The sequence below is a fragment of the Beta vulgaris genome, chromosome 5, assembly GCF_026745355.1.
Source record: "Beta vulgaris subsp. vulgaris cultivar EL10 chromosome 5, EL10.2, whole genome shotgun sequence".
In the NCBI taxonomy this organism is placed as follows: Eukaryota; Viridiplantae; Streptophyta; class Magnoliopsida; order Caryophyllales; family Amaranthaceae; genus Beta; species Beta vulgaris.
This window is the reverse complement of record NC_079206.1, coordinates 11932032-12048882: the sequence shown is the minus strand read 5'-3', so window position 1 is coordinate 12048882 and position 116851 is coordinate 11932032. Positions and strand designations below refer to the sequence as shown.

General features: G+C 35.7%; 9 protein-coding genes, 2 long non-coding RNA genes and 1 other non-coding gene across 15 annotated transcripts; 5 read left to right on the top strand and 7 right to left on the bottom strand.

Moving 5' to 3' along the window:
• Positions 1-12509: 12509 nt before the first annotated feature.
• Positions 12510-12950, top strand: LOC104892866 (lysine-rich arabinogalactan protein 19). Its single transcript, XM_010678887.2, has one exon. It carries the CDS (start codon positions 12510-12512, stop codon positions 12948-12950), a length of 441 nt encoding a protein of 146 aa, XP_010677189.2.
• Positions 12951-24560: 11610 nt separating this feature from the next.
• On the top strand, positions 24561-30940 carry LOC104892814 (hypothetical protein). Of its 4 annotated transcripts, XM_019249506.3 has the most exons (8): positions 24561-24912; positions 26284-26372; positions 26486-26561; positions 29059-29108; positions 29184-29516; positions 29765-29799; positions 29926-29964; positions 30453-30594. In XM_019249506.3, the coding sequence occupies exons 1-8, from the start codon at positions 24714-24716 to the stop codon at positions 30454-30456; spliced, it is 825 nt and encodes a 274-aa protein (XP_019105051.2). In that variant the 5' UTR covers positions 24561-24713; the 3' UTR covers positions 30457-30594. The 4 variants fall into 4 exon arrangements, with proteins under 4 accessions (XP_019105051.2, XP_048500863.1, XP_010677120.2 ...); XM_010678818.4 differs by lacking the exon at positions 29765-29799 and having other exon boundaries at positions 24563-24912; positions 30453-30940; XM_048644907.1 differs by lacking the exons at positions 24561-24912; positions 29765-29799 and adding an exon at positions 24942-25036 and having other exon boundaries at positions 30453-30940.
• Positions 30941-32711: 1771 nt separating this feature from the next.
• On the bottom strand, positions 32712-34567 carry LOC130591678 (uncharacterized). The gene is made up of 2 exons (XR_008969692.1): positions 34360-34567; positions 32712-33277 (listed from the first exon to the last, which is right to left on the bottom strand). It is a non-coding gene; the product is annotated as an uncharacterized LOC130591678 (long non-coding RNA).
• Positions 34568-48100: 13533 nt separating this feature from the next.
• Positions 48101-51120, bottom strand: LOC104892812 (protein ECERIFERUM 26). Its single transcript, XM_010678817.4, has 2 exons — positions 50489-51120; positions 48101-49135 (listed from the first exon to the last, which is right to left on the bottom strand). Exons 1-2 carry the CDS (start codon positions 50966-50968, stop codon positions 48491-48493), a joined length of 1125 nt encoding a protein of 374 aa, XP_010677119.2. The 5' UTR covers positions 50969-51120; the 3' UTR covers positions 48101-48490.
• A 5040-nt stretch (positions 51121-56160) lies between these two features.
• LOC125498057 (small nucleolar RNA R71) lies at positions 56161-56267 on the bottom strand. The gene has a single exon (XR_007274823.1). It is a non-coding gene; the product is annotated as a small nucleolar RNA R71 (small nucleolar RNA).
• A 15672-nt stretch (positions 56268-71939) lies between these two features.
• On the bottom strand, positions 71940-74188 carry LOC104892810 (fatty alcohol:caffeoyl-CoA acyltransferase). The gene is made up of 2 exons (XM_010678816.4): positions 73565-74188; positions 71940-72840 (listed from the first exon to the last, which is right to left on the bottom strand). Exons 1-2 carry the CDS (start codon positions 74051-74053, stop codon positions 72187-72189), a joined length of 1143 nt encoding a protein of 380 aa, XP_010677118.2. The 5' UTR covers positions 74054-74188; the 3' UTR covers positions 71940-72186.
• Positions 74189-76254: 2066 nt separating this feature from the next.
• Positions 76255-78390, top strand: LOC125497903 (protein FAR1-RELATED SEQUENCE 5-like). Its single transcript, XM_057394616.1, has 3 exons — positions 76255-76701; positions 76830-77538; positions 78305-78390. Exons 1-3 carry the CDS (start codon positions 76255-76257, stop codon positions 78388-78390), a joined length of 1242 nt encoding a protein of 413 aa, XP_057250599.1.
• Positions 78391-78764: 374 nt separating this feature from the next.
• On the bottom strand, positions 78765-79692 carry LOC130591681 (uncharacterized). Its single transcript, XR_008969696.1, has 4 exons — positions 79553-79692; positions 79359-79468; positions 79207-79279; positions 78765-79123 (listed from the first exon to the last, which is right to left on the bottom strand). It is a non-coding gene; the product is annotated as an uncharacterized LOC130591681 (long non-coding RNA).
• An 8620-nt stretch (positions 79693-88312) lies between these two features.
• LOC104892808 (monooxygenase 3) lies at positions 88313-97586 on the top strand. Its single transcript, XM_010678814.4, has 6 exons — positions 88313-88618; positions 92563-92709; positions 95707-95772; positions 95869-96034; positions 96337-96565; positions 96946-97586. The coding sequence occupies exons 1-6, from the start codon at positions 88386-88388 to the stop codon at positions 97449-97451; spliced, it is 1347 nt and encodes a 448-aa protein (XP_010677116.2). The 5' UTR covers positions 88313-88385; the 3' UTR covers positions 97452-97586.
• On the bottom strand, positions 97515-99747 carry LOC104892809 (hypothetical protein). Its single transcript, XM_010678815.3, has 2 exons — positions 99335-99747; positions 97515-97995 (listed from the first exon to the last, which is right to left on the bottom strand). Exons 1-2 carry the CDS (start codon positions 99594-99596, stop codon positions 97820-97822), a joined length of 438 nt encoding a protein of 145 aa, XP_010677117.2. The 5' UTR covers positions 99597-99747; the 3' UTR covers positions 97515-97819.
• Positions 99748-102099: 2352 nt separating this feature from the next.
• On the top strand, positions 102100-105883 carry LOC104892807 (ras-related protein RABD2c). Its single transcript, XM_010678812.3, has 8 exons — positions 102100-102256; positions 103342-103414; positions 104335-104382; positions 104499-104546; positions 104842-104913; positions 105016-105171; positions 105410-105513; positions 105633-105883. The coding sequence occupies exons 1-8, from the start codon at positions 102243-102245 to the stop codon at positions 105724-105726; spliced, it is 609 nt and encodes a 202-aa protein (XP_010677114.1). The 5' UTR covers positions 102100-102242; the 3' UTR covers positions 105727-105883.
• A 6576-nt stretch (positions 105884-112459) lies between these two features.
• On the bottom strand, positions 112460-116765 carry LOC104892806 (RGG repeats nuclear RNA binding protein A). Its single transcript, XM_010678811.4, has 7 exons — positions 116331-116765; positions 114505-114811; positions 114336-114401; positions 114126-114258; positions 113543-113701; positions 113291-113347; positions 112460-112808 (listed from the first exon to the last, which is right to left on the bottom strand). The coding sequence occupies exons 1-7, from the start codon at positions 116503-116505 to the stop codon at positions 112635-112637; spliced, it is 1071 nt and encodes a 356-aa protein (XP_010677113.1). The 5' UTR covers positions 116506-116765; the 3' UTR covers positions 112460-112634.
• Between the last annotated feature and the right edge of the window lie 86 nt (positions 116766-116851).

Genomic DNA, 116851 nt, shown 5'->3' with positions numbered 1-116851 from the left:
TGATGAAATTGGCATCTTTATAAATAAATGGATGGAAAACATGAGATTACAATTTCTGATTGCTGATCTAATAATCCATCACGGTGTAAATCTGATATGTTGCATGAATACTGTTAACCTAAGAATCTACATACACTAACCCACGTAAATTACAGATGATAAACACTGTATATTGCTAGTTCTGAAACTCTATATCTCTTAGAGCTGATCTGCACCAGAACCAAATATATATTCATACAAATTGGATCTTCCAGCACTGAACTTCTTTGTCGCAGATGATTTCCTTGAATGTTAGAGCAAATAACAATATGATAATTTCTCAACTTTGGTGCCATATTGCCAATGCACCTGAATTGATGAGTGTGTATCAGTCACCTGTGGACAAAACTACTAAAAGATGCAGACTATAGACATTTGTGATTTTTTTCAATCAAATAAATCAAGACTCTGAAGAGAAGTGAGCCAGTGAGGTGTAAAAAATCAGGTGATATACTGATATAACACCCGAAAGCCCTGAACTCGAAAGATTCATGCTTATTACATGACTTTGATCATCTGAACATGTAAGCCCATTCCAACTGCAGACACTTTGATGAAGACAAGTTACTAAGACTTATATCAGGATCAATGAAACTGAATTTGATCCGTAAGAGCCAATAAGAATCACCAGAATTCTAAGCAATAGTGTAAGAAAGAAAAACATTGAAGATAACATAGAGAAAACAATAATAATCACCAGAATTCTAAGCAGTAGTGTAAGATACAAAAACATTGAAGATAACACAGAAAAAAGCATCAAATGAGACATCTTAAAGTACATCGCCGATGGCTTGAAAGTACACCAGATGTTTAGTACATATACATCACCGGTACACTATAAGTACATCAGATCCTTACTACACATACATCATTGATATTTAGTACATATACATCACATGTAAACTATAAGTACTACCTCCGTTTTCTATTATTTGCAACGATTAGACATTTTCCCTCTCTACTTTATGTCAAATCTTTGCACATAATAAAAAATGGAGGTAGTTATACTTATATGATTAATTTGATAGTGTGTTGTTATTAAATTGATGTCTACTTCGTGTAATGTACATCAGATATAGACTACATATACATCATTGGTATACTACATGTACATTAAATCTTATATATATACATCATCCTTGTGAGATATTTCAAATATTCGATTAAGCAACTTAACTCAACTTCTGTGAAATAATTCATCATATCTGGATCTTATCTCATGTGCAATGGCATCAATATTTGTGCTTTTACTTCAAAAACTCTTCCAATGCTCTCTATCAAGTTGATGCAAATAACAACATAATATGCTCACAAAGTTTACTCATAGGCAACATATTCTTGGACTGCTTATTCAAAAAAAGAGCACTCTAAATTCAAGGTTTAGCCCTTTCCCACTATTACAAGAGACACAACATCTAGAAGCCTAGAACAGTATGCCCATTTTTTTTGCTCCTGGTTAAGCCATCTGGAGTCTCACAATCAGCAAAAAGAATGCAGCATCAAACTAGTTTTTGTCGACTTTTTTTATTTTTATCTCAATATGACTGTCGAAAATTCCAACTTAGACAACCCTTTTTACCTTATCAACAATCTCAAGCTACTTATCATAATATTATCAATAATCTATATTTTCATTATCAATAATCTCAAGATACTCATTAGTTATCCATAACTCGTTATCAAATGATATAACTAATGGTGGCTTAATAATACATCACCAATGGCTTAAATGTACATCACCACTAGCTTAGAAGTACATCACCCGTCACCACTAGCTTAAACATGGAGTCAAGCCAAAACACATAAACACCATATTACGCAACAGGTATGTAAGTTTAGAGCACTTCAAGTCTTACCTTACAAAGTTCTAAATCCAAAATGAAATAAAAAGAAACAACAAAACCAAATAGGCAAAATGAGAATCACATTTTCCATAGCTTAATTTCAATGTAACAACCTCAAATTATGAAATTGAAACCCTAAATTTCGAGATATAACTGAAAAATAGAGCCAAAAAAATCCGAAAAGATACCAGTTTGAATCTTGTTCGAGCTTCAATGGAGAGGTTTATTCTCATATAACCAGGTATTCTCATATATACCTGTGGGTTTTTGCTACAGTAGGTGAAGCTATTGAATGTTGAGGAAGTGATTTTTTTTTTTTGCGTTTACTAAAACGTAATTGTGAGCCATTTGATTAGAATGATCCAAGGGCAGAGGTTTATTCTCATATAACCAGGTATTCTCATATATACATGTTATTCTCACATGAGCCCAAATCTTTATATATTTATATATATATATATATATATATATAAGTGAGTTCATATGAGAATGCATACTTATATGAGAAATGAGAATGAATTTTACACGCTATAACTCTTATGAATAAGTGATGTAACTCTAATGAAAAAGTGATGTAACTCCAAAAACAAAATATTTGAAAAAAAAAATTCAAAAAAATTCAAAATATTTTTTGAATTCAAATTTTTTTTAGAGGGATATAACTCTAATGAATAAGTGTTGTAACTCTAAACCAATTGTGTGGTTGAGATTCATTCTTTTTTCTCATGTAAGGAGCATTCTCATGTGATCTTCCCTCTATACCTCTAAAATAATTTGAATTCAAAAAAAAAAATTGTTTATTTTGAATTTTTTTTTCAAATATTTTGTTTTTGGAGTTACATCACTTTTTCATTAGAGTTACATCACTTATTCATAAGAGTTATAGCGTGTAAAATTCATTCTCATTTCTCATATAAGTATGCATTCTCATATGAACTCACTTATATATATATATATATATATATATAGCACCATAACTCGTAAGTAAATTCTCATTTTTTTTTTCTTCCAACTTTTCTTCCAACTAAAATCTCTATTATATAAGGCAAGGGGAGCTATGGTATCCCCTGTAATCAGACTTATATACCCCTAATAATCTATGATGCATGGGTACACCTCCCATGCACCGTTTCCCGTACCAGAGACCACCTGGGTACGATACGGATTCGCCTATGATTCGTACCCAGAACAAATCCTAAGGGCTGGGTACGCGGGTAGTTTTGGGGGACGCCAAAGTGAGGGTCAGAGACGTTTTTTAGAAGAGTGCCACGTACCCACCAGGTTTAATGAATTTTGAGAGGCCCAAAATCATTTTCTAGGGTTTCTGATTTTCCCAAAATTCTCTCTCACTTGAACTGCGAAGTGCGAACTTGTGAAGTACTTCACTGCCTCGCCGCCTCGTCGCCCGCCGGTCACCGATCTTCTAGCCGGTACCCAATATTCTCTCAACTCGTTTCTTCTCTTGGAAGCAGTCGCCCCTCGTTTCTTCTCTTAGAAGCAGTCGCCAGTCGCCCCGTTTTTTTCTCTGTTTCTTCTCTTTGGAAGCTTGACTCGCCGGTTTTCTTCGCCTAGGTGAGCAACTTTCGAATTCTAGGATTTTCCACTTTCCTTGTTGCTTTTTTTTTTTTCGTTTTTTCTGTTTTTATTTTTGTTTGGTTTTTTTTTTTTTTAGGAAGAAAGGCAGTAAGTTAGTGACTTAGTGTTATTAGTTTATTTAGTTTACTTGAGTGTTGAAAGTTGAATTGTTGGGTTGAATTGTTGTTGTGTTGATTTTGTTGAATTGTTGTTGTGTTGTTAAATTATTGTGTGGTTGATTGTTGTATTGTATGTGTTTATTTTTCATTTTATTAGGAAAATATGACATCCCAATCTCAACAGCAAAGTACTAATATTGGTAGCAGCACGGGTAGTGGGTCTGGGTCAATTGGTGCTGAATCAACGCAAAGTGAGAGTTCTCCTCCATTGTGGAGGTTTGTAACAAGACTTGAAAAACAAGGGGTGTTTGGTGGAACATGGAAATATTGATGTAATTTATGTAATGAAATTCGAACATCTAGTTATTCTAAAGTTAGATCTCATTTGCTTCAAATTAAGAATGAAGGAATTACATGTTGTAAGAAAGGGTCTCGTGTTGATAAACTTGAAATGCAAAAACTTGATGATGAATTTGAGAATAAGAAACTTGATTCGGGCCTTAGGGAAGTTCCTTTGCCTACTGAATCTCTTTCTCATACTTTGGACTCTAATGCTACATTCAAGAAAAGGAAGTCTGATAAATCACCTAATACTAGATGTTTTGGGATCGAAACTAAGGACCAATTGGATCAAGAAATTGCAAGGATATTTTACACAGGAGGGTTGCCATTTAATCTTGCTAGGAATCCACACTATATGAGGACCTTTACTTTTGCTGCCACCCATAATATAGCAGGTTACAAACCTCCTGGTTACAACAAGCTTAGAACTACCTTACTTGTACAAGAAAAAGCTAATGTAGAGAGGCTAATGATACCACTAATGATAAGTATTTCATTGCTAATCTCATGAAAGAATTCATTCAAGAATTAGGTCATCAAAATGTTGTGCAAATCATAACTGACAATGCAACAAATCGCAAAGGGGCGGGGGAGCTCATTGAGAGTGAGTTTCCTCACATTCATTGGACACCATGTGTTGTTCATACACTTAATATAATCTTGCTTTGAAGAATATTTGTGCGGCAAGGAATGTGAATAACAATCATGAAACTTATGAAGAATGTAGTTGGATCACTGAAATCCATGGGGATGCCATTCAAATTAAAATTTTCATCATGAATCACAACATGAGATTGGCCATGTTCCAAAGGTTTTCTCCTCTTAAGTTGCTTTTCACTACAAGAAAACGCCAAATTAACAACCGCTTCACAGCGACGGCTGCAAAAACAGACGTGTTCTTGAAAATAGCGACAGTTTGAAGCCGTCGACTTTTTAATACAACAATGACGACGTCAACGGACGCTAAAATTAATGACGATCTTAAGCCGTCGATGCCTTGATTATTTTAAGTTGTAGATTTCTTAGGGTTTACGCAACGACTTTAAACTGTCGCTGATTTCAAAAAGTCGTCGCTGAGTTTTTAACTACTTAAATCAAACTCGCAGTCAAACACAACTACTTTCTCATAACTTCCACTGAGAAGATTTTTGCGAAACACGCACAAACCGTTGCTGCTTTCTCACAAATTCCGACGACAGGCGACGCAAACCACCTTGCCGGTGGTAATTTCTACCCCTCTTTGTTTATTAATTTTTTTTTAAAATTTTTGTTACCCTGAAAATTAGGTTTTTGGATATAGGTGCCAACACGAACCACCACACGCCGGCTGTGCGAAATTCATTACTTCCTCTGCCGCGTCTTCTCCCAGTCCAGTCCGCCGCGAAATTCTTAGGTAATTAGTTTTGTTGTTTAACAATTGTTGTTTGTTGCTGTTGTTGAATTTGTTGTTGTTGTTTTGTTCTTGTTATTGTTGAAATTTCTAAATTAGTGTTGTTGTTGTTGTTTAATTTTTTGGTGTTGTTTTGTTCTTGTTATTGTTGTAATTTCTAGTAATTAGTATTGTTGTTGTTTTTTTTTTAATTTGTTTTTGTTGTTTTGTTCTTGTTATTGTTGTAATTTCTAGTAATTAGTGTTGTTGTTGTTTAATTTGTTATTGTTTTGTTCTTTTTAATGTTGTAATTTCTAGTAATTAATGTTGTTATTGTTTAATTTCTTGTTGTTGTCTTGTTCTTGTTATTGTTGTAATTTCTAGTAATTAGCGTTGTTGTTGTTTAATTTGTTGTTATTATTGTTTCGTTTTGTAATTTCTAGTAATTAGTGTTGTTGTTGTTTAATTTGTTCTTTTGAAGCTTTGAGAATTGTGAAGGATTATTTTTCATAGCTAATCAAGCATGACATCATTGAGATGTGGAGTATGCCTTTTCACCTCTACTCTTTCACCTTATGCTTTCATTTCGTGATAAATGAGTGCACCAAATTAATGAGTTTGGTTGTGGTATCTATGGCTTTGTGGTATATCTGATTTTATACCAAATTAATTATGCGTGATGGACAGTGCGGTTTGATGTGCTGATGGAATGTAGAATGTTGTTGGAATTGTAATATTAGCTAGATTAGATTCTTGATTGCGGATTGAGTTTCTGTTTTTAATATATTTGATTAGATGTCTTGAGAGGTGATTAGCACAAAGTCGCTATCATCATCAATATATTTGATCATCAAACTACTTGAATCTAGATTTAGCCTCTATTTTGTTGCTTACTTCAGTCACGCGAACACTTGATGTTGATGAGAAGATGAATGTTACAAGTTCTGTGTGACGTTGAATCTTACAATGTTACAAGTTTAAGTGTTTAAATAAATATGTTTAATTTGCATCATATGTGCCTAGAATTGTAGAATTGTACGTATGTGGGTTGTTAATGACTATTGTGATTGAAATGGTGTAGAATTGCATAATTAGTCACCATGAAACGGAAGGAGCGTTGGTGGATGTATGATAGATATGACAATGGGCGTAACTTGAGGTCCGAGTTCTTGAGGGGGGTTGATGAATTCATTGAATTTTGCAAAGAAAATCCTAAAAGCTTAAGTAAGGATGAAGTTAGATCCCCGTGTCCGAAATGCAAGAGCAAGCATATGCATGACGTAAACACGGTTAAAGTGCATTTGTATAGGAAGGGATTTATACCTGATTACTACGATTGGTATCTATGGTGAAGATTACCTCAATCCGCACAGAGCCATCAATCCATACCGTGAAATGATTTTCGATGCTCTTGGGAATAACCCAGAATCGTCCAATGTTGAAGAGCCTAGTGGAATGGACGAGGTGCCTAATCCTCAAGCAAAGGTGTTTCTTGACCTATTAAAGGCTTCTGAGGAACTGTTGTACGAAGGGAGCTCCATGTTTGTCTTGGCAATGGCATATAGAATAGCATCTCTGAAGTGTGAGTATAATTTGCCATATAGGTGTGTTGATGTGTTTGCTTCATCAGTGAACGAAGCAATACTTAACAACAACATGAGTAACACATTTTACGATACGAAGAAGATCTTGGAGGGATTAGAGCTTCCCTACGAGAAGATTCATGCGTGCCCCAAAGGTTGTATGTTATTTTGGAGAACTGATGCACACTTGGACAGATGTAGAGTGTGCGATAGCGACAGATACAAAAGGACTTCTAAGGGGTCTTTAGTTCCAATGAAAGTTCTGATTTATTTCCCAATCACACCGAGATTGCAAAGGTTGTATGCAACAAAAAATGTTGTTGAAGAAATGACATGGCATGCCAAAATCCAAGAGTCAAAGACAAAAAGGCTCACCCTAGCGACAGTGAAGCTTGGAAGCATTTGGATAGATCCTTTGACGAATTTTCATTTGAGCCTAGGAATGTTCGGCTCGGTTTGTGTACCGATGGGTTTGGTCCACATGGAAAGTTTGGGGGTCAGTATTCATGTTGGCCGGTCATCTTAACCCTGTACAACTTGCCGCCATCGATGTGCATGAAAAAACCCTTCATGTTCCTTTCGTTGCTCGTTCCTGGTCCTAAAAATCCGAAGGGAAACTTGGATGTGTACAAGCAACGCTTAATCGAGGAATTGAAGCAATTATGGGATGTTGGAGCAACAACTTATGATATTTCTTGGTACAAAATTTCAATATGCGTGCTGCCATTCTTTGGACAATAAGTGATTTTCCTGCTTACGGTATGCTATCTGGCTGGGCTACTGCCGGGAAAAAGGCATGTCCTTATTATTTGGACAAATCTAAAGCTTTTTGGCTCGACCATGGGGGTAAAATTTCTTGGTTTGATTGTCACCGTCAATTCCTACCCCTAGATCATCCTTTTGTAACAACAAAGTAGCTTTTTGTCGAAATAAGGTTGAAAAAGGGTCTCCACCACACATCATGTCTGAGGAAGAGTTACGTGTTATGTGTTAAAGACTTTCCAAAGCCTACAGATGGGCCAGAAGCACTTAATACTTTGAAAAAGTTGAAAAAAGGGTGGTTCAAACAAAGCTGTCTTTGGGAGCTCCCATACTGGAAAACTCTGCATCTTCGTAACAACCTTGTGTCATGCACATTGAGAAAAAAAATTTCGACCAACTCATTCACACAATTATGGATGTGAAAAAACAGACATCAGACACTGTTTTTAGATGTGTAGGTATATTTTTTTGGAACTTTACTTTTACTTATTTTCCCGACATCAGGATCTATTTTGCGTACATATAATTAATCTAGGTAGTTTGCCTAATTATAGACATTTAGTGTCTATATTTATCGGCATCTAGCTTATTACGTTTTAGATTTATCGATATATATTTTTGTAGAGCCGGACTTCAACTTTACTCCCCGAAATCGGGATCTAATATATTTCATGTTTAAATTGCATATTTTTTTAGTTTAAAATATAGAATGCGAAGGAGGCGATGCAAAAACAGGTCTAATGTAGTATATTTCGGTGCTGTCGTGCAGCAGGTATATGTTTAATTATAATTTGGAATATTATAATATTATTTAATGTAATTAAAAATAATAACGACGGCTAAACATTAAACAACGACGGATATACGATCGTTGTACAAGAAACTAATGCTGCCACAAAATTTATATACAACGACGACTTTAAAAAATGGCGATGGTTTAAAGTCGTCGCTAAAACAACGACTGCTTTCAATCGTCGTTGATTTAACGACGGTTGAACACCGTCATTAATCTAGCGACGACTTTGAACCATCAGTGTGATAAAATCAATGACGTCTTATGAAGCAGTCGGTGATGAGGTGAAAAACGGTCGTTGATTAGGCACCGACGGCTTGACCGTCGTTGATTCCTAAACTAGCGACCAAATCTGCAACGTCCATTAATCAATGACCGCTGGCCATCGTTACCTTTTTTATCGACGACCTTGTTGTAATCAGCAACGACTTTTAACCCTCGTTGATTATGTATTTTTTTGTAGTGAAATCTGTGGCCCAAACTCGCTTTGCCTCAATTATTGTGATGCTTAAGAGATTTAAGCTCAAGGTCTCTAAGCCATGGTTATAAGTGATGAGTGGACTTCTTATAGAGAAGAAGACATGGGGAAGGCAAACTTTGTAAAGGGGAAGATTGTGAATGATGATTGGTGGGACAAACTTTATTTCTTACATTGTTGATTTCACAAGGCCTATCTATGACATGATTAGGCATTGTGACACCGATAAACCATGCCTTCACTTAGTGTATGAGATATGGGGTTTTATGATTGAACAAGTGAAGCTTGAGATTTACAAGAAAGAATGTCATCCTCATCCGGAGTTTAGTCCCTTTTTTCATGTTGTGGTTTATGAAATCTTGGTAGCTCGTTGGGAAAAAAATCAGCACTCCTCTTCATTGTTTAGTCCTTGAACTCGAGATATATATGTTTTTTGGCATTCTTTTTATCTTATTATATTGATACACAATTTATAATCTTTTTTTCAAAAAAAATATTGAAGGTTTTATAGTGATGAATGGCTACTTGGAGCTCCATCTAGAGTTGCTCCTCATAGAGATGGTGAAGTATCTCAAGAGAGAATGAAGTGCTTTCGTAGATTATATGCACTTAGTGATGATGTTGGTAAAGTAATGGATGAATATGCACTATTTACTATGAAGAGTGGACCTTTTGAGGATTCTACTTGTATTTCAAGGATGCATTTTATGGATCTTAAGAGTTGGTGGGTAAACTTTGGAGCTCAAACTCCTCTCCTCTAATCTTTGGCATTTAAAGAGCTTGGGCAACTAGGTTATACTCCTGGTAAATATATACTACTATAGTTTTCATTCATTAATATTTTACTTTGAAATGAAAATATCATATCTAACTTGATGTAGTGGTTAACACGGTTTGTATAAACTTGAACTCACAAAATTAAATCTTGTATAATATAAGTATTTTTTAAATTGTTTTACTTATATATGGGTTACATGTTATAAAGCAACCTAAAAAAGAGTGTCACGTGGAGTATTTCCTTGTTTCTGAACGTCTTTCAATATAATTGTATAGATAGAATTGTAATTTTTCATATATGATGCTTTAAACTGGACTCTGGAGAGAGGGTAAAGGAATGCGGTGAGAGCCCCATGTGAAGGATGTACTCTATTGTCAACTTAATTTGATAATGATATACTTTCTTTTTCCGGAAAAATTGACAATACGGGTCTGAACTTTTGGGCGATAAAAGTTTAAAGGTCCGAACTACTGATTAATTCACTAGTAGAAAAAGGACGATTGCTCCCCTGATTTGCGTCGCACAGACACGGAAACGACGCACAATAAGGATTTGCATCGCATGTAGGGAGCTGTGCGACGCAAATCACAAAAATCTCTCCAGCAGGTGCATGCGCAGAATATGCGTCGCACCATCCTCACATGCGATGCAAATTAACAATGTGCGTCGCTTGTTGCGTATGTGCGACGCATATTCCACGCACCAGTTGGAGAGATTGGTTCCAATGTGCGTCGCACAATATAAAGGTGCGTTGCAAAAGGCTAATGTGCGTCGGACCCCTTGGCCCATCCGACGCACATCAGCCCACCCAACTCAATTATAGAGCCTCTCCCTCTCCTTTTAATTTTCCCAAACCCTAAAAAAACTCTAGCCGCGTCTAACGTCTTCCCCCCCCCTCTCTCTCTCTCTCACCCTCAAACCCAAACTCCAGCCACTCTCTCTCACCCTCTCGCGTCTCTCTCTCTCTCTCACCCTCAAACTCTCTCTTTCTCACCCTCAAACTCTCTCTCTCTCTCTCCGTCGAACGAACAACGAACAAACAGAACAACAAACAAACAGAGCCTCTTCGTCGACGGCGTATAATCAACTTCGTCGATGGCGTACAACAGAACAACGAACTCTCCGGCGACTTGGTTTTTTATGGATGAAACTCTCCGGCGACAGGTTCGTTTTTTTTTTTTCAAATTTTCAATCTGATTTTATAATTTCCAAGTCTACAATTTTCTTTTTTCAGATCTACAATTTCGTTTTTTCATTTTTCATTGTTTAGATCTAATTTTTTTTCAGATCTACAATTTCTGTTTTTTACTTTTTATATATGATTTTTTATTGACTTTTTTTTCTTATTTTCATTTTCAGATTTGTTTTTGGTTTTTCTGGAAGTCTTCTTCATCGGAAATTGAAGGAAATTGAAGTTTTTGGTGCTTTTGTCTTCCATAATCAGTTTCGTTTTGTGTAGGAGCTGTAAATTATGGAATTTTGGTGGTTTATTGTTTTGTATTCGAGTTGTAAACTATGATATTATGATATTATGGAATTATGTTTGTTTATTCTGTTGTGTTCGAATGCCTTCTTCTTCTGTTTGAATGCAATATAGTTCGGATTTTGGTGGTTTATGGAATGCAGTAAGCTTGTTCAATATTTTCATTTCATTTTGTTAATGTATTTTGTTATTCTACGCAGATTCATGTAGTTTGAGATATGATTCTTGTAGTTTGCAAGTTTGCACCTCATTCCTAGTTTTTTTTAATTAAAATTTTTTTTATTTTTTTTTTTAAAAAATGCAATTTGCGTCGCACGTAGCTCAAGGTGCGATGCAAATCACTCATCTGCGTCGCACCCTAGGCGATGTGCGACGCACATTTCCCTTGGCTGGATGGAATTGGGGGCTGGCAAGATCCACTTGCGTCGTACCGTATAAAGGTGCGACGCAAATAGCTGAACCATCTGCGTCGTTTCCGCATACGACGCAGATCATTTCTGAGTCATTTGCGTCGAGGGCTTTGGCGTCGCACCGTAGTCCGACGCAAATAGGCGCCTCACATCCGACGCAAATTGCCTTTTCTGTACTAGTGTATAACCTGTGCAAGTTTCTACTTTAGGGGGTATTAACTTTTAGCGGGCCTCAATAACTTGAAAATGACGATCTTTTTCAAAATCCCACCTAGTTCCTACTTCTCTCCCTCAATTAAGCATTCTGGTATAACCCACATTTTACAAATTATGACTTACTAAGCCAGTTTTAAGTCACTAAGGTCCATTAAAATTTAAAACTCCCTAAAGTAAACGAAACAAAACTAATAATGCTGAGATTGTTTGTACATAGCTCATTCACCGAAAGGAAAAAACCAGCAAAAACTAAGTACCTCTGATAACTATACTTGAAAGTTTGTTTTAAGATACTTATTCACAAAATTTTAACACTTTATTTTTTGGGTTCATAGAAATATATCGGTGGCAAGTTCTTGATACCACCTGATATGTTTCTCTTTACTACTAGTTGAACTTTTCTCTTATGTACTCTATATCGAATTTAAAATCGAGAAACTGCTCCTCCACTAAGTTCTTGATTCATCTACTGTCACAAAAAATAATAAGAATTCCTAAGATATTCTCTAATCAATCTTTTTTCTCCTAACTGGCATGACTAGTATCCCACTAATACCATCTCTAAGAGATCACCCTCTCTTAATTCATTCCACTATAAATGAAGCTAAATCCCAAATTCAATTCCTACAAAACTAAAAAATCCTAAACAACCATCTTTTTGTAGGGTGGTGTGTGTGCTAACATTACCATTTGAGCTAGTAATCAACAACATTCATAAATGGCTCTCTCACGTACTACTCTTGCCCTTACTCTCATTGTCGTACTTGTAGGGTCTGCCCTCGCACAAGGCCCCTCTATAGCCCCAAGCCCGGCCCCTACCACATCTGTGGCACCAGCCCCCACCCCAGTCATGTCAGCTCCCGCCCCATCAACGCTCGCCCCAATGGCGCCCCCAGTTGAGGCTGTTGCCCCAGTGATGCCCCCAGTTGAGGCTCAGACCCCAGCACTAGTACCACCTATGTCCCCAACCGAAGCCCCAGTGATGACCCCACCCATGGTCATGGAGGACCCTACCATGTCCATGGCCCCTGCCCCCGGTCCATCCGTGGATGGTCATCATGATGGTGATGGTCATGATCATGATGAGGGTAGTGCTTTTCTTCATGGAAGCAGCTTTGCTCTTGTGGCTGCCCTTGGAGCCGTTGCCGTCTTTGCCTAATTCAAATTACTTGCATCATATGTTTAATCACTCATTTGCAAACTCTTTTATTATTATCTCATGAAAGAATTAAATGTGTCCCTTCAAAAAGAAAGAATCAAATGTGTCTTTTGTAGAATTAAGCAAGTTTGGAGAATCATGTGTTCTTCTTACTTGTATTGTTTTTTTTTGTTAAACTCTTAAACATTTGGCAAGCCAAGTGCTCTCTATTTGTTGTGGGTTGACTTTTTGTCATGATATTTAATATTATATTTTATTATTATTTGTTATTCTCTTTCTATATTTTAATAAAGTTTAGCATCTTCTTGCAATTGAGAAAGATTGGATTGAGTTAACCTTTGAGTTTCATAACTTTAGAGGTTAACAAGTTAGAGGGTTACTCTCGTTAATTACAATACTCAACACAAAAGCAAAAGAAATTAAATTTCTACCTTAAGAACATGAACAACGGGTGGATTAGTCTTAGTTGATCTTAATATTTTTTTTTTCCTACTCTCTCCTCCTTTCCTTCTTCTTAAACCTCTGATCTTATCTCAAGAACTCTCCACCAACTCATCTTTTTTGTCACAATGGATAGTCAAGGCTTAGTTGATAATTCTATTTCTTTCTCTTATTTTTCTATGCCTCACTAAATTCTCTGTTCTATCCAAAATATGTTTATTTTTATATGGACTAGATAATTTGTAATCATATTTCAATTAGTGAGATATTAATCTTTAATTTTAATAATATTTATTAGTAACTTAAGTTAAGTTAATTAAATAAGTTACGCTGATTATATATATTTCTTTCAATAATATGGCTTGGTTTGTATCAAATTTGAGCTCAACAATTTATAGACAAAAATATCTCAACATAGCTATTAGTGTAATTTTAAAAACAATTATAAATTAATTTTATTTTTATTTTTGGAGGTTAACAAGTTAGAGTATTACTCTTATTAATTAAAATACTGAATACAAACATAAAATAAAAACTTCCACCTTAAGAGCGTGAGCAATGCATGGGCGTAAACTATTTATCATATACTTGGGTGTACCGTGAGCTGGTATATCAAGACTATTTTTTTTGCTCATTTACGATCATCTAAAATAAGTAGAATATGCTAAATAAAAAGAGTTTCAAATAAGCAAATGAACAAAAATTAGTCTTGGATGTACCATGCACATGATACACCCAGGTGTATGATGAATAAACTCGCAATGGGTGGTTAATCTTAGCTGGTCTTATCATTTCTTTTCCTACTCTCTCCTCCTTTCCTGCTTCCTTAAACCTCACATCCTAGTAACTCTCCCAACTCATATTTTTTCTCATAATGAGTAGGCTAGTCTTAATTGATATTCCTTTCTCTTATTTTTGCTATACCCTACTATATACTCTCTATTCTACCCAAAATCTTTAGTTATGTATGGACTAGATAATTTATAATCATCTATAGATAGTGAGATATAATCATTAATTATGCATTTTAATAATTTAGTTAACTTACGTTACGTTAATTAAATAAGTTACGCTAATTATATTTCGTTCAGTAATATTTGCTTAATTTATAGTATCAAATTTGAGCTCAATTTATAGATACAAGTATAGCCTTTGGTTTAATTTAAAAAAATATATAAACTGATTTTTTTTATTAATGTTACAAAATTCATGAGATGAAAATTACGTTGCACAAGTGGTGGAATGGGGTTGTTTACTTATTTGATTTGAATAGAACGTGTGTGGGGTTTTGATCTCCAAATGCGACGATCCAAAAAAATTGTCAGGGTTTAAGCCAATTAGCTGCTATAATGGACTTTATAAAGTAATATCTAAAATCATAACTAATAAGTTGAAGGTATTTTTTTAATGATATTATCTTTGTTAATTAGAGTGTTATTGTTCCGGATTCGTCTTATCACTAATAAGTGATAATGCTTTGATTGATTTCGAAGTTTTTAACTCGATGAAGAGAAACGGGGAAAGGTTTGATGAGTCACTAGCCTCAAACTTGATATGAGTAAGGCATATGATAAATTGAAATGGTTTTTTTCTAGAAAGAGTAATGTATAAATCGGGGTTATGTGGAGCTTAGATAAGAAGAGTTATGAATTGTCAGGCGACAATTTCCTTCTCTCTCAATAAATAACAACAATATCTATGGCACAATCTCACCATCACAGGATCTTAGGCAAGGTGACCCTGTATACTCATACTTATTTTTACTATGTGTTGATGCTTTTTCAACTATGTTAACTAAAGTAGCACAGTATGAGAAAATGGTGCCATAATACGCAACGACTCCCTTAGAGTGTCTCATCTATTTTTTTTGCCGATGATAGTATACTATCTGCAAAGGCTAATCTACATAAACTTTAGAGATGGCTAATATCATTAGTAAATATGAAAGAGTGTATGGTCAAACTCGACAAGATAAAAGTGGCTTTCAGCAAATGTGTTACAGTTGACAGCTTAAATTAGATTGTTGATACTTTAGCGGTGCGTGAGGTAGCGAAACATGAGAAATATTTGGGGATTCCGACTATTACCGGAAAACCAAAAAATGCTATATTTTCATGCTTGAAGAAGAGAATTTGGAAGAAGTTGAGTGGATGGAAGTAGAAATTGTTGTCAAGACCGAAAAGGAAATACTCATCGAGGCGGTGGCTCAGGACATCACTACATATATGATGAGTATTTTCAAAATCCCCAAAGGCCTAGTTGATAAAATTCATGTTCTTTTGTACTGTTTCTGGTGGTGGGAGTCAAGTCCAGATGAGCACACGCTACATTGGCATAGTTGGGAGTTTGGGACAATCTTTGTATCCCAAAGGCGAGAGGTGGTCTTGATTTTTGGGACTTAAAATGTTCAACCTTGTTAGAACAAGGGTTTCGCAAAGGCAGAAATAGATAACTTTCAAGGCTGTGCCGTGATAGGAGATCACTGACTTGAAAGCAATTACGGCCCGACAATGGTGGTTATCGATCTTGGCCGGAATGCTCCCCAAGGTTTACACAGCAGCTAAGAATGCAACCACTAGCAAACTGAGCTTTAGAGAATAGCACGAAACCCAGGAAGAGAGAAGAGAAGAGAAGAGAGAAGAGTGTTTGTTTTGTGTATATCTGACTGAACAGAAGGCACTGATTTTATAGGGAAAAATCAGGCCAAAAACGGGCAACAATCAAGACAGAATTAATTAGGCGGATAATTAGGGATTGCCATGAATAATGTAACGGTCAAAACGTTCCAGAATTCCAACAGCCACAACACGCATAGCTCCCGGGTCCAAAACTTTAGTTAAGTTAAGTTTATTCCCCAAAGCCCAAAGCCCGGTCCGGTCCGGGCGGGCGGCGCGCGCGTGTGTGATAGCAAGCCCAAACCAAACATATCATCCAACCACAAAAGCATCTCTAGTCACAACTCAATAGATGGAAGGAGGGAGGAAGTATATAAACATGAAGAAATTCCCTCCCACAAGCAATGTGGGACAAACAAGAAAATAAGCCAAGGCTTTTCCAAGCCTTAACTCCAACAAACCTAACTTTGCTTGTAAATCAAATATAGCGTCTTTATAATGTAGGGGATCAATACTCTACTTCACAATGTGTTGAAGGCTTTGTACTTCAAGCATTTAGGTGTCTTTGATGTGTATAAAGGCTTATTAATGGGAAGTATGTTGGAGTGGGGGGGGGGGGGCAAAGTCAATGTTAGAGTATGAGTATTTGGAGTGGGAAGGAGATTGATATTGCATTTTTGCCCGATTCTTGGTTGGTAAAGGATGGAAATCCTATTTCACCTTTGCCATTGATGCAGACGAGCAATATGGAGTTACATGTGGTTAATATGATCAATTTCGACAGTGGGGAGTAGGACGTGGATATGGTTTGGAGTAATTTGTTGGTTGAGGAGTGTGGGCTACTATTTTGGCAATTCCACTTTCGACTCGTTGCCCAAAGGACAAACTCTATTGGAGACAATCTAAGGATTGCTTCTACAATACCAAGTGGGGTTATTGGCTTGCAGAACTGGGACTCCAAATGGCCAAATGGTAGTTGTAAATGAAGCTATGAATGATGAGGAGATATACTGAGGGATTTAGAGCATTGAAGGACCACCAAAATCGTAACATTTCTAGTGAAGGGCTTATAAGGGGAGTTTAGAGGTTAGAAAAAGGCTTTATATCGTTACATTGCACAAAGTGCTACATGTCCGGTTTGTGGTTATTGTTAAATATAACATCACAGAATGTGATCAGCAGCAGCAGCCACAGCTACAACCACCTGATCCTGATGGCAACCAACTGTGCCAGCTCAGCCAGCTCAGCATAAAGTAGTTATTAAGTTTGTTACTGATATTTTCAGTTAGCTTGTAATTCAGTTAGTTTGTTAGCTCCTTTTTCTTTCTGTTATTAGCTAGTTTTTCTTATCTCATTATTGTATAAATAGAACACTTGATGTAGTAGTTTCATTCATTCAGAAAATATAGCATTCTGCATTTGTAAATACTCTCTCAAATAATATGAATTAGTTCTAGGCCTGAGCTCCCAATGTAGAGCAGTGAAGGAGAAAAATCTGGTGTGTTTCCATTGTTATTTCTTGCTGTGTTTTTCATTTGTAACATGGTATCAGAGCACCAGGTGCTTAATATTGAACGAATCTGTGAAAAATAAATTTTTCACAATCTTCATCTTCTTTCTTGATAAATTCTCAAATTGATTCTTAAAACTTATGTGTTCTTTGCATAATCTGTGATAATTTTCACAATCTTCATCTTCTTTTTTGATAAATTCTCAGATTGATTCTTAAATCTTCTGTGTTCTTTACCTAATCTGTGATTTTTCTCCATAATTTCTGTTATCTTAAGATCAATTGAGATCTATAAAATGTCTTCTTCTACTGAAGCATCTGCTACTGAAAATACTACTGAAAACATACAAAATCCTACTTCTCCTTACTATATACATCCTTCAGATAATCCAGGAATGAAGTTAATTTCTCTTCAATTCGATGGAAGATCTTATACTGATTGGAAGCGTTCTATGTTGATTAGTCTATCTGCCAAAAAACAAACTAGGATTTGTAGATGGTACAACACTAACCTCTACCTTCTAGTCCTGTTTTAATGCATGGAAAAGGTTGTAACAATATGCTGATTTCTTGGTTGCTTGGAGTATTAGATCAGAATATTTGCAAGAAGTGTGTTGTTATTTAGAACAGCACATGAAATCTGGAACCAATCTTGAAGAAAGATATGGTCAGTCATCTGGAACTCAATTGTTCTCTCTCAAACAGTTTTGAATGATCTTAAACAAGGGCAAGATGATATCTCAACTTATTATATTAAGTTGAGATTATGGATCAACTTGACTCAATTGATCCTATACCTCAATGTGAGTGTAAAAATTGCACATGTACAATCACAAGAAAGTTGCTCAATCTCAGCAAGATAGAAGGTTGATTGAATTCATGATGAAGTTAAATGATGGCTATGAAGTCATAAGAGGTAGTATATTAATGATGTCACCACTGCCTATGATATCTCAAGCCTACAGATTGTTGATGCAAGAGGAGAAGCCAACAGACAACTCTCTCATCAGTACAATGGAAATGAAGATAACATGGCTTTTGCTGTAATATAAGAAGAAATTTGGGAATAGCAGACGAAATAAGAACTACAATAGTTCTTATAGCAACAATAACAACTACAATTCAGATAGACAGAGATTTGGAGGAAAAAATAAGAGATGGAATAATAATCTCTATTGTGATCATTGTCACATGACTGGACACACTAAACAGAAATGCTACAAAGCTTGTTGGTTATCCAGCCAATCATCCAGCTAATCAGTTCAAGAAAAGGGCTGCTGTAGCTTGCAAATGATGACAGAGAAGATGTGAAACACTCTGTATCATTTACACACCAAGTCAGTATGATATGTTCATACAAATGATGAATCAACAAAAATCTACAGAGGATCAAACTACATCTTCAGCACATGTGGCAGGTACACATTGTTTCACTTCTATTCTTAAAACATCATGGATAGTTGATAGTGGAGCAAGTGATCACATGTGCTATGATTTGTCTATGTTTTCATCATACAAAGTTGCATCTAAAGAGCAATTTATAACATTCCTAATGGAATAAAGTAAAAGTCACACACATTGGAAATATAGATTTGAAAAATGGTATAAAGCTGCATGATGTGTTATTTGTACCAGATTTCAAGTTCAATCTTGTTCTATACTAGAATGTGCAAAGACTTGAAGTGTTCTGCAGGTTTGATTACAATACTTGTTACATACAGGCCTTTCAACGAGGCCACAACTTCTTGGTAAATTGGAGAATGGTCTGTATTACTTGGATGCTTCCTTAACACCTTTGTCCACTCAGAATCAGGTTGTCTCAACAGCATTGATGAATGTAAATGATGCAAATAAAACCAAGCTTTGGCACCTTAGGTTGGGTCACTTACCAGTTGGTCAACTACATCACATTCTACCCACATTTGATAGCAAGACAACTTTAGATTGCTTGTGTCAAATTTGTCCTGCAGCTAAGCAACCTAGAGTCTGTTTTCCTTCTAGCAGTATAAAAACTACTGTTGCTTTTCAAATGTTACATGTAGATGTATGGGGTGCATATAGAGTTCAAACAACTCATGGATGTAGATTCTTTCTTACAATAGTTGATGATTTCACTAGGATGACATGGGTGTTTTTACTTCACAATAAATCAGATGTTGTTATTGTTTTTCCTCAGTTTATGCAATATATTGAAACACATTTCAGGCTGTTGTTCAATTTGTTAGAACTGATAATGCTCCTGAATTATGTGAGGTATCTTGAAACAATTTTATTTGAGCAAAGGTATTGTCAATCAAAGAAGTTGCCCTGATACACCTCAACAAAATGGAGTTGTGAGAAAAACATAGGCATATTTTGGAGGTTTCAAGAGCATTATTCTTCCAAGCAAAGCTTCCTGCCAAGTACTGGGGTGAATGTGTTTTGTGTGCTGTACATCTCATGAATAGAATGCCTTTACCTGTTCTACATAATGTCAGCCCTTATGAGAAGCTATATGGAGAAATTCCTAACCTAGATCACTTAAGGGTCTTTTGTTGCCTATGCTTTGTGTCCACACCTACACATAATAGATCTAAATTTCATCCTAAAGCTGTCCCTCATGTGTTTCTTGGCTATCCTAGTGGTCATAAAGCATACAAAGTTCTTAACCTACATACATTCAAGATTACTATCTCAAGAGATGTTGTTTTTCATGAACAACACTTTCCATACCACTACAAAGATTCTTCTTCCACTTTTCAATTCTTTCTACCTATTTCCACAAATTACACACCAATCTCTCATGATGACATACCAGATATTTTTTACACTACTGATACTCCTCTATCACAGCCTGATACATCTTCTGTTATACCACCTTCTCCCTCTATTCCTTCTTCTCCTCCTACTGTTTCTCTTCCTCCTTCTTCTGTTTCTCCCACTGATATTGACAATTTGATTGATATTAGTTCTCCACTTCCAGTCAGAAGAAGTTCTAGAACTATTGTTCCTCCTGCACACCTATCTGACTTTGTATGTAACACAGCTTCTTCCACTAATCAATGGTGTGCCCTTATTGCTTATAACTCTTTACCTCCTAACCATCAAGCCTTAATTTCTACTACTGAGTTGCTCATTGAACCTGTGTCTTATAAAGAGGCTGTTAATGATCCTAGATGGATAGAAGCAATGGATAAGGAACTTTCTGCATTACAAAAGAATAACACATGGCTCTTAGTTGATCTCCCACCTGGAAAGAAGCCTATAGGCTGTAAATGGGTGTATAAAATCAAGCAGAAATCAGATGGTAGTATTGAGAGGTTCAAAGCTCGTTTAGTGGCAAAAGGTTACAATCAAAAGTGGGGCATAGACTATGAAGAAACTTTCTCACCAGTCATTAAGATGACTACAGTTAGATGTTTGATTGCATTAGCTGCTAGCAAGGGCTGGGATTTGTTTCAACTTGATGTAAACAACGCATTTTTACATGGAGACCTCAAGGAGGAAGTGTATATGACAGTTCCAGAGGGAATGGATAATTCTTCTAAGAAAGTGTGCAAGCTTGTCAAATCCTTATATGGCCTTAAACAAGCTAGTAGGCAATGGTTTGCCAAGCTTGTGGGGGAGCTGTTGCTTAAAGGTTTTCAACAGTCAAAAAATGATTACTCATTATTCATCAAGCATACACATGGTCATATCACAATTTTAGCAGTATATGTTGATGATATAATCATCACAGGAGATGATTTGGATTATACATGACATTAAAACTCACTTGGATCATGTGTTTAGTATTAAGGATCTTGGGAAGCTCAGTTTCTTTTTGGGTATTGAAATAGGCTATTTGAAATCTGGTATTTGCCTTACTCAGAAGAAATTTACAAAAGAGCTTCTTGCTACTGCTGGGATACACAATACAAGAGCAGTTGCTACACCACTTCCTATAAACCTAAAACTTTCTGCAGAAGAAGGTGATTTATATGAAGATCCTAGTACCTACAGGTGTTTAGTAGGTAAGTTGAATTTTCTTACACATACAAGGCCAGACTTAGCTTATACTGTCCAACATCTGAGCCAGATTCTTCAAGCTCCTAGAATTCCACATTATGAAGCCCTTGTTCATGCTCTTAAATATGTGGCCTCAACCCTGGGCCAAGGAATTTTATTGAATGCATCAGATCACTTAACATTGCAAGCATATTCAGACTCAGATTGGGGAGCATGCTTAGATTCACGAAGATCAATCTCAGGTTATGTACTTCTTTTGGGAAAGTCTCCAGTAAGTTGGAAATCTAAGAAACAAGGCATTGTGTCCAAAAGTTCCTCTGAAGCAGAATACAGAGCTATGTCAGCAGCAGCTAGTGAAGTTACATGGCTTGTGCGTCTTCTTGAAGAGTTGGGTGTAACTAAGCTCAAGCCAGTCACATTACATTGTGACAACCAGAGCTCCATACACATAGCTAAGAATCCTGTTCATCATGAACGAACTAAGCACATAGAAATTGATGTGCATTTCACTAGAGATAAAATCCTAGAAGGTCTGTTACAACTTACATACTTGCCTACCACATCTCAGCTTGCTGATGTATTTACAAAAATTTTGCCTTCACAACAATTTACATATCTTTTATCCAAACTTGGCATGGTTGATACCTTGCCTAGTTTGAGGGGGGGTGTTAAATATAACATCACAGAATGTGATCAGCAGCAGCAGCCACAGCTACAACCACCTGATCCTGATGGCAACCAACTGTGCCAGCTCAGCCAGCTCAGCATAAAGTAGTTATTAAGTTTGTTACTGATATTTTCAGTTAGCTTGTAATTTAGTTAGTTTGTTAGCTCCTTTTTCTTTCTGTTATTAGCTAGTTTTTCTTATCTCATTATTGTATAAATAGAACACTTGATGTAGTAGTTTCATTCATTCAGAAAATATAGCATTCTGCATTTGTAAATACTCTCTCAAATAATATGAATTAGTTCTAAGCCTGAGCTCCCAATGTAGAGCAGTGAAGGAGAAAAATCTGGTGTGTTTCCATTGTTATTTCTTGCTGTGTTTTTCATTTGTAACAGTTATGACAATGAGAAAATAATTTATATCCTGTTCGATTGCACTGCTGTCAAGAAAATCTTTGATCAATGTGTGCTTGAAAGTGAATTGATAGATTCTTCTTCCTCTTTTGATGCTAGATGGGTGTGGCTATCAAAGAGGCTATATATGTGTTGTCGACTTCGTTCTATGGCAGCTTGTTATGGGCTCCATGGACTTGTAGAAACAAAATGTTCTTTAAGTAGGATAAGCTTGGTGCCATTTTGTTGCTGTCGATTACATAAGAATGGTGGAGGAGTATAAGGGCAACACAAAGAAGTTACTTATTGTTGCAACCCCAACCACTGCTGTACTGCTGTTGGGTCCCATTCCTTTTCATGGTCTTACCATATGTATGAGATTGTCAAGGTAAATACTTGTGCACAAATAGTTTATGGCGTTATGACATGTCTTGGTGTATGTGCTTGTTAGATATTGTGAGGGGAAGCTTCGGGTGGCTGCAACAAAGAGGATCAATGCTGCGATTGCGGATATGGTCGAGGCACAAGCTATAAGGTCTAGTCAGTTGATTGCAAGGCGACTTGGGTATGCAAAGGTTGTGATCGAAAGTGATGCAATTGATATTGTAAATGCATCGATGGGATGATCAAGGGTTATTCTCCTGTCTATTTAGTCTTTGATGATATTCTGAATGATAGCCTTCTCTTTTATTATTTTGTGTTTTCTCATGTGCAAACGAATTAAATAATATTTAAACAATAATAATATGAATATTAAATAATAATTATAATGATAAGTAATAATAATGAATAATAATAATAATAGTATTTTGGATATTTTTAAATGATAGTTATAAATAAATAATATTAATAATCATAAATTAATAATAATAATAATAATTAATGATAATAATGATAATTAATAATAATTATATTATATTATTTGTATTAATATATTAATACTTGATGATGATATATAATAACAATAATATCTAAGAAGTAAATTAATATTACTATTTTAATAATTAGATTTAACAATATAATAATATTTAGTAATAAAAATAATGATTGGGTTGGACCGCGAAAATTACATCATAAATCGTCTTGACGCGATTTGATTGGTTTATGGGCTAAAAAAACGTGGGTTTATTTGTGCTTTGACCTAAACCATGTTCCTCCTAATAATAATAGTAATAATAATGAGCAAAGCTATAATAAACAAAATAATATATAGAAACAACAACAATGATGATAATAATAATAATAATAATAATAATAATAATAATAATAATAATAATAATAATAATAATAATAAAATAATACTTCATAGTAATGATATAAAAATAAATAATAATAATAATAATAATAATAATAATAAAAAAAATAAAATAATACTTCATAGTAATGATATAAAAATAAATAATAATAATAATAATAATAATAATAATAAGAGCAATTAGTAAAATAAATTATACCAACATAATAATAATATTTAACAAAATGGTTATAAAAGAATGGAGCTGAACTGAACTGAACTGAACTGATTGGAGCTGAACTGAACTGAACTGAAAATAAGCTGGGGAGAACAGGTCCTAAGTATTAAACGAGTCGTCATGTCAGATTGGTTAGAAAGTACAATCCTAACCTAACCCGTTCAATAAAATGAGTCGTGTCGAGTGAATTCGCTTACTTTCACGAGTCAAAAGTTTTAACCCAAACCCGCTAATTTCATGTCGAGTTATTGAAGTCGAACTAACGGGTCATATCACTCTTTAACACACTTTATAATACTTCCCACTCACACGTCAGATTGCCCTATTTTTCTAAACTAATTTTCCGTTCAGTTCAATTCAGTATAATTATACTTTACTCTTTAGAGTTCAATTTTTCTCAATTTATTTCCATTTAATTTAAATTTAGTTCACTTCAATTCATTTATTGGATCTAGTTTAGTTACTCTCAGTCCAAAAGAACTTAACTTGGTCGTTTCTTTATTTCTCCATTTCTGATTTCTCCTGGTTATTCTTCCTAATTCAATCTAAATTGTAGTTTTACAAGAGAGAAGGAAGAGAAAACATAAAGTAAAAGTTCTGCTCCCTCCTCCCTCCTCCCTCCTCCCTCATACTGCAAATAGAACATTTTTATTCTTATGTGAGATTGTAGAAAGCAAAAATGGAGGGCACTGCTTCTCCTTCTGCTACAAGTGCAAGTAAAAGCAGCAGCAGCATGAGTAACGGAGGAAGCATTATCGTAAAGAAAAGTGAGAATTTGAGAATTGAATTTCCTTTTACGCTTAAAGTGGGCCAGGTCTTCACTGGCTTTGGCGTTGGTTGTGGTCTTGGTATCGGTGTTGGTCGCCCCATCAATCTAGGTATTTCTCTCTCCTCTATATTTCTACACTTTCTGTTTTTTCACATTGTGAAATATGGATTTGGGAAATTTGTTTAAACGCAAAAATGGGGAAAACCCACATCAATTACCCCCTCAAAAACCCTGTAAAGTTCCAAGTTTTAGTTTTTTTGTGTTATTGGAAGTAATTTTAGTGGTTTCTTTATATTGGTTTTAATCCGTTTCACAAACAAATGTGGGTTGTAGATTTCCAAGTTTGATTGCTTTATTTGGGCTAATTTAATCATTTTTTTAATAGTGTTTGTGTATGAATGTGTGTTCTTAGCTATCAAAGTGGTTAAGATATGTATTATAAACTAGTTCTTGTCCCGTACGATACGCCCGGATTATTTACCAACCTGCATTTGAAATCTTCAATAGTATCTTGTCTTTAAATGATTTTCTCCCTCACAAATACCAACATGAGTATGGTAGCGTAGCTGGCTAGTGTATTAGCATATCAAATGAGAGTCATGGTTTCGAGTCTTGAAACACACATTTTTATTGCTTAATGTCTCATTTGATTGTGTGGGGGATATGTGTATAGTGCTCTGATTGGAGAAATTTTGAATAATAGATTTAACTTACATGAGGTAGCCTTTGAGTAAATTTTGTTTAAGTTCTTTGGTAGGAATTTCACCTGGTAGGCATCCATTGACCGCTTTAACCTTCAGGTACATTTGCTTGAGTCTGTGCTTTGAATTTTGTTGCGAGAGGCCTTTTTGCTAGCCTGCACGAAGTAGGTATAATGCTGTTTAACTATTTGGCATGGTTGAGATCCATATAGAGGTATCATTGTGGTCTAGAGAAGAACTTGTTATACCATTAGATGAGGAGGAAACAAGTTTGACTTCATTAAAAGTTTCCTGTAAAGCTATGTCATTCATTCCAAAATATGCATACCTGCTAGGTTTTACACTCAATAGTTAGCTCAGTTGGTAGGAAGGTGTACTAATGCCATTCAAGCTATCCATCTCATATAGGCAAAGCTTGGGGTTTGAGCTTTACCACTATTAATCCTAGTTGGTTAAAATGATGTGATATTTGAGGTTGTTCTATATTTGGGGATTTTGATTTTTTGTTTGCTTTTAGATTCTAACCCATTGAATTCTTACTTGACTGATTTACTTGCAAATGGTTAAGAAATTTATTCCAGGAAGTTTGGCATTCCTTTTTTTCCCTCCCCCTTTTTCTTTAAAATTTTTCCTATCCTGTTTCGTTCACTTTTGCTACTTCAGTGTCCTAACAAAAGCAGTGAAAATGCTTCATATTATTCTGCAGTTACCAACCTGTTTTATTGATCTGTGGAATGAGTTGCTTTGAAGAATCTCAATCAATTGATCAATCTTGTTAGGTGCTATCCCTATGCTGAACCAAGTTATGAGTGCTGCAAGTGGTGCTACGCACGCCCTGTCTGGTGTTGGGAGACAAGTGAACCACTCTGTATGTAGTATCTTTTTTTTTTCGCTTTCTGTTCTGCCATTTTGATTCACTTGTTTGTTACTAATTCATAGGGCGATTTCTTTTTAACTGTATCATGTATTACCTATTTTCAGTTGAAGAAGATAGGTGCAAAGAACATTGAGGCAGGCATAGGGTGTGGAGTTGGTTTTGGCCATGGTTTTGGAATTGGTATGTATCTGTTAGGGTAGAGAAAAAGTTAGTATAATATCTTACTGTTGCTTTGCTCTAGCTTCCATTTGGGACTCCAACGACTGCAGCAATATTGTAGCTTTATAGGGCGAATGGTTGTATCTTATTGAAAAAGAAATCACGGTGCAAAATACTACTGTTTAACACATGTACTGAGGTCAGGTCACCATTAATGAATTAATGGAATCAATAGAATGAACTTTCCTGTCCAACAGTAGTTAAAAACAATATAAGTTAAAGGCGGCTAGCTATTCTTAGCTACTATAGGAGCTCTGGATACATTGTACAATTTTGCTCTGCTCATCTGCTTGATGAGAGCCTGAGTTACTAGGTTGTCAAGTCAATTCAATTATACTTTGTTTTGGCTTTTCATTTCTTAATGTTAACTAAATGGCTTCAGTTAAATGCAACATTTCTGTTTTCTCATGCCATATAGCAATGTTGATATGCTAGAACTGGATGGAGAAGAATAAGCCATCGACAAATACAATGGCAACACATGAAGTTTTTACGTACTCTAAACTAGATGTGACTTGTGAGAGAGATCAAGAGGCTTAGCTTTGTTTCATAAAATTGAGCAAAGAGATTCGTTTATATTGTCATGAATCATGATGTTGGCTTCACCGCTTCAGCTAACCTGTTAAAGAAAGATGCCGGTTAGTAAGATTGATAGACTCATGTCGTTGTAAATAAAATGATGCAGTGGTTTCTTATTGAGAGCCTTGAGCATTTAGGTACTAAGAATCCTCTAATTATCGACTAGTAGAGTGGAGGAACCAAGAGGAAGTTGAAAATAGATTATTAACCTAAACAGGAGAAATTAAGGTTTCGTTAGACATCCCCTCAGTATACTATCAATAAAAATATATACCTTAAGCACAATAGAAAAAAAATGAAGTAATTGGTGTTGGCGTTCTCCACTCCTCTGTACATTCCTTTTCAAGCGGGTCTCATTTGTCCTTACTCCATCTTTTTTTGGTGGAAAAGCTAGATTTCTTACGCCAGGGGGGTTGTTTAGAAGACCTTTTTTACCCCTTGCATTTTGATCTGTGTGAAAGTGTTGGCTCTTTTTTGTGGAGTTGTATATATGGTGCAGGAGTTTTAGATAAAAACTCTCCCTTTTCATTTCTCATCTTTTGTTGGCTCAAAACAGCGCGTTGACTTCAATATTGTCAACCAGGGATGAGAAAGAAAAGTGATATTTTCCTTTTCAGGTCATTGAACCAGCAAAGATTAGATGTCAAGATGCACTACTGGCTAGTCTAATTTGTCTAATGTTCCCTCGAGTTGATAGCCAGTAATAGTATTGGCAGTTTGGCACTAGTGCAAAAATTTTACCTATGCAGTGTATGTCGATCCACAACAATACAAATAAACATATGATTAAAGCATTAAACATTTTTCTCTTGTTGGGTGTCTATTCATTTGATCGAATTCTCCATGGCCTTTTAATGCTTTTCTACCAAATGGAGTAGTTTGAATTTTGAAACCTTGAAACTAGAAATACATGCACTAGCTCTGTCTCACATGCATTATGTAAAGCAAGCTTCCATCTTCTTTCTGAGTTCTAATGAGAATGATTTGCAAGGAGATGATGCAGTATGAGTTTAGCTCTTCTAGATTTTATGTGGTTGCTGATGTCCAACACTTGAAGGTATTTGAGAAATGAAATTAGAAGAAGCAGCAGATTGTATTGATGATGGTAAAACAGAAGACATTAGAAGAGGATTCCCATTGTCTAAGCTTTCAAACGGCCTGGAACTGGACGTCTATGTTGGATGGAAACCTCGTGAATATGACGCTTCCCATTTATGAAACATGGAAACGCAGAACTGTAACAAATCCTAGCGGGAAACTTCTTCTTCGAGAGACAAGTAGTTTCGTCCCTTCAAGTATCTTTGGACACACAGAAAGACATTTTCTTTGTGGTGGATCTTGGACTAAAAACATAAGAGGGTCAAGTCTCAAGCGCCTAAACATTATATCAAAAGTTGAATCCTCAACCATTACACTACAAGATTTTTATACAACATATTATGTTCAATATGCCAAAAGAATTATCAGGGGCCTTCCCCTCCCAGCGCCAACTAAGATCCTCCCCTTCTAAATTTAATTATATAAACCAAGCTAACTTTTATACCCTCTCTGTTTATATTGTTTGTTAATAATAAACAAAAGAGCTTTAGATTTTCATTTAAGGAGAAATATATGATTTATCCAAAAGCGAGGTTATTAGCTCATTGCCGTGGCACACAGATACTGTGAAAAAGGAACAGTATTGGATCGTTCTGCCTGCATTCTGCTATGCTTTATAGACGTATGCTATGCTTTAATTTTTAAATTTGGCAAAGGTATTTCGTGAATGTAAAGGGTTTTGTGAGTGCACTTTATATATATTGATTATAACTGATAAATTTTAAGTAGTGGCTGGTGGTGCTTGTGTTGCGTGTTGATACATAAACGTGTACCTGTGCAGGTCTGGCCCTAAAGCCTGGGGTGGTGCAACAGATCCAATTGTCCATTATAGTATGTATCAGTTCTTCTATAATTTCCTGAGCCCTGATGATCTTTGTTTGAAACTCTGATATTCTAAATTATTAGGAAACAGTGACCAAAGTGATGATGAAGTTTGGAGCAACTCCTGATTTATCGATTGGGCAAGGCCTTCTCCCTGCATCAATGCAAAGTAGTATGACTGTTGTTCATGGGTCAGCTCAAGATCCTTTGGGGAGTATTGCACAGTTTGGGAAGAAAATACCAGACATGAAGAGCCAAGGTCCAGCAGGAGATGGGAATGCGATTACACGGATGGAAAACTTTAGATCAGAAGATGTACCTTCAAAACTGTCCTTTGGTACACGAACTGAGAAGCTTATCAATGGCTTACTGCAGGATCCAGTTCTGGGAGGAGAAAACTCTGAGCTACTTGAGAGGGTATGTACAAGAATGGAAAATTTTATGTCATTACCTCCATCCCAATACGAATTTCTGTATATATATGTTATGATCTGTTACAAAAAAGGTCCACTTTTTTTATTTCAAGTTAATAATTTTTTTTTGTAAGATATCATGTCGTTGATAGTAAAAGATATTTTAATAAGGGGTAAATGTAAGAAGTAATGGAAGTGTTTTTTTTTTTCTACATGGGCATTCTTGATGGAAATGGACTGTGGTTCCTTAAGCTCTTAGTTACTGGTTCATTTTCTGAAACCATCTTGTAAGATGTAAAAAGTTTTGTAGGGTTTGATATGCTGATAAAGGTTTTAGTTTCTTGTTTGATTATATTACATTATTGTTCAACATCATCAAAGTTAATTCTAATCGTCTTGGATGACACTTGCAGAATGAACAGTCGGAGTCAGAAAACAGGGTGCTTCGGATGGTAATGTCTATTGTTTTTTGCACTTTTGCAGTCGGTAATCATTTTAAGAATTGCAGAATGTATTGGTGAAATAAGTATCAATGCAATCACTAACATTTCCAACCAAGTCCATGTTTTTTCTAACTCCATGTCACTAAATCAGCATCACATTAGCAGGAAGGTGCTATATTTGAAGGTACATGAGCAGGGCCCTCCCAAAATTCTTGGCGACCCTGTGCTAATATTAATAACTTGCCAAGAGAAATGGGATATGACAGTATCTTTTACAATGAGTACATTCCATATTATATTTCATGCCAATTTTTACAGCCAAAATGTTTAAAATACTAAGCAACCTAGTGAGATGAGAGAAAAATAGTGAGTTTTGCTTCTCTGTATGGACTAGAAAGTTGTGGCTCTTCACTTTTCAAAACCTTGTATTGTGGGTCACTTTGTGCATATTAGACGACCCTATTCATGAGTCAGCTTCTTTTTTCCCTTTTGATCAGGTAGTCAAACATCAGCAAGTCATCGAGGAGCTTATGGAAGAGAATGAAAGGCTTCGTAAAATATTGGTGGAAGACTTAAAAGTTCCAGCCAGTAAGCTCCAAGTTAAATATCAAGGTACAAATTCGTCCTTCTGTTCCGATTGTTTCAATTGCAGAAGAAAACAACGGAGGCGATAGAAGTTCCATTGTGAACTAACTACGTACACAAGTTCAATACCAACTCATTTTTTAGTTTTTCTGTTCACCTTTTCTCTGTTTGTTCACGTTTCTGAAATCGTTGGCCGTGACTCGTGATACACGTAAGTCGTATTTGCTAGCATACACACAAATACAATACTTGGAGAGATAATGAGAATAGGTTTTGAAGTGATTCAGTGAATCCAAGTAGAAAACTACTGAAAAACATTAGGCTATGTACTGTAGAAGAGTAATTACTCGCCATAACTTTTAGTTTTTGAGGTGCTATAATATATTTTCGTTTTGAGCTATATCTTCTTTGCTGCCTCTCTTAGCTTGATCAATCTCACTTTTGCTATACCATCATTGATATCATTCTCATCGTGGTAACTTGAGTTCAGTGATACAAGGAACGAAATTCGATACGAAACGCGGGACGGAAACGGAAACGGGAAACGCTACCTTGAGTGAATCGGGAACGTTTGGTGCTATGAGTTTGTAGACACTAAAAAATTATTAGGGTTTTACATGAAAATAAATTAATTATTATTGAGCTAAAATAAATATGAATAGCCCAATTTAATTAATTTAGCCCACTCAAATTACATATCCAAATTAGATTAAACAAATACAATTTGGGTTATAAAGTATTGGGCTAGCCCAGATTATTAGTCCAAATAAGGTGGTCAAGTGGCAAAGGTAAAAAGACTTCCAAGTCATAAACGGGCCCAAACCCATAAATTACCAAGTCCATGAAGGGATCTCCATTCCCTATAAATAGACCTCACATCTCTCAGTTGAGGGGACGGAAAAATCATTATTCTCAAGAGCTCATAAAATTCTCTTAGAATTCTCTCTGCAATTAGTCAACAAGCACATCAAAATTGTGCCGACTATTCAAATACACTCAAACATATTCGACTGAGATTCAAGCTTTGTCAGCCCTCATTCGAATATACCCAAACAAAACTCAAACTCAAGTTGACGTCGACAAAACGTCATCCCACACTCAAACTCAGGTTGACGTCGACAAAACGTCATCCCACACTCAAACTCAGGTTGACGTTGACAACAGGTCAGTCTACATTCAACTTCACGTCGACACCAACACGTGTCACTTTCAAGCTACGAAACGGAATCAGAGGACTTAGTTTATTTTTCATTATAAACTGTTTACAGAGATTGTACTCAATATATTTATTGAAATATAATTTCTTTGTTACTTTGTTTCTCGTCTTATTTAATTCGACTCGAAATTTTGTGTATACAGAGTTATGACAGTTTTTTTTAAAGGCCCAACTATACCTAGCCCACTTTAATGCTTTCTTTAAAACCCTAGTTGGTAAAACTTTAAGAAAAAGTCAAAAAGAAAAAAAATAAAGAGAAGGGGGAGGGGCACACCCACGTAATTAGAAACTGACTGGAGGCCCATTAAATGAAAAAGAAGAGAGGAAGACAGAGAAAGGAAATGTCGGAGGCTAGGGAAAGAATGAGAGAAAGCCAATTGCCGACCGCCGCTGCCAACCGCCTATGTCGGAGATCCGGGGATCTGACAACACCATCTGGCTCGGAATTCTTGCTAGAACCAAAGCCCCATGGTAATTTATCCTAGTATAAGCATTTTCCTCTTCAATTTCCAGATCTAGGTTTTCGAATCAACCCTAGATCTGTGATTTTTCATCTTCTTTTCTTTTCTTTCCTCCTCTCTCTCTCGGTCCTCTAGTGTCGACCCTTGAAGGAGAAAAAGGAAACGCAATGACCACCGTACTGAGACGCGAACCGCAGCGATTTGGGTCGCGTTCGTTCCGCGATTCGGTACGAACGACTCAAGACGCGATTCGGCCGTACGTCCCGCGTTCCTGGTTTCACTGCTTGAGTTTATATCGTTATATAGTTGTGGTAAATTTGAGTTAATATTTGTTGATTCTTTTCGTGTATCTGGAAAAACCGGCTCTAGATCATGAACCTTTATTTAGTTCTATCATTGCACTATCTTAGGGGCTGAATTGCTGAAATTATGTGATTGTTTTGCTCAATTCTGTAGGATTTTTTCTTGATTAACAGACTTGTTGGGTCCTGGTATTTGATAAAATTCTCCTTTTGTTTTAGAGTTCTTTTAAACTTCTTGCAATTTCTTCCTAATTAATATACCTTGTTGCACAAAATGTTCTCTAATACATGGATATTTTGAGGGCCAAACCAATTACTATAGAAATAGATAACATAGAATGAAGTGACCATTGACCTTATTGTATAAAAGAAAAGCACACAAATTTTTATTCATATCACTCACATAATTGAGGTAAGCATCAGCGCACAATGGGCGCTATAAAGTAGTTACACACATTTGACATAACACATAAGCAGTAACTTCTCCATACTCATCAATCATCATAATAAATATGTTCATGAGCATACTTTGAAGCCGTAGATAGGATCAACAACGCAAGAATGGCAACATTTTGCATAGGGCTCACACGGATAGCCTCTTTTAATACATTCCTCCTTTTTCTTTTTACTCCCTACCAAATAATCTTGAGTTGTACCACCTCTTGTGTTAGGAACCAGAACCACCCTACTCGTCCCACTCTCCACTTCATTCATACTCTGCATGTTGGTTGTTCCCGGCATCCTTGCAGAAATCGGAGCTGCATATACCAAATCATACTCTAGGTTATAGCTATGTGTAATGTGTTAGATTCGGAGCTGCATATACCAAATCATACTCTAGGTTAGCTATGTGTAATGTGTTAGATTTTGATCAATGAACGTTAATTTTTTTTTTTTTCTTATGTAGGTTACATGATGAATGACAAACTGAAACTATCATGTATTATGTGAAATTAACGTCGAACGACATGATACTGCTCCTCGATCAATAACCTTCAGAGAGTTAAAGGGTCTATATGAGACTAAGAACGTTAGTTTCATTAGTATGAATTTTGATATTACGAGCCAATTGAAAAACTCTTGAAGAGCCCTTCGTCCGACTAGTTCTCATGCTTTACTATTGAGGATTTGAGGTTATATAATGAACTTCAATTACGACTTTGTTCTACTCAAGTTTAATTTAACAAAAATAAGTACAATTAATATATAAAAAGTTTAGTTAGCATAAACATGTTTAATTCGGCAAAAATAAATTGAGAACGGAGCATAAATTGCTTAGATTTTCTATACTAAGTTAAGATTAGAGACATTACGTTTAGGTAGGAGTTAGGACTAAGAAGATTCTATGAGGTTTTTATGTGAAAGTTCACCAAATTATAGGCTCCGTTTGGTAGGGCGTAAAATATTTTCAGTGTAAAATGATTTTCATAGAAAACAATTTACAATGGAAAACACAATTCCAAAATTAGTTTTCCGTTGTTTGGTTTGATGTAAGAAAAATGATGAAATGAAAGAAAAATGAAAGGGAAAGTAAGGAGATAGTGAGAGGAGTATACAAGAGGGATAAGGAAAATAGTTTTCCCTTCATTTTGAAAGGAAAACAAATTTCCATCATTGGGAGAGTAATTTTACCCAAAGGAAAAATGGTTTTACACTCTTTTGCCAACCAAACAATGTAAAACTGAAAATAGAAGAAAACAGTTTTCCGGGAAAACGTTTTACGCCCTACCAAACGGAGTCATAATGTGAACAAGAAAAGCTAATTGCAGAAGGGTAAGAGATTAAGCTTATTAATATGCATCTTAAATTTTTAGTGACAAATAAGAGAAAGAGACTAAACCTGCTGCAACAAACACAAAAACAAGCAGGATGACCAGTTTCACGTAATTGAACACAACTTTCTCCATAACTATTTTCTCAAAAATTTGATGCTATAAAATTGGAATATATGTAAAGGTACTTTAGTTTCAGCATGTTATGATCCCTATTTATAGCCCATAAAGGGGTATAGCAAATTATTTTGATTTTGACTTGAGCTGTTGAATAATTGATAGCTTTATTTTTGTGCGTGGTCGGAATTGTTTAAATTTTGCATATCTTTATCCAATTGCAATAATGTAGCTTATGTGTCATCGCATAACGAGAATGACATTGGGAATGTGTAGTAGTGATATTGTTTATATTTTAGACTCGTATGATGCAAATTATTATCTGTATAACTTCAGAAATATTCCTTTACCCCAATTGAGTCAATTCTACCTCATAAATGACGTGTTCAGCAACAATAGTTGTGCTAGTAGCTTTTAGTTATACTAGCGTTTATATGCACGCGATGCGTGCGTTAATTTCAAATTTTGTTATTCTATTAGATACTCCATTCGTACTTTATTTATGATTAAACTTAAATGTAAAAAATTCAACGGTTAGATGAATTTAGATATTATATTAATTCGCTAATGTAAAAAAATAAAAAGGTTGTGAGTGATTGTTAACATTATTTTTTGTGAATGAATATTGAACAGAATGAACAAAAATAATGAGTTGGTTTAACTGAATTAAAGAGTATCAAAGGTAGTGAATGTTCAGACTTTTCATGTGCACGTTATGTATGCCATCTTTTTTTATAAGGTATAAATATTTTGTCCATTTAATTTTTGATTGAAGTATTTGATGCATATACTATTTTAAACTTGTTTTAAATGGTAAGTTGGAATGAGAATTTTTAAATGATTTGCTTTTGTAATTTTTTTCATTCTATTAATTAGATCATTAAGGGTATTTTAGTCACTTCAAAAAAGGACACCACACCTCCTCCCTTAGCTTATGTAATAGAGATAGTAGCGGTTAGCTGTATTGGTAATTGTTAGTGGTTGGTGTGTAGCTGTTAGTTGTTAGATGTCCAAGTAGCGGTATAAAAAATATTGATGTTCGGTAAAATAAGTTGTCAAAGTAGATGTATACAAATAATTAATTAAAACTCAAACAAAACTTTAATATATAATTTATACACTACCACTAAACGCTAACTCCAAAAGTTACAAATTGGAGCTTTTCACAAATACTACTAAGATACTACTTATGCCACTAAAAGTTACTTACAAACATACCAAATACTATTGTTTTTTTCATTAGTGTTTTGACCTAGTCAAGATACTAAAAACTACTTAAAAAGCTTGTATTGAATACGCAAAATTTATTAAATTCGACATCTGAAGATATGTTCTAGTATACAATTCATTACTATATTTTCCTTCAATAATTGTTAAATCGGGGACACTTATTAATTTCATGATTTAGGAATTACTCCCTCCGTTTCATTTTAATGGTTATACTTTGATATTTTACACTATTCATAAATTTCACTTTGACCATCATTTGTGATTTATACATGTATGAAAATATAGTCATGTGGGATCTTGTTAGATTCATCATAACATGTATTTAATTAATATGTACTTTTTATAATTTTTACAAATACAAAACTAAAGATATATGTCCTCAAAATTTTACATTGGCATTCGTGAAAAGTGTAAGTGTGTAGATTAAAATGAAACGGAAGATTACAATACTAGTTGTCAAATGTGATTGTCAAGGGTTTTCCATTCCCCCATTTCTAAGTGGAGGAGGTAGTGGGGAATCAAAATAGAGGGATTTGGGGTAATGGAGAGGAAAAGAAGGGAAACAAAACCCCCAATCCAAACAAGTTTTAACGGAATGAAATCAACTGATTCCCTTACCCTTTCTTGTAACCCCTTAACCAAACGCCCCCTTAGTCTCCAGCTAAAATGGACAAGTTCATAATAGTCCCTTTCTTTAGGGAGTTTCAATATAGTCTGACGTTTTCAGTTTTTGCATTTCGACTTTTACAATACATTTTTTTTGACAGGAACTTTTACAATATATATTATATAAAAGACAGGATAAGGAACTTCCTCTGGAATTCAGATATTTTTCTAAAGTGCAAACACTTTTTATGGAAAATTACAGTCAAAACAATCCCAACCGCGTCCAACCTAGCGAAGAGGAATATTCTTGTAGAAGACAAGTGCAAGTTCTGCAATCAAGGGTTGGAGAATGAATACCACTTATTCAAAAATTGTGAATTCATTTAGCGCATATGTATGTCAACCATGGAAATCAGGGTAACAAGCAACATTGCTACCCCAATAAAAGACTGGATAAGGAACTTCATTAATCTATTCAGAAAAAGGAAGGACGAAGAGTCAGTAGAACTAAGGAGAAATTTTGTTTCAACACTTTGGACTATTTGGTTGCATAGAAACGAAATCGTGTTCAAGGGGGGATATGCAAACCCTACAAGAATAATGGAAATCTACACATATAGCAAAGTGAGGCACTCAAGAGCAACTAAACAATGGGGAATTGTTAAGATGACAGAACCATAAATAAAAGAAATAAGGGAGGAGTGGCAAATAGGCAATCTGAACAATTCTAAAACACTAATAGTATGCATTGATGGTTCGTGGAAGAAGAATCCGAGGAAAAATGAATGGTAAGCCGCAATTGCATGGAAATTTTTTGAAGGAAGAAAAATGCACAAAAAAAGTGAAATATTTGCAATATCTCCACTTCAAACGGAAGCGAGAGCTGTGTCTTGCCTCAAACACAATTTACAAACAAAGGTTAATACAAAAAATTGGAGCTAAGTGTAGTTAAATATTAGTATAGTATTCTTACTATAGCTTGTGGGGTAATGTTTTTGGCAACAAATGCTTCCTACTCTACAGGTTTGATATTCGTCCAAATCTGAAATGGTAATTTGGAAGGCCCAACTGATGCTTTCGGTGAAGCGTGAGAACCGGATGGCGTTTCTGCGCCGTAGATTTTCTTCTTCTTCGTACCTACAACTTTCCTCCCCTTAGTGATCCACCCATACACTAACTTAGCCTTGAAATCTCTGAATCTCTCGGCAACCACGGATAGAATTAGGCTCTTCTTTGCTTCATCATCTTCAATATTGAAAAGATTCTACAACAACACGCATTTCACATATTAGTTTCCGCAATTGTTGTAATTTATATGATATCATTAACATTACAGTTATATATAACTAAATAATGAAGAAAGTAAATGTTATTGTACGTGAACCTTACTATAGTATCCTCCCATAGAGACTTCTTCAAGCCCTCGGGTACCTCTTTCCATGAGTGCACAATGGAAATTTTCCACATGCAGGCTAATTTGCATGCCATATTTATGCCACCACTTTTCTCCAAGCAGCAACAGATTTCCAATGGAGGTGCGCCAATTTAGAAATAAAAACATACTGTCTGGAGATCATTAGTGCGCTAAAGAACCCACAAGTTTGCAACAAAGACATAACTTTAATAATCAAGGAAATTCGGGAAATTGCAAACATATTCCGATGTTTCCGGTGTACAAAGGCTACAAGACAAGAGGTGCAAGATGCCCACATTTTAGCCAATAAGGCGCATAGAAACGAGTAGGCTGTACTTATTTACCCGTTGTAAAAAAAATTATATATATATATATATATATATATATATATATATATATATATATATATTATATATATATAATATATTATATATATATATATAAAGGACATGCACTGTTGACTTTTGTTACATTTATTTTGGATTTTTGGAGCACAATTCATATATTTTAAATACTAAACTAGTTATCAGGTCCAGGCTATGTCCCGGGTAAGGAAAAATTTCTTTTATTAATATTATACTTTAAAATATTAACACTAAATATAACTTGGTCTAGTGGTTAAAACTTTAGTATATGAACTTGAGGTCACAGAATCAAATCCTATACTATTCAATTTCTAATTTTTTTTATCGTATTACATAAAGTAAAACGTCCTTAGGGAGAGCACCATGTGGCACTGTTCCTTGCTTAGGAACACTTTTTAATATATTTACTAGTTTTTTTGTCCGGACGATGTCTCGGGTCAGTTACAATAAACAAATACGTTATTATTTTTGAATTTCATAATTTATTTTGCTATTGTTCGTATTTTTTGTCCATTAATAAATTAATAGAATTCACGTCACTACGTGATAAGTAGGTTGGCTAAATGAAAAACAACATTTCCAAATAAAGCGGGGATACTCTGTTTAGTTTAGTCGACTCTATCCCCTATAACTTCCTATTACATGCAAGCCACGTGCCTACCTAAAGCGTCACTAGATGATATAGATAGGATTTGTAATACTACCCCTGTTTCTTAATAAGTGCAACATTTCCCTTATTTGGAATAGTCACTGTCCAGTGAACCAAAGCTCAAAATGGTAAAAAAAGTTCAATATTATTACAAATATGCCACCAAAAAGCAAGAGGGGACCACAACTTTTTTGTTTCATCACTTGAATTACTCACTTTATTGTGGTCCCAACTTTCTCTCACTACATTCCTTGGTATTTCCCCACTTTCTCTATGTTGCACTTATTAAGAAACGGAGGAAGTAATTTTTTTGGGGGAGACACGGAGGATAAAAAAGAATGCATCAGGGTAGATCAGGGTCTACCATGAAAAGCCATCTTTCCTTGGGTGTGTTTTGAGCTGTGGAAGGCTAGGAATTTGCGTGTGTTTGACGGTACAATCCTTTCCACACCTAATGGAATCATGATCCAAGCAAGAAGGCGAATTTGCAAAGGCTTGTAATCTATCTCCCCTGTCGGCCCTGCCTATGGATCGATCAACCTCTTCTACAACCATTGCTTTCATCTAAACCCTTACATCATATTGTAGTGCCAGACCATAGCTTTATGATCCACACAGATGCCTCGTTTCATGATCCTCTATCTCAAATGGGTATTGTTAATATAATTAGAGACTCTAAGGGTACTTGGGTTTTAGGCTTCTGTATACAATCTTACATTATAAATGCTTTACCTGGAAATTAATGGGGATTAGAGAAGGTTTAAGAGTTGCTGTAACGAACAAGATGACAACTTGTTTCTGTTTCTCGGATAGCTTATAGGCCACTCGTCTGCTCATGCGACATCAATTGATGGTGGGTATGTATACAAACATTGTGAATGAGTGCAGGGAGCTCCAATCCTAGATTAAGGATGTTCGAGTAATGCATTTTCCCAGGTTGCAGAATACGGTGGCAGATCGACTGGCGAATGAAGCATTAAAAACTTGATGATTGCATGAATGTAACAATTATTTAGAACTCCACTCATTTTTTGCAAGAATGAGTACATCTCGGAATCTTAATAACATTCTATTTGAATCGACTTAATTAATGTCATGTTCGTTTGTTCACAAAAAAAAAAAAAAAAACTCCAGAAATTCAAAGAGGAAGGAGCAAGAGAGAGGAAAAGAGGAGAGAAATCTGGGTCACATGGACTATTTTTGGCTAAACAATCCCTCGTGGGTTTTATATATGGGCCGGTCACATTTAAAAAATTTGTGATCTTTCATTAATTAATATTTTACTCTGAAATAATAATATCAATTATCACTTTGTTTAGTGATTAAGACATTAGTATATATATCTGTGATCACGAGATCGAATCTTACATAATACATTTTCTTTTTTAGTGTATGTGGATTACATGTCATAACACACTCTTAGCGAAGGCACCACATGACATCTTTCCGTTCTCAGTAACACCTTTTAATATATTAGTATAGACGATATCTTACCATTTTTTGCTTCCTTAGAAAATAATAATTTATCCTTCTTAAAAAAAGTATGGACGACTTAATTATTTTTTAAATTTTTTTAGAGAGAATTCAAAACATCTTGCAGCTTCTTTTTGGTGCCTTAAAGGAAAACAAGGGTGGTTAGGGGTGTGAGTTGGATTGGACTTTGCCAAATTCAAATCCAATTCAATCCAAAGTTTTTTAAACTCGAGAAATTGAGTCCACGTCTGATTCAAATATTTTCTGAGTCCAGTCAATTCCAGTCCAGTTCGATAATTTTTTCTTGATTTCGAATCTAGTCCAGTCCGATTATTATATATATTTTTTCTTAATTTTTTCTTGATTTCGAATCTAGTCCAGTCAATGCCAACATTGATGCTGCAGTTTTTTGGGTAAAAATCACTCTTTTCTCTTTCCTCCCTTCTTTCATAGTTTCACCGAGTTTCTTACTCTCTCTCCTCACCTGCTCCTCTCTCCTCCCCACTCTTCTTCAACTGGATTTCACCATTATCATCATCTCACTCTCAACTCTTTTTTCTCATTTCACCTTCCTCTATTAAAAAAATCTCTTTTTCTCTCTCCTCTATTTAAAAAAAAGGAAAGCAAATGTTCCCAATATGAGAAGCTTTTAAACCGGTACATCAGTCATTGAAATTCAAACAATCATCAACTTCTTTCTCTCTCTTTGCACGCGGTCAGTAACATCGTTGCATCTACACTTCATCGATCTTTTTCTTTGCCTTCTTTTGCAATACCTCTGATTTCTAAAAGGTTGTTTCTTGGTATTTTTTCAGCTTAATTTTGTTCAATTGGATCTGTATTATTGTTTGTCAATTATCTTGTTGGTGCGTGAATTCGATGATTCGTTTATCGGGTTTGATTTCACGTATTTAGTATGCGGTTGGTGCAAAATCAGGTGACAATTTGGCCATCATCGATCTAGGATTTGAATTAGGGTTTTACAATTTGTTATGTGTATCAACAATTTGTGGCCGTCAATAGATACTGATACAATATATATCTTCCAAAATTAAAAACTCTCTGTAATATAATTAATATGTGTTCATCTTCTTTGTTTTTTTTTTTTGGGTTGTGGGGTTGTATGAAATATGTACCAGAGAAAACAGAAAGAAAGGAGGGAAATGTGACTTGAAAGGCAATATTTTTAAAGAAAGAAGAAGAGAGAGAAATTGATTGTTGATGAATATGAGTAAACCTACCAAAGCCTTAACTGTACTTAAAGTCAATATTTTCAGATATGGAAGATCAATTTATAATTTCATTTGTTATTTCTTTGTCTTTTGATGAGTACTTAAAGTCAGTTGCTTTATTCTTGTTGTCGTATGTATTCACTTTGTTATGTGTATCAATAATGGTGTGTTTAGTAATACAATTAGTTAAAATTACTCTTATAATACTCAAAATTATCCTTATAATACTCAAAGCTACCCTAGGAAGATGAAAATTAATTGTAACATAATAAAGTTATCCTAAACGTACTAAAAGTTACCCCTTATCATATATAAAGTTGCCCTTGAAATATATAAATTTATCCTTAATATAATGAAGTTACCCTAAAATAGGCAAAAGTTACCCCTAAAGTATATAAAGTTACCCTAAAAGTGGTAAAAGTTACCCCGTTTTCAGTTTTCAGACTAAGAAATGTTTTCAGCGGATCCTACCCATATATATATATTATATATATTATATATATATATATATATATATATATATATATATATATATATATATTTGGACTTGATTGAACTTATTGGACTCCAAAGGAATGAGTTCAAATCCAGTCCGAAAATATTTGGACTCAAAAGTTTGAGTCCGAGTCCAGTCCAAAAATTTTTCAGTCTGACAAGTTTGGACTGGACTGAATTGAACTCTGGACTTTAGACGGTCCGCTTACACCCCATGGGGTGGCTTGTTTATTAAGGAGGTATTGCGCGACGAGATAGAATAAGGCTCTTGCCCATCTATTTTCAGCTTAAAAGGGAAAAAAGTTGAGTTATAAAACGCAAAAGTAAATTTTTTAAAGCATGAAACGGTAAAAAAAAAAAAACACATCATACGCTACCCATATATATATATATATATAAGAGTTCAATACTACAATAAAATTGTGCACTACCATAACTATAATTCGTGTATTGTGCTCACAGGAGCACAATGAGAACCGTGCTTCCATAATACAAAATTAAACATTTACAAAAACGAAAACGAACATTTTAATGTTGAAGCGGAACATTAGAAGTTTTCACTTAAGAAAATGAACAATTTGTAAAAGAATTCAATTACAAAAATAAATATTTTATTGTTGAATTAAGTGAAATATTAATTTTACAAGGGAATAAACCTAAAACTATATAAACATAAAAACAAAGTACAAGGAACAAGTGAAAATTATTTTTAAATTTAGATAATGAACTTATACTATACATTTTTGTTCTTCAATACAACCAAGTATAATTCATATATTTTTCTTTCATTATATTCAATCAAATGTTCAAGCATATAAATGTAACATGTACTAAATTTAAACTAATAAGTTTCGAGTATAAGACTTATATAGAACATTTGCTGATTGAAAGCAAAACATATGATCCTTGCAAATTACGCTTAAAAATGAACATTACTTGAATAGAATATTTGCTCATCAAATATAGAACATATTTTTACGGAAAAAGAAGAACAAATATTTCGCCGAAATATCAATTTTAAACAAACATTTGTTGAAATAGAACATTTGCTGAACATATTTTTCACTGAAAAATAAAATTATAACGAACATTTACTTATCGATGATAGTTAGATTTTCATGGAAAATCAAACATATTTTTTGCCTAAAAATATGTTTGAAATGAACAACTGTTGAAATATAACATTTGCTCAAGTAAATTCACCACGTGCACCAGAGTCCTAGGACCATAGTAAAATCTTCACGATAAGTAGTTATATTGAAGTGGTAATGTGGAGTCCAAACTTTTGGATATTTAATGCTAACCATGAAAGAAATACATTGGATCCTCTATAAAACTTTTTTAAAGTAATACTATCTATCTATGGTCATGATTTTGATAGAGAAAATATAACATATAATGCGCAATGTATATCAGTATATGTGCCTGGTGACTCTTTTAATTAGCAATCACACAATTTGGTGTTGCTCCTATAGACTATTTCAAAATTCAACGTATATGAGCTCCTTTTTTGGTTGTCTATGAGCAAATTATTAGAAAGGATTCTATGCAGTTATGCAAAACGTGCGGCAATGTTTTTGAAAAAACCTGCATCATTCGAACACCCCTATTTGGGTACTGGTGTTGACCTTGTTGTACAAAATGCAATGATGTCAATTAATTTAGTAGGTAGAATTTTAGAGCAATATTTATAATATGATTTGCATCTATATATGATAGTGATAGAGTATAATATTGATAGAATAATATACTTTAGGATAAATTTTGTTCTTAAAAATCTACTATGGATAGGTTTTCTTATATGCCTGAGACATCTTTATGTTTTAAACTATAAATAGTGATCGATGGTCATCAATTCAATTACAGAGTTCCTTCAAATTTAGCACGGTATCACAACATTAGGTTTATACAAAAAAAAATTCTTTTCTTAGTTCTGCGCCTTCCTTCATGCTCCCCTAGTTTTCCGCCACCATGACTTCCACAGAACAACCATCTGTCACCTCAAAACTCGAAACCTCCCAACCCCAATTCCACCTTGCACTTTCCGTCACTAATATCAAAAATTGTATTCCTTTAATTTTTGATCGTGAGAAGGTTCAACATTCAAGTTGGGTTAAATAATGACCTTATTTAATTTAAGCACTCCTAATCATATTTTAGTTGGTAATGATCATCACATTCTTGTTCTTGGTTATGGTCAATCATCCCTCCTGACTCCTCGCCCTCCTTTAGCCCTCCGTGACGTCTTATTTGCCCCTCAAATTATCAAAAATCTTATCTTCGTCCGCAAATAAACTACTGATAATAATGCATCTATTATATTCAATCCTTATGGTTGTTCTGTGAAGGACCTTCGCACGAGGAATATAATAGCGAAGTGCAATAGTTCGGGGAAGTTATATCCAGTGACCACTCCACCATTTACATGTCCAGCAAACTCCTTCACAAACACTTCAACAACAACTTGATATAGTCACCTTGGACATCAAGGATCCAACAAGTTTTAAGCTTTCTTAGGTATAGAGATTTAATAAACTGTAATAAGGAGCCTTATTCCGATTTTCGCAATTCTTGTCAAGTAGGAAAACATATTCGTTTGCCGTTTTAGCAATGTAGTACTACTATTTCTGCCTTTGATATTATTCATGACGTTTTATGGCCCTCTCCTATTTGTAGTTTTCAAGGTCATAAATATTATTAGTGCTATTAGATGATTTCACTCATTATGTGTCGACTATACCGCTCAAAATCAAATTTAAGGTCTATCAAAACTTCCTTATTTTTTGTCAATATGTCCAAACACAATTTGAACGCCTCATAAAAACTTTGCAATGTGATCACGGTCGGGAATTTGATAATAGCTCTTTTAAATTATTTTGTGTCAAACATGGAGTAATTTTTCATTTCTCTTGCCCTCATACATCTTGACAAAATGGTAAAGTCGAACGCGTGATCAAAACATTAAATAACATATCTTGTACACTCCTTTGCCATGCTTCTATTCCTCCTAAATATTGGGTAGAAGTAGAATCACTTCAAACGGCCACATATCTTGTCAATCTCTTACCTACTAAGACATTGAATATATTCCTTATGCTGAATTATTATTTAAAATAACCTCCTCTTATGACCATATTCAGATTTTTGGGTGTCTTTGCTTTCCCAATTTAACAACTATTACACCTCACAAGTTAGCTCATCACTCTAATCCATGTGTTTTTCTAGGCTAGCCATCCAATAAATCATCAGGGATATCTATGTCTTGATCTTGCTATAGATAAAATCATTGTCTTTCGTCATGTTACTTTTGATAAATCTTCCTTTCCATTTAGGAATTTGAAGCCTTATACGTCTCCTAATTACTCCTTCCTTAATGATTTCAGGCCCAGGCCCTTCGTTTTACCCTTCTGCCAGTCTACTCTAGCTCCACAAATTCACTAGGCCCTCGCCCCATAACAGTCCCCTCGCGTTTCACCTGGTCCAGTGCGTAGCCTAGGCCGAAAACACCCCCAGCCCTGGTGCACATCCCTCCCAACGTGACCCAGGCCCACCCCTACTTTTTCCCCCTTTTGTAACCCCCAAGTTCCCCGATCATGAGAGCCCAATTCCAACCTCTCCCCTCCTCCTATTATATGGACCCAACAGGCTTCCCACGCATGGTACAACCCTCCCCCTATGCATGGGCTCCCAGCTACTGTCTCCCGCTCACCAACTCCTAAATCTCACAAAATAGCTTTGACTGATCCGAATTGGAATTCAGCGATGCATGATGAATATAGTGCTTTGATTAATACAAGGACATGAGAATTAGTACCTACGCCTATGGGGGTGAATGTTGTTAATTTCATGTGGATTTATACTCGCTAAGAAAATGATAAAGGTAACCTTCAAAGGCACAAAGCTCGTCTTGTTTGTGATGGTAGGTCTCAGGAGGTTGGTGTGGATTGTGATAAGACTTTTAGTATAGTTGTTCTTCCGACTACTATTCGTACAATGTTGGGGATAGCTATGGCTCATAAGTGGTCTATTCTTGGGCTTGATGTAAAAAATGCTTTTTCACATGGTGACTTATTACAGGAAACAATGTATATGCATCACCCCCCCCCCTCCCGTTTTTGTTGATAAATGGTTTCCTCATTATGGTTGTCGTCTTCGCAAGACTCTTATGTTCTCAAACAAGCTCCTCGAGCATGGTATCAACATTTTGAGCATTTTCTTCTTCAGATGGGATTTGGTGTTGTTCAAAGTGACAACGCTTTATTCACTTTTCGTCAGGGTAACTATATGGCTTATATTATTCTTTATGTTGATGATATTATTTTGTGTACATCTTCTAATGCTCAGCGGGACCATATCATTGCTCACTTGAAATATGAATTTTCTATGTTTGATTTGGGGCCACTCAGTTATTTTTTAGGTGTTTCAGTTACTCGCGCACCTTCCTACATGCTTTTTTCATAGAAAAAGTATGCTTAGGAAATATTGGAGCTCGCAGGTGGGGACCTGTAAGCCTATCGCGACTCATGTTGACATAAACTCTAAGCTTAGTGCATATTCAACTTATTATCACAGTTTAGTAGGTGCTCTGCATAACCTTATTTTTACTTGACCAGATATTGATAATATAGTACAACAGGTTTGCCTTTTTATGCATGATCCCCGAGAGACTCATTATAATGCTTTAACATGCATCCTGTGTTATATTCAAGGAACCGTTGATTATGGTTTACATTTATATCCTACTACTTAGTTGCGCTTGATTACTTATACTAATTCTTTGGGGTAGATGTCCTGATACTCATCGTTCTACTTCCGGATATTATTGTTTTCTTGGAGATAACTTAATTTCTTGGCAGTGTAAGCGTCAGCCTACTCTTTCTGGGTCTAGTGCCAAGTCAGAATATCATAGCGTCGCAAATGATGTCGTGGAAGCTTGTTGGTTATGTAATCTTCTTTTCGAGTTACGTTGCCCTCTCCAGAGGCTAATATTGTTTATTGTTATAATGTCAGCGCTATTTATTTATCTCGTAACCTAGTTCAACATCAACGCACCAAACATGTTGAGATGAATATTAATTATGTTCTGGAAAAGGTTGTGTTGGGTCGGGTATGGGTTTTGCATGTTCCTACTAGCTAGCTAGATATTAGTTTGCTGACATCTTCACTAAATGTCTTTTGTGGCAGTTACTTTTGGTGTTCAAGTCCAGTGTCAGTGTTCGCCCTCCTCCCCCTCCAACTGTGGGGATATGGTAGTATATAATATACTTTAGGATATATTTTATTCCTAGAATTCTACAATGATTAGGTTTCTTAATTTGACTAGGACTATTCTTATGTTGTAAACTATAAATATTGATCAATGATCATCACTCCAATTACGGAGTTTCTCCAAATCTAGCATATAGTATCCATATATCCTAATATTCAAGTTATGCTTCTCAAGTACTTACACGTTACGATGCATCAAGAAGGGAATCAAGAAGAAAGGTTTCCTAACTTTTGATCAACAAATATATTTGAGCAACAAGCATTATTGTTTGAAAATAAAAATATATATTACAATAGTTGCCTTTCATATTTAATCTATGATTCCTTTCTTTGAACCTTTATATGTAGTAATGCCATAATAACATACTTCTATGTCTTAAATTATAGGCTTATAGCATGTGAAACTTTCAAGCTAGCCTAATTTGAGGAGATAAGTAGAGAGATCATTACATGTTCCTACTAGCTAGCTAGATATCAGTTTGTGTTGGGTCGGGCCGGGTACGGGTTTTGCATGTTCCTACTAGCTAGCTAGATATCAGTTTGCTGACATCTTCACTAAATGTCTTTTGTGGCAGTTACTTTTGGTGTTCAAGTCCAGTGTCAGTGTTCGCCCTCATCTCCCTCCAACTGTGGGGATATGGTAGAATATAATATACTTTAGGATATATTTTATTCCTAAAATTCTACAATGGATAGGTTTCTTAATATGACTAAGACTATTCTTATGTTGTAAACTATAAATATTGATCAATGATCATCACTCCAATTACGGAGTTTCTCCAAATCTAGCATATAGTATCCATATATCCTAATATTCAAGTTATGCTTCTCAAGTACTTACACGTTACGATGCATCAAGAAGGGAATCAAGAAGAAAGGGTTCCTAACTTTTGATCAACAAATATATTTGAGCAACAAGCATTATTGTTTGAAAATAAAAATATATATTACAATAGTTGCCTTTCATATTTAATCTATGATTCCTTTTCTTTGAACCTTTATATGTAGTAATGCCATAATAACATACTTCTATGTCTTAAATTATAGGCTTATAGCATGTTAAACTTTCAAGCTAGCCTAATTTGAGGAGATAAGTAGAGAGATCATTACATAACTAGGAATGAACATCGGAATAAATTAAATAGAAAATCTATGTGGGGCTAAGAGATATACAAATGACCTTTCTTTTCAAGAGGGTTTAACATATATAAAGCTATTTAATGTTCGCTATTGAAGATGTGAGGAGGAAAATATTGATAAAATCACATGTTGTAGCCTAACAACAATTCCTCTCTATTTAGTGGACAACAAAATCTCCATTTAGCTTTATTTCAATATGTTACCCAAGATTTAATCACTTGATACGGTGATGTAAATCTTAAAACCAGACTTACCCTCACCAAGTAATGAAATTACAACCAAGACCATTCCTTCAAGGGCATCAGAAGCAATCCAATATGAAGCATCAACTAGTTCAATTCCCTTATGAAAAACAACCTCATTGATTCCCAAATCTTCCCAAGTTAGAGAACTAAGCTCATATTTCCATTTTTGTGATTCAGAAATGTCTTGTTTTGACAAGTTTTCAACTTTAACATCCCCATTTGGTTCTTTGGTAATTAAAGTGAAAATGGAGATCATGTTGCTACCAAACTTGCTCTTAGCTGCCTCCTCTAGGCATAGTTGCACAAAATACTTGCACATTTCATCTTTTGAATCTAATTTCTCACTTGTAGAAATATTGAATATCATAGTTTTTGGAATTTTCTTACTAATATTTGAGATAGAAGAAGTAGCACTTTCTAGTGAGGAGCACCCCATCATGTTGAAATCAGGAGAGTGAAAGAAAGATGTTCTTGGAACTTCAATTTCATTGGCCATACTTCTATGAATTTTGGCCCAACTATTGAGGAACTTTGCCATGAATAAAGGGTCTGCCAAGAGAAGGCTAAAGCTTATCCCAATTGAGTATCCACCACATTGGAAGTTGGTTACCTAAACCCAAAACAAAGAGGATAAAAATGTTATACAATAACCAAAATGACATTCCAATTTCCAACTAAGATGGTAAAAAAATTATTGTTGTCAGAACTATTAATACTACTAAGTATATTGATAGTTTAGAAAACTATCATAATTATTGTCCTAAGGACCAATCTAACTTATTTTTTTCCATGAATGATAAATAAAGTACATCAATATAAAAATTATATCAGTACAACATGTGGTAATATGGTGATCGTAGTTTGTCACAAATTACATGAATTAGTTTGTCACTAGAACTTGTGATTGAAAAAGACAAACAAAGGTATATATCCAGTCCATATTACAAATTATGTCCTTGATCCAAGAAGTAATCTTGGTTGAAGATTTTGAGTCATTTATAAAGTAATACAACTTTTATGTCACACTGTCACCAACTCCATAAAAAATCATATCATACAAGAAATTGAGAGTAGGGGAGATTTGAATTATATGTATATTCCTTTTATTTCTCAAGATCATTTACATTTATTACAATGCTAATGGCAAGAGAAATGATAGTGTATTGAAAGTGGAGGGATGATACACAATTACACATACACTCGATATATGTAGGCCACATATACACCTTTTATATATGTTACTACTAAAATGTATACTATTATTAAAAAAATTACAAACATATAATCATTTAATTTGAACCTGTTTTGTTATTCGACGATATTTGAATTTACGTAATACATAGACGATTGAAATACTATATTTCGAATTGAATTTTGTTACATGGTAGGGATGAAAATATAACATTATTTTTCTACAAACAAATTAAATAATTGAAAAAACAGGAAAATTTAGTAGAAATCAATAGTAGAAAAATGGTGAATATGAATAAGATGAAACTAATATATGAATAATCTGAAAAAAAAATACAATTTTTTTTAGTTTTAAACAAAGAATTCGTACAAATCTAAACAAAGAAAATTCCATAAAACATATTTTTTAAACTAAGATAAAAAAAAAATCATTAAAAATAAAATTATCTGTCGAAACATTCTAATTGTAATATTTTTAGTAGCAATATACATTTTAGTAATAACACATACACTTAGTAATTAGTATATATGTAGCCTTTGCGATTGAAAGTGGGTCCTTATGACTATTAATAGACCAAGTGGACTCGTATGATGGGAAGGAGAGTAAAAATGTTTTGTGAAAAATGGAGTTAAGTAGTAAGAATTTTAAGAAACATATGAATCTCAAAAGTGGCGAAAAACATTAAGGAGATAAAGAGAGTAAAATACCTACACTCGATGAAGTATATATTCAGTAATTTAACTAAGACCTCAGTTAAGAGTATGAATTTACCTGAACATAGAAGAGTGGAGAGAACAAAGGATTGGTTTCATCAACATGATTCCAATAAACAAGCTTAGTCTCAACATCATTCTTCTCCTCAGACTGAAGAAACTCTATCAAACTCAATGAAACTCGAGCTTCAACACATCTTACTCCACTATCATTAGATAAAATCTCTAATCCTCCATTTTCAGATCTTCGAATTCGTCCCGCTGCAATCGGGTGCTCCATTAACGCATTGCCTAAGGATTGCTTGATCCATCCTCCAACATGTAACCCAGAATCTTCATTACTACTTTGTTTCTTGTAGCAGAGTATTATATGCATCCGATTTTGCAAATTCTTATTAGTATGATCATTGTTGTTGTTCAATGATTGACTGTCAGGGAATGAAATCTTGTATGATACTCGTGGCTCTGTCATTTCCCTTGTTGTTGTACTGTAAACACATTCAATGATGTTGGTGTTTAGTTTCAAGGACTTGGCCATTTTTGTGTAACTAAGAATAAGCTGAACTCTTACTATACTGTAAGCTAGCTTGATGCATTCTGGGAACTTATTAGAAGGACTATATATAGTAATATAGAGGTAGATGTTCAGTAATTCCAACTACATTTCAAAAATAACTTTTGCGTCGCGATTTTTGAAATGTAGTTGGAGTTACTGAACATCTACCTCTATATTACTATATATCGTCTTTCTAATAATTTGTGACACTTGCAGATATAGTTGGAAAGATTGCGACCACTTTCAATCAATTTGGGAACATCTACCTCTATAATAGTTATTCCAACCACTCTCAATTCACTATCAATTTGAGCTCCATTATAGAAAGATCGCGACACTTGCAATTTTAAGCTCAAAATTTGCAAACTTTTACCATGATATCTTAACATTATTATATTGCAAGTTACATGAGATTTTGTAACTGGAATTAGAATTGGTTGGACCAGGTCCTCATTTTTTAGAATTGGTCTTGGAATCAGTTGGGACCAGTTCCAACACCCGGTACCCGGTTATCTGGAAGTGTGATGTAATTTCGATTTTGACGGGAGGTGACTTTCTAGAATTGGTCTTGTAATAAGTAGGAACCGATTTTAGTACTGGGTATCCAGTACCCAATTGCATTTAGAAGCTAAATTGTTTTATTGTTAAGCTTAACAAAGACTAAAATAAGAAGCATAACATATAGATGTATTAGTATCCCTTGATATAATTTCGGCTACATTTCCATTGACAAACTAATAAGTTTTAAGACTAAATTATTCATCATACATAAAAAAAATTCCACTAGGTACTTAGTCCGAAATCTGGTTTTATCAAGTATCTAGATTTACCGGGTACCCGGTGGATATCGGATCTAAAATTTTACTACCCAGTAATGAAACTACTTGCAATTGGGTTCTCAGATTAGGACCCATACCCAATCCCAATGAGACAAGTTCAAATTTCGAACCCACCAAGTCCAACCGGTTCTGGATCTGGAATCGGGTATCCAGTTTTTTTCCTCACCCCTAATGTCGATCATATCTTGGCGGAGTTTCGACAATTTAATGTTTATTGCTAGTTTGCGACCGAGATTCTTTATTTCATGTATGTTAGTGTTTGGGCCCATTTCTTGGACCGGCCCATCTACGATGAAGTTACTAAAATACCCCTAACATCAGGGAACATAATCCTCCACCAGCTGGAGCCGACTAAAATGCCCTCATTCATTACAGGTCTCACCCTCTATAAATAGGGGTTGTCCCAGCAGACAAAGGTATTCAATTCTCACCTAACAAAACCAGAGCATCTCTCTCTAGACTGGATTACTTTCTCTCTCTACCTCAATCTCAATTGACTTGAGCGTCGGAGGGGCTTTCCCGGAAACACCCCGGGCCAGTTTTTCCTTGTTTTGCAGGATTGGAGACTACGAGACTCGAGATTCTAACCTAACTCGGGATTTGACTCTCACCCTAAACATATTACTCTTTCGACTAGTTTCTAGGCAGAAACAGTTTGGCGCCGTCTGTGGGGACACTACATCTCAAAGTCACGTACCGAGAGCAACATGGCACCCCGAAGGAAAAACTCCCAAGGCTCACTGTCTCGCCAGCCCACACCCCTCCAATCTCAACAACATGTCTTGGTCGAATCCCTAGCCTTAGACGACGAGGGATCAGCCCCCCGCGATTCGAGCTCTCTGCACCACGGGACGACCCAGTCCCAATTACCATGGCCAACATTGAAAGGATAGCCCGACAGCTGAATGATAACATGCAAAGGAGTCTGCAGGAACTCGTAGCCGGGATCCCTCAGTTCAATCAAGGGGGAAACAGAGAGTTGACTCGGGGAAAGTCTCGAGGCAGGGAGGATCCCCAAACTCACGTTCCTAACCGGGACGAGCAGCGAGTGAGGGGAGAAAGGTCCCGACAGGCCAACTCTCCAAGGACCCAGATTTCAAATGTCAGGCACATCATCGAGGAAAACCGCAGGCACAAAGCAAAACAGGACGCTCGGGAAGAGCCAGCTCATTAGGAGGATGAGTGATCTACCTCTCGGGATAAGCAGAACAGCCTCAACTCTGGAGCTAATTTCCTCTAAATCCACCCGCCTCCACTAGCGGAAAGGAGGATGCTCGGGAAGAAAAGGACCGAGAAGGTATTTCACATCACAAATCTTCGTTGAAAATATGAAGGGACCCCTCTCAGATCCAACAAGCACAAATAAGAAAGATGCAACTCGGGCCCTCAACAGGTGCTCAGGATTCTTCCTAGATATCATCACGAATTGCCCATCACTCGACACTTCAATGTCGAGCCGGTGGCACATAAGCCTATCGGCGAGAAATTAAGGAAGCAAAAGGAGAGGCTCCCTCCCGGGAGTCCACCAACAAACATCATAATGTGAACGCTCATTAATCAGAAGCTGAACCAACTTATCCAAAAAGGGCTAAGTATCATTTATTGTGCCCTACTTGACATCCGAGTAGCGGCGTTCCGGGCAAAAAAAGACCTCCTCGGGAAGTTGAGGCTCATTAGCCTCCCGAGTCGAGAATTTCTCCAATGGCACCCCCTCGGTCGTGAGAGGAGTGCCCAACCAGCTTAGCCAAAAAATGGCTAAGTATCGATTATTAGGACCTACTCGTCATCCGAGTAGCGTCGTTCGAACGAAAGAGACCTCCTCGGGCAGCTTGAAGTATCTCAACACCCAACTCGGGGTTACTATGGTGGTCTCATTGGCCCCCCGAGTTGGTGCACTATCCTTCTCGACCTCAACAAGGGGCTCAACAATTAGCCTAAATTTTGCTAAGTATCTCAACACCCGACTCGGGATCATCATGGAGGTCTCATTGACCCCCGAGTTGGTGCACTACCCTTCTCGACCTCGACAGGGGGCTCAACACTTAGCCTAAATTTGGCTAAGTATCTCAACACCCAACTCGGGGTTACTATGGGGAGCTTATTGGCCCCCGAGCTGGTGCATTATCCTTCCCGGCCTTGCCCGGGGGGCTTAATGATATGTCACATATATATATAGCATTTAGATGCATTTTGATTGCATTTAGAACTCCTTTTAGAGCATTTAGGTGCATAATGGAATGAATTACGTAAGTTGTGCTCTACTACTCCCCGTTTGCGTGTTTTGTTCATTTTCAGGTTACTTTGATGCAAATTGATTATGATTACCTAAGATCAAGCTTATCAATCATTGAAGATGAAAATATATTGCTCAAGGATCACAATGCATCCATTCGGGACAATTTCGAGTTAGAATGAAGCAAAGAGTTAGCGAACGAAGTGTAAAAACTGACACCTGTTCAGTATTTTGGCCATAACTTTTGATATACAATTGATAATCACAAAATTCCAATTGGGTTGGAAACTAGACTTCAAGGGCTTTCCAATGATAGGTCACACGCCCCATCAGACATCTGGTTTGAGAGTATGCCTTCACAAGTTGACGCAAAAATCACTGTTTCTCCGCCCGGTCGACCGGGCGGTTTTGCCCGACCGGGCGAAATTATTTTTTCACCAAAATTCAAGGAATGTTAGCCCGGTCAACCGGGCGACCAAATGGGAAAATTTGCTTACGCGCCCGACTGGGGTTGCCCGGTCGACCGGGCGGATTTGCTTTTTTGTCGTAAATTTCTGATCACCGTCGCCCGACCGGCGGATTTCGCCCGGTCGAGCGGACTCTCAGGACGCGATTTTTCGGGTTTTTTAGCCGGTTTTGTAATTAGTATAAATAGGTTTTTAGTATTTTCGTTAAACCTATCTTATTTTCTACGTTTTTTAGGGCAAAACACTTAGTTTATTCTCTCTACTTTTGTTGAACTTTTACATTGGAAGATTATATAGATCGTCGATTTCCTTTTCCATCGTTCTTCAATTTTGGTATTCTTCTCTACTTAGTTTAATTTCATGAATTCTTTTACTTTGATTATGTTTATCTTTTCAATATCATCATGAGTGAGTAGTCTATTTCTAGGGTTTAGAGAGGGAAGCCATGTTTATACCTTTTTGATTGTGATTTGATGTTCTTCAATAATTGGATTGAATTAGAATAATTCCTATTGATTTGTTATACTTGTTTAATTCATGTAATTGCGCAATATCATGAGTTATGTTTAGCTAATAAGAATTAGAATCGAAAGATCATATTCATTAGAGGCTTATTACAATAGGTAGATTTGATTATGTTGAGCGACCGTACTGGCATATGTTAATCTAGGAGTTGTTAATGCCTGACCAAGGATTAACAATACTTCATTTATTTGAACTCAATCCAAGTGTTGTTGAACTATATTATATTGATTAAACTGGTATAAGCATGGTGGACCGATCGATTGCCCTAGGCTTTTAATTATTTGATAAATTCCATTTTTCTGCGTTCTAGTTTATTTTAGTTTAGTTATTAATTATCAATTATTTACTCTCTCAAATAGTTAGATAATTGACACAAATTCTGTAGAACTCCTCTCCCTGTGGATCGACCCGTATTTGCCAGTTTCTGCTAAACAGACACCGTGCACTTGCGGTATATTTTAAAACACATCAAGTTTTTGGCGCCGTTGCCGGGGAGACGGCTAGTTTCTATAGTTCTGATTAATTATTTGACTATTTCTGCTGTCTCATTGGAACTTCAAGTTCCAATTGAGGCCATCTCACTGCACATTTTTCTTTGTTTCTTTTATGCCCAGGTCTAAAAGAACAGGTTCTCCAGTTCAGACTGATCCTGATCTTGAGAAAACCATCCGGCAGCTCAAGAAGACACAAAAGAAGAAAAAGCAGTCTGCTAATCAGAAAAAAGCCACGGAAGAACCAACTGAACCAATTATGCCTCCTAAGCTGAAATCTTATGGGGTACCTTCTCCTGGCAATGTTCCCACAGGCCCTACTATGCCTGATATACAAGCAGTCAACTTCGAAATCAAGCCTGGCCTCATCAACATGATCCAGCAGAATCAGTTTGGTGGCCATCCATCTGAAGACCCTGCAAATCATTTACAACGGTTTCAACAGCTTTGTCGTACCGTTAAGCACCAAGGGGTCACTCCTGATCAGTTGAAGGTCATGGTCTTTGAATTTTCACTAAAGGACAAGGCACAGAAGTGGCTGAATGATGTTAATGAAACTGAGTGGAGTGCTATATCTGAAGCATTCCTGAAAGAGTACTACCCTCCCACCAAAACTGCAGAAATAAGACACAAGCTTGCCACCTTCCAACAAGAACCCGATGAAACACTGAAGGAAGCATGGAATAGATTCAAGGATCTGCAGAGAGAATGCCCACACCACAATCTGGATAAGTGGTTCATCACCCAAGCATTCTACAATGGTCTACAACCCCATATCAAGAGTACAGTTGATTCATCTGCAGGGGGAGTCTTCTTAGATAAGGAGGTGGATGAAGGGTATAATTTTCTGGCCAACTTAGCAGAGAATGATCATAGTTCTTCCAGGACTATTACAAAGAAAAAGTTGGATGTTGATGCATATGCCTTGTTGTCTTCACAAGTAGCCCAGTTGAGCATGAAGATGGACTCACTGAAATCTTTGCAGTCTAGTATTCCTCCTATGAGTATTAATGCAATGTCTTCCATGGCTCCTATTACTTCTTCCTTTTGTGAAGTGTGTGGTGTTCAAGGCCACTTTGGTCATGATTGTTGCTACAATCAACCTGATCCGAATCAAATGGCGCATGCAAATTTTTTCAGCAAAGACCTCCACACAACCCATACTCTAACACACACAACCCAGGTTGGAGAGAACATCCTAATTTTTCCTACAAGAACAACAATGTTCAAAATCCTCAACCTCCACCACAATCTTCCTACCAACCACCACATCAAAACCCACCACAACATGCTGCTAGACAACCATATTATCAAGGGGCTCCTCAAAACCCCCCTCCTGGTTTCAATAGGCCTTCACCCCAAGGCTATCAGCAGCAAACTCCTCATAATACCAGCTCTCAAGAGCCTACTATGTCTGATCTAATGAAAATGATGGTTTCTATGCAGAAAAATCATGAGGAGAGCATCAAGGAGCTGAAGAACACCACCAAGCATTTGGAGACTCAACTTGCTCAGGTGGCGGAAAATAATGCACAGAGGCAACCAGGTCATCTGCCGGGACAACCCATCCCAAAGGAGACTGTCAATGCCGTTACACTTCGTCGGCACTGTTTATGATGCTCCTCCCATGCCCATTGATGATGATGCTCCTAGCAAGGAGAAAGAGTGGTAGAGGAAGAAGCGGAGAAGAGATTCGATGTCTGAGGTCGAACTAGCTAAGGAAGATCAGACAGGAAAGCGGAGGGAAAAGGTTTCTGAAACGCCTATTACACCAAGGCTACCTTTTCCCCATAGGATGCAGAAGTCGAAGGTCGATCAACAACTTGGTAAGTTCTTGACTATGGTCAAGAACCTTGAGGTAACAATTCCTTTTACTGAACTTATTTCTCAAGTGCCTGTTTATGCTAAGTTTTTGAAAGACATGATTACTAAAAAGAAAGACTTTGGTGGGTAGATCGAGTCGCTCTAACTGAAGAGTGTAGTGCTTTTACAAAATGAACCCCCCTAAGTTGAAGGATCCTGGTAGTTTTTCCATCCCTTGCCATGTAGGTGCGTTATTTATAGATAAGGCATTGTGTGATTTAGGTGCTTCTGTGTCTGTCATGCCTTTATCTGTTTATAAGAAACTGAATATGGGAGCACTTAAGTGCACTCAAATTACTTTGCAAATGGCCGATCGTTCTATAAAATACCCTCTAGGTGTTTTAGAAGACGTCCCTGTTAGGGTGGGAAAGTTTTATATTCCTGTTGATTTTGTGGTGCTTGATATGGAGGAGGATGCCCAAATTCCTATTATTCTTGGTAGGCCGTTTTTGTGTACAGCTGGTGCTGTTATAGATGTCAAGTCTGGGTCTTTAACTTTGAGTGTTGGTGATGATAATGTCACTTTTAAACTAACCAATGCTGTTAAGTCTCCTATGCTTGAGCAAATTGCTGCAGGAGGAAAATGTTTGATGAGGGGGCACTCATTGCCAAGCCCCTCCGATTTGAGATTGAGGAGGTAATATGGTCGTGCGGGACCTTTATAAACCAGCGCTAAGCGGGAGGCAACCCGTAGTTTTTTTTTCTTATTATTTTTTTCATTTTTTCCCTTTTAGAGAGTGAGAGAGCAGGAGCGTACTAACGTTAATTTTTCCTCTAAGCATAGTCCTATAGTTCATCTTGCGGCACTGAGGACATTGCCACGTTCAGCTTGGGGGAGGATTTTTGTATGTATTTTCTCTCTTTTACTACCTTTTAGTGTAGATTTTTGCTTTCTTAGGCCAGATTTATTTGCTTTCAACAAAAAAAAAAAAAACAAATATTGCTGAAAAAACAACAAAATACGATTTGACTGGATTGTGTGATTGCTTCCCTGTGCCCCATGATGTTCTTTGAAAGTATATTTGGGCTCTTTATCTGGATAGTTGGGCACTTGAGATTGTGATGCTGGAATGTGAACTCTAAATGCCTTGACCCTCAATGAGTTTTGATAATAAAGCGCTTATCTTGACTGCATACTTGAATTGGTTAGACTGTGAGGATTCATTCTTGCCAATGGATTCATTTCTATATCCATTCTGTTTTCTTGTGTGTTAGTTCCTCATTAGCTGACTGATCTTGACTTTGACATCGTACGCATTGATATCTGATGCTTGTGGCAATTGTTGTGATAGAGGCGTTCTTTTGTCTGCTTTTTGAGCCTTAAAGTGATTTTTGTGATATACTTTTATCCTCCTTAGCCCCGCTGAGCCTAATGACTATTTCAGGTTACTAAACCTCATTACATGCCCATGGCCCTTATTTTGATATTAATCCCAAGCCTAGCTTGGGGGAGCATATGTTTGAGTTAGTATCTGAGATATTTTTATGAGTTACTTTGGATGGAGATGATTGTATTAAGGTACAAAAGTGAGAAAAAGAAAAGAATGAGCAAAATGAAATACATGTGATTATGGGATTGAAAAAAATGCAAAGAGAAAGAAAAAGAAAGATTGAAAAAGAAGAAACGAACAAAAAGTCAAAAATTCTTTCTTTTACAAGTGCTTGCAAAGAAAAAAAAATTCATCACACTGCTTCAAGGATGAGTTTATTGAAATTTTTTGATTTATAGAATTGGGACACTGTTATTGGCTATATTCAGGTTGATACTTCTAGTAACTTGTGCTCCCCTATTCTTGGTTTTTCCACCACATTTCCCATACATAATCCATACCCATACCTAACCTCATTACAACCCTGAAAAAGTCCTCTTGAGCTTGCGCTTACATTGTCTATGGATTGATGTGGTCAGTTTGTCAAGGTTAAAGAGTACGTTCGCTACTTGAGTCGACATGATTAGGTTGAGTGACATTATCACCTTTCTAAACACATGAGAGTGTGAGTGGGAAGGGTTATTATGGTTGGGATGGTGAGTGATCGGGCACATCTTTTGCCTGCCACAAAAATGTTGAGAGGAGTGACACCCCAGTGAGTGCCTTTTCGAGATTTGATGTCATATAAGGCAGCCGCATTTGACTGCTTATTTGGGCGATTGGTAAATAGAGTAATCTGAACAGTTGAACTTGAATTGTGCCTACTTGAATGATTTATGAGCTTTACAAAATATTTTTATCTCTGTTTTCATATATAAAGGGGTGAAGCAATCATATTCATGTTCATGTCTTATTTGCTTGAGGACAAGCAAAGGTTTAACTTGGGGGAGTTTGATATGTCACATATAATATAGCATTTAGATGCATTTTGATTGCATTTAGAACTCCTTTTAGAGCATTTAGGTGCATAATGGAATGAATTACGTAAGTTGTGCTCTACTACTCCCCGTTTGCGTGTTTTGTTCATTTTCAGGTTACTTTGATGCAAATTGATTATGATTACCTAAGATCAAGCTTATCAATCATTGAAGATGAAGATATATTGCTCAAGGATCACAATGCATCCATTCGGGACAATTTCGAGTTAGAATGAAGCAAAGAGTTAGCGAACGAAGTGTAAAAACTGACACCTGTTCAGTATTTTGGCCATAACTTTTGATATACAATTGATAATCACAAAATTCCAATTGGGTTGGAAACTAGACTTCAAGGGCTTTCCAATGATAGGTCACACGCCCCAATCCGACATCTGGTTTGAGAGATACAGCCTTCACAAGTTGACGCAAAAATCACTGTTTCTCCGCCCGGTCGACCGGGCGGTTTTGCCCGACCGGGCGAAATTATTTTTTCACCAAAATTCAAGGAATGTTAGCCCGGTCAACCGGGCGACCAAATGGGAAAATTTCGCTACGCGCCCGACGGGCGGGTTCGCCCGGTCGACCGGGCGGATTTGCTTTTTTGTCGTAAATTTCTGATCACCGTCGCCCGACCGGGCGGATTTCGCCCGGTCGACCGGGCGGACTTCTCGGGATGCGTTTTTTCGGATTTTTTAGCCGGTTTTGTAATAGTATAAATAGGTTTTTGTATTTTCGTTAAACCTATCTTATTTTCTACGTTTTTTAGGGCAAACACTTAGTTTATTCTCTCTACTTTTGTTGAACTTTTACATTGGAAGATTATATAGATCGTCGATTTCCTTTTCCATCGTTCTTCAATATTTGGTATTCTTCTCTACTTAGTTTAATTTCATGAATTCTTTTACTTTGATTATGTTTATTCGTTTTCAATATCATCATGAGTGAGTAGTCTATTTCTAGGGTTTAGAGAGGGAAGCCATGTTTATACCTTTTTGATTGTGATTTGATGTTCTTCAATAATTGGATTGAATTAGAATAATTCCTATTGATTTGTTATACTTGTTTAATTCATGTAATTGCGCAATATCATGAGTTATGTTTAGCTAATAAGAATTAGAATCGAAAGATCATATTCATTAGAGGCTTATTACAATAGGTAGATTTGATTATGTTGAGCGACCGTACTGGCATATGTTAATCTAGGAGTTGTTAATGCCTGACCAAGGATTAACGAAATACTTCATTATTTGAACCTCAATCCAAGTGTTGTTGAACTATATTATATTGATTAAACTGGTATAAGCATGGTGGACCGATCGATTGCCCTAGGCTTTTAATTATTTGATAAATCTCCATTTTTCTGCGTTCTAGTATTTTTAGTTTAGTTATTAATTAATCAATCATTTACTCTCTCAAATAGTTAGATAATTGACACAAATCTGTAGAACTCCTCTCCCTGTGGATCGACCCGTATTTGCCAGTTTCTGCTAAACAGACACCGTGCACTTGCGGTATATTTTAAAAGACATCACTTAACACCCAACTAGGGATCATCAGAGCACCTAGAAAGAAGGCGACATCTCGAACCCTCCCCCCCCCCCCCCCTCCCGGGACCGATATGGTGCTCCAGACCAGGAATCTTTTTCAGGCTCCGCTAGACGATCGCTTCTGGAAGGAATGAGGCTACCCTATCCGTTCGTCCAGCGTGGGGCTAATTGCTTGAACCCATCAGCTGGTCCAATAAATGCATTCGATAGAGGGGTGATGGTGTTGGTCATCCCCCCGAGTCAAGAACTTCTCTAATAGCATGGGGAGGAGCTCCCCGACTGAGAGTCATTGTCTGAACAAATGAACCTCCTCAGGAAACAAGGGGGTCATTATCCCCCCCGAGTCGAGCATACATCTCGCGGTACCTCCTCGGCCATGCCAGGAGTACCCTATCACTTAGCAAAAATAGCTAAGTGCAAACAAATCAACTTCCTCGGGAAACATGGGGCTCATTATCCCCCCCCCCCGAGTCGAGCATACATCTCGCGGTACCTCCTTGGCCATGCCAGGAGTACCCTATCACTTAGCAAAAATAGCTAAGTGCAAACAAATCAACCTCCTCGGGAAACATGAGGCTCATTATCCCTCCCCGAGTCGAGCATACATCTCGCGGTACCTCCTCAGCCATGCCAAGAGTACCCTATCACTTAGCAAAAATAGCTAAGTGCAAACAAATCAACCTCCTCGAGAAACATGGGGATCATTATCCCCCCCCCCCGAGTCGAGCATACATCTCGCGGTACCTCCTCGGCCATGCCAGGAGTACCCTATCACTTGGCAAAAATAGCTAAGTGCAAACAAATCAACCTCCTCGGGAAACATGAGGCTCATTATCCCTCCCCGAGTCGAGTATACATCTCGCGGTACCTCCTCGGCCATGCCAAGAGTACCCTATCACTTAGCAAAAATAGCTAAGTGCAAACAAATCAACCTCCTCGGGAAACATGGGGCTCATTATCCCCCCCGAGCCGAGCATACATCTCGCGGTACCTCCTCGGCCATGCCAGGAGTACCCTATCACTTGGCAAAAATGGCTAAGTGCAAACAAATGAACCTCCTCGGGAAACATGGGGATCATTATCCCCCCGAGTCGAGCATCCATCTCGTGGTACCTCCTCGGCCATGCTAGGAGTACCCTATCACTTATTACTTAGCTAAAAAGCTAAGTGCAAACAAATCAACCTCCTCGGGAAACATGGGGATCATTAGCCCCCCGAGTCGAGAAACTCATCCATCGGCACCTCCTCGGTGATAAGAGGAGCGTCCTATTAACTTACCCGAAAAACGGCTAAGTATCGATAATTGGACCTACTAGGGATTCGAGTAGCGTCGTGAAACCTCATCGAGAAACATGGAGCTCATTAACCCCCCGAGTCGAGCATACACTTCGTGGTACCTCCTCGACCATGCCAGGAGTACCCTATCAGGCTATCACTTAGCGAAAATAGCTAGGTGCAAAACAAATCAACCTCATACTTAGCCAAATAATGGCTAAGTTCATTCATGGCCAACTCGGGATTACATGGGAAGGCTCATTAGCCCCCCGAGTTGGGTACCCCTACTTGGTCGATCCATGGGGCTCACTCATACTTAGCCAAATAATGGCTAAGTTCATTCATGGCCAACTCGGGATTACATGGGAAGACTCATTAGCCCCGAGTTGGGTACCCCTACTTGGTCGATCCAAGGGGCTCACTCATACTTAGCCAAATAATGGCTAAGTTCATTCATGGCCAACTCGGGATTACATGGGAAGCCTCATTAGCCCCCGAGTTAGGTACCCTTAATTACTTGGTCAATCCACGGGGCTTGACGCTTGAGTTAAAAATACGTCTAAGGGGTTCGATGGCCTCGAGAGAGCCAACAAACCAACTCGGGACCCATCCAGGAGAACCCCTCAATTCCTAGTCGAGCCCCCGCATACAACTGTCCGGACACCCGACAAACTCGGGGTCGGAACACCTTGTAGAGCTTCCCAATGGCACAGCCCGGGGTCTCAACCTGTCGCCCGGCATCACACCCCCGAGTATCATGGCACCCGAGTACCAGCACACCACAGGAGTCCCTTCCCTAGGTGTTGCGACACATTCGAGCGGATGTCAACGCCTCTCGGGCCTCACAGAAGCAGGATCCCCTCTCGGGGTCTGATGAGAGACGCTCCTTAGAACAACCAACTCGGGACTTCCAGCCGCACCAAGTGCCGCATCCCGCCAGCTCTGCCCTCGGGTATCTCTTAGCCCCTGACCCGGGACCTCCAGCTGCACTTTGCACCGCGTCCCGCAAGCTCCATTCGGGGATCTCATAGCCCCCACAAGCATCATTGTCGGGATTTCTTAGTCCCTACTCGGGAATTCACGAGACCTCCCTCCTCGGGAAACGTATACGTTGAACAAGCATTATTTTTCCGACAATCAACCGCACTAAGAATGGAAGATCTTTTCTCCGATTACTTGGTGTGGGGCTAATTGTTTGGGCCCATTTCTTGGACCGGCCCATCTACGATGAAGTTACTAAAATACCCCTAACATCAGGGAACATAATCCTCCACCAGCTGGAGCCGAATAAAACGCCCTCATTCATTACAGGTCTCACCCTCTATAAATAGGGGTTGTCCCAGCAGACAAAGGTATTCAATTCTCACCTAACAAAACTAGAGCATCTCTCTCTAGGCTGGATTACTTTCTCTCTCTACCTCAATCTCAACTGACTTGAGCGTCGGAGGGGCTTTCCCGGAAACACCCCCGGGCCAGTTTTTCCTTGTTTTGCAGGATTGGAGACTACGAGACTCGGGATTCTAACCTAACTCGGGATTTGACTCTCACCCTAAACATATTACTCTTTTGACTAGTTTCTATACAGAAACAGTTAGGATTCTTGGGAGTAAAGTTATTTTGAATCTTATCAGACACTATAATTATATAGTAGTTTTACTTGGGCTAGTGATTATAGTTGGTGTTGTACAACAATGATGGGAGACCACAAGTCCACAAGTCCACAAGTCTACAAGTATTCTTGGAAGACTTGGTAAGTTATGCCCTGTTGCTTTGGACTTATTTTTAGTTTAATTCAACACAGTTTAGTTTAGTTCTACCAAAATAAGTTCAGTTCAACCAAAATAAGTTCAATTCATTTCAATTCAGCCAAAATAAGTTCAGTTCAGTTCAGTCTTATCTAATGTTACTATTAATATTGTTATTATTCTTAATACTATAGTTATAATAACGATGAATTTGTATTTTTTATTTTTTTTATCTTTTTAATAGTAGTACTATTTACTATTTATTACTTATTATTTATTTTTATTTTTTTATTATTATAAAATAATAATAATAAGTATTGATAATATTATTTTAATATTTATTGATTATCATCGATTATTATAGTAGTAAGTATTGATAAAATTTTGTTAATACAGTTCAGTTCAGCCAAAATAAGTTCAATTCAGTTTACCGCAATTCAGTTTAATTCAGCTAAAATAAGTTTAGTTCAATTTAACCAAAATAAATTTAGTTCAGTCAGAATAAGTTTAAAAGAATAGGATCTTAGTGTTCTTGAGGGTGAATGTTGTAATTCACAAGAGTCTTCGATATTTTCCCCATGTTGTTTGCCATTGTCTCGAATTCTCACTTTTGGCCCTCAAAGTATATACGAGTTCCGTAATTCTTGCTGGTCTTCTTAAAATTATGAATAAAAGACCTTGTTACATTAGACTTCTTGATCAATTAATAGGGGTATAAGTAGTTGTACCAGTACAAGCAGCCCACTGAATGCTTGGTCTGGGTGGCAATCGCAATTCATAATGAACCACAACCCACCCAATTCAAATATAAATGCAATATATACTTCCCTTACCTAATTAATGAGTGTTTCACATATTTAGGTTAAAACAAAATGCACTAGCATCAGCATGCATAATTTAAATTGGCGAGTGTTATGGCGTCCTACTAAAACGTCGGGGTATTTGGTAATTAGAGATGGAGTAAAAAGATAGTTTTTGATCACTTTTAGAGTTTTTGAAAGGGGTGTTTGTAAAATAGAGTTTTAGGGAGAGTTTTGGAATGAAAACTCTCAAAATAAAAAAGTTCCTAATAGAAGCTTTTTCTTTAAGATTAGGTGAAAATAAACATGTTCAATGACTTTTTTGCCTCAAATAATACTACCACACAATGTATTAAAATGCCAATAAATGTCATTCACTCAAACAAATGGCAATAAGTTTTTAGCAATCAGTTAATTGTTACCAAACACATTTATAAAAAAAAGCTTGTCAAATCAGCTGTCAAATGTGCTCTAACAGCAAACTCTAAACTATAACAGCTAAATTCTAAACTCTATTTGCCAAATAGGGCCATCATCTTTTATTTTGATTTTAAAACTAGTTTTGGTCAGAGCGATGACTAAAGATATTTTTTTTATAAAGGTAAAGAAAAGCAGGTTAGGAGACTATACGCATGAGGATAGCTCCAACCTTATAGTTTATAGGAATACAATGAAGAGTTGACTAAGTATTATATAAAATTGGGAATCAACAAGATGACCAATGTTGGCAATATCTGCTGCTTTGTTTGCTTCCCGGTAATCGTGCCGAATAGTCCATGAGACGAAGGAACGAAGAGAAGTATGGATTTCCTGAATGATATGGGCGATCTGCCACTATGGAGACCAAATACCTTTGACAGAATTGATAACCATAAGATTATCACCTTCAATGTGGTGATAGTGAATATTATTTTGCATGGCGAGTCAAATTCCTTGCTGAAGGGCAATGGCTTCAGCCACCGAAACAGTAGATGAACCAAGGTTGAGAGCTGCTGCTTTGAAGAGATTGCCCTCGAAATCTCTGATGATACTTCCTGCTGCTTCTGAAGAATCACGAACCGATCCGTCGAAATTAAGTTTGAAGTAAGGTGATGTAGGAGGATCCCAAGTGACCAAGATGGAAGATGGATGCTTGGGAGTGGAAGTATGGAGATAGGAATGAGAAAAAGGGGAGCCAGAGAAATTGCAGAAATCCACTGCATTCCTAAGACTCCATTCTGAAAATAAGAATTTAGCTTTGTGAAGAATCCTGTAAATATTAAGAAAATCATTATGAAAGATGATATTATTTCTCTCTTTCCAAATACTCCAAATCAGGAAGACAAATTTAGTAGTGTAGGCTTTATTCCTTCTAATATTAGAAAGTACAGTTAAGAGCGAAGTGCTAGTTAAGGCATGTGGTAGTAGCCAATCTTTGAGATCCTTAAGTTGCCATAGGGGAAGAAGTTGGCTACAGTCCCCAAAAAGGTGATTTATAGATTCGTCATGGGTATTATATAGGGTACAATGGCTAAAGGGAATGTTGTTTCTTTTGACAAGGGTAGTTCTAACCCCCAAGGCTATTATATATGGAAAATTAGCCACAGAAAAATCTTCAGCTTTCGAGGCATATCAAGTTTTCAGATCTAGCGATGAGGCCATTTATCTTTATTAGAGGGAAGACTGTGAGACAACAAATTAGCGAACTTGACTGTGAAGAGACTTGAGGGGCTAGGGCCCCAAATAGGTTCATTAGGGATCAGGGAAAAAGGCATTAGAATACCTTTAATGCAGTTGATAATATGAACAGGAAGAAAGGTCTATAAGTTTACAAGGTCCCATGTTCTATTTGGGAGAATGAAATCCTTTAAAAGAAGGTTCAAATCAAATTGGTTTTCAGTTAGGTTTATAGTGGTTATTAGATTTTCATCGAGACACCAGTTATGGAGCCAAAAGAGAATTTGAGAGCCATCTCCTATTTTCCAACGGATGCTTTTATAAAGTAATGGACGGTTGAAGTAAAAAAAAAATTCCAAATGGGGGAATCTTGGGATTTAGCCCTATAATTAAAAAACGATTGATTTTTGAGATATTTGTAAGAAACCAGTTTATAACCCAAAAATTACGAGGTTCGGTAAGAATGTTCCATCCAACTTTTGCAATAAATACTCTACTCATTGACATCATTTTCCTAAGACCGAGCGCTCTCTGAGACTTAGGTCTATAAATTTTTGTTCTAGGCTATAAGCGAAGTTGCATTTTTATCCTTATTTTGTCGCCAAAAGAATTTTCGGTGGAGAGAATCAATGGAGCTAGCAATTCCTGGGGTTAATAGTGTTGAGACACAAGTATAAGCTAGTTTTGCTTCTAGATTGATCTAGATAAGGGTGAGTCTCCCTGATTTAGAGAGAAACCTGTAATATCCCAAAATTTTAAATTTGCCTAAATTAAATAATGCTAATTAGGGGTTGTATTTTTTTCCTTTAATTATAAGGTGTGACAAAATTTTTGAAATGTTATATATATATTTAGGTTTTCAATATGTATATAATTATTTGCTACATGAATTGAAACTTGGCAAATAATAACAAATGATGGTATTAATAAAAAGGAAAAGAAAAGGAAAAGGAAATAAGATTAATAAAATAAAAAATAAAAAAAAATAGTAACAGACCAATAGTAGCTTTCTTCTCCATCACCATTTTTTCTCACAAACAACCCACCCATGAATTTCTAACCCAAAGATTGATTTTCTTGCATACAAAAACTCAACTTCAAATAAAAATTCATTACTCAAGTCAAATCACCCAATAACCCAATTTCTCATTGAATTTCATCAATCCAATTGAACAAAAATTGGAGCTTAATCATGGCCATAAATAGCCATGCTTATTCTCTCAAACCACCCACTCACCATTTACCCCTTTACTTTAATACCTCGTCGGAAATTGTCCCCATTTCTGTCGGAAAACGCATGCCACCCAAAACGCCCCTCAAGTTTCCCTATTTTCGCACTACACCTCCCTCTTTCTCTCCTCTGTTCATGAGAAAGTGGCTCGTGGCCTAGTTCGGGTCTGTCATGTGCCCTCCCGTTATCAGATTGCATATATTTTCACTAAGGGTCTCCCCTTAGTTCTTTTTGAATATTTTCAAGACAGACTAAGCGTGTGCCGTCCTCTCGCTTCGATTGCGGGGGAGTGTTAGAATATACCTCAATATATTCTTTTATGTGCATATCTTCTATTATATTGTACTAGCTTTTAATGCACGCGATGCGTGCAACGATATTTCTCCAAATTAAACCGCTACTCCCCCAATTACCATACCCATATTTCTGAATTTCACGCAATATTTTTTCTCTCTCTATTCAATTGAACATCATCTTCATCAATTTCCCTCAAGTCAAACCACACACTCGATTTTTTCTCTCTCTATTCAATTGAGACCGTCAATTATTAGATGACGATTATCTCAAGCAAGTTGCAAAGTTGGCTTTGGCGGTCATGGAATTGGCTTTCGCTCAGCCCGTCATGGATCGCCGAGCTTGCTTGCGGTCATGGCCCAAGTTCTGCAGTTTATATTGAAATTCAATTATGGGAACATTTTTTTGATTTTAATATATAGGTTTAAGTATTTTTTTATTTCCCCCAAATTCAAGTTCTCGTATTATGTCTCAATTTTTTTAAATATTTGGACACGAAAATTTGATTTTATGATTTTAAAATATGGGTTTAAGTATTTTTTTTCTCAAATTCTTTTGGATATATGGGTACACAAAAACAATTCTAGTTCTCATATTTTGTCTAAAAATTTTTTATATCTAGGGCACGAATATTGAAGTCAATTTTGACGAAATTTCATTTTTTTCCGACCATTTATGATATAATTTTAATTTGAATTTCAACTATCTTCGAATTAAATTTTAAATAAACTGTAATTTAAGTTAAATTATTTTTTGGAAAAAAATATATAATACAGCACATATCCGTAAGAGTTACTATAATTTGAGTTTAATTTCACTCGAACATAATACATATTTTTAAGATGTACTAAACATAGAACAACACACACAATTTTATTTTTAATAATGAACTGCGTAACTGAATAACGGTTATGAATCGGCAAATTTCAGAGTTCCGTATTTGAGAATGTCGTAAAGCTCCAATCTATGAAGAGAACTGATTTTTTTTGTATGGAGTTTGTGTTATGGAAAAATTGATACGAGCGGATGTTATGCCGTGTAATTTTTTTTGTTATTATTGTATGTAGTTTGAACGTTTGATAAGTTCTTGATTATGAATCTTTTTTATTGGCAAGTTTATATGATTGAATCTTATATGAGTTGATTGGGTTTAAATTTGATTTGATTGATATTTTTGTTTTGGCAAGTTTATGCATGAAATTGGAGTTGATTAGGTGGCCAAAGGTTGTTTGTGGAAACTTGAAATATATATGAAATATCTATGTTGGGGGCATTTAAGTGAATTCCAAGGGGAACACCATTGCTCCCCCTTGGCTTATATAATAGAGATATATGACAAGTATATATTGTATGCTTGATTATAGGACTTGTAGTCCATGTTTGTAGGCTACTGTTATGGTAGTGTTGTTTGTATTTAACCCTTCTAAGGGCATGTTCTCATCGGCATAAAACAGCTGAACTGAACTGAATTTATTGGAGCTAAACTGAACTACTGAACTACTGAACTGAACTGAACTGAATTGAATTAAATTAAATTGAATGTAATAAATATATAAATAATATTTTAAACAATAATAATATGAATATTAAATAATAATTATAATGATAAGTAATAATAATGAATAATAATAGTATTTTGGATATTTTTAAATGATAGTTATAAATAAATAATATTAATACTCATAAATTAATAATAATAATAATAATCATTAATGATAATAATGATAATTAATAATAATTATTTTATATTATTTGTATTAATACTTGATGATGATATATAATAACAATAATATCTAAGAAGTAAATTAATATTACTATTTTAATAATTAGATTTAATAATATAAAAATATTTAGTAATAAAAATAGTGATTGGATTGGACCGCGAAAATTACATCATAAACCGTCTTGATGCGATTTGATTGGTTTATGGGCTAAAAAAAGTGGGTTTATTTGCGCTTTGACCTAAACCATGTTCCTCCTAATAATAATAGTAATAACAATGAGTAAAGCTATAATAAACAAAATAATATATTGAAACAATAATAATAATAATAATAATAATAATAATACTTAATAGTAATGATATATATATTTAAATAGTAATAATAATAATAATAATAATAATAATAATGATAATAATAATGATAATGATCATAATAATACTAATAATAATAATAATAATAATAATAATAATAATAATAATAATAATAATAATAATAATAATAATAATAAGAGTAATTAGTAAAATAAATTATTCCAACATAATAATAATATTTAACAAAATGGTTATAAAAGAATGGAGTTGAACTGAACTGAACTGATTGGAGCTGAACTGAACTGAATTGATTGGAGCTGAACTGAACTGAATTGAACTGAAAATAAGCTGGGGAGATCAGGCCCTAAGACAATGATAATGATCATGGAAACCATTATCTTTCAAGGAGAATAATTATGCAGTCAATATTTTGTAATTGAAGTTCTCTACAATTTAGGCATCGTTTGGTTCACATGGGAAGTAATTTCCCATGGGAATTTATATTTCATGGGAAATTCTTTCCCTTGTTAATTTCCTAGGAATTAGACAAAATTCTTTGGTTGACACCATAGAAAAGCATTTCCTAGGAAATTACTCACCAAGGGGGGCTTGGTGAGTTATTTCCCATGTTTCATGGGAAATTCTATTTCCCTTGGAATTTGTATTTCCTATGCTTTTCCCATTTCCCTCCAACCAAACACAACACCCATAATGTATTTCCTAGGAATTTGTATTTCCAAGGAAAATAGCTTCCAACCAAACAACACCTTATTCCCTACCTCAAACTTTGTAATTGTCTGAAATGATAAAGAACCTTATAATGGATAGTAATCTGACGTTGTATATACGTAATAATAATTTACCAAGATTCCTTTGATACACACTAGAGTGATGCATATCACTTTTAGATTGCGCAAAACACGTATCATCCTATCCAATGTTATCAGGATCGGGATCCTACTTTGGATTGTAGGGGCTGGTAGAATCGAATCGGTGGGATCGGATCGTAGGATCGTAAGATCCTACAATTCGGTGAAATAGAGATAATTATACTAAAATATGGTGAGAACCTCATGTTAAAAATTTACACATATTAATAATGATTTTCTTAGTTAGCAAATGATGATAGTTTCTCAATACAATAAGATTGAAGTAACATGCGATCAAAATCTAATAGGAGAAATATAATATGTGAAATTACTTTATGATTTTTATATGGTAGGATCGGATCGTAAAGTCGTAGGATCGTAGAATCGTGTTAAGATCCTACCATGTGATTTTTTGTGGTTGAGCAGGATCGAAAGATCCTACAAAATTAAGATCCTACGTAGGATCGGGATGGTGAGATCCTCCAGGATCGTAAGATTCGGATCGGGATTTTAACAACAATGGTCCTATCATTTCACATAACACCTCATATTAATCTTCATATAGACACAAAATAATTAATAAGAATACTTTGAATTTGCTATTTTAGAGAAACGTATAGGAACTGGAACCATGGTACTAAACTTTTCTTTACTTGTTACATCAATATAAATCTCTTAGATATATATTTTTAAATTTGGATATAGTAATAAGATAAAAAGGAGATGCGATGAAACGTTAAGTAAGACAGGTAATCAATGTACAAATTTATTCATACATTTTGGTATATCATGAGTATGATACACCTAAAACATTATTTTTTTGCTCATTGCTCATTTGAAATAATTCAAATGAGCAAAATGCACTAAAAATGAGAGTTCCAAATAAACAAATGAGTACAAGTAGTCTTTGATGTATTATGTACATAATACACCTGGTGTATGATGAATAATCTGGGTAATCGGGGTATTAAAAAACCTAAGATTTAAATTCTTTGATCAATAGGTACAGTGATGTAAACCTTTACGCCAGATTTGCCCTCACTTGGGGATGAAATTACAACCAAGACCACTCCTTCAAGGGCATCACAAGCAATCCAATGTGAAGCATCAATCGGTGCATTTTCCCTGTGGAAAACAACTTCATAATTGATGCTTAAATCTTCCCAACTTACAGAATTAAGATCATACCCCAAGTTTTTTGGTAATGCAAAATTTCTTTGTTTTGACAAATTTTCGACTTTGGTATTACCATTTGGTTCTTTGATAATTAATGTGAAAGTAGAGTTTATTTTGCCAATTTTGCTACCAAATTTGCTCTCTGCCTCCTCTAGGCAAAGCAACACAAAATATTTGCAAGTTTCATTCCCTGAATGTAATTTCTCATCTGTAAAAATGTTGAAAATCATAGTTTTGGAGGTTAAACTGCTGCTAATTGAGTGTTTCAGTGATGAAGAGCACTCATTTTGCTTAAAGTTAACCGTATGGAAGAAAGGTGGTTTTGGAACTTCACTTTCATAGGCCATGCTTCTATGAATTTCTGTCCATCTGTTGAGGAACTCTGCCATGGACAAAGGGTCAACTAAGAAAAGGTTATAGCTTATCCCAACTGAATATCCCCCACATTGGAAGTTTGTCACCTGAAAATGTAGTAAATGGGTATAAAACGTGTTAGTTTAAAAATAGAGGATACAATATACAATTTTCAGGAAAGTAATAACCAAATACTACTTCTACATAATATATTTAAGATGAGGGGTTTGAAAGTTTTTCAAGAGAATATGCAACATTTTAATTTTAAAACTTCATAAGATTTAAAAAAAAAACCCTTCTCCAAAAGCATAAAAAGAAAGTAGAAAAGACGGAACAATATTAATTAGATCAAAGTATGACAAATAAGTAAGTATTTGTCAGATGACCAATTCAACCAAAAGCTTAAGCTGATGGTTGAGGCCCCAGGAATAGAATTATATTCTATCACTCCCCCTCACGCATAAGCCCTTTGGGCTTATATTCCACTGAGAAAGGAGGGGTGGATGAGATTCGAACCCGTGACCTTTTGTCACGCTGTCTCTTGATACCATGTCAAAGGACCAACTCAACCAAAAGCATATGATGTTTGAGGCCTCATGAATAGATTTATACTCTATCAGTACTCTTAGATCGGAGCATGTGATCCATACCAATATCTATATCTAGTAGGACTACATCCAACTAAATGAAGCACCTATAGTTCATATACGATAAGTAATGGACATAACTCAAAGTACATTTTCATCGAAACAATAGGGTTGTTATGCTTATTACTAAACTTGTTGAAGAAATGAAATATTATAACCACTTACAGAGAGAGTAATTAGTTACCTGAATATAGAAGAGTGGAGAAAATTGAGGATAACTTCCATCAACATCATTCCAATAAACAAGCTTGTCTTCAATTTCATTGTTCTTCTCCTTTAACTGAAGAAAATCTACCAAACTTAGTGGCAATTCTGCTTCAACACATCTCACACCACTATCATTTGATACAATTTCTAAACTTCCTTGATCGGATTCGGATCTTCGGAGTCTCCCAGCCAAAATAGGGTTATCCACCAATGCATGGCCTAAGGATTCTTTGATCCATCCCCCAAGATGCCACCCAGAATCTTCATTACTTTGCTTTTGGTAACAAAGAATGATATGCATTCGCTTTTGCAAAATCCCATAATGATGATTATCATCATCATTATCTAATAATGCTTGGTTATTGGGGATTGATATCTTGTGTGAAAATCGTGGCTCAGTTATCTTCTTTGTTGTTGCTGTGTAAATGCCTACAATGTTGGTATTTAGCTCCATGGGGTTCGACATCTTATCTAAGATTAAGATGAACGTGTGCTCCTACTTACTATATGAATGAATAATATTAATACTGATGTTTTTGTTGCTTGATGTACTGTTTTTATATAGGGGTAGATAACTTAACTAGCTTTCCAATATTAGAATATATTGGCATGAATCATGATTCAAGTTCATGGATAATAATGTCTATTGCACCCAAATTAATTAGCCTACGTGCGTATGGCCAGGTATTATACTATTATATTGATGCAAACCATTTTGAATTTTGATGCATCACACGGGTTTGAAAGCTGGTATATAATATATTTTACGATTTTTCATAATAATAATACAAATTTGTGTCCGTTCTCTCGCAATAATACAAATCTTTGAATATTATGTAATAATACAAACTCTACCTAAAAATTCATCCAACAGGCCAAGTTGATCGTTAATATGTAAAGCATGTAATTTTTTTTTCAAACACCAAAATCTCTTTTTTCTCCCCCCTAGCCAACCAATTGAAAATCTGAAAAGAAACCCCCCCCCCCCCCCCCCAACCCCAACCCCAACCCCAAACCCCCCTCCCCCCCCAACCAAAAAATTCTCTTTTTTGTTTTTCAAATTTAAATAAAAATTTACAAAATCAACCAATAAAAAAGCGATACATGTCCTAGAGAGTGCCTAGTTAGCTTGTTTACCTCCTACAACTAGTTAACAACCGGTATTGTCCTACTGGAGGAATTTTGATCAAAAGTTTGTATTACTGGGAGAGAACGGACAAAAATTTGTATTATTCTTGTTAAAAAATCTTATATTTTAATATTGTGGACGACAAGTAAGGAACAATTAGCGTTACCACCATTTATTAGGGTCTAGGAAAGAAGCCATGAAGTTTGGTTAACATAAATCTTATAAATTTAAAATTTTGAATGTCCACTAATCATGTTATATAAGATCTCTTCAGTCTTCTCTTTCTTCCAGCTATATGTGGAGTAACAGATTATACGTATGATGTATGATCAATTGATCATATACCTAATTTGTAAATAGTAGCTGGCATGCGGTTGGGTACTTGGGTTTGAAATAACTTCAGTCTGCATGCAATATAATTGCAAGCACATATAGTGTTCAATTTCTTGTTGTTGAAGACATGTGAGTTGTTGTATACTTTATTAAAGAAGAACGACAAAAAAAACATCCAGCTGATTAGCATACCTGAGGAGTTATTCCTATTAAGTACAATTATTGGTTTTCAATGGAACTTCGTTTGAACCGGCATGTAAGAAGTTTGAAATCTCCTCATTCTTGGGTAACCCATACGGCATACCCATGGATGTTCAGTTTCTTTAACATGTATGTACGTAGAAGAAGAATTTAACCAATCTTTTTAGTTTCTTTGCTCCCTCTATGTATTTTACTAGATCATTTGATTGAAAATAGGAAGTCATAATGTTGTGATAGATGTAATTAACGAAGCAAAAATCAATGAACAATTGACACAAGGAATTAATGTGGTTCACTAACAATGCGTTAGCAACGTCCACAGGCACAAGAGAAACGATTTTATTAGGTGTAGGATAGAGTACATATTATAGAATACGGAGACATATGTTAATAATAGGGTCTATATATTATCCTACTAATTAACCTAAACAGATGAGCCTAAATCCGAAAATAAAACAGACTCGATATATTAAACAACATATATCGAAAAGTTCGAGGGCGTTGCCCCCTAACCCCCCACCAGAGTGTTTCACCCCTGGACCTCGACTCGCAAGACCCCGTGCTTGATTAATCCTAACGCTAGATATTTAATTCAAGACACAATTCAACACATAAGTTACTTTTCGTATATAATTGTATATTCCAAAATGTGTAATTTTTTTGCTTTGTAATATGGGAAGTTTACTTATGGAAGTAGGAATTTTATAAAAGATGTAATATGATCATGCATGTGTTTTTGTCAATTCTTTCACTTTTTAGTAATATAGTTCTCATCTATTTAAGGAGAAAATTAATGCAAGGATATTTGATGTGGTCAACTTTTCTAGGGAGGCAGCATGGCTGCATTAGTTACTACTCAGTATTATGGCCTATGGGCCATCTTCTCACATGTTTTCCTGCAAAAATTTAAGGTACATCTAGTCATCAACGAGAAAGTATCCTTGCATAACAGCTATGGGCAAATTAACATGTAGGATGTTGATTTAGTTGAAATAAATGGAGACATGTATGTGGGAGATGTTCTTGTGGAAGGCATAGATGAAGTGCAAGGCAACGAGATTGTTGCTTTAACTCCTACTGGGAAGGTGAGTGGGTGCAAAATAGGGGCAAATGAGGTTGTGCCTGCACCGTTTGTGGGCATGGTATTCCCTAACTTGGAAGCGGTGGATAGTTTTTATAAAAAATATGGGAAGCAGGAAGGATTTGGGGTTGTGCGTTCGGGTGGGGCATATAGAAGAAAAGCAGGTTGTGAAGAAAGGAAGAGGCGTAATACAATATGGACTTGTGAATGTTATGGTAGGCCGGATAGGAGGAAACGGGTAAACGGGCGTAGGGTGGTGACAGATTCTGTGATTGATGATGATTTAGCTACGAAGAAGTCAAAGAAATGTGATTGTACTGCCATGATGTATGCTACTTGTAATGAAGAAGGGGAGTGGGAAGTTAAGAAAGTTATAATGAACATAAAAACCACGAGCCAACGCCGTCAAAGTCTCGATACATTAGTATGTATAGGAAAGAGGAGTTGTATAATCATGTTAGAAGGAAACTTTTTAACGATTATAACTCGGGGTTGAAGATACCACAAATTCACGGATGCCTTGCTAGGGAGAGGAACGGGGTAGAGGATTGGGTAGTAACTGAACGTGATTTGCGCAATGAAGTGAGTAAGGTGAAACGGTTGAAACTTAAAGAAGGTGATGCCAATGCTATGCTAAAGTATTTCAACAAAATGAGTTCTGACAATCAAAATTTTTTTAGTATGCATAGATTGGATGACGATATGACATTAAAAGATATTCTATGGGTTGATGCTCGAAGTAGAGTAGCATATGAAGAGTTTGGAGATGTGGTTTGTTTTGATGCAACGTATTTGACTAACGAGTATGAGTTGCCATTTGCTAACTTTGTAGGGGTTAATCATCATGGGCAGAGTATTTTACTAGGTTGTGCATTAATTTCTCACGAGAATACGGAGACTTATGAGTGGGTTTTCTCTACATGGCTAAGTTGCATGGGTGGTAAAAGTCCAATGGGCATTCTTACAGATCAAGATGCGGCAATGCGGAAGGCATTGCTTACATCTATGCCCGAAGCTCGACATCGATGGTGTTTGTGGCACATAACTGAAAAGTTTTGCTCAAAGCTAGGCATGTTTGAGAAATATCAAGATATTAAGGATGATCTTCTTTATGCCATATATGATAGCTTAGATCCTTCTGAATTTGAGGAGAATTGGAACAATGTAATTGCAAAGTATGATCTTGTTGACAATGGTTGGCTTGGAGGTAAGATTTATATATGTTATTTATATATTATGAAAACTATGTCTTATTATTTGAATCTTGAACTGGACTTCATATATGTTATTTATATAATATGAAAACTATGTCTTATTATTTGAATCTTGAACTGGACCTGTTATATGATATTTATATATTATGAATACTATGTTGCAAACTTTCAATCTTGAACTGGACTTCATGTATGTTATTTATATATTATGAAAACTATGTTGCAATCTTTCAATCTTGAATTGGACCTCATACATGTTATTTATATATTATGAAAACTATGTTGCAATCTTTCAATCTTGAATTGGACCTCATACATGTTATTTATATATTATGAAAACTAGGTTGTCTCATATATGTTATTTGTATATTATGAAAACTATGTTGCAATCTTTCAATCTTGAACTGGACTTCATATATGTTATTTTTATATTATGAATACTATGTTGCAAACTTTAAATCTTGAACTGGACTTCATATATGTTATTTTTAGATTATGAATACTATGTTGCAAACTTTAAATCTTGAACTGGACTTCATATATGTTATTTTTATATTATGAATACTATGTTGCAAACTTTCAATCTTGAACTGGACTTCATATATGTTATTTTTAGATTATGAATACTATGTTGCAAACTTTAAATCTTGAACTGGACTTCATATATGTTATTTGTATATTATGAAAACTATGTTGCAATCTTTCAATCTTGAACTGGACTTCATATATGTTATTTTTATATTATGAATACTATGGCAGCTCCAGAACGAGGGGTCACGTTCATCAAGTGCAAAGTAGTGGAAGGATGGTGCAACCAAGTCTTGGTATGTATTGGAGCGGACTAATAAACATCCGTATCTTCCTCACGAAAGAGGATACAGATGGAAGAACACGTAGAGAAGCACGTGTTGTATTATCTTCTACTCTACCACTTAGACGGGCCGAATTCGCTATAGGCCCATTGGGATTATTTTGCAATATACAAACTGTTCGTATTTACTAGTAACGTACATTATGAACTTCTTCTACCGAAAGTACTTATTTTCAGTTTGTTATTTACTTATGTTTGCTACATTATCAATTTGCTACATTATGAAAGTGTGCTTTACTTATTTCAATAAATTTGCTACCACATTTTCTCACTTTGCTATTTGATTATGTTTGCTACATAATCAAATTGTCCCTCACATGTAAATGAAGTGAAACTACACAAAAATCATTGCCCAAGAAGCCCACGAACAATAAACAAACATTTAAACATTTGTACATTTTACACCAAAATTAGAAATAAACACATATGGCCACTTAACAAGTATGCCCACGTACGATATGGCATAGCTTACAAAAACACACGATATCTCATATATTACCCAAAATATTCACACCACCCTTTGCGTCCTGACCCCCCCAAACCCTTTGCGTCCTATAGAACCCAAAATGTCTTTTAAAGGCCTAACTTTAGTACTACCCCCATACTTTACTACCAATCATCTTCTTCACCTTATCTTTTAGCTCGTTGCCTTCACAAAGCAAATCTTCTGTAAGCAGCCACTTCCTTTCCTCCTTTATATTAGCAGGCTGCATTTACATCACTAACTTTAGTCACGTTCCCAAAGTAATACATATAATGCAAAATTTAAAGTGCCAATAGATTTACTCACCGATAAATACTCAAATTTGTAACGCGCTGCACACCCCTTTATTGCCAATAGCATGTGGATCCCACTTTCATCACTACACACACAATTACTTATATTACAAACCCTATGGCCACTTCCTTCAAATTTGCCACACAAAACAACATTAAATTTACCATTCACTATAAGCGTCGTCCATATTCACCGCCTTCCTCTCCCATTTCCTTATTTGCCCAGGTAACCATTGCCCTTCAAAGCTTGAGAAAAGAATATCAACCCCAATCGCCTATTACAAATAATATGACTATCATAACTCAAGTTGATAACAACTATTTAACAAACACCATATAATATCAACTCGTTTCTTTACCAATTCCTCAATGGCCTTTGCATGGTGCTCCAATGAATTTGGACGGTGTGCATCTATGACCCACACCTCCTCACTATTAACAGAAAACGCAGCACACCACCATTTTCTGTCTTCCAAAACTGGAACAAAGACCTACCATAACCAAAAATGAAGTCCAGTTCAAGATTGAAAGATAAGAACATAGTTTTCATAATATAAAAATAACATATATGAGGTCCAGTTCAAGATTGAAAGATAACAACATAGTTTTCATAATATAAAAATAACATATATGAGGTCCAGTTCAAGATTCAAAGATAACAACATAGTTTTCATAATATAAAAATAACATATATGAGGTCCAGTTCAAGATTCAAAGATAAGAACATAGTTTTCATAATATAAAAATAACATATATGAGGTCCAGTTCAAGATTCAAAGATAAGAACATAGTTTTCATAATATATAAATAACATATATGAGGTCCAGTTCAAGATTCAAAGATAAGAACATAGTTTTCATAATATATAAATAACATATATGAGGTCCAGTTCAAGATTCAAAGATAACAACATAGTTTTCATAATATAAATATAACATATATGAGGTCCAGTTCAAGATTCAAACATAAGAACATAGTTTTCATAATATATAAATAACATATATGAAGTCCAGTTCAAGATTGAAAGATAACAACATAGTATTCATAATATAAAAATAACATATATGAGGTCCGGTTCAAGATTAAAAGTTTGCAACATAGTTTTCTTAATATATAAATAACATATATGAGGTCCAGTTCAAGATTAAAAGTTTGCAACATAGTTTTCTTAATATATAAATAACATATATGAGGTCCAGTACAAGATTAAAAGTTTGCAACATAGTATTCATAATATAAAAATAACATATATGAAGTCCAGTTCAAGATTGAAAGTTTGCAACATAGTATTCATAATATATAAATAACATATATGAAGTCCAGTTCAAGATTGAAAGATTGCAACATAGTTTTCATAATATAAGAATAACATATATGAAGTCCAGTTCAAGATTGAAAGTTTGCAACATAGTATTCATAATATATAAATAACATATATGAAGTCCAGTTCAAGATTGAAAGATTGCAACATAGTTTTCATAATATAAGAATAACATATATGAAGTCCAGTTCAAGATTGAAAGTTTGCAACATAGTATTCATAATATATAAATAACATATATGAAGTCCAGTTCAAGATTGAAAGTTTGCAACATAGTATTCATAATATATAAATAACATATATGAAGTCCAGTTCAAGATTGAAAGATTGCAACATAGTTTCATAATATAAGAATAACATATATGAAGTCCAGTTCAAGATTGAAAGTTTGCAACATAGTATTCATAATATAATAAATAACATATATGAGTCCAGTTCAAGATTGAAAGATTGCAACATAGTTTTCATAATATAAGAATAACATATATGAAGTCCAGTTCAAGATTGAAAGTTTGCAACATAGTATTCAAATATATAAATAACATATATGAAGTCCAGTTCAAGATTGAAAGATTGCAACATAGTTTTCATAATATAAAATAACATATATGAAGTCCAGTTCAAGATTGAAAGTTTGCAACATAGTATTCATAATATATAAATAACATATATGAAGTCCAGTTCAAGATTGAAAGATTGCAACATAGTTTTCATAATATAAATATAACATATATGAGTCCAGTTCAAGATTCAAAGATAACAACATAGTTTTCATATATAAATATAACATATATGAGTCCAGCATTCAAGATTCAAATAACAACATAGTTTTCAATTATAAATATAACATATATGAGGTCCAGTTCAAGATTCAAACATAAGAACATAGTTTTCATAATATATAAATAACATATATGAGGTCCAGTTCAAGATTGAAAGTTTGCAACATAGTATTCATAATATATAAATAACATATATGAAGTCCAGTTCAAGATTCAAATAAATTATGTTATTGCTATTCATAAAACCTCGACATTCTTCAACACGTTTCTTCTGCATTTTGCGCTGATAAGGGTTAAGCTTGTCCCTTGGCCCCCTTCGGCGATTACGACTTGGGCCGTGATCAGAATCCGAATCCAAATTATCATCAAATGCATTACGATTGCGATGCAATGGATTAATTTCCAATCCCATTCCACTCAACACAAGAGCAGCAATCTGGTCATCATTATTGCAAAATTTTGTAATGTACAAAATTTATAAGTTTAAAATGCTCAACAGTAACAATAAGTTACTACCTCATAAGACATGCATTGAGGTCCCATCGTGTCTCTCGCAACTAACGGATGTTTCTCACCGTACGCCAAGTCAATGCACTAATGACAAGATATAAGTTAGGATATTTTACTTAATATGTAACATACAAAAACCATAATTCATACCCCAATATTCATTCCATAATCTCCCTTCCCACTTTGTCGATCAGCTTCTTTCGCTTCAGTCACATCTTTCGCAGACCACGCTTTTAACCTCGGAAATAATCCCCAACGCACAGGAGGACGATGCAATCGATCAAGGTACATATCTATATCAATTTTGCAAGACAATAAAATATTCTATCATCTCATCTACAAACATACATATCCAAATATAATAAATACACAATATAATATATCACTAACCGCAAGAAAATACGTGCAACCTCCACAACCTTTCGCATACCCTTCCCTGTAAAACTTTTCTGCAAAGTGACGCGCATGTACAATAACTTATCCAATACAAGCGACGCCCAATCATATTTGTGAGCATCCACGGCCAATGTTGATGCAACCACTAATCACTCTCTAACCTTCTACAGTTGTTGGGCACAAAAAATCACACAAAGCAAGCATCAAGAATGCAGTCTTGAATTCAACTTCATCCTCCGAATACTTATCCCCTCAACCTTCTCAATTACCTTTACCATAGGAATACCAACTGACGAACCATACTTCTGCTGTATTTCTAGTACTGCCCTCTTAACATTTTCATTTCGTGCTACAAGTGGAACTCTTTTCGGTCCATGAGGTATACCTAATACCCAATGCACCTGTCGCTTATCCATAGGGTACTCTACCCCCCCCCGGGAACATTATCACATTCCTACAAGTGTCTACCAATGTCATCAACCAATAGCAAAAATTCCGTGGTAATCTCTTCCCCCTCAAATAAAGTAATCCCTCAAAACCCATGTCTCTAACCCATTGCCTTTTCATCTCACAAAAACCACCAATAATTTTACCTAAGGTCTCAACCCTACAGTTTACATTTGCTTGCGCCCCTTACACTTAGCTAGTTGTGTTTTCAGCACTTCACCACGCGACTTCACTTCACCGCCTACAGATTTTTCTATACCCTGCAAACCCAATTATATATCACTTTATATCACTTTTGCATCATATTAACAATCTATGTTATACCAACAAAACATCGCAAATATTTTAACTCACTCTGAATATCTCTGCACTCAATACAAGTTTTTTATCTACCACTTTTTTACGCTTTCCACCCTGCATACATACATGTTTTCAATATCATTACAACAACCTTCATGATTTCTTCTATTCATATTTTTTATTACCTGCTTCCCAACTCCATCGTCCCTTAAGCTCTTACGCTTCTTCTTCGATTTATATTTCCTACCACCTTCCTGCTGGTGTCAAATTTTCAGAGTTATGTCTCAAAATTTCACCAAAATCAACAAATCACCATTTATCAATTACATTACCTCCAAACATTCAGCTTCTGCAACATACTCCCTATCACTCGACCTTCCACCACTCTTCCTCATTATCCCTACATTACAATTGTACAATTATATCCTAAACATGATAACATTAAACGAAACCCTAAATTTCCTACAATTAACAACATTCACAACACAAACAATTGCAACACAAAAACAGATCAAATAATTGCAACACAAACCATTCAAGTAGCAAGTGCTGTCAAAAACCATTCAAGTATTCAAGTATTTAAAGAAAAAAAATAACAGATCAGAACATGATCGATCAAAGGGCTGCCAAAAACACAAACGAACGTTTCTCATGAATTTCGATGAATTTTCGAATACAACACCTCACACACATCTACATTTTTCGTACAAATAACAAAATAATTAAACAAATTTAAGCTGAAAAACAAACAAAAACATCACAGAAATTTCAACCATATCAACAATTTACCCTAAAATATTCAAATTACATATATATATACCTTCAACGAAAACATAAATTACCTCAATTGCAACTTTTCTTCTTCAACCCTTCAATTCAATGACAATTTCCAAATTTCACAATGGGACAACCTTCCTCCACGTTTTTTACAGCACTTTCTACACCATCGCTTTGTTGATGATAAAGATTTCAACACTCACTTCTTATTTCATGATTTCGCATGAAAATTTTGGTTTTTTTTTGGATTTTTTGGTTTCGCACTCTCAAACTCTTTTCCTCTCTGTTTTCCGTTTCTTTTTTTTGTTTTCCGTTTCCAAAATTTTAAAACCCAAAATGAAATAAATTCAGGTGGTTCTTTTTGGGGGGTACTGTAGCATGGGAAATTACTAAATTGCCCCTGTTATGGGCAACTGCTGCCCAATAGCTGTTATGGGAATATCAGCTCTCAGTCATCAACAGCTATGTCAACTAGTACACAGAGAGAGGATGAGAGAAACATTCAACAAACTGTACTTAGTACTTCGAACCGCCTTTGCGGTAACTAATTGGGTAATGTTATATGTAGCCCTTAGGGCTACATATAAGCATTAAATGCATTTCTTTAAATGGAAATAGTTTAAGAATTCAAGACACATTTTCACATTAACTGAGGTAATAAATGCTTGATTCAATATTTTATTTCTATTTTAAGCACCTTATACATAGCCCTAAGGGCTACATATATCATTTTCCTAATTATATTGATCAGGTTCATAATCTTACAAGATGTTACTTCTCTTTTCAACTAATTCAACCTAACTCTGGATTCGATGATTAATTGTAACTAATGGTCTCAAACTCTAAATATATTTAATATTTGCTCTTTTATACAAAAGCTGGCTTTAAGTGACTGAATGAGCAAAATAAAATAGTCTTGTGTATAGATAGTCACATACGTCCAAATGTGTACTAAATGTCATGTTATCAGGAAGATCTTGAATAGAATGTAAATAGAGGAAAAGTAAATGAGAAATGATAATTGTCTTACTATGAGTACTTTTTAAATTGATTAGATCTATATAAAAACATACCGTTTTAAGCCGTGCTATAAAAGAAACCCAAAAATTTATTGGGCCAAGCATTTGACAGACTCAAAAGAGAAAATTGCTTCCTTTAAAGACCCGAGCAGTTGTCATTAGGGGTGTGTGCATCGGTCTTGGTTCAAACCGGACCAAAATCGGCTGGACTAGTGTACCGGTATCTGGGATTGTTTGGACCGAAACCGGATCGAAAAAAAATCCGATCTGGTCTAGTTTTGGACCTGTTGGAACGAAATCTATATTTTTTTAAAAAAGCTTTTTTAATGCGATTTAAATATATATATAAATTAGATACATTAAAATTTAATAGTTTTAATAACAATAATCCTAAAGGTAATAAATAGTAAGTCTTTTACTTTAGGGAAATTCTATATGGTAGCCTCCTACTTTGGGTTTTTCTACTTGGTGGCAGGCCAAAAAAAATTTTATTCCATGTAACCTCCTACTTCGGCTAATTCTACTTAGTGGTCTTAATCTCTATTATATAAGCCAAGAGAGGAGGTGTGGTGTCCTCTTTTGAAGTGACTAAAATACCCTTAATGATCTAATTAATGGAAAGAAAAAAATTACAAAAACAAATCATTTAAAAATTTCTCATTCCAACTTGCCATTTAAAACAAGTTTTAAAATGGTATATGCATCAAATACTTCAATCAAAAATTAAATAGACAAAATATTTATACCTTATAAAAAAAGATGGCATATATAACATGCACATGAAAAGTCTGAACATTCACTACCTTTATATTCTTTAATTCAGTTAAACCAACTCATTATTTTTGTTTTTTATGTTATCAATTCATTCACAAAAATTAATGTTAACAATCACTCACAACCTTTTTTTTTTTTTACATTAGCGAATTAATATATCTAAATTCATCTAACTGTTGAATTTTTCACATTTAAGTTTAATCATAAATAAAGTACGAATGGAGTATCTAATAGAATAACAAATTTTGACATTAACGCACGCATCGCGTGCATATGAAGGCTAGTTCATTTAAAAGCTAGCTAACCCATCATTTAAAGTCAATTTACTGACTTATGATTATCCTAATTCATCTGTTATAACTTATATGCTTTGCATTATAGATAAAATCACCATCACAAACTACATGTATATGATGATGGAGGTATTAATAACATACATTTAGGAAACACCTTGCCGATCTTTTTAACTTGTGAAACTGCAACACTAGCATGGAAATAATGTAATCCTCACAATATAATAATAGTTCTAGAAACTTCAAAAAATATCAATATAAATATCAAACATAAACCAAATGTTCCTTTGGTAATCAATACAATATATACTCCAAACAATTGTTTCCGTAAACAGTAATTTGTCCACAAACAAACGAATTTCCATTAGCATATGTATATATTCACGGTATTCATCAATCAATGATTATATATCGAACAAAAGCATAATAATTCGCAGAAATAATCAATATAATCAATCAATGTTCATATATCAAACAAAAGCAATTTATAGCAGAAAACAATCAATATTCATCAATTAATGTTAATCAACAAATTGAAAAAAGAATTAATCTCCAAAAAAATCAAATTGAAAAAAAATTACCAAGGAAGAAAAGCGAGGCTATGTTAACTAACCATCAAGTAAGGAGACAATATGCCAAAGTAGGATAATTAACCAGGGGGTAGGTTAGTAAATTTACTTTAAATAATGGGTTAGTTAGGTTTTAAGTGAACTAAGGTCACTAAGTATAATTAGCCAAATTAGGAGGTCACTCAGTATAATTTTTTTTTTTGACCTGCCACCAAGTAGAAAAACTCAAAGTAGGAGGTTACCATGTAGAATTTTCCTTTACTTTATTATTTTCTACCTCTTAAACTTTCTTTTTATATAGAACCTCTTAAACTTTTTTGTAACAAATAAACTTTTTTTTTAAACTAAAATCATAGAAATTCCAATCCACGGGTCTAAAACGGAATATTTCAGGTTTGGACCGGGAGCCGGAATCGGAATATCTATTCTTTGCACAACTCTAGTTGTGATAAATTTGTAAGAAGTATAGTTACTAGTATTCTGGAGGCAGCTAGGGTTGGCAATAGGCCAGAGACGGGTCAGGTGGACCTCAACCGCCCCCAGCAACTGTGAACCCAATCCGCGTTCACACCACCAGCCACTAAAAGTTCCATGTATCCTCCTCATCCATCAATAGCAGATAGAGCGGTTGGGATGGGTGAAAAATTGATAACACTAAAATAAGTTGTTTGTAAACCTAACAACTTTAAAAAAGTAATAAACAAAAATGTAGTCATCGATTAACAATAAAGCGACTAAATATAAATTGTTAATTCTTAATACATTCCAAAATTTAATACTAATCGTAATATATATAGTAATATTTTATATTTATTAATATATATTAATATTGACATAAGTGGATGGATGAAACGGGTGATACGTTAAAATAATTTAACTCGTCTTCGGTCCGGCTCGCCACCCACCCCACCCTTACATTAATAGAACCAAACATGCACCGAAATTTTTTAAACATGTGGCTTCCCTATAGTCACTACTCACAAGTGGATCGCAAACTAGATGGTAGACACGAGTCTACCATCTAAATGGTGCGCACCATTTTATATGGCATCGTTTTGCATTATGATACAATGAACAAAACAACATTCTCAATAAACAAACTAAGCAGCATGAAGATGAAAGTAGAACAAAAGAACAACACACGAGACTCAATAATGAACATTTGAATCAATAATGAACAACAAGGAAAAAAGATGAGCATAAGAGGAAGTATTTGATGAACAACCACTCAACCTAATGAACATACAAAGAAAACACAATGATCAAAGAAGAATTTGCCATTAACAAACTAAGAAACATAAAGGTAAAGGTCAACAAAGGATCGAGAATCGTTGAGATCGATGTTCATTGGAGAATAGTTGATATACATTAGTTTCACATGTTCATTGGAGAATAGTTGGTGTACATTAGTTTCACACTTTTTATATTTTTTGGGCTGTGTTTTAGCCCGTGTCTACCATTGTAATAGTAGACACTAGTCCACCATCTACTAATTGCAAGTAGGGTGTGCATTAGTCCAGGATCGGACCGGAACCGACTGGACCAGATCCGAGATTTCCTTTAGCCCGGTCCGCTCTGGACCTATGGGACCGGAATTTTTTTTCCAATAATTTTTTAAAAAAATTTATTTAAATATATTTATAAATTATATATATTAAAAATTAATAACAATAATCCTAAAAGAATAATTAGTAGGTTTTTAAGTTTCTAACTTTTTACCTTTCAATTTTTTTTAACATATAAACTTTTTTTACTAAAATAATAGAAATTTTGGTCCAACCAATTCGGACTGGACCGGTTGACCGGAATTAGGTTTGTGCCACCCGGACACCCCTAATTGCAAGTGGGTGTGGAAGAGACACCAGATGGTTTTTCCTTTTTCTACAATTATCTTTACTTTTCAGCCACTTGTTTTGAATCCTTTTTTCTTAGTCTCTCTTTTTTGTGCACTTGACGTACAGTACTTCACTTCCTGAACAACACTTCAGAAAAACTTTCAAAAATATGTCATCAAAAACTTTATCATCTCTTCTTCTTGCCCAAAATTTATTTTCACCTTCATATAATCATCAAAGAGTAACATACCTATACCCCACTAACAAATTTATTCCCTACAAACCACAAAATGGACATAAATTCTTCTGTCTATCAAACTCAAATTCTGATACCCGGAATGAAGAAGTAGTCATTGTTGGTGCTGGAATTGCTGGGCTTGCCACCGCTCTCGCTCTTCACAGGTGCATAATACCTCCCTCCAGATTTTTGTAGGTAGTAAGACGAAGGGCTCTACCAGGTTGTCCTCCCAATTTAGTTGTTATATAACTAGTTCAAACAATTCAGTAACCAGTTGTTAGATTATACTCCTAAATGGCTAAATTCTAATAGCATGATTTCCGATATGCTCCCAATTAATTTTGTCCATTATATCTGTACGTGTCTTTTTTATCATGCTGCTATGTTCTTTTTACTTTAACGGCCCGTTTGGTAGTCGTTAATAAATTTTGGTATTGGAAATGAATTTTAAGTGTAATTTTATTAGGGAAGCACCCTTAAAATTTCTATGGGGAGACATTTTTTCTCCATAGGCAAGCAATCTCACCCCTAAACTTGTGTTTTTGTCTTTAAAGGGAAGCAATTTTCATTACCACTCATTACCACCTTGTAGGTGGTATTGGATGGGAATTAAAATTCAAGAAGGAAAGTGGACATTTTATAATAATTTAGCATTATCATGAGAATGGACAATGATATTTTTCACAAATTTACACACAAATTCATTCCCATTACCACCATTTATGACCAACTACCAAACGGGTCGTAAAAATATTTGTTCGGATAAGATAATCTAATATGTTTTAACCTACAAATAAAGCTTCTAATATGTTAAAAAATATGTTTTTTCACCAAATACTCCTTAAAAAAACTTTATTCATCTTTTTTCAAAATTCACCAAATATCCTTGACCTTTAAAAAAATTCACCAGATACCTGACTTTTCAAAAAATACCCACAATGGCCTTTTGATTAGTATTGTGTTAGTATTCCGTTAGTGTTTATTTATAAGTTTGCCCCAAATCAATCTAATTAGTCATAAGTCAATCTAATTAATCCTAAGTTACCCGCATTAACCATAAGTCAACCTAACTTTGTCCCTAATCCACCCCCAACCCCAACGGCCCCAACAGCCCCAACCCCCCTAACCTCATCCCCACCAGCCCACCCCCCAACCCCCCAAACAACCCCAGCCCCCCACCCCCAAACAATCCCGACCCCCATCCCCTCGAACAAAGTCACAATGTTTTGGATCTTCGACAATGGCGGATTTCTTCAGATCTATCAATGGCGGTTTCGGAAATGTAAAAGGAAGGATTTGAAGGGGATGGGGGAGGGGGATTGAAGGTTGTCGACGATAGTGAGGGAGGGGGGATGCGTAGGTAAGGAGGCGCTGGTGGGGGCTACGGGGTGGGGGATGGGGTTGGGTTAGGGTTACTTAGGTTTTTAGGGTTAATTATAGTTTTTAGGATTAATTAGGTTTTTAGGGTTAATTAGAGTATTTTAGAGTTGATTAGTTAACGGAGCACTAACGTCCATTAGTCAAAAGGGCATTTTGGGTAATTCTTTTAAAGGTCAGGGGAATCTGATGAATTTTTTTAAAAGTCGAGGGTATTTGGTGAATTTTGAAAAAAGTTGGAGTAGAATAAATTTTTTTGTCGGAGGTATTTGGTGAAAAAATCGTAAAAAATAAGTCCAGGTTTAATAAACTCCTACTTATAAGAAATTTAAATATGTTCAGTTTAGTTCTATTAACTCATAAAATAAGCTCAAGTTTCAATAAGTTTTGATAAGTTCTCAATAATTTAACAACTCAAATAATAAGCTAAGCTTTAGTAAATTCCAATAGGTTTAGATAAAGTCAGTTCGGATAAATTTAGCAATAATATGGTGATGTAATAATAACTAGGGGTGCTCATAAATATTCGATCTGGTTGATCTGGTCGATCCGATCCGATTTTTCAGATATCCGAAAATTTTTGGGTTGGATACAAATCGAAATTTTTCATTTTCTGAGTTCCGAAAATATCTGAAACATGTGAATTTTTCGGATATCTAATCCGAAATATCTGTTTTCAAGGTTGGATATCCGATTCGAATCTTATTTCATGAAATTTTCCTTTCAAAATTTCAATTATTATTAGTTTCCGGATATTCGATGATCCGATCCAAGGATCGCAATTTTTCTCGAACTGAAATTTCGGATGGGATCGAATATCCAAAATGCACACCCCTAAATAACCCACTGATAGGTTGTTGTACACCCGTCAAAAATAATTCCTGCAAAACCTTCTAACAATGTACTAGGGTAAGTAGGGTCGAATCCACAGAGAGATGGTCGTTTTAATCTAGTTTATAAGATATAGAGAAACTAAACAAGATCACAAATATCTGAATTAAAGTTATAAACTAATCAAACTACGAAAATCAAACTAAAAAGATCTAGGGCAATGGTTCACCATGTTTATACTTATAAACTATCAAAATATCATCACAGTTCAATCAATCAAATATTTAGAGCACAGGTTAATCCTTGGTCAGGCACTAACGCTCTCAAATCAACATATGCTAGTACGGTCGCTCAACATAATCAGATTTGCTAATTGTAGGTAAGCCTCTAAAAAGTACTATCTCTCGATCTATGACTTGATATTAGCAATATTTGATCAAACAATTGATCAGATTGCAAGATTAACAATAAAACACTAATCAATTAGAGAAATCAATAACTAATCAAACCACGAATAAATATCAATCAATAATCATATCATATAAACATGGATTCCCAAACCCTAGACTACTCTATCATGAAATAAATAATGAAATCGAAAACTATAAAAGAAAACATAATTAAAGAAATCAAGGAAAGAAACTAAAGAAACTCATGAATTAATGAAGAATAAAAATTAGGGTTTAAACTTTAATTAGCTTTGGTGATTTACATTTTAGGAAAAACATAGTCATGTGGGATCTTGTTAGATTCGTCTGAATGTGAATTTCTTTAGTATCAACTTTTTATAATTTTTACTTATTAATAATTGAAGATATTAACGGTTAAAATAATGCATTGGCAAACGTGAAAACAAGAAATGTGTCACTTAAAAAGAAACGGAGGAAGTAATAAAATAACGTGATAGGGGAGGAGGAGAGAGAAAAAGAATCAAAATTAATCTAAATAATATTCTTTAACCTAATATGACTAGGAAAGTAATTTACAAGATAATGAAAGTCTTAAATAAATCATTAATAGGCGGATTAGTGATTTGCCCGTACGCATGGCAGATTCCAACAGAATCAGTGCAATCTTCCGAAAGGCATAACTCCTTGACTAGAAGTCTCCTAGGGGCGTGCCACCTATCGTTGGAAAGCTCTTCAAGTCTAGTTTCCAAATATGCTGGAAATACTCGATTTTATGGAGCACATCAAAAGTTATGATCAGAAGAGTAGACATGACTCTTTTTTCACATTTCTTCTAATGATTTTCCGCTTCGTTTTCGCTCAAATTCGTACGATGAAACATGCAAACGATCCTTATGCATTGTAGCTTCTTTCCAAGTGCTCCTAATCCTCAAGTTTAGCTAATCATACTCCAAATACGTCCTCAATGCCTGAAATTCATCAAAAACAAGAAAACATACCGAATAGAAGTAGAAAAGAAAAACTTAAGAATATAATGCAACAATGAACCTAAATATGAAACTAAATGCTCTAAAATGCAACCTAAATGCACCTAAAAACTATATATAAAAATGACTTATCACCCACTAAACCCAAACGAGATTTGTCACTTGATGTAAATGCAACCGGCCTACTATGTATTTTTTTTGTACTATTTTCAACTTTTGACTTATAAGTTCTTTTATGAATAAATATGAGATATAATTTAGAGTTTCATCTTTGAGAGAATGATGCACACTATAGGATTTATTTTGCAATAGATTATCATTGTAACAGTAAATTCTCAACATAGAGAATAATATGTATTTCTTATATGGTTGTATTGATGTGCTACATGTGCTTGATGTGCTACGCTAGTACGCTTGGATACATAAGAACTTAATATTTGGAGCTGAAACATTTTGTACTTGAATTTATAACTTGGTTAGTTTGATAATGTTGTTGTATGATAGGCTTGGAATACCATCAACGGTTCTGGAGCAATCAGATTCCTTAAGAACAGGAGGGACATCACTTACTCTCTTCAAAAATGGGTGGAGAGTATTGGATGTACTTGGTGTTGGAGATGAACTTAGGAGCCAATTTTTTGAAATTCAAGGGTAATGATTTCTTATTCTTTACTTGTAATGTTATGTCTTAGAAGTATTTTGGTTAATTTGAAGATTATTCACCCAGTAAAAGCTATTTGTTCGCTACATGTATCTGATGAATAATGTATTTGCTCTGAAGTACATATTGTTTTGAAGTTCGAATCAGTTCAAAGGGTGATTTAAGTTGGAGCTTAATCTCCCACCTTAAAAAAAGGGGTTAGGGGTCTAATTCACTTTGCGTAAAACTTCAAGGTTGGGTATTATGTGGATCTATTTTTCATTCTTGGTTGGAAGGCCAATGATTGAAGTTTCCTTGTTGAGATTAGTAAGAGAGTAATAGTTGGTTCCCACAATTGGTAATCGAACTTAAATGAAAAACTAGTGGAGCAAAGATATTGTGCGCTTGATTATGACTAAATGTGTCTTAGTCAGAATCTGGGCCAAAAGCGATGCATGAACCTGGGGGTCGATTTTCCTTCTACAATAGGGGCTTTAAGCCCCAAGGGCAAGTGTCATAGACTAAGCCAGCATAGCAGATCTGCAGCCTTGAAGTACAAGTTCTTATGTCGACTTAAATACGCAATGTGTATTATAAGTGGCAAAGTGTCCTTGCTCCCATGATCTAGGCATTGATGTGTCCCTACGATTCATCCATCCCCCATCATACCCCCTAAAATCATCTCCCTTATGCTAAAAGAGGCTTGTAAGGAACCCTAAATGTTTTGAAGGCTAAAGTGTCGAGGACTTTTTATCAACGCGATGGATAATGTGGACTAAGTATGGGAAAACTAGCCTCGTTAGGTAAGACGAGCCACATACACAAGGTTACGTGTGGAAAGTTATGAATGTTAAATGACAATCGGATACGAAATGACATAGTTTTGAACGGTGCAAAGCAAGCTAATGGAAGATATACGGACGGATCAAAAGGGTTTAAAGCACCGGGAAGGATGAAAAATGAAGGCGTATGGAGCTTTACCCGCATCCATCCTCTCGACCAGCATCCATCCATCACCCACATAAGCCATCACTCACATCCATCCATCTATCATCCATCGGTTGAATGGGAGGGTCGTGTGGTTAGCGAGTGAAGAGATATATATTACAATTTTTACAACACATTATGCTAGAAGATACATATTTATTAAAATTTTTCACTAAAAAGTTTAATAAAGTAAGTGAATAAACATGTGTAATTGATAATATGGATGATTGGTGGGTGTTAAGCGGGTGACGGATGAAAAAAATTTCACCCGCATCCATCACCCGCTTGACTAGCCACCCGCTTCTCATCCGTTTATTTCGGGTTTTCACGCGCTTAATAAAATCGAGTTAAGCGGATGTCATCCATTTTCATCCTTATTACCTAGGAGGCATCTCAATGCGTCCAAAACCCTTATGATGATAAATGTCCACAGGCCTAGAAAAATCCGGAAAGGACCCTGAAATGGACAAAATTGAATGTTAGAATACACACTTAAGGTACAACCAACGGAGCACACGAGTACATCATCGCCTCATCGAGGCATAGGATGGCCTTTGAAACACTTTCATGCCTTGAAACGGGCATACGAGGGGCTTCAGAGCCATTTCGAGTTGAAGCGAGGATGTTGGAAAACAAGCCAATAGATTACATACGGAGGCAATGAGGGGGTCCAAAGCACTCGAGAGCCATTCTAATGCATCCCAATCCCCTTAGGAAGCCCTCGTATGGAAAACGTTGCTAGGTTATGAGAACTACGAAAACAACTGCGAAGCAGGCAAAAATTGAAGGTTATATATTATACAAGTTTTTGGATATTCCCGAAGCCCGAGCAATATAGCTCGTCGGATAAATCCCAGGCCATAGGAGGGCCTTTGAAGGTACTCCCATGACTTGGATCAGACATACAATAGTAGCCTTCAGAGCCATTACGGGGTGGTGCAAAGCAAGCCAATGGAGGCATATGGATGCAAAGAAAGGGGTCCAAAACATCTGAGAGTCATCCCCCATATGAAAAACTTCGTCGCGTTAGATAAGTCCGTAAACAGCCTAGAAACAGGAAAAATTGAAGGTTATCTAATGCACGCTCTCGGTAATTCTTGAGGCCCGGACAACAATTCCCGTGTATCCAGGGGTTATTTGAAGGTATTTTCATGTCTTAGAACTGATATATAGTACCCTCGAGAGCCATTTGAGGGCATATAGAGGGAGTTGTGGAAAGCAAGCCAATCTGAGGCATACGATGGCAACAAAGGGGTTTCGAATCATACAACAGTCATTCCAAGGTATCACAATCCCTTAGGAGGTCACAGGTTAAAAACGTCGTCCAGTCTGAAAAAGTCTAAAAACGTCCCCAAAATGGGTTAATTGGAGCTATCTCAAAAATAAGTCTCTTTAGATGAAGGTGACTGATTACAGCACCCGAACCAATATGGTTAGCTTGCTAGGCTCCATCCCCCTCTCTCAACAGGGCCATGCTCCCAACCTTTATGGTCGGTCACTTGCATATCCACTGTCGTATGCACTTGCTCCCAACCTATACCGTGTATTTTGTATCGTATCCTTGCTTGCTGTCTAGTGCGGCCAGTGTGGACGACACCCCCCTAAGGGGAATCCCCTTATTGACCTTAGGCTCTGAAGGGATTCCTTCATTTCACCCACGTGGCCACGTTACAACAATTTTGCCTTCTAAGCTAAGGCGAGTTTGATCTTTAATATAAAAAGAGACAAGTGGAATGGTTCAAAGGTATAGTTTAGGTTCAAATGTGTTGTTTACATTGTTGGAAAAAGTTGTAGAAATTGTGTACATGCTAAGAGTTAAAGATAATATTTTGCATTTAAGCTACTAAAGATCTTTCATTAGAGAGAAAATCGCGAAGGAATCAAATGATGGGTTATCTCTAAATCACTAATTTGTCTTTGACTGAGACAGAAAATTCAGCGACATATTCCTGTAAACACAATAAATTTGTGCTTAAAATCATCTTTCAAAGCTGAATTTGTTCATAATATCATCTGCACAGGTTGTCAATAAAATCAGATGAAGGGAAAGAGCTCCGGTCTTTCGTGTTCAAAGATGTGGATCCCAGGTCAGATCAGCTCACAGATTTATGTAATGTTTTATGCATTACAATTTTTCCCTCGGGATTACTCTCTCAGTTTTTGTTAAAATACATATGATATAGTCAAGAGGTACGTGCAGTAGAGAGGGGAGTTCTTCTCCGGACTCTTGCTGATGAACTACCCCCGAATTCTGTGCATTTCTCGTCCAAGTTGGCTAAGATTCAAACAGATCAAGGAACAGGGGAAACCAAACTAGAGTTGACTAATGGAGCTAAATTATCAGCCAAGGTTGTTAGTTATCACTTATCAGTATATGCTACTACACGAAACCTTGTGTCAAAACGGCTGTATTGTATACAACAGAGGTTCAGCACTTGGAATTCCCAAATTACAAAAAGATCACTCTCACACGTAATTGTCTTTTATGTTATTTGAAGTGGTTAAACCTGTTGTATACTATACACGCGCAGTACACGATATATACTAGTAAACCTGCTGTGGGCCATACACCTGATGTAAATTGGATTTGCTGTGAATAATGTGTGCTTCAAATGTTCACTCCATTTAATTACTGGTATGATGTTACACAGATTGTAATAGGATGTGATGGAATCCGGTCTCAATTAGCTCAGTGGATGGGTTTTCCAGAGCCTAAGTATGCAGGCCATTGTGCTATCCGGGGGATGGCAGTATATAATGAAGGGCAGCCTCATCAACCACAAGTGAGTTACATCTATGGAAGAGGAATAAGAGCTGGATTTGTTCCTGTTTCGCCAACCAAAGTCTATTGGTTCATCTGCTACAACAGAAGCTCTCCAGGTCTAGCAAATTACAGATTTACAGAATTAGTTATATTGCATTAAACCACCCAGTTTTAATCAACTTCTCATAAAACTACCCATATGTTGCCTTTCGTTCCACAATATACTACCTGCAAGCACTATTCTGTTGAAAAGACAAAATTGTCCCTCGTGAAAGCTCTACTTAAATTTCTTTTTTGAAAGGGCTCTACTTAAACTAATATCCTATTAAAAAGGAAAAAAAATAAAGAGGATGGGAGGTAGATTGTTTAGATATAATCCTAAAGCAAATGGGCGTTAAATGAAAACAGGGTATTTTGATGCAATTGGTATGAATAATAGATGATGATTTCTATCTCACATGCAATTGTTGTTGATTTTGTTTCTATATATTTTTAGGTCCTAAGGTTTCTAATCCACTGGAGGTGAAGAGAGAAGCACTTGATTTAGTCAAAAACTGGCCTTCCGAATTGCTGAACACCATAGATCTTACACCTGAGGACACGATCATAAGATCAGCTCTTGGGGACCGGTGGCTATGGCCCGCTCTAACTCCTCCTGTCTCAAAAGGAGGCGTAGTACTAGCTGGAGATGCCTGGCACCCAATGACTCCCAACCTCGGACAAGGTGGATGTTGTGCCTTGGAGGATGCAGTTGTCTTGGCAAAGAAGCTCTCAGGAGCAATGAGAAACGGTCAAGGGTCAATCGAGGATGCGATGAGATCATACGGCGATGAGAGGTGGACCCGTGTATTTCCCTTAACAATCCGGGCAAACTTTGTTGGCGGACTCCTCCAGTGGGAGAACCCATTGGTTTGTGCTGTGAGGAATGGCTTTGTCATACCTAAGGTAGCTCAGATAGGACCTCTGCTGGAGCATACAAATTTCGCTTGTGAATCTCTGTAAAGGTGACGATACTCATATAGATTTAACAGTCTCCAACTGTATTTTGGAGGAGAAAAAGGGATATAGTCAAGATATATACTCACAAATTATATTAGACATGCATATATAACTATCTTATTCTTATTACAGTCGCAATCAAGCTGTTTTTGTCACATATTTTATACAGTTTTTTTTTGTCATCTATATATGTATATTAACCTACATTCTCAGCTGCAATACAGATGATGACAAACACTCCCTCATCTAAAGTAATTGAGTCTACTGTCTACATACTGCATTTCTCTAGACTATCCTTCAAAACAGAGGTTAAGCTGGTTCTCTTCATCTTCATGAGTTAGAAAATTGCCAAAAGATTCAGATGTCTCCATTCATATTAGGCGCTTCTTCTCAACAGTTTGGTGCTGCTGGCGCTGATGATGATGCAATAAATCGTGATCTTCAAGCTCCAAGTGCACTCGGTTTTGAGTGCCATCAACACCAACAGCCTCGTGCAAACCTTCAATCTTTGCACCAACCGAACCAGGCTTGACACTCACAACTTCAACTGCAATTTCACAAAAGAAATGGCAGATCCATTACCACATTAATTCAAGAGGCTAAAGTGTCACTAACACGTACTGGGTAAAGAACAGCGAGTCGCCAGTGCTAAGAGTTAGTCAATTATTCAATGAGACTATTTGGTCTAGCAGGATATTATTAGTTGAGCAAATGATAGATGATTACACTCATATTGGATGGCAATTTTGTCACAAAAACAAACAATCATGTCGATACGAATGGCAGGTGGTAATACAATGAATTCTGAATCCATATATTCCTCAGACCTTGGAGATCACTGTTGCTTACAAGCAATCATCGCCTCAAAAACACTTGAGAGGGTAAGTTCTCTCTCTATATATATGACATTCTTGGAGAAATTTTCTTGTAAACATATGCATATTCATTACCAATTCACCACAACCATGGATCAAGTCCAGTTTAAACAAGAATGTGATCTCTAGATTTTCGACGACTGCGATTAACACTCCCTTTGGTAGGGTGTAAAACACTTTCCATGAAAATGAGTTTTCCTTTTTCTCTCATTTTCCGTTGTTTGGTTTGGTAAAGGGCGCAAAACAAATTTTCCATCAAGGGAGTTACAAGTGAAAATCATTTTCGTTAAAAAAAAAAAAAGAAAACACATTTTCCCTCCTCTTCCTTAGCAACCTTTTACTCTCCTCTTATCCATCCTCTCCCTTCCCCTTCCATTTTTCTCTTTTCCGTAACTTTTTTTACATTGAACCAAACAAAGAAAAATTAGCTTCGCATTTGAATTTTCCATTGTAAAATGTTTTACATTGAAAATGTTTTACGTCCAACCAAACGAAGACTATATGCAACCAATATGGCAACACACCCCAATTAACAAAGGTTATAGGAAAAAAAATTGTTAATAAGAAAAAGAAAACTAGATAATTCTATGTGTTTCAAAAAAAACTATTGATAGCAACATTCCTACGAGATGAAAGTGAAAGAATAAGACTATGTTCACCTATTAAGAAATTAATAATTCTACCATCAAACAAGATTATCATTGACTCTAGTAAACAATCACGAGAATTCCACAATTATTAAATCAATCAATTGACGAACTACTTCATGGAAAACAAATTGCACACCCTTTAACAAACAATAATTTGATAGATATTTACAATAATTACATTGAAAATATGCATTCCAAAGCTTCCAATCAAAAACTCCCAATGAATAACAACAAATCAATGGAAGTCAAAAATTAAAACATAATTACAAATAATGAAGCAATATCAATGAAAACCCAGAAAAATAGAAACAAAAGGGTATTTAAAAAATGGAAATTTTGCAAGAAGAAAAAAAGTTCTAACCAGGGTTGGAGAAAAACCAGAGGATAACAGCGCAAAGAACAAGAACAAGAGGAATGAGATGAATGGCATTTTCAGCGGATCTAAGACGAGATTTTTCCTTTTTAGCAGGGTGAGATCCAGGGCTATACATCGGAAGATTTCCATTTGTATTTGCATTATTGGCAATGTTTTCACCATCAGTAGATGCAGGAGAAGAGAAAAAAGATGATGAATTTCTGTAAAAATCATCTGCCACTCTTGTGTTACTTGAAGATCTATGCATCTTTTTTATTTTTTTTGTGGTGTTTTGGAAGATTTGAGCAAAAGTAATGCTTTTATGTTGAAGATTTTTTGGAAGAAAAATGAGTGGGAGGGGGCAGGGAAAGGGATGTTTGGTTCTTGAATTTGGACACCTTTTTAACTCTTCCTTCTTTTTGTTTGAGCTTTTGTTAGTTTTTGGGAGAAGCCCAAAATATATTTTGGTCCATCAAAATTAATCCTCAAATAATAATTTATTATCTGGAAAGTAACATAATAAACATTTTAGAAAATGATTGAAACATAGCCCCTTTGTCCTATAATATAGTTTATGTGGTATTTGACAATTAGAGTTTTGGATCACTTTTAAAACTTTGGATCACTTTTAGAGTTTTGACTAGTCAAAAACTCTAAAAGGGGTGTTTGGTAAATTAAATTTTCGAGAGATTTTTAGAATGAAAACTCTCAAAATAAAAAAAAAACTCCTAACAGGAGCTTTTTTTTTTAGAGAATTAGATACAAATATGTCCAATGATTTTTTTGCCTCTAATGATACTATTAACATTGTATTATTAAAATATCTATAAATGTCATTTTACTCAAACAAATGGCAATACACTTTTAGCAATCACATAATTGTTACCAAATACAATTATAAAAAAAAAAAGTTGTCAAATTTGCTAAACAAAAAGTTAAAACTCTAACAGCAAACTCTAAACTCTTTCGGTCAAATACGGCCTATGTAGTTCATTTTAGTTATCCGAAAATGTTTTTTCCATTTTCTTTTTTAATTCCACAATTATTCTTGATTTACCTTGAAAATGCCCCAATCATTTAATTACCTCTTGGAACTAGTTTTTTCTGTGTTATTCAGCCCAAAGTTGAATTTTTACACTTAATGTTTTGTGCTCTTTACCCTCTCTCCTAACATTAATTATTTCCACATAACAATAATTGTTTATTATTTTATATTCTCCTTATCTTAATTCCTCTAGAAAAGAAACATAAAGTGTATTATGGAACCGAGGGAGTAGAAGGGATTGAGTCAAGAAACTCATTAAAGCCGCAAATGTAGAGCATAGGCGAGAATAGTAAATGTCGCTATACATATTTCATATTATAATTTTGGAATAAAATGAATAATTAGAGTTCTGGATAACTAAAAGATAGAGTTTGATTCTCATTACCTAACTTACAAGGGACTATTATATTATATAAGTTAACTATAACTTCAATTGTATAATTTAGAAAATTATAATGGCTCATTATTAAATCTAGCTGGAAATGTACTTTAAAATGAGACTCATATTATTATAGTTATACTATAATTACATAGAGGTGTTCCAAACAACATATTTTCTTTGACGGTTAGTTGATAATGGGACTATGATCTAACCTATAAACATTTGGGTGCCCACAAATCGGATATTTATTGGATCTTACGAATGTGAGTAATAGGGTACTAAAAAAATTAACATAGATTTTTTTCGATCTCAATTTCATACTCTCAACCAACTTGCCTACATAGCGAAGCGTTAGAATTTTATAATTAATTTATAATCATAGTTATAATCATTCGTGAAATTTAATAATTTTTTATATGATAATAACAAAATCAAAGGCAATAGAAGTAATAGTATTAATCTTTAATCAAAATCTAAATTTCGGTGTTGCATCTACATACATCATTTTAATATTTCCAAGTTTTTATTAATATATACATTAACATAGATATTGTGCCTAAACGCTTCACAAAAAGTTAATATTTCTAATTGTATATAAGTAAAAATTATAAAGTTTGATATTTGAAATCCTCGTATTGAAACAAACCTAATAATATTTCATTTGACTATATTTTTACTTACATGATGATGCAAGATAGATTGACAAAATTGGTTGATAAATAGTACCAAATGGTGCGATTAAAAAAATAATGATATATATATAAGTTAATTATATAAAAATATTTACACAAAACAATATATCGAACAGGCTCAAATCTTCCGTTCTGTTCTAAATGAAACGTTTGTTTTTTCACACAATAGATCACATTTCTTTAATCATTAATATCTTTAGTTGTGCATACATAAAAAATGTAAAAAATTATCATTTGATAGTATGAATCGAGATGAATTTAACAAGATTTCATTTGACTATGTTTTTCATTATATAATGACGATAAATTAGAATCAAAATTGATCAATGGATAGTATTATTTTACCTAATATTTCATTTCAAATAAAATAGAGGAAATATATACATTTTTGTTTTTGGTGCAAGGAAATATATACATATATACACATAGGAAAGGGGACCAACTTTTCTAGGATTCATGGAATCATGGTATTGGTCTATTGGACTAATGGTCCATGAAGAACCCAAATTCCCTCCAAAAAAATTGGCACATTAAATGAACACTCCATCACACATCATTAAAAATACAAACATTTTCAACCACGAGCTGTGCCACGTGACAATTCCCCCTTCCGACGTCATTCCCCCTCTCTCTCTCTTTCTCCATATAAAATGCCGACACTTTCGGTTCAAATTGGAACTTTGAACCACTTTCAATTATAACTCCATCATTTTCATCATTTTCTCTCTCTAATTAACACTTTTTTTTCTTCTTTTTTCTTTCATCTTTCTTCAATCAACGCCATTAATTTCAGTCATGAATTCTGAATAGTAAGTATCAATACATTTTATGATCTCTCGATTATGTTAAGATATGTAAATTCTTTTTGGATCAATTCTATAAAATTGATCATGTTGCTTCAAATTCTTATCTTTCGATTCAATCACTCACAGATCTAGTCAGAAATTGGGGCTTTAATTTCATATGGATTTGTTAAAGTTGTTTTCATTACAAATTTAGGTTAATCTTGTAGCATTGCTTCAATTCATTCAATTTTGAGATATATATCTGAATCGTGAATTACGTAAAGTATAAATTTCAGATTGTGAATTGTTTAGATCATTAATACTCGTATATGTCTAGATAAATGCTTCATTTTTCAATTCTGGGTTTCATGAAATTAACCTCTTTGATGTTATACTGGTAGGAGGATTATACATATGTTAATCTTATGGTTTGTTACATAATTTCTATGCAATGCAATTATCAGAAGAGCAATTTAGTTAATCTTGCAGCGTGTCGTGGTACATGCTTTGGAACATACAATTTGATATGTTATGACTTAGTATGTCAGTTTTCTCTAAGCATTGCTGTAATCTTATTTATTGCTGATTCAGCTGATCTTTGTATTTAGTCTTTTTCTTTTTTCTCTATGTGATTGATTTTGTCTGAAGATGGAAAATGGCGGTAATTCGAGTGGATGAGTTTGATTATTGTGCTGTCAAAGTGGGATGGTTGTTATTACCTTAGCTGCCATCATGTCATTAATTTGATACAAGATAGATATTATTGTCATCTTCAAGCTAAGCTACTTAGGCTTTAGATGAATTGATGAGACATTTTGAGATCAGGGAAAGCATGTTATTCTCGGATACTGACTGCTAGACTTGAAGGAACTATTTAACATGTTTGTATGATGGAATTAGATGTGCATGACATATAGGTAATACTAAGGCTACATCAGCTTAAATCTGTAATGATTTGCGTGGTGAAGATTAGCATTGCTGATTAGTTTGTTCTGTCTGAACCTTGTTTCCCTGTCATTGTGGTTTGTTGGAAAAATTTTCCAAAAATGTTGATATTGTTGAAACTTTACCAAGTCCGATGATGAATTTATTTTGTTATTTTTATGCAGTGATTACTTGTTCAAACTTTTGCTCATTGGGGATTCTGGTGTTGGCAAGTCATGTCTTCTGTTGAGGTTTGCTGTGAGTTTCTGAGCCTTTTGATTCTAAATATTTTTGCAATTTAATCGTTCATTTGATTAAATCTTCCTTCAGTAGCATGTGGATGAGCCAATTACTTGGCTTTGATGGTTTTTTACAAACTTTTCTCTCTTTTGGGTTATGGAGTGAACTTTCAGCAGGGTAATATATTCGGTGTGAAATTTCTTTTAAAACTCATTTTTGAAGTTTTTCACTCTCCGCTGGAGAATGAGATGTGTTTTTCTGGTGTAAACAAATGTGGAAACGATCCTGGCCTGTGAGATTTTTTATCAATACTCAAGGCACAAGTTCTTGTTCTGATTTTAGCTCAGTTGGATCTGTCATTTACCTCATAGACATATGACCATTCTTCCTAACACCAAGGTTGGAATAAGAAACATAGGGTTATTTATTGTGAACTTACATTTGAGGGATTAGTCAAGATAAAGATGGTTGTTCATTCCCCTATAGCTGTTGTCTTCAAGTTGTGGCTTTCAATTAATGTTATCTGTAGTCATATAAGCAATACCTGATTGCTGTAGCATAATTATTTAGGAGAATAGTCTGTGGCTCTGTGCAAACATGTTAATTTTGTTAGAGGCTGTCACAACTTACAAGGGAGTCAATTAGCTTTTGTTATAAGATTCTATGAAAACTCTGACCGATTAAAAGCTAGAAACATTTTGTATCTCTGTAGGGCCACTCATGTCGTGTATTTTCTGAGTTCAGTAGGATTAAATTATGCTCTCTTCTTTTAATCATTTATGAATTCCAAAATGACTTCCGTACTAGTTACTCCTCAAAATTGCCATGCTTCCATAACTACTTTTCTGCACATTAAAGGTGAGTGTATTGGCCATTGGGCTCTATGAACGTCACCTAAATTACATTTTGCCCGTCATGTTATGGCTTTATGAAAACAGGACGATGCCTATCTTGAGAGCTACATCAGCACCATTGGAGTTGACTTTGTAAGTTTCTAACTTTGACTTTTTTTAGTTTTCCCCCGCCCCTTCCCTATAAATGGGGTTGTTTCATTCTTTAATGTTCTCGTACCTCATGCAATGTCCATGGTGTTTATCTTCAGAAAATCCGTACTGTTGAACAAGATGGGAAGAGCGTCAAGCTCCAAATTGTAAGTATCTTGCGACATTAAGTTTAGATTAGCATATCTGAATCCAAAGCCAGAGATAGGAGATAATGCTGCAATAGCAGCAGCAGGACCTAAAAATGCAGCTCCAATATATATGATATCTCATGCTCGTGACATCACAAGTCAATCCTCTTTATATAAACATCTCAAATCAATCCACCCATAGATGAGTTATTTAGGGGAACAAAAATTGTGAGGATTTCATGGAGTTTTGTGCACTTGAGAGGGGTCTATATAACTTGGAAGTTGTAATCAATCCTTCTTGTTGTGGTTGCAGTGGGATACAGCAGGGCAGGAACGTTTCAGAACTATAACTAGCAGCTACTATCGAGGTGCTCATGGGATCATTGTAAGTTGCATAAATACTGGTACCGTGTATTATCTGTATTGAGTTGTAATATCATATCTTTATTTTGTTTCTTGCTAATATATTAGCTGCATGCTAATGCAGGTAGTTTATGATGTGACTGACCAAGAGAGCTTTGACAATGTGAAGCAATGGTTGAACGAGATTGACCGTTATGCTAGTGATAATGTAAACAAACTTCTAGTTGGAAACAAGTGTGACCTAACAGCGAACAAAGTTGTCTCATACGAGACCGGTAAGGTGAGTAATTACTGGAATTTTGATCCACTACATGTTTTTAAGAAAAAGCTCATGAATTTGCATCTTTCTATTTTTTTTTCTTGATTTTCACGCTCTAGTTGTAGATTTATCTTATGAAACTAGTAAGGAGGGTAATTCTATTGGGTTCTCCTAAGAAAACTCTTTAATACGCTTCTTTTTGGTAGTTCTTGATTTTTTTTCACTCTGGCTATATATACTTATGCTTGTGTTTGCACAGGCATTCGCAGATGAAATTGGAATTCCCTTTATGGAAACTAGTGCAAAAAGTGCTACCAATGTGGAACAAGCTTTCATGGCTATGACTGGCGCAATTAAGAATAGGTAATTGTTGTTACTGGAACTGAGATCTTGTTTGCAATTTCAGGTTATGTTTGTTTCTTTTTTTTCAAAATCTATGGTTACACCAGTATTTCATCGAGTATTTTCCTTTCCAATTGTAGAATGGCTAGTCAACCTGCTCTGAATGCGAGGGCGCCGACAGTTCAACTGAAAGGACAGCCATTGAATCAGAAGGCTGGTTGCTGCTCATCGTGAAGACGCCTAGTGTAATCGTCTCTGAAGTGGTTATAAAGTAGCTCTTTTGTTGTATACGTAGTTCTCACTTCTCTGTGAACGCAATATTGCTGAGAAAGTATAAGATTTCTCCAGTTGTTTCACTCATTTGACTATCTATCAATTCTTTTATTAATCATTCGTTTTTTTTAGCAAACATATGTAAATATATTTGGAAATGCAATTTTCATTGCTTAACACTACGCAGGTGTAGAGTCTTAGCAAACCTTATCACGAAGAGGATACAACTAGTTGGTTGAAGTCCCAGGATATTATAGTCTCCCATGACTTAAGGTCATCTGCAAGTCTAAGATTTAAGATACAACTAGTTGAGTGAAGTCCCTTCTATTCCTGTGAAGGGTTTCGATTCTTATCCTTCGTAATGTGAAAAAACCCAAATTCTCCCATTAACTTGACAGATACCTTCATCTTACCTTAAACTTGCAAGTTTCGATTCTTATCCTTCGTAATGTGAAAAAACCCAAATTCTCCCATTAACTTGACAGATACCTTCATCTTACCTTAAACTTGCAAGTTTCGATTCTTATCCTTCGTAATGTGAAAAAACCCAAATTCTCCCATTAACTTGACAGATACCTTCATCTTACCTTAAACTTGCAAGTTGCAAGACAAAGTAGTACTTTAAGGCATATTATTCTATAGGACCTTTTAGGAGTTAGGAGGGGATCATACAATACCATCATATTATTAGGGCTTTGCTAAACAACGCCCTAAATTTTCCTACTAACGCCCTAAATACGGTATTTTTATACCGTATTTATACCTTTACATTTCTTTTCTCTCTCCTCCCCTTTGACTCATTTCCCCAACCCCACCTTCTCCAATTTCAAAAGTTACCACCACCACCACCACCATCTTATTCTTCTCCACGACAATTTTGGCTGGTCTCCATTATGCAGCCATAACAGATATTGCATTGTACTGTTGTTTTTATTTTATGCAAGCCTGTAACATTTTGCTTCAATAGGTCGCCAGATGGCAAGTATCTAGCATTATCATCACAAGATGGATACTGTACATTGGTAGAATTTCAAAGTGATGAACTGGGATCACCTATCCCTTTTCCAGGTTCATCCTCACCATGAAGAACTCAAGCCAGTCATTATTCATGTTGGTGAGATTCCTAGTCAACAGAAGCCAGAGGAGGAAATGATGGTCAAAGCATCCGTAAAAGGCAGCAAGCACTCCTGCCGCTAAATTTTATTTTTTTAAAAAAAAAAAATGGGGCGCCCACCAAGGACGCCCCACCACCGGTGGAGGCGTCCTCGGCAGGTGCTCCACCATGTGGTGGAGCGCCTGTCGAGGACTCCTCCACCGGTGGTGGGGCGTCCTTGGTGGGGGCCCCATTTTTTTCTGAATTTTTTTTAAAAAAAAAAAACAGGTAGGCGTCCACCATGGACGCCCCACCACCGGTGGAGGCGTCCATGGCAGGCGCCTCACCATGTGGTGGAGCGCCTGCCATGGACGCCTCCACCGGTGGTGGGGCGTCCATGGTGGACGCCTACCTATTTTTTTTAAAAAAAATTCAGAAAAAGGAATAGAACAGAGAGGAGGAGACGGTGGAAAAGAAAAAAAAATTGATGGTGGTGCCGTGAAAAAAATTCACAGTTGATGATGAAGATTTAGGAATCAAACCCATAAAATCTCTTTCCATTTCGAATAAATTTGAACTAAGAATCTCAGAAGGTCAAAATTCGATTAGAACAATTTTGCCGTGGAAAAGAAGATGGTAGTGGTGGTGGTGCCATGTAGAAGAAGGTGTGGTGGTGGTGCCGTGGAGAAGAAGATGGTGGTGGTGTGTCGGGGTACAGTGGTGCCGTGGAGGTGGTGGTGGTGGTGGTGGTGGTGTAGCAGGAAGTGAACTTTTGAAATTAGAGGAGGGTTTAGGGAAGTATATAAATACAGTATAAAAATACTGTATTTAGGGCGTTAGTAGGAAATTGTAGGGCGTTGTTTAGCAAATGAGTATTAAAATGCATTATAATGGTGTCAGAATGACTTTCCTCCAACCTTCCCCTAATGTCCCCTCAATATTTGCTATCCATATTAGTTCTCCAAATAAAATGGAAATTACAAGCCACTAGGCAGTAGGAATGATTGCAAAAATGAAGACAAATAAATTCAGCTCAAATGACTAATTTTACTTTAACATCTAAAAAAACTTCCAAAGGTCGAAACTAATTCCACTATTATTACCTACAAACTTTTCACGGAGCAGATGCCCACTTCTTTCTCACGAGAAGACGGAGTTGAAAAGGATAGAAATGACTTTTAGTAGTCTTAGGTTTATATTGTAAACTCTATATATATTGAATTCAGGATTAACCTAATCAAACTAACACAATTATTCTCCATACTTATACATTGTCTTGATCCTATTACCAACAAAGTCTTTAATGAACATAAGTTCTCTTATCGTACTCTTGTTAGTTCTAACTCTAATGTGTCTTACACATCGCCTACAATCTTGACTTTTGATTGGTGTCGTACTAATGTCATTTGTGCGCCTCAGGTTGTCTCCCCAATTACCCGGTCCACGCCTCTTGTTACACATTCCCTCGTTCCGTCACATGGGTCTCCAGCTGCAGCTGGATCCTCTCCCTCCCTATATGTCGCCTCTTCCTGGTCCAATGGCGGTCCAGCAGCAGATGGTTCCTCACTCATGCTCATTGCTGGGCCCAAGGGTCCCCAGCGCCCAACGGGTTCCCCCACTCCCCATTCGTGTGTGCTGATTCCATCGTTGGGCTTCTAGCGCCAGATGGGTTGGTCCATATTTCCCTCCACCTCGCTTCTGCAGCGTTGGGCCTTCCGCACTTCGTGGCTCCCCCACATCTTCTCCCCTGCACGCTAGGCCTCACGAACCCACTACTAGGCCTATTACTCGATCCTCCTTCACGGAGTCTGCTGCCCAATCCCTTTTGCCAGATTGTGAGTCTGAGTCCACCACTGCTCCTGTTGTGTCCCCATCTTCCCCAGTGACATGTTCTAATCCAGTTGTCTCCAACCATCATCCTATGGTCACACGGTTAAAAGATGGTGTACTAAAGCCCCGAGTTTTAATGAACTTAAAAACTGCTGTTATTGAGTCTAAACCACATAACTTTAAACAAGCTACTAAAGACTCGCATTGGCGTCAAACTATGATTGATGAATATATGGCTTTGATTCAAAATAATGCATGGGAGTTGGTAGCTCGCAACTATGATAAGAATTTACTTGGATATAAGTGGGTTCATCGGATTAAATACAACTCTAATGTTTTTGTGGAGCGGTTCAAAGCCAAACTCGCTTTTTTTAAATCACCAGCAGACGGGTATTGATTACTTTGAAACCTTTAGTCTTGGTTTTAAGCCTACTATTTGTTTAGTTCTCACTATTGTTGTTTCTTTGAAATCGACTATTCGTCAATTACATGTCAAAAATGATGTTCTTCATGAAGAGGTTTACATGCATCAATCTCCGGGTTTTGTTCATCCATCTAAACCAACACATATTTGTCGTCTTCGTAACTCCATTTATGGTTTGAAACAAGCTCGTCGAGTTTGGTTCTCTCGTTTCAGCAATTTTCTCTTATCTATTGGTTTCAAGTGCAACAGTTGTGAAACTTTCATGTTCATTCTCAAATTTCGTGGTCATCTCATTATTCCTTTTATATGTTGATGACATTGTTCTCACTGGTAGTAGCTCTGAACTTGTTCAAAAATTCATCTTTGTTCTTTCTTCTCAGTTTGCTATGAAAGATTTTTGGGATCTTCATTATTTCATAGGTGTTCAAGTTGTCGAACTCCATCTGGTTTATTTTGTCCCAAAATAAGTATGTTTCTGATTTACTCGTAAGTTCCATCTTCATCATGTTAAACGTGTTCGCACACTTGTTGTTTCTAGAGTTACATTGTCGCTTCTAGACGGAGAACTTCTTGTTGATACCACATATTATCGGAGTATGGTTGGTGTTTTGCAATACTTGACTATGACTCGTCCAGATATTGCTTATGCTGTTAATATGGTGTCTTTGTTTATACATGCTCCTCGTACTACTCACCTCCATGATGTGAAAAGAATTTTCAGATATCTGGAGGGCACTTTGACTTTTGGTCTGATCTAACATAGTAGCAGTTCTCCTACTATTGTTATTGCCTACTCTGATGCAGATTGGACGGGTTGTCCTGATACTCGCCGTTCTACTACTGGCTATGCTGTCTTTCTTGGGAAAAATTTGAGTTCTTAGCATTCGAAAAAGCAACCTACTATTTCCAAATCCTCCACTGCTAATCTTGGCTATTTTATTCGGCGTCCTGCAACTACTTGCTGATCTTGGCTATTTTATTCGGCGTCCTGTGATATTATATTGTGGTAATGTTTCTGCTACTTATCTCACTGCTAATCCAGTTCATCATGATCGAAGTAAACACATTGATGTTGATTACCATTTTGTTCGTGAAATGGTTGTCAATGAAGGTCTTATGATTCGTCATGTTCCTACTCAGTCTCAGGTTGCTTATATTTTTACTAAAGGTATATCTACTGACTTGTTTACTAAATATCATTCTAATCTATCTGTTGTTTCATCTCGTAAAGATTGAGGGGGTATTAGAGTAATATTGTATATAAAATGATAGAAATGACTTTTAGTACTCTTAGATCTGTATTGTAAACTATAGCTGAATGAGGGCCACACAGCCGTCAAACCCCCATAAATGAACCATATCGATCCAAGGTTCCCAGGAAAGAGGGAAGGTTAAGCAGACCATAGGAAGAGCCTATCCTGATGAAGTCAATCAGAGAGGATGGTTAGGTTCGTTCGTGAATCTCCTCATCTGCTTATATATTGAATGTCATAGTTAACTTAATCATATTAACTCAATTATATTCCACACTTGCAATTTCAGGCTAATGATATGTTTCGTTTTTTTTTTAATTTTCTTTTTGACACTTTTTAGTTTTTAAGGTTACATTCATCGAGAATTTTCTTTCAGAATCGTCTATAAAGTTGTTATAAAATAGTTCTCTATAAATGCAATGTTGATGAAAAAGTATAAGATTGCTCCCGTTGTTTCAATCATTAAAATTGTCTATCTATTACTTTATTAACTTATTCTTTTTTAGTAAACATATGTACATATATTTACATATACAATTTTCATTGCTGAATGCATCTAAGAAGGTGTATGTGTGTTCTCTTGACCTTAAAAAGTAAGTTTGAGATTTAATAAGTTCAGATTAAGTCTGATAAGGCCTAATTAGGTGTAACACAACACTCAAAATAAGTTTTAATAAGGATCAATTAGGTCTAACAAATTCAATTTATATAAGTTCGGATTTTTCTTTAGATAAAGATATCGCATAAATAGAGAACCTTAGCAAAACCTATCACGAATTGGACAATGCCATATTATCTGACTGGTTCATTAAGTTTTAGTCCCATAGTTGGAGGTTGGGATTTCTACTAATAATGTTTTATTTCATTGTCCCAACCTTCCACTAGAAGTCTAGAACTATATAAAAAGGGAAATTTTCGAAATGGCGGTAACTTTCAAAAATTAAATATATTCAAGTGGATCCTCCAAAAAAACATCTACCCCCAAATACCTCCTCCTTAATGTACTGGTAATGTTTTATATCATTGTCCCAACATTCTATTAGAATTAATGAAACAAAAGATAGCAAATGTATGAGAAGAGTAGTATTGAAAATATATTCAAGTGGTGGATCTTCCAACAAGAAAATCTTCCATGTCGTTTTGAAAAACATTTCCAGGTTGAGCACCAAATGGTTCTATACCCGAAAGTAGCCTCCACAACTCAACCCCTCATCCATCTTCTGGTGCGATACTCTTAGGGTTGCTCTTGAAGCTCAAATCAAAGCAAACTCTATTGCTTGATAAACAATTGTAGAATGTACCAGATCGAGAATTTGTAGACTTCGAAAAGATTCTCTCCTAAAATCGTACACACCTAAATTTATGTTATGCCTTAATTTCACAAAAAACAAAAATGCAAGTTTGCTCCTAAGAACAAAACGAAATTGCCACAAGAAGCTTTGAATGATGAGCAGAGAACTCCTGTAAATATATTATGAGCATTTAAGCACTTTCTCTCCTGTTTTTGTTAAGGAGAGAAATACAAGGGTCTAACCTGATCCGGACATTCAGATGATGAGAGACAAGTCCCCAAAGACTTGGGGGCAACTTACAAGACAAGGTTCTGAGAAGAACTTAATATGATAGACCTTAATCGGAACAAATTAGAATTTTTCTTCAATGATCGATCAGTATGAACATCAACAACTACGAATTGGATCAGTCTCTCCTACACAAATAAGGGCTTAGGCCACAAAAATCTTACCTATAAGGGGAGATTGTAAACGAAAAAACTAGGCAGCAGGACTTTCTACCAACCTTTCCAATTTTTCCCCCAAGGCCCCAATAGTTGCTCCTCAAACGTGTAGATTGAGATGCTAGGTAGCAGGCGCCAATTACCAAAAAGTGATGCAAAAATGATAACCAACAAATTTCGCTGCAATGCCTACTTTCTACTTTACCATCTAAAAAACTTCCCAAGATGGAACTAATTCCAGCAGCACCACCCACAAACCAGTAACGGTGCAGATACCAAAAAAATTGTTCAAAACTAAGACCAAGGTTACACTCATCTTCCTATCTCATCTAACGATTTGTAACGATGACAACACAACATAACAAAGCCAAAAATTGAAAGATGAAACATCTAAGATTTACACTCTTAAAACAGGAAAAACACATTATTCCTGTCAAATATCTTTTTTTGTAATTGATGAGGCTCCTGAACATCATAAATAAGTCTCAAAATATAAGAAAGACCCAAAAATAACTAAGACAAACGGACAAAAACTCAGTTCGCACCCAAAGATGGGAATTGATTGGGATCCTCAATAGAAGGAGCAGATGCATTGTTCATGCCGTATCCTCCACCATAGCCTCCCCTACCACCACGGCCTCTTCCTCTTCCACGCCTGTGGTATCCGTCACCCTCGGCAGGCTTAAGAAATTCATTGATGCTCACAGACTGGATTAACAAAAACAAAATGAAACATATTCAATGTAACATCAAGAAGCTTGATCAATGAACTAAGCAGTAATCACAAAACTTCAACATCCATCACCCTTCAGTTCTTTTTTCATTTCAATTACTTATCTCATCACTACTTCAATGATTTAAATACCATAATAGAAGTTCCTATACAATTAGTCACAGGGAAATTAAATGAAAACCCCTAGTATGGTGGAAAAATTCAATCTGCAAACCAACATCAAAAGATGTCATAAATCACCATAAACCATTGGGGACTTGCAGTAGGGTTCGACTAACTACAGCAACCTCATAACCAAGTATCAGAAATTGGATAGCAGCAAGAAAACATGCTAGGAAAATTGACAATAAAACAACAAAACAAAAGATTGTAATCGTGTATGAGAAAACATGTTTTATGTATGCTGAGTTATACGTCTTATTTAAAAGACAACTTCAAAATCAAATCAAGCATATACCTTCTTGGACCTTTCTTCTCTTTCTGCAGCCTCCTTTCTCTTGTCCTTATCAGAACCCTGACAAGAAAATAGACATCAGCTAAGGTAAAACATGAAGTACATGGACAAACAAACACAATAAGGATCACATAAGTGATTATCAGTGAGAGGCTTTGAAACTGTGGCTTAGACAAAATATTGCTACAGGGGGCTCCTAGCTGCCCCCCTCTACACTTAACCAAAAAGAGCAAAGAAAGAGAAAAACAATCTTACCAGCTTTATGAAAACCTCATCATCGTTCTTCTTCTTTGAAACCAGCTGCATAGATTCAAACTCCTTGTCCAAATCCACCTTTCTTTCCTCCCCTTTCAATGATAGCAAGGCCTTCCTCTTCTCCTCCAATACCTTCTCATACTCCTCAAGAGTCATTTCCTGATGCAATGTACATATTCCCCGCATAAATATTAAAGTACCAGATAAAGATAATCACGGAAATATATCGTAGAAGAGCATTTATTGAAAAGTAGATGAACAAGATTATAGTATATAGACAAGGATCAAAGTCACAACTTCACATTGCTTGCGATTTCCCTCCATACCATGTTAAAATTTCTAGCACATTTCAATGAACAACGTCCCCCATCATCTGAACTATCAAGTGTCAGGAATTTGACATCTACACAGCCATATCATAAGAGTTGGAATAAACAGCCTTCTTTGGTCGACATGAGATAGGCATGCGTAAATTTAAATGACTACATGGATACATATCAGTCGAAAATTTGAAATAGTATATTGTTATTCAAGCATTTCAATGTTCACAGAAACCTGCAATGACAATAATGATATAAAATACCTTTTCTTCAGGCTCTGCTTCTACAACTTCCTTCTCTTGACTCTCCTTTTCAGCATCAACATTTTCTCCCTCTCCTGCTGGCTTATCAGCTGCAACAGCTGCTTCATTTTCCACAACAGGTTCTTCAGTCTCCCTAAAAGAGTTCTTACATTAGCATGCATCCAAATAAAGCTATGTTAACTTTTATATCTAGAGTAAATAGATGCTTACGGAGCTATCTCATCAGTAGGAGATCCCCAGTTTCCACGACCAGAACCCTCACGTTTAATCTCACCTCTGCTCAAAAGAATCAAATGCCATATCACACAACTATGAATCTATCACTTACAAATTACAGCACATAGACAACGTTCTTATTGATAATACTGTAAAAACTCACCCTCGTCCAGTGCCACTACGGCGTTCATACATCCTCCTAGGACGTTCTCCTTCAGCAGCTTCTCCATTATCATAACCTCCACGTCGTCCTCCACGATAACCACCACGAGGACCGCCATATCCTCCACGTCTTTCAGATGGCTTATCTCTGTCCTCCCTATATCCCATAGAACCCCCATTCTCGTTGGGATATATTTCATCATTATTTGTTGAATCTCTATTAGGTCCACCTGGACCACGTCCCCGCCCATAACCACGGCCCCCGCGGCCACCTCCACCACGACCACCATCATTCCTTGCCTCTCTCACTGCAAACAATCAACATGGACCAATCAGTATCCACAATAGAATGACAGGGAGAGAAGACGGGATATTGCAGGCCTAGCAAATTATTAAAGCTGTACCAAATAACTAGAGAAAAGTGGCCATCTCTAGAATCTGATAAATTCAGGTCCTCCAACATGGAAAATGTTATAGACACGTTTACACTCCAACCAAGTATCAATGGCAAATGGAACTACGACATGAGAATCATTACCATACATCATAGTAACAAGAGTACTACATTCCAGCATCCACTCTACTTAGCCCAAAGATATATCAGACTATAAAAATGGCAATAATTCAATTCCCCATTTGAAACTGCAAATCACAACTTCACTTTGCAACAATTGTATAGGACAGCATGAGTACCTCTTCTAGAACCATACATAACAAAAGAAAAGCCACATCACAGATGGAACTTGACAAACCTTATTGAACTTACAGGTTACTCATGGTCCATGCATTGATGATATGATTCTTATGAAAGAGAAAACTTGTGGAGATTGTAAGAAGACATCTGACTCACTTAACATCATAAAACAGTAATGATGTAATTCTACAAACTAACAATCGAACTTCAAACAGCATGTCCCAAAATGGTCACATTAACTATCTTTTAGATGGAAGAGCACCAAGGATTAAAGCTCAACAGGAAGCAAACTGGTCATGCAGGGTCAAAGGAAATCCAGTCTTAAACATAATGCAAAATGCAAAATTACACAATGATCAGCCCAACGCATAATGCCAACCAAAGTAGAGGAGTAAGATACTGCTATTTGCAAACTTATTCCAAACCATTAATGTGCAGGAAAAGGTCCTATTAAAAACATATTCCCACCTCAAAAGGAGTAAACCATCACACAAATTAAGCGAATATCAACTTTCACATTCTGATTCCTTATCTCTTAAAGGTGCTAACACACAATCTCACAAATGAAAGAAACAAACTTTGGCCAAATTTTAATAAAAAAAAATCGAACATATGAAAACCCACGTGGGACATTCATTCCAATCCCCATCCTCAAGTAACTTCCAATAAACACACTAAATCTCAGCAGAACAAAAAAAAAAGCATGAACCAGCATATTAACATTCATTTGCCAATGAAAAACACAGCAGAACTTCAAAAAATCAATGCAAATCAATCAAACAATGGAAAATCTCAATACCCCAACGTGATTTTCAGCTAACCCAATACAAAACAAAACATATTAGCATTCATCTTTTATCACTTATCACTAGATGTTCAATTAATATAAAAATATCAATAACACAGCAGAACTTCAAAAAATCAATGCAAATCAATCAAACAATGGAAAATCTCAATACCCAAACGTGATTTTCAGCTAACCCAATACAAAACAAAACATATTAGCATTCATCTATTATCACTTATCAATAGAAGTTCAATTAATATAAAAAAATCAATAACATCAATATTCATATAAAGTAGGTGAATAAATGAATTCATATCAATAAAAACAATCGGAGAGAGAAAGTGACCAGCTTGAGAAGGAGGAAGAGGCTTAGTAGGGAGTTTAGCAGGCTTAGCAGCGACTGCCGGAGTTTTCTTATCTCCGGCAACAACGGCGGAAACCTTCTGCTCCTGCGCAGCAATAAGGAGGGCTGGGTCCTCAGCATCGTCGTCGAGCAAGTCGAAAGGGTTAGTGGTTGCCATTGTTATTCGCTGTTTTTCAGAAAACCCTTGGAAAAACCCTAACTTGTCGGACAAAAATTTACCAGGATACAATGGATTGGAAACCCTAGTTTACAGATAACGCCATGAAAATGGTTGTTGAGATAGAAAGAGTAGTAAATAGTGAAAGAGTAAGAGAGAGTGAGAGAGAAGATGAAGAGAGAGAAAGAGAGAAACCCTAGACAAAGCGGCAGAGAAATGGAGGCAGAAGATTGAACCTAATCTTAAAAACCCTACTTGGAAGTGTTATGCTGTGATTGGGCTCACTGTAGGGTTGTTTTTGCTTTTCTACCACTTGCACGGATACTTTTGTTTTTTAATTTGTTGT

Bases quoted from the DNA above. Each gene is read 5' to 3' on its own strand.
- LOC104892810 (XM_010678816.4), bottom strand. From the start codon at position 74,053: ATGTCGAACCCCATGGAGCTAAATACCAACATTGTAGGCATTTACACA. The intron at 72,841-73,564 runs GTAACTAATTAC...CTACATTTTCAG, and splicing joins CTCCACTCTTCTATATTCAG to GTGACAAACTTCCAATGTGG.
- LOC104892812 (XM_010678817.4), bottom strand. From the start codon at position 50,968: ATGGCCAAGTCCTTGAAACTAAACACCAACATCATTGAATGTGTTTAC. The intron at 49,136-50,488 runs GTAAATTCATAC...TTTTGGGTTTAG, and splicing joins CTCCACTCTTCTATGTTCAG to GTAACCAACTTCCAATGTGG.
- LOC104892809 (XM_010678815.3), bottom strand. From the start codon at position 99,596: ATGCATAGATCTTCAAGTAACACAAGAGTGGCAGATGATTTTTACAGA. The intron at 97,996-99,334 runs GTTAGAACTTTT...GTGAAATTGCAG, and splicing joins CTGGTTTTTCTCCAACCCTG to TTGAAGTTGTGAGTGTCAAG.
- LOC104892866 (XM_010678887.2), top strand. From the start codon at position 12,510: ATGGCTCTCTCACGTACTACTCTTGCCCTTACTCTCATTGTCGTACTT.
- LOC104892807 (XM_010678812.3), top strand. The intron at 103,415-104,334 runs GTGAGTTTCTGA...TTATGAAAACAG, and splicing joins GTCTTCTGTTGAGGTTTGCT to GACGATGCCTATCTTGAGAG. The intron at 104,383-104,498 runs GTAAGTTTCTAA...GTTTATCTTCAG, and splicing joins GCACCATTGGAGTTGACTTT to AAAATCCGTACTGTTGAACA.
- LOC104892814 (XM_010678818.4), top strand. From the start codon at position 24,714: ATGGAGGGCACTGCTTCTCCTTCTGCTACAAGTGCAAGTAAAAGCAGC. The intron at 24,913-26,283 runs GTATTTCTCTCT...CAATCTTGTTAG, and splicing joins TGGTCGCCCCATCAATCTAG to GTGCTATCCCTATGCTGAAC. The intron at 29,109-29,183 runs GTATGTATCAGT...CTAAATTATTAG, and splicing joins AGATCCAATTGTCCATTATA to GAAACAGTGACCAAAGTGAT.
- LOC104892806 (XM_010678811.4), bottom strand. From the start codon at position 116,505: ATGGCAACCACTAACCCTTTCGACTTGCTCGACGACGATGCTGAGGAC. The intron at 114,812-116,330 runs GTCACTTTCTCT...GATTGTTTGCAG, and splicing joins TCTTCCTCCTTCTCAAGCTG to TGAGAGAGGCAAGGAATGAT. The intron at 113,702-114,125 runs GTATTTTATATC...ACATTGCATCAG, and splicing joins AAGCAGAGCCTGAAGAAAAG to GAAATGACTCTTGAGGAGTA.
- LOC125497903 (XM_057394616.1), top strand. From the start codon at position 76,255: ATGTATGTGGGAGATGTTCTTGTGGAAGGCATAGATGAAGTGCAAGGC. The intron at 76,702-76,829 runs GTTATAATGAAC...TCGGGGTTGAAG, and splicing joins GGGAGTGGGAAGTTAAGAAA to ATACCACAAATTCACGGATG. The intron at 77,539-78,304 runs GTAAGATTTATA...ATACTATGGCAG, and splicing joins TGACAATGGTTGGCTTGGAG to CTCCAGAACGAGGGGTCACG.
- LOC104892808 (XM_010678814.4), top strand. From the start codon at position 88,386: ATGTCATCAAAAACTTTATCATCTCTTCTTCTTGCCCAAAATTTATTT. The intron at 88,619-92,562 runs GTGCATAATACC...GTTGTATGATAG, and splicing joins ACCGCTCTCGCTCTTCACAG to GCTTGGAATACCATCAACGG. The intron at 96,035-96,336 runs GTTGTTAGTTAT...GATGTTACACAG, and splicing joins GAGCTAAATTATCAGCCAAG to ATTGTAATAGGATGTGATGG.